The sequence below is a fragment of the Malaclemys terrapin genome, chromosome 19 (genome assembly GCF_027887155.1).
Source record: "Malaclemys terrapin pileata isolate rMalTer1 chromosome 19, rMalTer1.hap1, whole genome shotgun sequence".
Lineage (NCBI taxonomy): Eukaryota > Metazoa > Chordata > Testudines > Emydidae > Malaclemys > Malaclemys terrapin.
This window is the reverse complement of record NC_071523.1, coordinates 12,685,822-12,801,759: the sequence shown is the minus strand read 5'-3', so window position 1 is coordinate 12,801,759 and position 115,938 is coordinate 12,685,822. Positions and strand designations below refer to the sequence as shown.

At 47.9% G+C, this 115,938-nt stretch overlaps 1 protein-coding gene across 2 annotated transcripts; it reads left to right on the top strand.

Moving 5' to 3' along the window:
- Positions 1-15,380: 15,380 nt before the first annotated feature.
- On the top strand, positions 15,381-114,427 carry SLC25A33 (solute carrier family 25 member 33). 2 transcript variants are annotated; one of them, XM_054009008.1, is made up of 9 exons: positions 15,381-15,513; positions 38,735-38,816; positions 58,967-59,120; positions 97,566-97,745; positions 103,193-103,270; positions 105,627-105,727; positions 108,133-108,199; positions 110,067-110,350; positions 112,288-114,427. In XM_054009008.1, the coding sequence occupies exons 3-9, from the start codon at positions 59,077-59,079 to the stop codon at positions 112,488-112,490; spliced, it is 957 nt and encodes a 318-aa protein (XP_053864983.1). In that variant the 5' UTR covers positions 15,381-15,513; positions 38,735-38,816; positions 58,967-59,076; the 3' UTR covers positions 112,491-114,427. The 2 variants fall into 2 exon arrangements, with proteins under 2 accessions (XP_053864983.1, XP_053864982.1); XM_054009007.1 differs by lacking the exons at positions 15,381-15,513; positions 38,735-38,816; positions 58,967-59,120 and adding an exon at positions 79,637-79,733.
- Positions 114,428-115,938: the final 1,511 nt, after the last annotated feature.

Sequence of the window (115,938 nt, the reverse complement as noted above, 5' to 3'; positions counted from 1 at the left end):
AGGGGAGTGTTTTGCCATGATGGTAAAATAGCTATCGGCAGAGATGCAGGGCTTTACCTGTCAAGGTCCAAGCTACTTAGGAAAGGAAGCTCAAGTCTCATCCATAAGGAGGGGGCAGAGGGGCTGTGGTTTGCCCGAGGTCATAGTGATTCAGCGTGGAGTTGAGAATACAGCCCAGGCCTGGGTACCCATCAGTGTCCTTTCCGCTCTGCCATGCAGCCTCCCTGCACTGCAGAAAGCTCCCAGCATATCCAGCTGGTAGGCGCAGGGGTGGCCACGGGCTCCATGCGCTGCCCCCACCCTGAGCACTAGCTCTGCAGCTCCCATTGGCTATGAGCCACGGCCAGTGGGAGCTGTGGGAGTGGTGCCTGCGGGCAGCGCGCACAGCCCCCTGGCCCCTCCACCTAGGGGCTACAAGGATATGCTAGCTGCTTCCAGGAGCTGCACGGAGCTAGGGCAGGTAGGGAGCCTCCCTTAGCCCTGCTGCGCCACCAACTGGGAGCCACCTGTGGTAAGCACCGCCCAGCCGGAGCCTGCACCCCAACCCTCTGCCCCAGGTCAGAACCCCCTCCCACACCCCAGTGCTCTGCCCCAGGTCAGAACCCCCTCCCACACCCAAACTCCCACCCAGAGCCTGCACCCCATACCTCCTCCTGCACCCCAGCCTTGAGCCCTCTCCTGCATCCCAAACCCCTCCTCCCCAGACTCACCCCAGAGCCCACAGCCCCTCCTGCACCCCAACCCCGTGCCCCAGCTCTGAGCCCCCTCCTACACTCTGAACCCCTTGGCTGCAGCCCGGAGCCCCCTTCTGCACCCCAAACCCCTCATTCCTGGCCCCACCCCAGAGCCTGCACCCCCAGCCAGAGTCCTCACTTCCTCCTGCACCCCAGTCCCTTGCCCCAGCCCGGTGAAAGTAAGTGAGGATGGGGAGAGTGAGTGACAGAGGGAGGGGGTATGGGAGTGAGCGGGGATGGGGTCTTGGGGAAAGGGGGCAGGGCAAGAGTGTTCGGTTTTGTGCGATTTGAAAGTTGGCAACCCTAACTAGGGTCTTAGCCCAAAGGGAGTAACCCTAATTCCTTGTTGTAGATGGGGAACTGAGGCAGAGATTCAGTGACTTGCCCAAGGTCACAGAGGACATCCAGTGACAGAGCTGAGAACTGACTGCAAATCTTCTGAGTCCCAGCCCCATGCCTTAACCACAGCCAGCCTTCCTCTGCTGACTGCTGCAGTGAATGTTCCAATTTGGGTGCAAACAAGTCTTCTCTATTGCGTGAGTGAAGCTGTTCTGAAGCTAGGAGTGAAAAGGATCCCCTAGTGTGCTCCCCCATCCTATAATGCACTGATAATCTTCATCCTGTGCCCAAGGCTGGCTTGAATTTGATTGGAGAGGGAAATATTTGGAGATTGATGTACTTCTTTTATTTTTAAAACTTCCTTGGCCCAGAAAGTGGTGCCAAAGGGAGACAGGCTCGTCCTCGGGCAGCACAAACCCACCCCCCCTGCCCCGGGCTCTGGCCCTGTCCTCACAAATGTTTTGATTTATGAGTCTGTTGCAAGCTTGTCCGCCCTTCAGACAGAGAAATATTTGAAGCAGCTGCCAGATGTTTTGTCTGACTGGTGGTTTACAACTTGCTTACTGTTTAGCAATGCTCTTCCCGCCGGAGTTCAAGCTGCCCTGGTGCATTCTGTTCTGCTGCCTCGAAATGCTTGTTTCCCACCCAAACCACAGACGCACATAGCATCGAAGAGATACCAGCTAGAGCTCATCACGCAAGCCTACAGTAATGCACGTTTACTGCCTAATTTGCTGTTCTGATTTCCAAGGGTACTGGGACTCACCCAATTCAGCCACGTTCCTCCATTCACGCATTACAGTGTCACATAGATCAGGGGTCGGCAACCTTTCAGAAGTGCTGTGCCGAGTCTTCATTTAGTCACTCTAATTTAAGGTTTCACGTGCCAGTAATACATTTTAACATTTTTAGAAGGTCTCTTTCTATAAGTCTATAATCTATCACTAAACTATTGTTGTATGTAAAGTAAATGAGGTTTTTAAGATGTTAAGAAGCTTCATTTAAAATTAAATTAAAATGCAGAGCCCCCCAGATCAGTGGCCAGGACCCGGGCAGTGTGAGTGCCACTGAAAATCAGTTCGGGTGCCGCCTTTGGCATGCGTGCCATAGGTTGCCTACCCCTGCATAAATGTTAAGGTGGCTTACAGCCATTTGCAAAGGCAACTGGGTCGTGGGAACAGCCTGGCCTGGGCCTACGCTTCCTTAAATAGACTAGCACTTAATATTGGGGTTGGTCGGAACCTGGAATCCCCAGTGGGCAGGAAATTCTGATAATTGAAAAAATAATAATTCTGCATTGGAACAAAACTGTGGTTTCAGAATTTCCTGCGGAACAGAGACAGCCTGAAATTTCCAGTTTGAAAAATCAAAATGTTTCATTTTGACTCTTTTTCTAAACAAAATTGATGAGGCTCCTTGAGCTGCCTGGCGGCCTGCCTGGAGGGGTGACCAAGAGGCTGGGAGCTTGAAAGTCCTGATAGCCCCATCTTGAGCGGGGGGCTTCCAGGGTCCCAGCTCTGCAGCAGCCTGCCAGGTGGGCAACGCAGCAGAAATGCTGCCTGGTTTCCGTCAGAAGATTTGCTGACATCCGCATACTCCAGCCGAGCATTTTGATTGTGAAGAAATTGGCTGTAAGGAGCTGCTCTGCTTGACTAGCTGTGATCTTGGCCTGAGGTCTAGAACTTCTTCCGTCCTCCAGGAACCCATTTGTAAAATGGGGATAATATTACAGGATGGTGGGGGGGGGGAGGAACAGTGCAAGTGCCTTAGCATAATTCTGTTAGTTTGGTTTTCTTTCTAAGTGAAAGTCCATTTGTGTAAGTGTAGAGGGATAACTGGCCAGCAGGCCTTGACTCTGAGCGTCCATTGATGCTTGCCTAGTGGGACTTTAATCTGTACCTCTAAAAAGTATGTAGAATCAGTACTTCTCCCCACTCACCCACCACTGTTTTCCCCCGAGTACATGTGGGTTGAGTTTTTAAGGCATCCTCTTGGTCAAGCTGTTCAGGCAATGGATGGCGATAGCTCCGGAAGGAGCTGGCTGGGGTATCTAATCGCAGGGGGATATAGGCTTGAGTGGAGGTGGTGTTGCTTTATAAATTTATAGAAAATGTTTTGTTTGTCCTGAAGGGTTGCGAAGTGCTTCGTTATCGTGCCTGTTCATACAGGAATCCCATCTGCCCCTGAACTGTAATCATCTCTTCCCTGGGCAGGAACTACTATTCAGCAGGGTCTAGCAGGACTTCACCCCAGTTCAGGACCCACACAAGCAAATATTCTATCCAGTTCAGAGTACAGGCTGGCAAAATATGCTGGCCTAAACTGGCCTTTGACCAGGACATGGGTTACTTTTATTGTCCCCTACAAAAAGAAAGAGGTTTCTAATGATTATGAGGCACCAGAGTCCTGCTGTATTTCTTCTTCCAAAGCAAGCACCTCTGGCAATAGGATTCTCTAGCACCATGCTGGGCAGTGGGTCACTGTTCATTGGAGGGTGAGTGCTGCCTATGGAATCAATAACCCTGGGGTGTTTCCTTTGGATGCAGGGTGACCAGACAGCAAATGTGAAAAATCGGGATGGGGGTGGGGGGTAATAGGAGCCTATATAAGAAAAAGACCCAAAAATCGGGACTGTCCCTATAAAATCAGGACATCTGGTCACCCTATTTGGATGTCTCCTCCCAAGTGCTGAAAGGGTCTGTTCCTCCTTAGTCTGTGAGGCCTGCCAGACCAGGTTGAGGAGTAATGGCTGTTACTCCAAACATAATCTGTATATTTCAGATGACCTGGCCCTGGACCCATGGTGAGTTGAATACACATAAGAGCTAGTCAATTGTGTTCTCATTGTGTGGGGCCTTTTCCTGTGCAACGAGCAGAAGGCTGTGTATGAGCCCGAGAGAAGGTGGGGGGACAAGCTAGCAAGCCAGGAAACCCCAACACGAAGACCAAGGTTTTCCAGGTTCTTCACTGGTGCTGTCTGGAGTAGATAGTTCATGACCCTTGGATTTTTAGTATGTAGCTTTATTGGATGTAACGAGAGGGAGAAACTGGGCTTTGATGATTGAACCTCTTACAATCTGGGTGCAGCAAAGCTACAGACTATGCAGTGTTGAAGGTGGCTTGGTTTCTTTGTGTGATGCTTGCTCTGCAGCCGCACCGAGGAGCACTAGGAATGGAGTGAGATGCAACGTGCTCCAGGCTACTCTTAATTTCCAAAGCCTTGTGGATGCTTTTTTGCCAAGTTCCTTCAGAGGGAGTGGAGGGAGATGGATTACACAATTGTGTTGCATGTAAAAACACACTTGTGTCCGTCCAGGAATTCGGGATATTGCCAAAGTGGACACAGTGTTCAGTCCCTGCTCACGCCTGCCAGAAATGTTATGTTTTGTCCAGCAGAAAAGAAAACATCCTTTCCTCTCTCGGTGCTTCAGAATTTGGCTCTTCAGACTCTGAACTCACCAGGGTTTCCATAGTAAGATAGGTTTGGCCATACTGGATCAGAACCCTCGGTCCAGCAAATCTGGTCTTCTGGCAATAGCCAGGATCCAATCACCCTTTGCAGAAAATGCCTGAACTCTACACAGTTGGCCGCTGCTTTGGCCATGTGGCCGTAGCCAGAAGACTGTAAGGAGCATATTTATTATATAGAATTGTAGTTAACACCGAGGGGCTCCGAAGAGACCAGGACCCTGGTGTGCTAGGTGCTGTCCGTATGTGTTGTGAGAGAGAGAGTCTGAGCAGCGATTCTCAAACTGTGAGTCCAGACCCCAAAGTAGGTTGTGACCCTCATTTTAATGGGGTCGCCAGGGCTGACTGAGGCTTGCTCAAAACCCAAGCCCCACTGCCCAGGGGTCAAAGCCTGAGAGTTTCATCCCTGGGCAGCGGGGCTCAGGTTACAGGCTCCCCGCCTGGGGCAGAAGCCCTTGGGATTCGGCTTTGGCCCTCCCACCTGGGACGGTGCAGCTCAGGTTTTGTCTTTGCCCCCTGCTCAGGGCTCAGGCTTCAGTCCCCTTCCCTCCTGGGGTTGTGCAGTAATTTTTGTTGTCAGAAGGGGGTCAAAGTGCAATGAGAAGCCCTGGTCTAGATTTTACATTCTAAGTAGACAAGGGGGAGAGAGACCAGGTGGGTGAAGTAAATGATGTGATTGGACCCACTTTTGTTGGTGAGAGAGACAAACTTTCTAGTCACACAAAGCTTTTCTTCAGGTCTGGAAAAGTGACCGCACCTGTAATTCACAGCAGGGAGGGTGGAGGTGGGAACTGAGGCCCAGGAAATAAGTGGCTTGGCCAGGGTCAGTCACGGAGTCTATAGCAGAGTTGGGAAGTCAACTCAGATTGCCCAAGTCCCAGTACACCGCACGGCCATCCTTCCTCTCAAGCTCTGAACCAGGGCTGGAGTGGTTGGCTTTATAAAGCTCATTTTGAGTCACTTTGCTGAATAAAACCGAAATGTATTGAAACTATTTACTGTGCCCTGGTGCGTGCTGCCTCCCTGCCTGTATTGGCCTTAAATGGCAAATTTCCTTTGAGATTAGAACCATCAATGAGTACTTTGAAACAGTAGGCTGCAGATTTCACTTGCAGGGTGTCATTCATCACCCAGCATTCAGGTACTGTGCACTGCATTTGGAAGCAGTGTGTTCAGTTACCACAGGGATAGATGCATTAAGAATATCCACATTACATTCCAAACCTATATATTATCACGGCTTAAAAAAAACACCTACAGGCTATTACTGCTCTCGTTGTCCTTGGATACCACTAACATGGCTTGCAGCAGGCATGTGGTTTGATCCATTACAGATTGTTTCTCCTTTCTTTCCAGACCTTCAAGGCTTTGGTACTTACTAATTACACAAAATTCCCCTCCCTTATCTTCTACCCAATCATTTTTTTCTGATTTTTTTTTTTACCCACCCCCCTCTTCAATTTTGGAACACTAACTTTTGCCTCTGTCTGACCCACACAAAGCCCTGCTAGTTCCAGCCCTGGCGCTGTGATTCTGTCCTGTGGCCTCTCCTTTACTTATTAAAATCTTCCTGTCTTTGGAGAACTGGAGTAATTCTCCAGCCAAGCTGCTGTGTGTTTGGCCTAATGAGTCATTTATATTAATATGAGCTTTCAGCTTCAACACAGAGCCCGTAGCTCTTTGTAAGAGGGGAGGTCTCATGCCTTCATGTGGTTCCTCTTTAAAGTTCTGCAGCTGTTGTTAAAGTTATGGGGTGGCTCCATCAAACTCTCTTTATATGTTCCCCTGGGAGACTGTGTGCTGCTCATTCAAGGAGAAGGAGAGGGTGGGATCCAGAGATTTATTTTGCTCTGTCCATGCTGAATTTTAAAAGCTATGTGACTGGAAACCTCCTGGAATCTGTGAACTGGAGTGGAAACGGGGTGCTATCTGAAGGCAGGCAGGTGCAGTGTCCTGGAAAAGTGCCACTCCAGAATGGGGTAGACATGGATTGCCCTGTAACCTCCAGAACAGAGAAGGAAGGTTGAGGATTCCTGCTTCCAGCTCTCCCCTCTTCTTGCAAGTAACTCATTAGCTAGCCATCCCTAGTCCCTTTCTTCACATGAACACAGTCCTCAGGCTTCTTGTAGAAGAGTCACACCTATTTCTGTTCGTCCGTCCTTTTCAATTGAGTGAACTGAGGCTTTCTTGTGGGGACATGTTGAGAGCAGCTGAGTGAACATGGGGAGGGGAGAGAGAGAGGACATTTTGCTGAAGACAAGCTGACTTGTTTTTTTCTGTAAAAACATCTCTGTGGCCAAGACAAACGAAGACGCCTGCCCTAGACATTGTTACCTTTTGTCTCCTCCGGCCCGGTGTCAGTTCCCAATTTATTTTGATGAACTGTTTAATCACAGGGTTTTTATTTCTCCTGGTAAATAAATGGTATTTCAAATTCCAGGATGGCTTGAGATGCTAATACCAGCTGTCTAGACAGTGCAGCCCACTGACACAACCATAAATAAAAAGTCTTGGGTTTTTCGGGGTTTTTTTTCATTCTTTTGCCAGAGACAGCCAGATACAAAAGGATACAGGAGGGACTGATTGTATGAAGACAAAGGGTGCGTTGGTCCTACCTCCTTTGCCATCTCTCGACCAGGATGGGAGATGGTTGGGTGATTGGTTTCACAAGTATACTCTGTATCTGTGGATAGACAAAGAACTAACAGATAAGGAGCCAATAGATAGCACTCAAGGCTACGCCGTACCGTTGGGTTTTGTGTGGGACCAGTGAAACTTCTGTGCTGCAAATGGCTTCCTCTGTGCAGTTCCTCCTGTCAGGTCTTAACATGGTTTCAGAAGTACAGTGGTTCTAGCCACTTTGGTTCTTCGTTGTGACTGAGCGGAGGCATTGAGTCGTTCTGTGCAGATCTTCACAGCTGGAACTCCAGTATGTTCTGCAGACAAGTGAGAGCTGGAGCCATTTTTCCCTGAGCTTACAATGGAGTGAGGGAGTTCAGGCATCCCAGTCCTTCAGTCGTGGTGGAAGGACCTGCTCTGGAACAGGGCCCTACATGCAAGTGGTAACTTCTTTGGCACATTGAAGGAGGTGCAGGGGCCTTCTCCACCCAGTGTTCTCTTCCCTATACAATTCCTTATGTGTGGACCTGTTTTTCCACTTGCTATGATTGTCGCTAAAGTCCCTGTGGCCCGGCTGTCTGTTCCAGCAAAAGCGCAAGGATCATGCATGGATGATGCAAGGACCAACTCAAGATTTAATGCAAGAATAAATCTGGTCATGCCCCGCTGAGGATACTCCATGCATCTTGTAGGTCCCTGGGACCCTGCTTCCATGATCTTCCACACTTGTTATGCATAAAGGTTTACAGCCTTCTCTTGACAATACCACTGTGCTCGTTGATCATTAGCCAAAGGGAAGCTACTTGAGCAAGAAAGGGGTGACATGAATCGAATGGTCTTCTACCTGCCCACACAAATGAGAGATGAACGGGCGGTGCTGCCTCCAAAGCAGTTGGTCCCATTGCAGCCATGTTTGGAGGCTGTGGGGCTGGATAGTTTCAGCCACACCTCTTCTGTTCTGCTGGTTGAAGAGTGGAAGCCACTGGCTGCCGTTGAGTTAAAGGGGAGTACAGAATTGCACAAGGGGCTGGTAATCATCCTTGTAAGGCATGCAGATTCTGGCTCCCAACTCGGTTATAAGAAAGCAGGGCAGCTAACACACACCTCACTGGAGCTGAAATCTCCTGGTACCAAAAACAACTTCCCAGGCAGAGGGTGTGTAGGGGTGTGGTTTGGACCCTTTCCAGCAGCGGCCGCCTCTTTTTCTGACTAAAGGGGCTTAGTTATTCACTCCTCTGCTCTTCCCTTCCCAGGAGAGCAGGGGCCATGAGGGAGTTGCAGAATTCCTGGGAACTTGTTTGCTTAGTAAATGGGGATAAATGGGCCCCATTATCCCTGGTGTAGCCCCTGTAACCTTAATTGTAATCACGGTAGGAATGAAGGGGACTCATTTGCTATAGGGAATTGCCTAGAGAAAGGCAGCTAAATCCGGGTTAGGGAAACTCAGTCAGATTGTGAACCTCTCCGAGCTTGGTGAGCGGTTACTCTCACAAATAATCCTGCCGTCTTCAGGGGGACTGTCTGCGTGTGCAACTGCTCATCAGTGGGGGCAAGGGAGTCCCAGTCTGTCTCTCACTGTGAGTGCACATGATGGCCAACAGTCCAGTACAAACATTGGCTACGTCGGGGTGAGTGAACTAATTTGCCCCAAGTTGGCTGATGGAAATCTTAAGCAGCCAAAGCTTATTAATCAATAAGAGATGGCTATTCCTTTGGCTTGGACGTCGCCTGGCCTTGTGCTAATTACATAGCTGGGCCTTGCCAGCGGGTTATCTTTCTTTTCTGGGAACGTCTGCCTGTCTGGGATATGGACAATAATGGATTGTCTTTGTCAGTGCTGCATCTTCCCTTTCCAGTCTTTAATGAAGGCTGACGCTCGCTTGCCTTACTGTGGGATCAAACCAGCAGAGTTCTAAGAAGGTACCTGCTGTTTGTGCGGAATGGCAGCCTGTGTACAATATACACAAGTAACTCCAGTCAGCTAGGAGGGATGCTGTATTTCTGCCCTTTTAACAGACTTTCCTCTCCAGTCCCTTTAGCCCTCTTAAACTGTATCCCTTTTATTCATGCTGATAACTAGTAATAAGCATGTTAACAGCTCCTTTCAGTGGAGGATCTGAAAACACTTTGCACACACGTTAAAGATAATACCTCGGCTTGCAAACCTGACACCCTGTGAGACATGTATTAGAATTCTGGGGAAACCAAGGATCATAGACACGTTAAGTGACTCGTCTATGCTCAAAAAGCGAGTCAGTAGTAGAAGGGAGAATAAAACCTGGGAGTCCTGACTTTCTCCTCCCCTAGGCTAGGCTCCCTCTACATGGGCAGAGATCATCTCTCATATGTCTAGGGTCCTCCTGCTAATTTTCCTTTTTCTATGCCATTTAAAATGGGAATTGCACCTGGCTACTTGGACATCTGTACAGCTGAGAGATCCACCTCTTGCTCTGATTGTGTTGCAAATGCCCAAGTGCACTGTGGGCTGAAGAAATGGATTACAGATCCAGTCAGACATGCATTGCCCCTGTCAATCACATTCTTTCCATGTGTACACCTATGGGCTGTTGGCAATGTATGCATTAAGTCTATGATGTACCAGGGGAGACACTTGTATGTAATCAACTGGCTTTGGGACACTTGTTCAGCCTCTCCACGGTTGAAATGCAGCAGCAAAGAATGCAGGACTGCTATATGGGGGGATGCTATATGGGAAGGTTGAGGTGCCTTTGGCAGGGCTATGAGATGGAAGCTTGTACAGCAGATACTGCCACCAATCCCTGTTAGACTATTATACAGGAGCAAATTCCGCTGCTTTTTAAACACATTGCACTACGTATTTTTAAGGATAGACAGCCCTTGGAGCGATCCCCAATGGTGCCTGAAATTCCATTTGTGTTCCAAGCTTTGGTCAGTGTTTCCCAGAGGGATCGGGCAGGGCTTTGGTGCAGCAAGGCAGTCGTGCTGCTAAGAAAGGATCACAGCCAACTTCCTAAAACCCATGTTCTCAGGACTCCAGATCAGAGAGTGCAGTGCTGACAGTCCACAGGAGGGCTGCTTGGAACAAAGACCTGGAGCTGGCGAGAGCTGCACCCGCAGAAGAACACGGTATGTAAATATTATCACAGAGCCATCCTCTCCAGTAACGGCTCCCACTCAAATGCTGCCTGCATGTTAACAAACTACAACACTCCAAAAAAATCAGGGACTGCATGTGTTTTCACTGTGCTAAATTCAATGTGCAGTTCCTTACGTTTCCTCTAGCATCCCAGAAGAATTTGCAGGGTTGTCTGCTGAGATGTATGCTGCTTTTCTCTCTTTCTCACACACGCCCACCTCAGCTGTTCAGTATATTTTTTAATTACTCTCCAGCTACTTCACAGTGGAGCTGATTTATGGTCTGTTAGAATCTCTGCAGAGAAGTCTGCGGGTGAGAGGATGTGTCCCTGTGAGTCTCTGTGCTGAAGTGGTGGTTGCAGGAGGAGAGGAGGGGAGTTGCATGTACTTTTCACTTCTTGGCTCCCCTTCCCTGTTTCTGAACAGGAAACCATCCCTTCTATTTGCAGAAATAAGGGAATGATAAATCAAATTAAAGTACTATAATTGTTCATATTACAATAGCACCTAGACCCCCTCAGGCAGGGAGAAGGGACATAGTGTGCTAGGAACTGTACAAGCATGTCGTAAGAGATTGTTCCTGCCCTAATGACAGGCGGTAATAGGTGGATGAAACAAATGGGTAGAGGGCAGACGTGGTAACCATAACACGAGGATATTTTAAGTAGATTAGCTATACATACAATGCATTTCCCCACGGGCCTACTCATTATCAACTGGCCTTCAGAATTCTTATGGGTCCTGGGGTGTCTTCAAAAATGAAACCTCACTTTCCAAAAAAGATGGGAGTGCGTGCGTAGATATTCAGAATCCAGTCTATTTCGTGCTAGACAGAGCTCCCCTAAAGCATCTGAACTCCTCTTTATGCGAACAAAGCAGTCGGTTTGTGCTGATCAGTGACATCTCACGTTGTCCAAATGGCTTTCATAGAAACTTCCTACTTTCATTGAAAAGGTCATCCCAGGTGGAGGCAGAAACAGTTGTGCCTCCAGGAGTGGACTGGTGGCTTTCATCCATGGTGGTTTCCAAATGGGAAGATGAGCGGAGAATGTCAAAGGGAACTCAAAGCAAGATAATGAAAAGGAGTCCTTAGAATCTTGTCAGAACATTAGTGGGAACCCCAAAGAACCAATGGAGGATCAGCAGACTCCCTCCCTGTCATCACAAAACCCAACCCAAATATGAGGAGTGCCCCCAATACTCTATGGGGAATATCAAAGGATGCATTCCTAGAGGAACCCTTCCCTCCCCATACACACACAGTGTATGCCCAGTGCCCAGTACAAGGTGGAGAACGCTGCATAGTGACTTTGAGTGCAATGGAAACATTAGAGGGGAGTCCGGGCACCTAGATATGACCTCAGGTGACAACCCAAACATTGACAGGGAATATTCAATGCATACTCCTACAACTCAACTGCAAACATTAGATGTGGGGTTCTCGGACTTTCTCATGCTGTCGACCGTGTCATCTTAGCGAGGTTGTCTTGTGAGTGCCTCCTCTCCCATTCATGATTAGGTAGATTGCTCATGGCCTGCCTCCCTGTGTCACATACAGCAACTGTTTACATGGAAAGTATCTAATGTATTCTTGGTGGCCTCTAAAGTGACTTAGCTGGTGGAAACAAAAAGGAGAAACCACCACCATGTGACCAGCCAGCTCTTCGAGCCATCAATGGTCTACTGTGAGTGAATCACTGGGCAAGAGCTCATTCCTTCCATGGGTGTTAGATACTAGGGTGATGCTCACTTAGAAATACCTTAATTAGACTACAGGGTCTGACTTCCAGAGGTGGTGAGCAGCTGAAGCTCCAGTTGACTTAGTCTGGAGTCATAGGGTCAGAAAACAAGGCTGTAGATGGCTAATGATGTAATGGTCTGAGTTTTGTGCCAAAGTCTTTGCCATGTAGAAGGCAGGTGTGGTGGAGCAGATGTCTCTTGAGTTGTTATAGACTGCAGCAGAGCAGGGTACAGTCTGTGATCTCCTTCATGCGGAAACACTGGGAGCTCACTTAGAGCTAAAACTTGAGTCATGATTGTAATGACTCAAGTAAAATTTCATAGCCAGTGTTCCCGTCCAAGAACCCTAAGCTTTATAATATCCCATCCATCTTTTATTGGTCTCTTCTAGCTCTGTGCACAAAGGCTGTGTCCAACCTTATTTATTTTGCTTATGTGTTTTGGTTCTTCGTATTCCTCACTCTTACAGTCTCCTAACCATTTCTTCCCTGGAGCACCAATTTCTTCCAGAGAGCGCAAGGCCCTCAAACCCAGGAGGTTCTTTAAAGAGAAAATGCAGCATCCAGGTGATTGTTCTGAGGGAACATCTCCCTCACCTTTGTTAATTTGCATTGAAGTAATGGAATTTGTTGCTTACTCCAGTGGATGGAGTTTGCTGAAAGACCAGGCTTGGAGCCAGAATGGCGTCCTCTTGAAAATGCTGTGCTCTCAATAAGGGTGCTCTCTCTCTTCATCAGCTCTCAGCCTGTGGGCAGAACACGTTTGCTTCCAATCTGAAATTGGATTTGTCCTTTATAAAAAACAGATAGACAAACCTACCCTTAAGGGGCAGAACGCTCAGACAGAAAGGATGTGATACAGTGAGAGTCTGCCACAGTGCATGGGGGACAAGAATGAGGGATCTCTCCCTCTCCTTTTCTGCCGTTCTCTCTCCCTGTTTTTCCCTCTATTTCCTCTCCTTTCATTCCCCTACCTCTTTCTTTCCCTTCTCCTCTTTCAGTATCATTATTTCAAAGAGAAAAAGTGTGGTCCGGTGGACTGAGCTCTGGATCAAATAGCAGGAGATCTGGGGTACCTTCTTGTTTCTGCCGCTGACCTACCATATGACCTTGGGCAAGTCACTTGCTGCTCTAGGTATGTCTTCACTGCACAGTTAGCCCGGGTCTGGGCAGCCAGGTTAGCCAAGCCCAGGCATGAGCATCTCCACTGCAAAGCCTGACCTGAGTTATTGTGCCCTCACAGTTTCTTAGCTTGCCCATGTGCGTGGGGGGACATATGCCATGGTGCGCTCTGATTTTTCTGCTCTTCAGGGCAGGGATTACTATCTAAGTAGACAAGAACTGAGGGTGGGCAAATAGAACTGGTCAGGAAATGGTTCTCCTTCCCCTCAGCCCCTGCAGAAAAAATTGATTTTTTTTATTGAAAACTTTAAAAAAAAAATGATTTTGGGTTACATTTTGGCGAAATATCAACAAATTTCAAAAAAGCCAGGCACTTTCCCTGAAATGTTTTAGTCAAAAACCCAGTTTTCCATTTAAAAACAAACAAACAAAAAGTTTCAATGGAAAAATGCCCCCTTCCCATTGTTGACCAGTGTCCCTGAATGCCGGTGTGACGCACAGGCAGACAGCAACAGGAACCAGAACCAGACTGCTGTAACCACCCAGCACTGTGCATGTGCCATGTTGAGAGAATTGGTAATGTATTTAAAACTGTCGGCTTGAGAGGATCAAGACTGTCGTAATAGTTTAATTATCCTGCGGTTGTCTGCTTCTCCCTTCAGAATTCTCTCTAGGTTCAGGGGGTTCTAAGGCAAATGAGAGCCAAAAAGGTTTCTTGAATCAACCGGGGGGGGGGGGGAGGAGGTTTCCTGATGTTGCTCCCCTGAGTGAGAGCATTTTAAGCCAAAGGACAACACTTGCATATTAAGCCATTTAATATGATCCCCCATTGGGCCCCTTCCATGAGTCTCAAGGATTTGGAATTATGCATTCTATGGAAAAGGCTGGTAAATTCCATCAGCACTCAACGGAGCCTATTCAGCATAAATGTCCCCCTTCAAGGACTGCTGTACCAGTAGGGCAGTAACGGATGTGATAATCCCCCATCAGTCTCTCAGGTACTTATACAGTTCACAGCATCTGAGCACTTCACAATCTGTAATGCATTTATCCTCGCAGCATCCCTGTGAGGGAGGGAAATGCTATTAACCCCATTGTACAGATGGGGAACTGAGGCATAAAGAGACCCAGGCTCCAAGTTTCCATTGAAATCAAGTCTGTGGCTGTGAACCCAGGTCTGGCAAGTCTTAGGCTAGCACTGTAACCTCTGAGTCATCCTCCTCCTCCTTCAGCAGCTTCTCTATCTCTCGCCTTCCTTCTCCCTGGATTATAGTCCAGGTGGGAATGTAGAAGTCCTGAACTAGAGCTGTGGGCGGGGCTGGGCTGGAATGGATTCTGGGTATAGCCCCTGGCATCAGTAAGACCTTGAAGGGTATTTTATTGTTGCAGTCAGTTAGGGGGACCTATGGAGGCTCCTAGTTTCTTAAGAGAAGCTTTGGACTCTGTCCTGCCTTCCTTAGCAATGCACAGGGAGCTGGCCCAGAAGCCAGGAGAGAAGGTCTGCGTTCCACAGTGTTTTCTCACTTGAGATTAGGAAGTTGTCTGTCCCCTCTCCAGGAGGTGCCATGGCAGGCGGTGGTAGACAGGAATGGAGGAGAGGAAGAGAGCTGTGTTTCTAATGGGTGATATTTGTTACTGTGTGGGTCATGGTGGCTGCTCGGCTCTGCTGATGGCCCAACACCCAGCAGCTTTCTGCGGGCCAAGACCGCGTCCATCAATGCAGTAGGTGGGTTCCACAGCAGGCATGGAGCGTCCAGAAAAATCAGAGACCGTTCTGAATTCCCCCCGGCTGGCTTTTGCATGAACTCCCGCGTCAGCGCCGTGCAGTCCTAGGCATGGTCTTTCTCCTGGTAATGGGTAGGCTTGGCTGATTTTCCTCTACGAAGGTGAGGCAAAACTAGCCAGGAAGCTGGCGCTGTTACAGCTGTCTCAGGAATGTCTCCACTCCTACTAGCAGCCAGAGCTGAGGAATGGGAGAGGCGAGGGACTTTCCGGGTAGCACCTGCTGAAAGCCCAGCGACTGAGTCTCCCTCAGAACAACGGGTTGGAGCAGAGCCACAGCTTCAGTGATTGACTTTCCTCCCCTCTCATCCTCTGAGCGCATGGCAGGGAAAGTCCTTTTTTTTTTTTTTTTTTTTTTTTTTTCCTTTCTCCCTCCCTGAGATTATTCTTTCCTCTCACTCTGCTCAGTGATGCACTTGGTATCCGCAGGACCCCCCTGACAGTGGCGCCTTACTGGGATCTTTTCATCATGCTAAAAGACTGGATGGGTGGAATCTACCTGGGTCTGATGGCAGAGGCAAGGCTGTGACAACTCTCCCTTTAAACCTGACGGCCCCAGCATCCCCCTGGAGGTGACAGAAGGATCTTGGCAGGTAAGGCTGCTGCATGAATCTGGACAGGTCTAATTCCCTTTCCTGCCCCCTCTCAATGCCTTCTAGAGGGCAGGCACAGAGGCAGCTAGCAGAGGTCAGTCTTGAGCTTGCACTGGGCGGGGAGGGGAGTGTGGGGCTCACTCGAGCAGTGATGAAGGAAAATGCAGGCACAGGTCTGGCGTGGAGGATACAGCTGCATCCTCTCGAGTGTACAGACTGCAGCGGATATGGCCCTCCCTTTCATGGACCTGTCTCTGTGTTCCACTGGCTGCTTTCTCCGGAAGCCTTGGCTGTGATACACCCACTAGGAATGAACATTCGTCACAGGCAGCCTACTTAGCCAAACTATAACCCCAAACCACACTTCCAGCATATGCCCCTGACTAAGATCCCCTCTCCAGCCCTTGGGTTTGACTCCGGCTCCAGTCCGCTGCCCATGCGGAGCAAGGGGCATGTTACGAGGGCACAGTACTACGCTGGCCTCTTTCCCTCTAGGTATTTCTCCTGTGTGTCTGCATTGTATCAGCCTGTACTGCAGCAATGCTATACTGATGTGCCAGCCTGAGGCCGAGGCAGGGCACCATGCCAGCATGCCATCTTGGAGCTGTAGTGGTGTTATCCTGGGGTCATAAGAGCCCTACACTGATGCACTTTATTGGTGCCGTAGCAGTTCATGGGTGATGTACTGTATTGGCCTTACCCTGACATACATACTGCCAAAGCACCCCGCTGGTATATTGTACCTGTAGGGTAGCCGCTGCACCATCAGCATCATATACTGTGTTAGACATGCCACAGGGGGATGTAACTGGCATCGTACCACTGTAATACAGCCTGGTACCAATGGCTTTGAATATCGGCCTGGGTTGTGGGCGGGGAGGCATGTCACCCAGCTGGCCATCCCTGGCGCCGCGGGCAGGGAGTTGGGTCACCATTTCAGAGGGCTGGCACTGACTGTTCTTGGGGCAGGACACCAGTGCCAGGGGTCACAGCAGCTTCACCCCGGCTATGCTGTAGCAATCCAAGAGTAGCTTTGCAGCTGCTAATGCAGCACCCACCCCCTCACATCTTCCAGGACCTGAAGAGGACAAGTAGGTTGGCAGCTCCTCCTGGAAACCCAGCCACGGGCTCTGCTCGCTTCTCCCCGGCTGCTTGAGGTAGAGGGACACTTTCCTTTCTCTCCCCTGGGTGTGTGCGAGGGGCAAAAAGGGGAGGGAAGGGCGAGTTATTTTGCCAGCTGCCTGTCCTGGCAGCACACTCCCCTCCTGCAGCTGCTTTCCACTGCATCAGCCCTTCAGCACAGGGCAAGGCGAGGACTCTAACCGCTCTGGAATGGCTGCCATCTCCATGTGTTGGAAGGCAAGCCAGGCGGCTCGCAAGGGGAGCCTGGACCGCAATTACAGCCGGCTGCATCCATCTGACGGCTCAAACAACAAAGCAGCTCAGAACGAGTGAGTAATCCTTGCACTGCCCCCTCCCCCTCCAATAAAAATAGGCCTTGCTCAAGGAAATGTATTGAGCCAGTTCATATTTTTCTACTCTGACTGGCACATCAAACAGAGGTGGGACCAGGACCAGGAGAAATCACAGGGTGTGAGCTACCAAAATTGTGTCCAAACCTCACAAGAGCGCTGCCCCCCGGCCCACACACTGCCACCCCACACAGGCTTCCAGCGGCCAGAAACCTGAAGCCAGGAGGTGTCAGGCAGTTGAAGAAAGGCGCCTCTAATGCATCCCCTGGTACTTACCCGCCCTCAAGACGGGCCGGGCCGGACCAGCTCCATGCTACCTAGCGACAGGCCTCCCCCATTCTGTTCTTCAGCACCAGATGGGGAGGTCCTGCTGTGTGATGGATGGAGGAGGCCTGGCAAGGTGAGGAACTCCCACCAGGAAGCTGGGTCACTGACTAACGTGATAGATGGGAAACGTCCACTGACGCACTTAGCAAAACCAGATGGCTAGACACTGATCTCAGATAGGTGGTTTGGCGGGCAGCATTGCCTGGTGATTCGGACAGGGCAGGGGGTGGGGAGAACACGAGGATGCAGGATTCTTGCCTTCTGTTCCCAGCTCTGCCACTGACTCGCTTTGGGGGCTTGGGAGAAGCTCTCTGCCTCAGTTTACCCCCCTATAAAATGGGAAGGAGGATGCTCAGTTACCTGCGGATGGCCTTGAAGCTTAATGAACGTTTGCAGCGTGCTTTGAGATCAGCTCCTGAGATGAAGGGCAGCCCCGCTGAGCTGAGTCACCGACAGTTTGCTTTTGTGCCGGTCCCTGCCTTAGCCAGCTGCTGGGAAAGGAGCGAATGGGCAGGTTCTGGATTTGCTGAAACGGAGACACAAGCTGCACGAATCATCCTCACCTCCTCGCACCCCCTCACTCTCACCCTGCAGCAGAGTGGGTGTGGGAGACAGAGCAGCAGGCAGGTTTGCTTGGCGGTGACCTCCCAGCCCAACAGTCTGATTGGCTGCTGCAAAGGGGAAAAAATGAACAGATGAGAGCCTAATACACTAACTTCCCAAGACACACCGAATCCTAGGAAGCCGGAAAATGGAGAAGTTGCTGCTGGACACAGGGACTCTGAAGTGAACTGTGGCTGGGGTTGTTCTGCTTTCATTTGGCCTCCGTTTTCTCCAGCTGCCATAAAACTAGCATGACACTTGACACGTCTTGTGGTCTGGCTCATGAGAGGCCCATGCCTGGGTTAGTAGGGGGCCATTCCAAGGGAGGTGGGGGGGAGTCGGCCGAGCGATGTAGCATGCCTGGGAGAGGAAGGGCTGCTGCAGGTGACAAGTTCGCAGGTTGGGCCAAGCAACGTGGGGTGCTGCTAGGGAAGAGTGAGGTGCATCAGCAGAGCTGTGGGGGGATCCAGGAGTGGGAGAGCAGGGGGCTGCCGGCTGGGAGTAAGCCAAGGTGCGGATTGTTTTACAGAGGTGATGGGGAGGAAGAGCTGGCATAGTACCTGGCCACAGTGCCCCTTATTCTAGCTGCTTAAAAAAACAAACCCAAAAAAAAAAAGGGTGAACCAAAATAAAATGAACAACCCCATCTCTGGTTGTAAAGGAGAGATCAGCGTCTCCTCCTCCTTGCAGAACAACAACCCCGTGACCGCCCACGGCAGCCAAACCCAGAGCAACTGTTTCAAGGCCTCCTTGTGTTTCCCAGGAGCTCTCTGTTCGCTCTTCTCCCTGGGAAGGCCAGAGAAAGGGCTACACCTGCCTTTTGGGCACCAGGCAAAGGAAGTGACTTTAGCCTTCAAATGTTCTTAGCAGCTGAGCCCTGCCAGCAAAGCTTCTGCAAGGAAATCCCCGGGGAGAGGCCAGGAAGGCAGCTTTCAAGTTTTAGTGTAATTGAAATCATGGAGAGGGGTGGGGAGGGGCTTTTTGGGGTTGGGATTTTTTTTTTTTTTTCTTTGCAAACTTGGCTTGGTTTTAATTAGGTGATGCAAATTCTTCAGCTGAGCTCCGGGTCTGAGGGGATATAAGGTTTTACTGAGCCCGCGTGAGGTTGTGTTTGGTGCCTTGTCTCCTAGCAGCGCAAACCACATGGATGTGAGAGGCTGTTTTATGATCCGCCTGGGCTGTTGTTGGACCGGCTACAGGGAGCCGCGTTAGTCAACCATGCGGGATTGCTGCTGCTGCTGCCTCGCTTGTATTTGTGTGCCACCAGGCGAGTGGGGGACAGGATGGATTCCTTCAGCCCTCCCTCTGCCAGCTTGGCATAGGTCCACTTCTCACCTCCCTCGCCAGGTCGGATTCTAGAGAGGTGCCGAGCTCGGCGGGGGACTCTTTCATTTCCTCAGCTTGTCAGTGTTTCGGTCAGAATATTTGCACTCACGCCATGCAGCAACATCCCTTGGAGGATTTCTAACCACTTGGCAAATGGTAACAAGTTCCGCTCCTGTGTGGGAGACAAATGCCAGTATCCCCGTTTTCCAGAGGGGAAACTGAGGCACGGAGCTGCTAAGTGATGTGCCCAAGGTCACCCAGCAAGTGAGCTACAGGGTGCTTGACTCCCAGCCTGGTGCCTCATCCTTGCTCCCTTTGTTCCTTTGCTGCTTTTTTGCTGTTGCACTTGTTCCGCCAGTGAGTGAGGGGGTTCACACGAGCCCAGTCTGGTGTCTAGAAGGAACTGGGGAGTCTCATCCTTGTGACTCAGTCTAGCTGCTTTGCAAGTTGTGATCATCAAAATAAAAGCGTCTTTGCCTACAGCTGGAGCTGGGGCGCTCCGATTGTCCCCAGACTCGACAGCGTTTCTGCTGTGGGTCAGAACTGTGTGACCCTTTGCTTGCTGGAATGGACCCTGCTTTCAGACACAAGGAAGTTCAAATCCGCATTGGAACATCACCACTTCGGCCCATTTAAATTTGCTTCACATCGTTTCATTTCATTGCTATTTACACTGTATTTTCTCTCAAGCTTTTCTTCTCTCATTTTCTGTGTGTTCAGAGGGAGCCTTGGGCCAAACAGGAGGACTCCATAACCGTGGGTGCTCCTGCACCTCGTACTGGGGGGCAGGTACTGAACGGTCCTGTGTGGCTGTAGAAATACTCCACACACAGCCTTTTCCGCTCATCAGGGGCCGGATCAAAAGCCCGCCGAAGTAATTGGGAGACTTTCTGTTGGCTGCAATGGACTTTGGATCAGGACCTCATTTGCATTGAAGACCTGCCCTGCTCCCCCCGACAGTCATGGCTGTCCCTCCTTGTGTTTCATGGCATGGAGAATTCCCAGCCTCACTGCTGGCTTGTAATATAGAGAGGAGAAAACCCAGCAGAGGGGCACCATGGTGCGACTTCCCTTTTGCCTGGAGTCCTCCAGCCTGTCACATCAGCTTCCCCCCAAGATGCTGTGCAGGAGTGAAATAATGGGTCATGGCAGAGCGGGGACAGAGAAGAATGTAAGAGCGTGGTCAAGTCATGAGGACAGATGAGACAGCGATACAGGGAGGCTGCGCTAACAGATGGGGGCTGCAGATGAGAGAACAGATCCTGGCCACGTAGGAAGAGCCGATGACGTCGGGTGTTTGGTGAAGTTAACGGTGAGGAGTGCATGTGGCCCAGAAGTTCAGTGATAGATCTTGCGTCCAGAAATGAGGAGCAGCTGCAGGGGCCTTTACTTCCATCATTTACTGAGTCTTTAATGTCCCATGTTTTGCTGGCAGTCTCTGTAAACCCAAGAGACTGGCTGCTGCTCTGTTTACAGGTACAGGATACAGTCACCTTCACACAAATTCATGCAGATCAGCTGGGTTCAGGCTCTTTTTGGTGTCTACTTCCATCCAATGGACGAGGAGTCCTGCAGTGAGTTTATGGCCTGATTCTCAGAGGTGCCGAGAATGCCCAGCTCCCGTTGCAGGCCAGTGGGAGCCGTGGGTGCTTTGCCCTTCTGAAAATCACATAAGCACTGCCTTAATCTCAAAGCACATCCCCAAGGTGCAAAAGAATATTATACCCATTTTACAGGTGGGGAAACGAGGCCCAGAGCAGGGCCGTGACCTCCCCACGGTCACAGAGTCAGTGGCTGGGATGTATCCTCCAGAAAGTCTGAGTCCCAGGCTCCTATTCGAATGACTGCCTGACAGCCCCACGGTACCAGGTGAAGTCAGAAGGCTGGGGGAGGTGGCAGGCCCAAGTCTGTGGTGTTGGGGGACTGAAGATCCTGGTGACAGCACAAATCAGACCCTCCCCCCCTCCCTGTGTGCTGCAATGGGGAAATGGCAGACTGCCCCTGCCCTGCTATAAGTGGAAACAGGCTGAGCGTGGAGGAAAAATCTCTGTTTTGATGTAAAACAGTTGGGCTCAGCTCCATTGAAGCCAGCTCAGATCTGGGACTTGCACCAGTTGTTCTTAGAAACCCGATGCGCACTTGTTTCTCTTCGTCCAGGGCTGGTGCTGCGCTCGCAGGCGTTGTGGGCGGGGATATTATTCACAATGCGCAGCTGCAGCCGGGGGCAGGACTTGAGTGCAGTGGCACCTGTGCCCCTTCAGGAGCAAACCGTAGGCCGTGCTGCCATGTCTGGCTCTCTCTCTTTGTGGACCAGAAGCATAAAGCTCAGCCCGGGACGCAAAGTATGGCCGTTGGTTTGGAGCCAGAGTTCTTGCTGTGGCCCCTCATGGGGAAAAGGGGTGGCCAACGGTCGGTATGTAGGGAAGTTCAGATCCCAGTAGGCTACTCGCCTTGTTCATGGCCAGGAGCAGCCGTGTAGGGCCCTCTACTTTGTTCCAATCCTCTCCCCCGCATCATCTTTTCGTTGAGCACCATTCTCTGTCCCTAGCTTGGCACCCTCCAGTTCAGAAATCAAATGCATCCTAATCAGTTGGTAGAGGTAGGCTTAGATACACCTTTCTCCCAAGCATCCCAGAGTTGCTCCAGATGCCAGGTTTTCTACATGATACCCCTCCGTGGTACCCTAGCAGGGCCAGCAAGTCCTGGATTCCAATTTGGGTTTGATTTGATGGCCATGTGAGGTCTACAGGTGAGACTGGCTTGTCACAAGGTCCCTGAAAGCCATGCCTAGCTCAGCCCCTTGTCTGAAGGAAAGGACAATGTCAATCCCATGCCCAAAACAATGTGCTCGCAGGCATGATTCAGCACCGTAGATCCAGCTGACGAGGATTTTGGCCCTGAGTAGTCCCTGGTAGAGCTCCAGTTTCCAGTTCTGCTCTCAGGCACAGCGTTGTGATGCTGCAAGAGAGTCGCTCTAGATTTATACTGATGTTACTGAGAGCAGGATCTGCTCCAGGAGCTTTGTTATAGGTTTGGGGAAATCACCAGGAAAATCACACAGGTGGTGGGGGAGAACCATAAAGATGAAAACCTCCCGCAGCTCTCCCTTCATCTTAGTCAGCATAGCAAAGGCCCATGTGCTGCTGGATGCACAGGCACTACCTGCTCATAGCTGGTGGCCAAATGCCACCCAAGCTAAACATCAGAGGGAGAGAAGTCAGCCTGGCTTGAAAAGCAGAGGAACAGGCCTGGAAAATCCCCTTAATTACTGCTCATTGCAGCCCAAACCACTTGAAAGTGGAATAGGTCGTTCTGATTAAGCAGGCTTCAGACGTTGAAAATGTCACGTTTCATTAGCAAATCATTTCCTCAGCGTCACCTAGACAGGCTAGTGTAAGTTACCCTGTCTGTCCTCAATGATGGGAAAGGTGGGAAGCTCACATGAACTCAGCTGGAGCCTTTGAGGCCCTCAAAGGACATAGCTGCTCTGAGGTCCTTTAGAGACCAGGTCAGCCCCAGGGCTCCTGCAAAAGAGCGTGAAAGGACCCTCCCAAGAGCAGAGCTGGCTGTGGGAACTTCAGGAGAGCTCAGCTGGCTCTGGGCCACCTGCAGAAACTCAACTGGCTGAGGTTACCATACATCTGTCTTCCTTTTGTTTGTTTCTCCCCTTAGAAGACAATGTTCCACCAAAGAGAGCTTGGGTGATAACTCCTGGCACACTACACAGGCTGTGCACTTTCTGGTTCCCCAAGATTAGGCTTTCCCATCAAAAAGGTGATCTTTCTAGGTTCAGAATCCAGCACTAAAGGGGGCGGGGGAGCTGGGATCGTTGCTGTGTACCATGCATGGCTGCATTGTTCTTTCAGAGCCAAAGGTCCGGTTCTGTGCTCAGAGGTGCACTTGCTCTAGGACAGAACATGGCACTAGGAGAGGGCAGGAATCCCAGGCCCCATTAAAATGGATTCAGACTGCTTGGCTTCAGGCTGACACCACAGTTAATACTGCGCTCAAGTCTTGCCTCCCCTTTAAGCCCCCTCTAGGATTTCCACATGTGGCCCGTGTAATGCACACTCACATCCATACGTGTCGCTCGCAAGCACACAGCAAACCAAAGCCCTCCCTTGCACTTGCTCATGGATGTGTGCAGGGGAGCACGTGCTCAGCGCACAGCTGTGGGCCTGATTCTCCCCCGCCTTGTGCCTTGTGTGGCTGTTTGCCCTTGGGCATAGTTTAGTGCAAAAGAGGCGACTACATCAGAGTCCCCAACTCAGCTGACACTTCCTGAAGTCAGTGGCATGACTCCATTGATTTCACTGGGCTTTGGCAATAGTGGCATTTTACACCCACTTCACGCCGGTGCAAGTGCTAGAACACGGCTGTGGAGAATCATGCTCCCAGCTTGGATGCTAAACGGGAGACGTGGATGCATGTGATACGGCACCCCGACAAGCCTACCCATGCCTGCCACACAGCTGTCACTCAGTCCCCCAGCCTGGGCCCAGGGAATGTAGCAACACCTCTGCTGCTGCAGCTGGCGTTGGTTTTCAGGTGGTCACAAAATGTGGATCGTTGATGGGACAAACCTGGGATGACTCCACTACAGTCAATGGGTGGGTTGAGCCTGCCTGCTCCTTTCGGCTGGTTTATTTCAGCCTTTCTGAAGTTGCTAGTGCCAACGGCTGGATTCTCTGTTCTTCCTGCTCCCCATCCCCTCCTTTGCTTTTTTTTTTTTTTTTTTTTTTTTGCTATGTGCTCTTTCTTTCTCCCACCCCTTTCTTCCCTGCGCAGCTGCCCCCCCTCCCCCACCCCACATGTCGAGACAATGACATCCTCCTGCAGGCACCTTGAAGCCTGCTGTCTGGGCCGTAAGCGGAACAGCTTCCTGTTGGAGATGCGGCCAGACAGCTCAGTGGTTAATTCCTCCTGCTCTGGCTCACCATCAGAGGGCTAAGGCAGACAGCGGCGCGTGAGTGGTGCTGCCCACATGGCTTTGTGGAGAAACAAGAGCAGGCTGTAACTAATCAGGATTACACCACGATTAAATAAAAGACAGAGAGACAGAGAGGCTGCCCTAGGGAAGGGAAGGGGAGTCCACCTGGTCCTCGAGGGGATAATATGTGCTAAATAATAACCCCACTCCACCCTGCTCTAGTGCCTTTCGTCCAAGCATCCCCAAGCGCTTTACTGAACCTGACAACAAATAAATACAAATCTTACAGGTAGAGAAACTGAGGCACAGGGCAGTGAAGTGACTTGCCCAGGATCACACACCAAGTCAGTGACGAAACTGGGAAGCGGACCCAGGTCCCCTGACTCCCAATCCTAGATTTGAACCATTAGACTACTGCTACCACTCTGGGTTGGCTCCCCACAGCCACACAGAGATACACAGCCCGGTGGAGAGTGTCAGAATTAATATCTTTCCTCAAGGGCTAAAGGGTGTCTTGGTATGTTGGGGAAATCCTGCCCTCTTGCTCTTCTGATTTATCTTTGTTGCAGACTGTCCTGGACTCTCTCCATTTCTGGATCGTTTCTTCACTCTGGGTCCTGGAGGAATTGTGGGCAATGGGGTGCGGTTGGTAGTTTGAAATGCGCACGTCCCTAGGCCAATCCCTGCCTACGCTGTACTAGCCAGAATCTCCTATGTAACGGGTGTGTTTTGTTTTCTGTGTACGGACAATTTGCATTCCTTTTGCTCCCTGCTGGAAGCAGCTACCATTTTTTTTGGTTCAGTTGAGATGGAAGAGTGATGTGTCATTTGCTCTTTACACAACAAAACAATCCCTCATGGGCCCTGGCGGGTGTGTGTGTGTGTGTGTGTGTGTGTGTGTGTGTGTGTGTGTCTCACAACTGTGTTTACTAAATACACGCAAACATGGCAGGACTAGCTAGATACAGCCTGCTGCTCTGGTTGGTTTCTGGCAGCTTCTACATCATAGAACACAGTAAGCACCACTAGAGGGCTCACAGAATATTTAAAGGGATGCTACTCTGTTCCTATGCACTACAAGGAGGCACACAGGCTTCTGCATTCTCTTAAGGACCCTTAGTTCTTTGATATTCCTTAATCAGAAAGTCTGGCAGGCTGAAAGCAGAGGTTTGCCTTGTGTGTGGTAAAAAGCTAGCAAGTGGGTATTGCCTGAAAGGGACTCCAATTTTTCTCTCTCTCTCTTCTAGGAATATTTCATGTCTGGGGTGTTGCAGTTCCTGGGGGAATCCATTTATCCATCCAGTTACCAAAAAAGCATCCTTCTTTCTGACATGTACTGAATTAGGCCCTGCATATTTCCTCAGCGCACCAGCGAGGCAGAGTGCAGCATACAGCCTGCGATGGCCATCTTCACTGCTAGCGCTATAGCTGCAAATAGGCGCAGCACTGGCCAGCTGGCGCGGTTGCCAGATATATTCCATCTGCATCTCTTACGAAGTCCTGGCATCAGGGATGGATGCTAGTGAATGGGGCTGACGTCCATTCCTGGCACTTCCTGAGGCATCTTTGGATGGCTTAGGAGAGTTTTCCGGAACTTACTGTGAGAGGAGAATGTGCTCATTAATTGCCACAGACGCTGATAGTGATCAGCATTGCCTCTTGCTGATTTCATTGTATCCTACTAGTCTGGCACTTTCCTTCTTTCTGTCAGTGTGCTGTACAGGGTGGGGATGGGAAGGGAGTGGCAAGAGACTGGAAAACAAAAACTTCTGAGCTCTAGTTTTAGCCCTGCCACTGACGCACTGCAAGGCCTTGGGCAAATCGCTCAACCAATCTGTGCCTCATTCTAGCCATCTTTAAAATCTTGTTACTAATAGGGCTTGTCTACACAGGGAAAAAGCCCCGGGTTGCTAGGGCAGAGTCACTTGTGTGCACTAGTACTAATTACTCTGCACCAACGCCCTGGGTGGACACCCTTGCTCTCCACAGCCTTTCAGCAGGTTAGGTTAATACCTAAAAACAGAAAAATAGTTCTCCTGCACTAAGCTGGGTGGCCCATATACCCGGCAAAGGCTCACGATCTGTAGCTATCCCAAGCAGCCTTAGTTTTACAGATCAGGTTCCAGAATTGTCAGGTTATGCAGATGCCTTAATTTAAAACATTTTGTTGGCCTAGCTTAGCCCCGGCCAGGTTCCCTTAGCAAAGCTGTGGACGGTGGCAAGTAGTGGTGTGTAAGCAGAATTTTCTGTTGGTTCCTTTGTTCCATTTCCTTCTCTTGTTGGAAACAGACTGGATTTGCTTTTTCTTCCTATTATTCTTAAACGGCAGCTCTTAGAGGGCCCCATCCCGGAGACTGTTTTCCGTCCAACGTCCTTTTGAATTTTGCCTGGGTCAAGCCCAAATCAGTGCTGAGGAGGTGGAAAGGCACAACAGCAAAAACACCCAAACACTCTTGCCAGTCCAGGCTCTATGATTTAGAGCTATGGTCTGACATGCAGAATAACCACAGCTGGATGAAAGGTGCACCGTAAAGTAGTAGTATGACAGCCTATGGCTGATTGGATTGGCTGTCACTGTACCAGGTGTTTCTCTGAGTACTTTTCAGCTGGAACCAGCTCGTTATGTTGCCAACTCTGCTGTCCCTTACACCAGCATAGATTCAGAGTAACTCCATTCCGATCAGGGGAGTTGCTCTGGATTTACACCTGTGTAACTGACCAGCAGAAGAGGTGTCTGTGTGTCCAGTTCTTGGGTAACAGAGCTCTTTTCTCAGATTTTATTATGTGTATAGGTTGAATAATTACCCACACCCTACATTCTAGGACCCTGAGCCTATACTGAGCGCTCTGTAGTGTCCATCAATAAAGTTACATGCAGACACAGGGGACTGCCCGTGCAGATTCCTTTCTAGGATAAGGGCCTAAGATTATTATATGCTGTAACTGCTGCTGGTTGTGTTATCTGGAAAGTTAGAAATCAGCTTTTTCAGTATATTTCAATTAGGGCGGATCTTACCCTAAGTCCCTCTCTTATTTGGTTTATGATGCTGAGGTTTGGGTTCTTAAACATTGCTTGGGGTTTGTGTGGTGTGTTTCATGGCATTTTAAATATCGTGATTATTGCATTATAATTGTCCTTGCAGCATCCTAAGTGCCCTGTGGGGCTTTCCAAAGACAACTGTAGTTATTACCATTGTGATTAGAATATTCAAAGTGATGCTGACAACTTGCACGGGCAATTTCCTGTGCTTAGTCAAAACACCACTGAAGTCAATGGATACAATGAGACCGAACATGGCCTGTTGTCTGAATCTGGGGGCTGAGACTCAGATGATGTGAATCAGCTTTGCTCCATAGACTTCAATGAAGCTACGCTGATTTACACCAGTCCAGGATCTGGCCCCGGTGTCCACATCACCAAAACCACCATCACAAACTGGCCAGCAAAGGAGCCGAAGAGTGAATGGGCCATGGAAAGTGAGCGATCGTCCTGGGCCTGGAGATGGTCCCTGCTGGTCGGGGAGGGGCATCTGGGCAGGGGAACTTGTGGGGCCTGGTCTGTTGAAAGTTTGCTGGGTCTTTTCTGTGGCAAGCAGTAGGTCTCCAAGGCTGTCATTGCAACGCCCTCCCCGGCACTAAAATCATCAACAAGCTTAAGCACAAAACGAGCAGAACTTCCCTTGCCGCCGAGACAGAGCCCCCTGGCTGTGGCAAATCTGACGCCTGTCAGGTATCAGTGCAGCTGCTGCGGGACTTTCCAGAAAGTGCTGTTTCAGTCTCTCACATACAAGCCATAGACAGACAAACCACAACCACAGGCTATGGCAGCTGTGGCAGCATTGGACAGGAAACCGAGAACATCTGGCCCTCGGCTTCCTTTAAGGGGATTTGGGGTTTTTTTTCTCTCTCTTGGCTTGCATTGTTGTTCAGTAGGGAGGCAGACGGGGTTTGAAACCACACGCCTCGTGGTGCCAGAGAAGCCAGACGCCAGGGTTAACCCAACTGCTGCTCGTCTTTGACATAGTCTTCCCTGTGAGAGAGATGACTGACTCGGGCTCTGACCTTGGAGGTGGTCCTCCCCATAACCATCCCACCTCCCCTTCTACTTCCCCGCAACTGAAGGAAGAGTTGATTTTTTTTTTTTAATTTGCCTCGGTTTCCCCCCCACCTCGAGCCCAGTAACAATGCCATTCATGAAACATTTAGAAAGGTGCCCACCCAGGATGCCACCTAGCCAGATGGGTTTCTTAGTCTGGTTGTTTGCTTCCTGACTGGCAGAGCTGTGGTTTAGTTATGCGTTTATAATTTGTTTTGCCTTTATTTTAAGGAAAGACAGCTGAAATTTAGAAATCTTTAGAAAGAAAAAGGTCTCATATATGGTTTATAAATAAAAACTGCACCACGGGGTGGAAATTGACACCCACCCACCCCGGCAGGAGCCAAGTACAATGATTCCTATCTCTTATATAGTGCTTTTTACTAGTAGTCCCAACCCTGCCAGCCTTAATCCCTGTTTCTCAAAAACTTGGCCTGAATCAACTACGCTAACAATAATCACTTGTACTTTTCATCTGCGGTTCTCACAGCATGCGACAGAAGTGGCTAATGTAAGTATTTCCATTTCTGCCTCTACTGGAGGGAATCAGACATGGTCACAATGTGTCATAGTCCTTATAGTGCTGCCTGCTAAGGCTTAGGGGATTGTGCTTTTGGAGGAAGTGGAACTGGGTTCTCTTCCCACCGTGGCTGTGACGTGCCACGCACCCATAGAACATATCGTGACACAGCAGCTGGTGTCAGAACCCAGAGATCCTGACTCCCAGTCCCCTGGTCAAACCACTAGCCCATTCTCCTCTCCAAGACTCAAGAAAGTGAAAAACAAGCTGCCTTTTTGAACACGGGCACCCCAACCGGCATGACTCAACACATCCAGGATGTGTTCCACTCTCAAGAATGCGCTGGTTCTCAGGTGAAGCCGGGGGTGAATTCTTTGAAAGCTGTTCACTCTCTGGCTGCTCCAAAGTCCTGACGCGGAGCTAGGAGAGGGAGCTTTCCCAGGACATTGCAGCAGAAACCGTTGTGATCATTCCAAAGCTGCTAAACCACAGCACACATTTGTAACCTATCTTTCTGCCTAGCACAAACTTCCCAAACTATGATGGCAGGACACAAATGGATCCCAACTGGAGGAGATGCCAGTGCTACAATACACGTGGGTATGTCTGGCTCTCCCAGGTGGAAGAGAATGGAGAGGAGGAGAACTGAGAGAGATGTGGTAATACCCTGTTGTACAGACACCTCTAGGAAGGGCAGACAGCGAGACAGACAAAGGGGGGAAACGTCGTTTCCTGCCTGAAGAACTTTGGCTGACACATTTGCTGTGAGTAAGACACAGACTCAGTGACCCCGGTCTGCTGCTTATTTATATCTCACTGGCAATGACGCTCTTATCACAAGGCCGTGATCGGTGTCTCTACACCAGGGAGGGGGTGGAAAGCCAATGAAAGGTCTCACTGCACCTCAGGATGAAAGCAAAGTACCCAGAACCCTTCTCTTCTCTCCCTCTACCACTTCTGGAGAGTGAGACCAGGATCCAAAGAATACACACACTCCAAATTAAATTGCGGGAAGATCTCTCTGCTTCCCATGCTGCAAGGATCAAAGGCGTGAAACATCATAAATATGGGTGATTATAATAAGGGGAGATAGGTCCCATAACTCAACTCCACCTCTTTGGGAGGAGCCCCCTAGTAAAGGGTGGGGGGTGGAGCAAGAGAGGCCTCAGCCGACGTCCCAAAGGGAATCTATTCTGTTTTGCACGAGGATCTGTGTGAATAGTGATGAGTCTAAAAGACACCTAGCTAAAGAGACGGATTGTCCATGGTATAAGAACCTGCCAGTGTTGCCACGTGAGACTGGACGGCTATGAATATGCTAGTAAAAGCAGTCCGGAACAGCGCTTGGAATTCAGCCTGTGTCCCAATCAAAGTGCTGTGAGTAAGAGCTAGTTTGGAAGCCTTTCAATTGCTAAGCAAAATCCTTACGCAATACGACAGCGTACTGTCCTTCTGGGCCTTCAGCTTCAGGAGTTGCTATGATGCCTCACTGACATGGTGCCATGATAAACATGGCTATAGGTGCGTGTGATGGAGTGTATCTACCCTGCATTGACCCAGCTGGGGTTAACCGCACACTGTGGGCTGAAGATGCCATGCCCCCTCGGCCCTGCTGGGCATGCTCAACCTGGAGACACAGAACAGACATGACGTGTAGGCTCCTGCCAGGGAGTTGCTAGGGCTACAGACCGCGAAGGCCAAGCCAGTGGGATCGATGGTGGAACCCCTGCTGACCCCAGAGGACAAGAGTGAGCCGGAAGGCTGACACCCCGAGGAGAACTGACAGAGCAGGAACCAAGGGTAGGAAGCCACCCAGGGAATGTGACACTTAAAATAGGAAACTGAGCGGGAGCTGCGGCCTACTGGTTTCACAGGGCCCTGGGTCAGGACCTGTGGAGAAGGGTGAGTCTGGGCCCCCCTACCCTGCCCCACACCACTAGGCAGTGCTGCCCTGGGAGCAAGGGCAGTCTCAAGGACTCTGGCCGTTAGGCCGCACTACTCTGCCATATCTACTCTAGCCACTTGAGCTGTAATCCCTTATTTGTCACATGCGACCTGACAGGGTGTATCTACCCTGTGACGGTGCATCTGAGAAGCAATGTTTAGGTCTGGATCTAGACGGTCCCAAAGGAGTGGGGGGGTAGAATCTGAACTTCTGGGTCAGACCTATCTCCAATTGCTTACAGCTACGTAGTGCCTCTGATCCCAAAGTGCTGTATGCTATAATGCAGCCACCTCTGGGTTTAACACCACATCATGCAGCATTTCAGAACAGGAAGTGAGGGAGAGTCACTTAAAACTACAGGAGGAATTTTGGGAGGTGAGATGTAATTATGCAAATTGGGATTAATCCTGTGTTTCTGGTCAAACACTCTAAATCATACAAACATTGCATGGGGATTTTTGGTAATAGACAGTATGTTGGATACAGTACAATGAGGAAGTTGTCTTCCTTCCTGATCTTAACCATTGCGTAGTGTTGTGATATGCTGTTAGAGGTGCTGTACCTCACCCTGGAGGTAGTGCCCTTACGTACTCCTTATCTACTTCCTTAGGGTATTGTGGGGTTTAAGTAGTTAATATGCTATGCTGGAAGTCCTTGGCCGAGAGATGCTCTGGACATACCAAGTGCGGTACTGAACTAACCACTTTCCCAACTCACGTAGAACCTAAGCTGTTCACTTATGTGTGTGTGTGTCATAAATCCCATACCAATGATAGTTAATGGAGATTCTCCTTTAGCTCAACTGGCAGGAACCTATGGCTTTAGACCCTCCTGTTCCTATGTTCAAGCCTCGCCTGGAAGTTCCAAGTCGGCAGGGAGTGACACACATTGCCAGCTCCAAAGTCCTGCATAGCCATCAATGGGTTATGCTATTACGCAGGACAAGACTTGCCACCTGAACTCTGGATTCCCTGGCTTTTGTCAGTGTCGATTCCCAACCTCATTATTAATTAAACAGGCACATAAGAAACTAATCTCTTTAAGTGAGCAACTGGCCGCTGGTTAGATCGGTGGAAAAAGCTAAGCATGTACTGTGGTTGGTTGGCTATGATAAGAGGCGGAGATCCTTGGTCAGCCAAAATCTCACTGGCAATTTCAGAACCATGGAAATGCTAGGCCTGTTTCCACCCAGAAAGATAAACAGAAGCTGGTTTTTGCCTGTTCTTTGTTTGATTCCCTGTTCACTTCATGGATGGTGTGATTCCACCAGCACAGCTGGACCCAGAGAAGAGGGACTGAGCTCCTGCCTAACACACAGCTAGAATAGCCACGTGCCATCCAGCACTCCCGCATCCCAGAGCAGCCGTAGCCCTTTGGAGTTTGACTATGAGTTTCCTGTCCTGGTTGGCAGGGGCTCCACAGCCTGGATCTCTCTGCTCGGCTCCTGGATGCTTCCCTTTCGTGCAGCTGTAGGTTTAAGCTAGGGATGGGTGAACTTGCTCCTGACTGATTTCCAGTGCTGCGTGGGTTGGAAAGCTGGACTTGGATTTAATGGGTCTTGTGTTTGGTTTAGGACAGACACAGAGAAAGGGGAGGAGGAAGAGTGCTCCAGTGTGGGGGAATGGGGTAAAAATGTGGTAGGGGGAAATGAACATGCAGGGTGAAAATGGAGCGGAGACTGGTGGAGATGGAAAAACAAGTAGTGAGAAATTGTGAAAGATGAAGCCGCGCTGGAGAGGGAAAAGAGAGAGAGCAGCAATCAGGTGGAGTGAGAAAGAAATAGTGAGATGGGATGAAAGGACCAGCAGAGAGAGGAGGACATCTCTCTAGCATCTACATGGTACCCACTTGTGCCAAGCTCAAGTATTCTTCTCCTCTCGCTAATCTGTAGCACAGGTTTCCATTCAGCTAGGAATGGTGCTGGTTTTCATGGAATCTCCCAGGGGTGAGGCTGTGGGGGGGAACATAGATTTAAAATTACAAGCAGGACAAAAGCTAATGAACTTGGACTAGCTTGTGAAACCCAAAGTGATCAAGAGGTGAATGCAACTGCGTGTGCCAGGATAGGCTCCGAGTCAAACCCCTCCCAGCGCCTGGTTCTCTGCTGCTCCGGGAGAGGAGGGTGTGTGGTTTTTTTTTTTTTTTTTTAATTATTTTTTATTAAGCCGAGCGGCTCTGCTTGTGTGGTAGGAGGATGACTCAAAAATGCCTTGGAAGCCACCATGAGGGTGATGATGTCACTGGGCCAATGCGTCACCCTGGTGATCTCAGTGGGCTCATTAATAAAAAAAATAATAATAATTTTCAAAAGAAGAGAATACAAAGGGCCGTGATCTCCAATGGTGAGCACCAGGAACAGCTCGGGGGTTGGGGGAAAGCCAGCAGGGAAACTGGTGACTAGCCAAAGTGGGGCTTTGTGTGGTTCAGCTGGAAGCCACCAGCCATGGCCTTGGGTAGCCTTATGCCACCCCACACAGCCCTGCATCGCAAACACTGGACTTGCCAGCCGGAGCTCCCATTTGCACTCCGGTCTGGCTCTGGGGCCAGTGAAAGGACTTCCCAGCAGGGTTGCTCATCAGAGTCTCACAAATAACGGGGGAAGAGTCAGCACGGCTTGGAGGAAAGGGGTTAATAGCGGGCTGGGGTGTCATTGGTTTATGTGGGTGGTGACAGAAAAACCTAAGCATTGTTGCAGAGGGAGCTGAAGGGAGACCATGACACCAAGAGACTCCTGACACTTACAGCTGGTCTTGGTACCATGGATTTGCTACAGCTGCTGGGATTGGCAGCTGAGGTCCACTTAGAAGAGGGGTTTTATGAACCCTATGGGGCCCGTGTGATCTTGTGCAGCAGTATGCTGCTCTCAAGAGACTGTGGGGAGGGGAGAAGAGACACTTCTGGGGACTCTTCATTCCAGGTTTCAGTTAGCTCCCAAAGTGCGCCCCATGGATGAGTGATGGAACCCAAGCCAAGACCCTGAGGATTCAGACACCCCCATGGTTTCCTTGGTGCCAGTCATTTCTCCCCCTCTCTCTTTTTCATGTGCATGCGTGTTTGTGTACGTGCAGGCCTCTTAAGCCCAGATGGAAAGGGGCCGTCCAAGAGGAGGAGGCCAGAGGATAATGACTGGCATTGAAGGAGCCCCAGCCAGCCACCCCCAAAAACCATGGAGTCATGCACAATGTGAAATGAGACACAGGCAGCGCAGATGCGGCATAGCAGGCTGAATGAGAGCCAGAGCCCTCTCCCCAGCTTGGAAACCATGTTCTACAACAACCGCACTTCAAAGTGCAATCCTTCTGCTTGCCTGTGCTGCTCGCTGTAACAGTGCTACTGGCTTGCTACCTGATTCTAGGCTACACTCCCCATCCGGCTCCTTCAGCTCACCTAGCACCAGCTGCTTCTCTACCCCTTCCCACAATCTCGCTGTCACAAGAGTCATTTAGATCTGTCGAGCTGTAACTAGTTCATAGATCAAGTGCCAGGAGATAGTTCCTGGATTCGGTAGGACTAATAAAACTTGTTGCTGTTGTGCCCTGCAGATGACTTCCTCTGTGCAGCAATTTGCATGGGCTTTTAATGCTTGCTACTGGCGCCGTGAGAGCCTCCTCCTCTGCGTTGCCTCCTGGCCTGAACAGCTGTCCTGGGAGTGCAACTTGCTTCTTAATTGTTCCCTCCTGCAAAACATTGTGGGATACAGTGTGTGCCCAAAACAAAGCTGTATTGTGCTATGGTGGCCTGCGTCCCCCATGATACTAGAGAGGGGGGGCTGCCTTATAAGGCAAACTTTATCCTTGAAGGCTCCCTTAGTGTCCAGCATTCTCCTCGACCTGACTTTCCTTTCTCCTATGCCCCTCCCCGCTCTTCCATGTTCTGCCTCTGGCTCCGTTCATACATGCAGCCACTTGCTTTGATTTAAGAGCACAGGTGCTCTTGGCACTACCTCTTTACAAGCTCGCCCAGCTCGCCCTTCAGAGGAAATGCATCGGACATGCTGTCAGACTTCCCAGGCCTCCTTTTCATTGAGCTGCTTCGCTGCTATTGATGTCAGTGAGGCAGCAATGTACAAGCAGGTGTCCATTACTCTGGGTTTCCAGAGGAAGCTCAGGAAGACTGATGCCCAAGTCATGGGGAAAGGGATATATTGGAGCCAACTGCCTGGCTGGAAACTTTGTCATGGACACCTGGAGGGAGGCTGCTACAGCATTCCCAACACATCCTCCCTGTCACTGTTCCTTAACCCTCTGTTTGCTGGCTTCAGACTGTTCTCAACAATTGGTCAGGAGTTAAGTAACTTTGGCTTCCTTCAGGCATAAAGGCACAGAATTCTGGGTGATCTTAGTCCTTTTCACTACTCTGAGGAAGGAAAACAGGGACCAGACACATTCCAAACCTGATTTCTGCATTCACGGAACCTGATTTTTAAAAAGTCCGGAGCACCTGCAGCTCCTATCAACTTCAGTTGGAATTACTGGCTATTTAGCACTGCTGAAAATCAGATCAGTATCCAAATTCCTCCCTGTCAGTGCAAAACATGGAGCGCAAGTGTATCACTGCATGTAGTTAGCAAGCTTGTTCCATTAGCAGGTTAGGGACTCTGTTTCAAACATTCAGCAGCTTGGGGCTGGGAGGTGTGGGTGCACATGGTATATGCTGAGGGTAACTGTAGGAGTAAAGGAGACTGTCAAGTAGTTTAAACAAAATATCTAGAGATTTTTTTTTCTTTTTTTTTTAAAAGTGGGTTTGCTGTTGTAATGAAACTAAAATTTTAAAAGCTTCAGTAAGAAAATGTGTTTCAGGTTTGAAGCTTTTCTCCCCCTTCAGTTATTTACTCTCTGGGACTCAGGAAACCTGGGAATCGATTCCCTGCTCCGCCACAGACTTCCTGTGTAACGCTGGGCAAGTCACTTAGGCTATGTCTACACTACCCCGCAGTTCGGATTATAAGGGTGTAAATAGCATTGTACACCAAAGTGCTGTGCTGGAACTCCTCCATGAGGGCACATCCACAAGGGGCAGTTACAGCTCTGGTGTGAATTTAAAGTGGTGTAGTTAAACTGCATTAAACCCTTGTGTGAACACTGTCATTCAGAATTAAAGTGGCCTTAATTCAGTTTAACTTAATTTGCTTTGGAAGGGAATTAACTAAATTGAATTAAAGGCCCTTTATCTTCTGAATGATAGTGTCCACTCAGCAATTTAATGCCCCTGTACCTAAGCCCTGCAGATATAAACTTTTCCTGAATTACTGAAAACTTGAACACAATAAGATTGTGCTAGTGCAGGAGAAGGAGGCAATGAAACTGATCAGAAACAGAGAATGAAAGTGGCCAGTCTGTTTTCATAATTTAAATGTGAAGGAAAAACTGTAAATTATTTGCCTAGGGCTCTTATGAGGTCACCTGTCACGGTGATGTCTCAGCCCTTCATCTGACAGCAGACCTTGGCCTGGTTGTGTTGCTCTGATTCCTCTTCCATTACAAGCCTGAAAACTTTCTCTTTCCCACAGTCACCAGCAAACCCTTCAATGTACGGATCTGCCTGGGGCAGGGGGAGCAGGGGCAAAGACACTCACCTTCTTGTTTAACCCTTAGGGCAGGTGGTAATGCACTACACTAGGCAGGGCAGAAACGGCTGGTGAAGTCTTGAGCCAGAGGCGGGTAGATAAAGGAGCAATTGTGTTTTGGAGGTTTCAAAGATACAGGGACACTGGAGAGAGTGAACGAAATTCCAGAGATTTTTCACGTGCAATTGGATATTTCCTTTGAGAGTCTCCAGACTAAATAATACTCCTTGAGTCTAAATGGACAATATATCCTGCTGCCCTGGCGGTGTCCTCCAAGTCCAAGATGAACCAAGAAAGGCCCTGCAGCTGTTTGAGGAGGGTAGAAGAGATGGGGGGTACAGGCCTTTGCAAAGAGTTTTGGGGCAACTTGGTCCCCTTCCTCACTGCCCCCCCCCCTTCCTCCTTTCTGGCTTTTCGTGTTAGCACAGTACATCTTACACTGCACAGGTCTTATCCAGGGTGAAATTCTATGGTCTGTGTCATGCACGAGGTCAGACGAGACAAGCACAATGGTCTTTTCCGGCCTTCCCATCTATGCACCTAGATAAACATGTGCCCATTGTAACAAATCTGTGGCCATCTAGGACACTCTGTGTCTACTCAGCAGGAGGCCACTGACTAAAACCCACCTGAGTTAAAGGAGAGTCTGACTTTCTAGCAGTTTAAGGCCAATGTAGATCTACCTTCTATTTATTGCTGCATTTGTTTTAAATATCTGTTCTACAACAGAGCTGACGTGAAAACTCTATTTCTTTTTCTTTCTGCGTTCTCAACTTGAAGTTATTCTGGGAGAAATGTCTGTGTTTTTTGCAGTCCATTTATCACCCTCTCCCCCATACATAGCGGCACAGATGGATTGGACCCAGTTGAAGATATGACCTCACACAGCTGGTGGTACAGTGGCAACAAATCTGATGTAATTCTGCTAAGACACTCCACTGGGAAATGCTTTGGGCTTTCTGTATTAGAAATGGGGTAAATTACCGAGCTTTGAACATAGCTCTGAAGTCAGTGAAGTTGTAGTCAGCAACCTCCTAGGTCTGGGCTGTAATCAGTTCTCACAAGCTAAACTGCTTTGGGCCTGGTCAGTATTCGGATGGGATATATCTAAGAATAACCCACATGCTGCAATTAACTTGGAGCACCCCTGGAGGACAAGTGAGGTTGCAGAGGACTGGAGAAGGGCAAACATAGGTACCTAGCTTTTAAAAAAGGAACAAAGAGGATCTAGAGAATTATTGATTGGTCCGTCTAACTTTGACACCTGGAAAGATACTGGAACAAATGATTAAACAGTCAGTTTGTAAGCACCTAGGAGATAATAGGTTTATAAGGAATAGCCAGCATGGATTTTTTTCAAAAACAAATCATGCCAAATCATCCTAATTTTCTTCACTGACAGGATTACTGGCCTAGGGGCTGGGGGGGAACCAGTAGATGTGATATATATCTTGATTTTGGTAAGGCTTTTGATACAGTCTCACAACATTCTCATAAGCAAACTAGGGAAATGTGGTCTATATTAAATTTCTATAAGGTGGGAGCACAACTGGTTGAAAGACTGAGCTCAAAGAATAATTATCAATAGTTCACTGTCAAACTGGGAGAGTGTATCTAGTGGAGTCCTGCAGGGCTCAGTCCTGGGTCTGGTACTATTCAATATTTTTAATAATTGCTTGGATAATGAAGTGGAGAGTGTGCTTAAAAACTCCGCAGACCATATCAAGTTGCGAGGGGTTGCAAGCACGTTGGAAGACAGGATTGGAATATAGAACGACCTTGACAAATTGGAGAATTGGTCTGAAATCAACAAGATGAAATTCCATAAAGACAAAGCACTTCACTGAGGAAGGAAAAATCAAATGTACAACTACAAAATGAGCAATAACTGGCTCGGTCGTAGTACTGCTGAAAAGGATCTGCTGGTTATAGTGGATCACGAATTGAATATGAGGCAACAGTGTGATGAAGTTGCAAAAAAAAAAGCGAATATTCTAGGGTGTATTAACAGGAAAGCTGTATGTAAAACACAGGAGGTAGTTGTCCCACTCTATTCAGCACTGATGAGGCCACCGCTGAAGTACTGTGTCCAATTCTGGGTGCCACACTTTAGGAAAGATGTGTGTGGAAATGTATTGGTGAAGTTTGTGGCCTAGTTGACCCTATAAAAGGTTTGCTGGTATAACTTCTACTGGTTCCCCAAGCAAAATAAACTGTACTAGAGAGAGCATTTTTATGGTGGTGTAACTGTATCTAAGCTAGGGTTTTTGTTCATATAGACATACCATAAAAATTACCCCCCTTCCCCCCCAACTGACATTGCTACCCCAGTAGAAGTTTCTAGCGTAGAGGTGGCCAGAGCTGAAGCTGGTTTGAAGTGCAGGCACCCAGGGGGTGGTGTGGAGAACCTAATGCCTGTTTGTTCTTCCTTTCCAGCTTGATCTTACAGCATTCCCCCCGGAGTCTGCATTGCTGCTCCAAGCCCAGCCTTGGCTCCACTCTGAGCAGGCTAGTGAAGGTGAGTCTGTGACGTGTTGGGCCTCTTGCACTCAATGGTGCATTGAAGCACATCAGGAAAGGATCAGGTAAGGTATTTCCTCTGGGCTGGGTGCCCGGTAACTTTGGAGGGGGGAGGAAGAGGTTTCCAAGGCCCTTTCAGAAAGCAATGCCAGTTCCTGTCTAGCATGGCAGGAGGAGAGGGGGTCGCCAGCCAAGTCCTCTCTCAACTTTGGATTGAGCACATTGGGGCTGCCCCTTTTGTTTTTGCTAATAGATGGAACTGTTCCTTCCCTGAAACGGGCACCCAAGGCCAAGTTTAGACATAGTCTAGACACAGCCTGTGTATTTATAACCTTGGCCCATGACGTGGCAGCCAGTGGGGTATAAACAGCATTCAAACATGGTGAGAGGCAATGCTATTTATACCACTGGGGTGTTGAATTTAGAGACACGCAACTCAAGGGACAGAGGCTGCAATTTACAACTCAGAGAATCCACGGCTGATGTGGAGGAGCTGCCCCTCCAGTTGTGGTGGGCGGCGGGGAGAGCAGGAGATGACATGAGTTAAACTCACTGTTTAGTTCCGGCCCTGAGTGGTAGTGAGACTCAGGGCCAATCACATCCCTGCTGCAACTCCACTGATTGCAGTGGCATCACCCTGAGGAGGAATTTGGCCCACTGAGTGCAAGACACACACAGGGTGACTAGCCGCTGAGTCAGGCTAAGCCCAGCTCTTACAGGCTCAGCCAGAAGGCAGCTCCTGGGTAGCTCTCATGAGTGCGCTGCTGCCTGTGACCTAGGCGGGTCTTGGTTCAAGTTGCAGCAGCGACAGTGTGCATGCCCAGTAACAGCCATGAGGATCAGGGGCTGTGCTAATGGCTTCGTGGCATCCAGTCTATGGACATATGCTAAGATCTGACAAAGTCATGCCAGTAACACAAGCCAGCGGAGGGTGCCGTATAAATTATTTGCATCTTGAATACGGGAGGACAACCCAGTGAGCCTGTAAGCTGAAGGAGCTGAGAGAGGGAGCATGGCATGCCTGGACAGGCAGTCTTGGTGGACCACATCCCTGCAATCTGTTTCTTTTCATGTGACTCGCAAAGTTTGGCTGCTGTTGTCCTACGTGGCTCTCAAAAAGGCTTAATCTAGGAGACAGAGGGATGGAGAGTAATTCCCAGCCTCCATGCACTCCCCAATGCAACCATTTTTAAGTAGGTCAGATTATGGCTCCAAACAATTGCCGTGGGCTTTTGTTCTATGGCACATTCCCTCTGAGGAGCTCAATTCACTGTACAAACACAAATTAATTAAGCCTTATGACACCCCTTTGACTGGCAGGAGACACTGAGATGGCCACATCACACACACAACCCAGATCTCCTGGTCCTGTATCAGCCAAGAGACCATTCTTCTTCCTTACGGAAAAATTAGAGGAGCAACAGTATGTAAACTGCCGGGGCATGGGCAGCCTGCCTAGTGGATGGAGCAGGACTTGGCTTGGTGGTTGTGGAGGCCATTTGGGTCCATAGATCTAGGAATCCAGCAGTGGTCGAAGTGTGTAGCTGGAGTCAGGGTCAAGGGGCCAAGCTAAAGGTCTGAAGCCAAAACCTAAGCCCAAGGACAAGACCGAGTCAGAATCAGAGATGGAGTCAGAAACCAGAATGGAGCAGGAACGAGGCTTGGAGCCAGGTCTGGAGAAGGAAGTGGGAGTAAGAGCAGGGTAAGCACAGCTGCAGGCATCGTGTACATTGAGCAGCTGCTGTGTTGCTGCAAGGCTCAAGTAGCCAACGGCTGGCTCCCTGGCCCTAATCAGGGAGTGCAGCCATTGGGAGGGGGCTCCTTGGGTCCAGCTGAGCTTGCTGAGTTGCTTAGTGACCAGGCTGGGAGCCAGCTGTGCCCCTAACACAGTGCTAGCAACTGGACAAAGTGGGTCTGAGACATACAGTTCTATTTGCATGGGGAGAAAACATGGTATAGTATTGTGAGCATAGGACTGGTAGCAACTCGCTGCATTACCGTGGGCATATCCCAACCTCTCTGCCTCACTTTCCCCGTCTGTGAATTGCAGATAACTCTGACCTACTGTGGCTTAATGTCTGTAAATTGCTTTGTGATCCTGGGATGAAAGGAGCTGGAAATGCAGTGCATTATTATTATTTATACCTAGGTTTGATCGCTCAACCACCAGTCCAGTTTTTTTTACCTACCCTGCATCCTTGGAATGGACTCATGACACTTTCTATCCCAGTTTCTCTTTGTCCCAAGAATCTGTTGGGTTTTTTTTTTTTTTTTAATCCTTTGCCAACCTCTTGTCAGACAGTAGTTTTCTGCTGTATTGTTGTGGCACTGATCAGTTCTCTCTGGGAGCCATTACTGTTCTGGCCCTTACCTAGCATCAGAAAGATGCGAGGAAGGATGGCTGAAAGAACCAGTTGAGTGAACAGGGTCCTTCAAAGTTAACAGGGTGCAGGAGGCCATCCTCAGATTCAGCCCTGGAGGGGAAGGAGTGTCACAACAAGAACAGGACACAGCTGCACTTCCTTCTCCTCTCTCCCCCCCCCCCCCCCGCCCCCGCCCTGTATGCTGCAAAGAGTTACTGCCTCAAACTGGGATGAACTGGTTCTGTAGGTGATGGTGGGCACCAAAAAGAGTGAGGTTGGACTCGTGGCAATAAATATCCTCCTGTGTCCTTGGTATGTTATGAAACACCCCACCCCGTTTACAGGCATAATTAACTTTAATAATAGCTTGTGCGAATGCAGTGCTTTTCCTCTAAGGAGCCAATGCACTTTGATTCCTACAACCCCCAGCCCACCCATCAACCGGGACCCCATTTACAGATGGGCAACTCAGGTCCAGAGGTGAAGGGTCCAAGCCCGCAGTCATAGGGAGTGGGCGGGAACTGAACCCTAAGCTCCCAAGTCCCACCCCAGTGCTTCAACTATGAGATCAGCCTCTCTTCCCAGCCAGGCTGCTACACTGGCAGGGTCCCTCTTTAAAGGAGGGGGTTTCCTCTCCCGCTCCCTGAGACTGGCCTCTCTTGCCCCTTCTCCAAGTCTAAGTGCAGGGACCCGGCTTCTCCATCGCCCTGCACTTTATGGCTCGCTTGACAGCGAGGCGTAGAGTCTTGCTGTTCTGACTGGGTAGCATTACGTGCCCCCCGGCGCACGAAGCCCAAACGGGAGGTGAATCATCCCATTGCACGCAACGCTGGGGAGAAGCTTGGGCACAGGAAACTGCCTTAGTGTTGAAATGAGTGAGAGTCACACGCAGCCTCCCCCCCAACCTCTACTTTCCCTCCAGCGTGGCGCTGGCAGAAAGCATGAGTGCAAAGGCCCTTCTGGTTTCCAAACTCCCCCCTGCCCCCGGCCGGGAAGAATGGCAAGCGGTCCCCGACGCAGTTAAAAAGGCACAGGGTACAGAATGAGCAGGAGCTGGTGCCTGCAGCAGGCAGAAGAGAGGTCACTGGAGGAAGAGCAGCAGAACACGCTCCAGCCTCCATGCACATGAGGCTCTTCTGCAACCGCGAGAGCTTGGCAGCTTTCCAATGGGAGTCCTGCAAACTCCTGCTGCTTCTCTGCAGCGTGATTAGTAGCGAGAATGGCTCCGCCCTTCCCTCCTACCAGCACCATGTTAAAATAACATTCGAAAAGGGGAAATAATAGGAGAGAGGGAACCACTGTACATCTCACTGCACTGAGTCCATCACTGGACAGTGGGAAATGTAGCCGATTGCAGCTTTCAGGGGTGATGTTAATGTGGTGAGCTCCCACTCCTTGCATCCTCCTAGCTGCAGAGGACAAAAGACCTACCGCCGCCAAACTGTCCTCCCTTGTTCCCAGAGTAAACGGTAACCATACTGGATACTGACAGCACTGGGCAAACGTACCCTGGTTGCTTCATGCTGCAGTTCCCATGTGCAAAGCCACCCACTGGGGCTTCCAGACAAACACGGGGCAGAACAGAACTTCTGCAGGGGGGATCCAAGCGCAATGGGGCATAATTAGTCTTTTATGAGCTGGCCAAATGCAAGGCAAGAATTTATGGGCCACGGAGGGTTCTGCTAGGAGTGTTTATAGTGCCCTGTTGCATACAGCTGGGCTGCTGTACAAACAACATTTAGAGGAAGCTGTCCCAAAAGTGGCCACGCTGCTTGGATCAAACAAACCCACAAAGGCAGGCGTGGTGGAGAAAGAGCCAGAGAAACAGAAAAGGGGAGATGTGACTGGTCAAAGATAAACTCCCCCAAATAGAAAAGCCTCAGAGACAACTGTAGAGAGATTTCCTAGCTGCACAGGGCCACTGATGGACCATGCTCAGGGCAGCAGCGTGACAGATGATGTTCCTGAACAGAGAAAGGCCTGATCACCACTTCATCCTGGGGCAAAGTGGAAGGACATCCAGGTCTGCAAGGGCTTCAGCTGAGGTGGAGGTGTCCTTGTGGTTAGGGCACTGGCCTGGGACTCTGGAGACCTGGGCTTAAGTCCCTTTGTGACCTAGGGCAAGTCTTCACTGCAGCGTTAGCCGTGGCTCTTAGGCTAGGTCTACACTGGGGGGAGGGGGGGATCGATTTAAGATACACAAATTCGTATCCGAGCCGACTTACCCCGTTGTGAGGACGGCGGCAAATCGACCGCCACGGCTCCCCCTTTCGATGGCGCTTACTCCTATGTGTGCTGGTGGAGTACGCGTGTCGATCTGGGTATCGATTGTCGTGTCCCGACGAGACGCGATAATTCGATCCCTGAGAGATCGATTTCTACCCGCCGATCCAGGCGGGTAGTGAAGACAAGCCCTTAGTCAGGGCTCGCTCCAGCCCTCCCTTTGACATGCGTTTAGTGGTGTTCTCAACCCAGGTTAGGTGGGGGGCTATAGGCTTAAACCCAGTTGAGTGTTTCAACTGGGCTGGTAACATGCTCACTTTCCAGGCTAAACCATGGAGTGCTCATAGTCCTCCAGTGTGTTCCCACAATTCCCCACGTGCCCAGACACGTTCTCCTGCCATTCACTAGGAAAGAATCAGAGCAGCTTGGTTTATTGCAGCACAAGGACCCCTGGGAGATGCCCCCACCAGCCCTAGTGACATGCAGGGGAGAGCAGCACCCATGAACATGCAGTAACTGGGGCCTGGCTTTGCAGTGTGGCTGCTCTTAACCAGACTAGGTTGACCTGGGTGCCAATCACCCAGGGAAACTCTCTATGGGCGGAAGAGGCCCGAGTGTCACTCAGGCACCTTTTGGGTCTAGTCTAGGTTGCTGAGGGGGTCTGGACTAGAGTCACTGTTATGCTCTGGTGCGCCCCAGAAGAGCAATCCCAAAACCCAAGGAGTTCAAAGCCAGACATACAGGTAGATGGTCCATCAAAACATGTAATAACCATAAACCAGTTAAGTCAGCAGCAGCCTGAACAAAACATAACAGCAGTGCTGAGGGCAGGTAGGAAGCAGCAGGCCCTGAATAACTGCTCACACCCCATGCTGCCCTCCCACGCACATACCCACATACCCACACAGGAAGAGGACTTGGAACACTGAGTTCAGGGAGCGGGAACTAGGCAATATACAGCAACAAGAACAGGGAGCAGGAAGCAATGATCAGGAAGGCAAGACACACACCAGTCATCCCAATCACCCTGACTCCTCCGTCTGGGGGTTAGTGAGTCAAAATGGCTCTCTTCCCCTTTAAACATGGGGGTTTCTCTGCAGGAGTTCGTTACAAAGCCTTGCACATGAGCATTCAGGCTGGAAGCACTTACACCTCCCCACACGCACGCAGACACGCTGCGGGTCGGTGACTCACTCAGCCGCTCTGTGGTGGATAATTGTGGCTCAGCGTGCAGGTGCACAAGGGCCTGGGCTGACACGCTCCCAGCACAGCTGCTCTCTTGGGGATGGGAGCTCCCTACAAAGTCTCTCTGTGCAGCCGTGACTTGGCACATATGCAATGCTAAAGGAGGCATGTGGTGCCCTCTAGTGTATGTAGCACAGTGTCACAGTGCCTAAGCGGCATGGCCAGGGTTGGTGATTTCTGTCCCCTGCACCTGAATAACCTTTTACTGTGGTAGAGAATTCTTCCCACTAGTGCCTCAGCCCACTGTGTGGTTTATTCTCCTGGAGTCTCCAGGAATTAAAGATTACTCTTTGATTAAAGATGATATCATGTGATGAAACCTCCAGGAATACATGCAACCAAAACTGGCAACACTATCCTCTGCCCCATGAGATGCTGGGTTCCTGTCACTAATCGTGAAGAGTCTCGCTAGTTTGAGATGGCCCAAGTGAAGTTCATGGTTCTACTCAGCTGCCACCACACCTGAGCTCCTCACAGACGTTCACGGTGAAGCCGCGTGTTCATGTCGGGGGGCGATGAGGAGTTGGCTGCAGTGTGGCTACAGGTTTGACAAAGTACCTATAGGGAATGCCAGATGCAACAGGGGATATTCACCCGTAGAGATGTCCCCCTGTATCTGTCCCTGCAGCCTCGCAGAGGCAGCAATCCCTTTAAAGGAATGGGGGCTATTTGGCCTAAAACACGTAGCTGAACAGTGGTTAAATGATGCCATCCGCGTGAATGGGCCAAGGCACCATCATTTGAGTCCTGGGATTGAGTTCAAGGCCCACACCGGGTTATGGTTCAGGATGGGAGTATGTTTCAAAGGTACAGCAAAGGCGTGTGAGCTGCTTGCAGGAGATCTCTGCTTCGAGGGTGGAAGTCTGAGATCAGCTGTTCTCGGGAGACTTCAGCAGGATCTGAACTAGTAAACAGACACCCACACACACACACACACACACTTCTAATTTGGGATCTGACAGAGTGCGGGCAGGTTTGAACCCAAACCTTTCGTGCTCACACAAACTCCAGTGTGGTTGGGACTGGAGGTTCTGGTTTTGGTGCATCTCACAGAAACATTGGCAGGGTTTAAGAAGGCAGCCTGCTTCTCTCACCCTGACCAAAGCAGGGCTTTAAACTGAGGTGCAGCAGCACATTTTTATGCAGTCACACTTACACAGCATGCACTGATCTTCGTGCAATTAGAAGCTATCTGGTGACTGCCATGCTGAACAGCCACTTCATAGGCATTCACTATTTGCTGGCTGGCATCCTGAGGCACAGTTAATCCTGTTGCTGTGCTCTCCAGGGGGTTCTAAGCAAGTTCCTGCTAGGTGATGTGGATGGAGGATGTTCTTGTGGTTAAGGGATGGGAGTGGGAAAGACTATATTTGGGTTCTGTTCCTGGTACTACCAAAGCCTTCCTTAGATGCATCAGTGAAGCTCACTGTGGCTTAGTTTCCCTATTGTAAAAGGGAGGTAATACCGGTCTCAGAGGGGGTTGTGAGCACTAATTGATGTTTGCCAGGTGCTTGGAGATCTTTGGATGGTGAGTGTTATGGAAGTGCAAACCATTGTCACTATTGTATATGCCCATTGGAAGCCAGCAGAAGTCTCCTCTCTACTCAGCCAATCCAGCTGGAGGTGCACCCGCCTCCCCAGCGCCTGCTCACCCCCTCTCCCTTCTGGGGAATGAGACATCAGTACCCTCCACCCCCGCGAGAGGCCCTCTCGTCCCAGCAGATGCAGAGCTGCTCCCTGCCCTGCTTGGCCTTTCTGCTCTCCTGCCCGTGTGTCATTGCTGCGTCAGGGCCAGGTTCCTCCTTGGCCCTGCTTTCAGCTGCCAGGCCCCAAGAAGGGAAATCTGGCAGTGGGATGGGTCGGGATGGGGCTGTCTCCTTCCTGTCCCCCTCTAGTTGGAGACCTTCAGTGTCAGAATCTCGATATCCAATGGGGAATACTGGAAACAGGCCAGTCCTTCAGGGGTATAAACCTCCGCCTCACCACAAGGTTCCCAGAGCAGCTGCCAGGAGACGGAGCCATAGTCTTTCTCCTGCTGAGTGACTTGGAATTGCTGAAAGGAGAGATCGGCCCCGTCAGGGAACACAGGGGAAGGTTCGGCAGGTTTCAGTTACTTTCTGGCCCTGACGGTTGAGCTTTTAGACAGGGCTGAGTCTGGTTTCTTGTTTGTGATTGAAATGAAGGATTCCAGGGGCCTTGACTGGATGCTCCTCTTGCATTCAGGGGAATCTCTCTTTGCATGGAAAATTGCAGCCGATGATAGTGCATTGCTGCATCCAAATGCTGTTCTTGCCCGAGCCCCTCTGTCTGCTCCAGCAGTTGGAGCCGGAGCTAGCCCCTTTGGTACTGCTCAAAGCTGCTCCCAGTCATAGCGTTACACATTGCTTCGGAGCAAGGATTCCGGCAGAGGGACAGTCAAAAAGAATTGCATAATAGTGCAAATAAGAAATACTTTGGAGCCTCCCCAGACTCGGATGTTAAAGCAATTGCAGAATTCCCCAGGTTTGCTTTGCCAATGGCTGATTTTCAGCATTCAGGCAGGGACCGAGTTCCAAGCAGTGACGATGTTTGTAGGTAGAGGAAGGACTTCAATGTGTGCAATACAACAGGCACTGTCCTACGTTCCCTGCAAACCTACAACTATTGAAACCAGGGCATGTCTCGTCTGCAGTCTCCGGCCCTAACTAGGCCTGGTTGCTATTTCACATGTATTGTCTAACCTTAAAGATGCAGGCCTCAATCTTGGCTGGTGCAACATATATAGCTGGACAGCCAGCAGCGTGCTTGTGGACCAGAAGGTAACTGACGTTACTTGGGCCCCTCTGTAACCTCACAGGGAGGCCACTACATGTGTTGGCTGGGCTTGTGCTGCAGAGGGACATGCTGGGATGTGGCTCGTTCATTTGCCTGGTCCCTCATTTGACACCATCACTCCCATGCTTGTTATATTTACCCATTTGGGGTGAGGAGGAGCAGTGTGGGGTGGAGGTAGGGTGACCACACAGCAAATGTGAAAAATTGGGACGGGGGTGGGGGGTAATAGGATCCCATATAAGAAAAAGACCCCAAAATTGGGACTGTCCCTATAAAATCGGGACATCTGGTCACCCTAGGTGGAGGTAGGTCACAGCCAGCAATTGACCCAAGTGTAATTGTACTCTCTCTCACATGCACCACAGCTGTCCGTTAACAGACGTCTGCCAGAAGCCAGCTGCTGGCACAGGGATAATAAGAAGCTATCCCTCCATAGGTGGTTGGATACCATGATGGTGTGTGCAGAAGAACCTAGACCAGAAGATGGTTGTGTCTCTTCCTGTGTACTCCTTGCTTGGTCTATTCTCTGGCACCAAGTGTGCCAGTCATACCAGAGCCTTCTTCCCCCTCCCCACCCCCACCCCAGTTCTGCCCATATTCTGGCTTGATATGTCTCCCTACTTTGGCTAAAGTAACACCCATGTGTTGCTGGTGCTAGTGTCGCACGCAGGACCCTGGAGGCATGGAAGAGCAAGCCCTGTTCTGATCCTCTGACGGCATCACCTCCTGCCTCCTCTTTATCGGCAGTGATGTGATGAGCTCAGTTCCTGATAGCAGGCGGAGCATGCAGTGCTGGAAGATCTTTGTTTTGACTTGCTAGCGGAACATATTTGATATGGAGACCTCGAGCCTGACCCCAGTCTCCTTACGCAGGCAGGGCTCCTGTTGACTTCAGTGGGAGTCTTGCCTGCGTTAGGAGTGCAGGATTGCTGAGGGATTGGTCATAGCCTCTGCTCTGGCTAGGTAACCCCTCACGTGGATGGAAGGGTTGTGTGTTGGGTTCATGCTAGTTAGTGGTGTGTGTCAAGGAGAGGGGGACACATTGGGAGTTGGATGTGTTGAGGGTGTACATGCATGTGAGAGGTGTGCAATGTGGGGTGCATGTGTGCATATATTTTGGGGTGGTTTGTGCCTCTTAAAGGTGTGTGTTGGGGTTTGCTTGTGAGTGTTGCAGGTTCATGCCTGCTAAAGAGGTGTGCTTTGGGGGTTTTGTGTGTGTGTTGGGGGGAAGTCACATGTGCTAAAGCAGTCATGTAATGGTGTGTGTTAATGGGATCATGCCTACTAGAGTGTGGGGGGAGTGTTGAGTGGGGGGGTCACACCTTCTAGAGGCGTATGTTTTGGGAGTTGCATGTGTGTGTTTGTGTTGGGGGGTGGAGGAGTGTGCGCTGGGAACTGTGTATGTTGGGGGATGGTGGTGTCCACATTTGATGGAAGAGTGTGTGTGTGTGCGCGCGCTGGGGGATCATTCGGGCTGGAAGGGTGTGTGTTGGGGGATCCTGCCTGCTAGAGGGGTGTGCATGTGCGTGCTGGGGATTGTGTGTTAGGGCCGGCATGCTGAATGAGGTGACTGCCCAGGAAGCTGGCTGGAGATGTTTCCCATCTCAGGTCTCTGTCCAGGGGAGGCTGCCGAGCTCAGTTCCTCGGCGCCTGGCACTGCCTCTGCTTCCCAGCTCCCCAGCAGCTATGTGAGGCTGCAGGGAGGCCATGAGTTGAGGCATGTTTGAGCCGTTGCCTGGGTGACAACTAAACATTTGCTTCAAATAAGAATTGTAAAATAACTTAGCAGTGGGGCCATGGGGAGGGGGCTGCCACTGCTCATTGTTCCAGGGAGCCCCATAAAATCCTCAGTGAAAAGCTACTGATGCGAGCCAAGTTGTCTGAGCCTCAAAGCTGACTCGGAGCCCTTTGCCTCTAGCCCTCCTCCTGGACGGGAAAAGACAGGTAGAGAGGGAAGCATGTCTCTGAGACCTCCATGCTGCCCTGGCTTTCATCCCCCAAACTTGGGGAGGGGGAAACCTTGTCACCCTGGCTCATTTCCCCCCCAGCCTGGGTACGGTACAGCCTCTGGGCACCCTTCGACCTGCCTCTGGGCACCCATTGCCCTCTGGCCTGGCTCTGGCCTACTGCAGCAACCTGGGGCAAGAGCGTTGCCAGCTGTTCACTCTTTTGTTTCCTCCTCGAGATAAACTACGGACGGTACCTCTGGGGCTGCCCAGGTGTTGCTCTGATTGATTGCAGGAAGCTGCGTGTCTGTGTGTGATTGTGGGCTGGAGTCCAAGCCTGCCCTTGCTGAACCCAGCCTGGATATTGCACATCCGGCTCAGCAGACACTTGTCTCACTGTGATGTGGCAAGAGAGGGCTGGCTGGGTGGGGAAGCAACAGGTTCTTCCTGTGCTTGTGTGCCCTGGGTACGCCTGTCTTCAGAAGTCAGGTGGTGGGGACGTGGAGGAGAAGTCTTCCTGGGGAGAATGCGGCCGTGTCTTCTCCTTGCCCTTTGTGGATGTATTCCTGGACAGACGACATGGAGCCTTCTGGCAGCTCTGACTGCCATTTTTATGCTCTCCCTCTGGCCGTGGGGAGATCTGTGTTCCCAGCAGATGCAGCATTGCTCAAGTGGCTGGATGCATCATGGGCATGGATTACATCTTCCTGTCTAGCACGGGGTGCTGCTGGAGGCATGATGCCAGGCTTCATCGGATTTGTCATGCCAGATCAGACTGTTATGGGGGATACCCCCAAAAGCCAGCTCCTCCCAAACATTAGGATGTGGGCTCATGGGCCACCAATTATTGAGGTATCATTGCAGCAGTGGGCAGAGATCATCTCTGTGTTCTTTCTTCGTACAGCACCTAGCACGGTGGGGTCCTGCTCCCCGGCTGGGACGCCGAGGTGCTACAGTAATACAAATAGCAAAGGACTATAACAATATCACCAGGTAACATACTTGTGGCTGACTGAGCCCCATGTGACTTTGCATCACGGGTGAACCCAGCAGCACAGGACCCAGCGTTTGGGGACTGTGGGTTTTTTTGCTCCCTCTGGCTCAGTGAAAAAAGTCTGTCCCTCCCTGACCAGAGTCAATGTCACAATAGAGAGCCAGTACAGATTGCCTGCCCTGTTCTGCTCTGTGGCAAAGCTGGCCCTGGGTGTGGTGTGGTCATGCCTTCAGGCAGACAGAGCTACAGTATTTTGTAGTCATGGGACGGACTGGGGTGTAGCTCACAAGCAGGAGGAGGTTACCCATCTTCCCTCCACCCCGTTGGGTGAGATATATCAGCAGGCTGCCGTTTGCCCTGAATGCAGCGATTCATTTCCCTTTAAAAATCCACACACGTTGCTGCCCCTTCCAGCTTGACTCCTTGTCCCCCCAGATAGGCCCCTTCCCTCCCCGTGTGAGCCCGAGCTGGGCCAAAGCTGGAACTACAGACCTCAAACGTTGGGGTTCAGATAAACAAGAGGGCCCTGAATCACCCACCGTTTGAATTAAACCAAATCCCAACTGAAGGCGGCTTTGCAAGGCCAGCCTGCCCTTCCCTCCATCTCCCGTTTGGTTGGTTTCCAGTTTGAATTATTGTTTCCAGTCTCCAGGAGCTAAGTGCTCCCCAGTTACACGCAGGCAAAACCACTGTCGAGAAATTGGTCCTCAGAATAGAATTGATACCCCAGAGGCTCTCCTGGGTAAGGAAGCTACAGCAAGTGGTGCTGTATGACTGACTGGAGGGAAAAATAATGGGAGAGCCAGAGGCAGAACCAGAATCCACCCCACACCCTGATCTTCTCTTGGCCTCATGTCCGCTCCAGAGCCACATGGTGGAGTTGCAGGTAGGGAGGCCACCTCTAAGAGTGTGACGTTTGCATGGTCACGTGTTGGTGTGATAGTGTCACATCACAATGCAATGACGCTGTGTTGAATCTGCAGGTACTCTCATGTCCTGCACGCTGATTGTAGCGTGTGTGGCACAGCACATCCCTGCCAATACCAGAAATCAGGTTGGGTCACATCTTGAGGCTAGAAGGTCCCTAGAAGTCATCCAGCTCAGATAGAAGGAGTGTCCTGCATTGAAGACACTAGGCTGAGCCTTAGGAAACCTGGGTTCAGTACTTGGCTCTGCCACGTGCTCCCTGTGCACCCTTGGGGCAAATCACTTAATGCCTCTGTTCCTTACCTGTAAAATTAGGCTGTTCCTTTCTTTGTCTGTCTTGCTTATTTAGAATGTAAACTCCCTGGGAGTAAGAAACGGGCTTTACGTCTGTACAATGCCTAGAACAGTGGAGCTCTGATCTCAGTTGCCACTGCTAGGTGCTGCTATTATTCAAATAACAAGGGATCAGGCTTCTCATGGAATTTGGAGCCCATCCAGCATTTCCTTACCTCTAATTACTGAACATCTTGGCGAGTGAGTTTGAGGACAGAGCGTGCATTAAGTGACCAAGTCTGGAGGAAGTGCAAGTTAATCTGAATTAGAGCTTTAGAGCTTGGCTACATGAACACTTAGTTTGCAGAAAGCTGGAGTGTAGATCTACCCCGCGCTCGTCTGATGCGCATTAAGTGTCCATGTGGACCCTGCTGCTGCTGCACACGAAAAGTTCCATAGTGCACGGTGATCCTCCCCACTTTGAAATGGGAGTGGAATAAAGCACGCTAGGGGACTTCTAAATGCGGGACAGTAGGGTCCACCCAGGCACTTTGTGTGGGGTAGATTTACACCCCAGCTTGGCTAAGTGTTCATGTAGACAAGCCCAAAGCCTCTAGAAAGCCATGTACAGAATCCATTTACAGCTGGGGCCAGAGTTCAGAGAGTCTATGGAGCAATTTTGGGGGGCTATATGGAGGGAGGGGAGCAGGAGGTGGTTTGTGAGGCTGCTACCCTAGCAGATTCCAGTGAGTTAGGGTGGTAACTGTCATCCCGTAGTGAAGGGGTGATTCCATTTGAATTGCTAGGGCCAGAGCCTGAAATGAAGACCAGCAGGGCTAGGAGAATGGGAAAATGCAAAAGTGATTGCAGAGCCATGAGTTAAAGCACATTCTTCTCCACCTGCACCTCAGCCCTAGTTTGAAGTGTGTGTGTGTGTCTCACACACACAGAGACACAGAAACACACAGAGTGACAGACAGAATCACCAACAGGGTAGCCTGAGCCAAACTGCTATGGAAATAAAACCCAACTCTCCTCCCTGGAGGGCTAGGACTGAAGTCTGACTTGTGGATGGCTGACAGCATCTCACCCCAGCTGGATTGAGACAATAGGTACCAGCTGTCTGAGTCCCCACCCGGCGAGGTGGCGTATGCTTTGAATAAAGCCACTGTGAATCTCTGCCTCTGAACAAGACATTCTTAACATCTGACTGGAGCTTGTCCTACCAGGTCTCATTAAAATACAACTATTCTGCTTCTGTGTAAATCATGCAGGGTCCCTCCCTGGGGATGGATGGCTCCCAGAATTACACCAGGTCACGATCTCTGCTGCTGAGTCCTCCATATTGAACTACTTGCGGGGAGGAGAGGAAGAAAACCAAGTTAAACTCTGAAGTTAACCATTTTCTCACTAGCTGGCAGTGCGATTTCTCTCTTGAGTGCTGGTGAAGGGTTCTGGACTGATAGTTCCGGAAACTGAAGGCCTCTGTCCCCAGAATAGGTAGGTAGGGCTGGCTGCAAATTTCCCATCGAAAAGTGCCTGCTCTCTGTGGAACATTTTGATTATTTTTTTCCAGTGAAAAAATATCAAACACCTGAAAATCCAACTATCAAACACAAGAAAACCCATTCCGCCATCCTGCTCCAGTGTTTCCTGGAAGTTGCTATTCAGTTTCCTCATGTCTCCATTCTCTTCTAAGTGCCTGGCTCCCCAGCCAGGCCACATCTCCCATGATGTTCCATGGCCAGGGCCTCCACTCACCATTGGGGAGGCTGGTGCATGATGGGAGAGGTAAGCAGGTATGCAGTGGGCTGGACTCCTGGGTTCTATCCTCAGCTCTGCCCCTGCTGTATAATCTAAGGCAAATGACTTAGCCATTTAGGCCCCAGTCCTGCAACCAGTGACATCAATGGCAAAACTTTTGTAGACTTAAATGCTGAGATCAAGACCTTAGTGCTTTAGTTTATCCAACTGTAATAATAATAATAGCATTTATGTAGCACTTTGCATGTTCAAAGCATATCCAGGCATTATCGAATTAAAACAAATTAACCAATTAATACTCAATACAACTGCTTCAAAGAGTCACTGTGCTGCAGTAAAAGACTGAATTCGCTGTTGTAATATTTTGTTGGCATTGCAGCAATCTTCAAAGCGGCTCGAATAGTTCCTCCCTGGGGGGGGCAGGGAAATGTGAGGGTTAATTAATGTTTGTAAAGGGCTTTGAGATTCTTGGAGGGAAGGCTTTGTAAGTGTAACACGCTGGCCAAGTGTGTCTGTGTTCCACTCTGTAGCTGATTCACAGGAGAGAGCCGTCTGCTCCTGCCATCAACCCCTTCGCTCACGTGACTGAGGTCTGTGCATTGAAGGCCCTGTGATTAATCCCTGCTGATGCCCCAACCAAGGGGTCATTATATAAATATTACTATTGACTTTGAATTACCCAGGTAACTGCGAGTGCAAAGAACTCTGCCCCAAGTGAACGTCTCTTGATGTGCTCATGCTCCCTGCTCTGCTCTCATGAGGAGAGAGAGCGGAGGGGATCTGACAAAGGGACGTAGGGGCCTAATAGTATAGTAAGGAGTAGGAGAAGTGCAAATGTAAAGTCTGCACTGTGTTCCTCCTTGGTTTGATTGCTCATCAGAAGAGAATGTCTTTCCCTGGGTGCGTGGGGGGGGGGGAGAGACACACGAGCGGGAGGTGTGTGGGTGGGTGGGGGAGCCTCTCCCACCAAGAATATGTCTGTGTACCCTGTAGAGTTCTCTGCTTTTCAGCCAGCCTGTGAGATGGGAAACATGCGAGGGGCCCCTCAGCAGAGCAGGAATTTAGGGATTGTTTTATGGGAGATGATATCAAACGCTTTCATCTGGAGTTCTCTGATGTCTATGTTCCCTCCCTCTATCTCTTTCCCCCTCTTCTTTAACCACATACGCTCAGAGGAGAGAGGAGCAGGGCCAGCCCCTTTGTAGCCACAGCATGAAGCTACCGACAGATCCCATGTGGCCTGTAACTCACACACCCCCTTCGATCATGTGACTTTTACATTGGCCATCTGATAAAGGAGACGGAACTGGGTTATGTCTGTGCTGCTGGCACTTCAGCCCATGCTATCTGTGTTCCCAATGGCTGTGTATAGATGTTAAATAATATGACGAAGAGGATTGAGCCTTGAGGGACTCCATTGGTGAGGAAACATCACCCATGAACATCCCTCTGGGTTTCAGGAGAAAGACCTGAGCCACTTCAGGCTATTACTGCTCACCTGCAGCATTTTGGAGGCAGGATGGGAATATCCAGTGATCAGATACACAGGATCAGAGGTACAGGATGAATCTGGATTGTTTTCCTTTGCCAGTCTATGCATACAAGGTTAGCATCCACCAGAACACCAGGTGTTACCTCTGTACCATGCCCTGGCCTGAAGATTGACTGAAACAGGTCCAGGATACTGGCAGGGGGTGCTGAAGGCCTCTTTTTGGCTAGCATCTCAATTTGCTTGCTTAGTAAAGGGGGTTAGATGCTTAGTGGTGGTTTGATGATGTGGCTGGATTTTAAGGAGCACAGATAGGACTTTTAAAAGTTAGCCTTACGTGTGTTTAGAGTTGGTCAGGTATTTTATTTCTGTTTTAAATTCTTTTAAAATGAAAAATGGACTTCAAAATATGAAAAACAATTCAAAATAAACATTTTTCAGTTTGAATTTTGGTTTCTCCTCTTTTTCAGTGGCAAAAAAGGAAAAAAGGGGGCAGAGAAGGAACAAAAAAGAAAAAATATTAATACAGAAAATTTGTTTTGAAGTGGCTATTTTTGGTTACCTTTTTTTTTTGGTGAAAAATTTTGAAATTCCAAAAAATATTTCCTTTTCTAACCCTGTGGAAAAACAGTTATTTCAAAAATGTTCACAAAAACTTAGTGTTTTTCCATCAGCTCCACCTGTGTTACTTAACACCTGGGAATACTGAAAAGTAAAGAATTTTAAAATAGAATTTACTTCCCTCCATTTGTGCTTCTTGTTTCCTCTTTGCATCACACTCAGCATGGACAGTGAACCCAGCTTGAGGTGTTTCCCTTCCTCGTTCCCATACACAGACTCAATGGGGCTCAAGCTGTGGGGATGTCTAAATTAAGTTATAATAAGTTAGACTTTCTGAAACTACATTGAAGTATTTGCAAATGAATAAATAAAGCATATGCAAATAAACTTGACCCCAGGCAGAATCCCTTCAATTTCCCTTTTCACCCATAGAGGGAGCCAGAGAGCTTCACTTCTCTGCAAGCCCTTTTGCTGTAGGACTTGCATGGTAAGTAGCCCACAACCAGGTGGACCACACAGGTTAGCTTCAGTATAGTATCTGGATAAGAGCCCATTGTAATTTTAACTAGTGATGTTATAGATGTGATGCACCAAACCCTTTGGTGTTTGAGATATAAAGGCTGAGAACAGTTGTGCTAACTCATTGTGGCTGTATTTAAGTTGCAGTGCTTCAGGGGAATTTTTAAAAATTCTGCATTCACTGAAGAAAAACAAAACCTACGAAAAATGTCTGTTAATAGTAGCGATTGTAGCTCTTATTGCCACAAAGCTTAATTCTAGTCATGGACTACTAAGGAACAGCTTTTTAAGCCATCTTGGACTGGTAGGTTTAATAGCTACATCATAAAGCCAAACACAGGTTTTGATACTCTAATTGGATCCTCATTTTTCTAATCTACCTGGATTAGATTGCAGGACTGGCACCAGGGTGGGTAACTAAAACAGCCCCTAAATAAATCAATCTAACAGCTGTATAATCAGGAATCTGAATGTGTCCTGATCCATCTTTGACTTTGGATGCTGGAGCCAGGGCAGAAAGAATCAAGAGGATGGGAAACTTGGAGGGTCCTTTCAAGCTAAGCTAATGATAATAAAAAAAGCAAATGGGCAGGGTAATAAATCTGATGGGATGGGCAGCTATTTCACTAAGCATTTTCTGCCGATATTAGCTAATAAAAACAGTAGAGTGCTTGGAAGCTGAGGTCATCCCCTTAGCACATTACACCCATCTATAAATTCATTTTTTCCTCCCTTTAAAGAAAAATGTTAATTTTTTTGAAGGAAACATTTCAATCAAGTGCTGGTGCGTAAATTCATCATGAAGGGCACTGTCAGCAAGAAGCACATTTTGGCCTGGGAGGATTTCATTATTTTTTAATTAAGTTGCACAGTGACACAATTGGAAAAAAGAACTCTTCAGATCATTGTTGCATCAAAAAACATATCTCCTGCACAGCTTGTTGCTGTTATAATTACGGCGTGATGACGACGAGAATTTGTAGGATATCAGTCACAGTGGCATATAATTGAACTTTACATGGCTTAAATTGGGAGCAAGCCACATTATTAAAGTATTAGGCCTGGGGTGACCAGACATCGTGATAATATCGGCACCAACTCAATATTAGGGGCTTTGTCTTGCATATGGAATTATCCTGCCCCCCTGAAAAAAGTGTCCTGATTTTTCACTCTATCATCTGGTCCCCTTAATAAGGCCTGATTAATTTGTATTACACTAGCATTTCAAAGCCCTCACCAAGATTAGGGCCCCCTTGTGCTAGCTGCTGGAGAAACCCATAATAAGAAACAGTCTCTGGTCCAAAGAATTTACAATCTCAATAGACAAAGTGTGGGAGGGGAAACTGAGGCAAAGTGTCTTGGCCAGGTTTCCACAGAGGTCAGTGGCAGTCAGGAATAGACCACAGGCCTGCAGAGTGCCCGGCCAGCTCTTTAACCATTGGACCACACTGCCTCTTCTAACCCTTAGTCATGTGAGTAGCATTGTTGAAGTGCTCAGGTGAGCAAGCACTTGAAAGCAGTGCCAGGCCCAGTATCTGCATATGTATTGCAACATCCCTCGCATCCATCACCACAGCTCTCTGGGACCATGATAGGAAAGGCAATAGCTTAAATGCCTTAGATTCCAGAGCCCGCAGGGAGAGGGAAGCTTGGATAAAGAGATGTCTCCTGTGCTAGTTTGTCAGTGTGGCCAGGACTTAGGCATAACAGGTGCTGGATAAAGCCCCTTTTTCTCAACCAAGTCGGGCACTAGGATTTCAGTTCAAAGGTGTTTGGATCCAGGATTCCGGCTTGGGCCCATTGTAGAAAGAGGTGTGAGTTATGAAGTTTAGTTGTGGATCCAAACTCTCCCGAAGGTAGGAGACATTCATATAGTCTCAAGTATCAGGGGGTAGCCGTGTTAGTCTGTATCTACAAAAACAACAAGGAGTCTGGTGGCACCTTAAAGACTAACAGATTTATTTGGGCATAAGCTTTCGTGAGTAAAAACCTCACTTCTTCGGATGCATAGAGTGAAAGTTACAGACGCAGGCATTATATACTGACACATGGAGAGCAGGGAGTTACTTCACAAGTGGAGAACCAGTGTTGACAGGGCCAATTCAATCAGGGTGGATGTAGACCTATCCCTGTAGCAAACCTCGTTGCCTACTCTGTCCCCATATCTACTCTGGCAACAGCATCAGAGGACCCAACCACATCAGCCACACCATCAGGGGCTCATTCACCTGCACATCCACTAATGTCATATATGCCATCATGTGCCAGCAATGCCCCTCTGCCATGTACATTGGCCAAACCGGACAGTCCCTCCGCAAAAGAATAAATGGACACAAATCAGACATCAGGAATGGTAACATACACAAGCCAGTAAGTGAACACTTCAATCTCCCTGGTCATTCTATTACAGATTTAAAAGTCACTATCATTGAACAAAAAAACTTCAGAAACAGACTTCAAAGAGAAACAGCAGAACTAAAATTCATTTGCAAATTCAACACCATTAATCTGGGTTTGAATAGGGACTGGGAGTGGCTGGCTCACTACAGAAGCAGCTTTTCCTCTCCTGGAATTGACACCTCCTCATCTATTATTGGGAGTGGACTACATCCACCCTGATTGAATTGGCCCTGTCAACACTGGTTCTCCACTTGTGAAGTAACTCCCTGCTCTCCATGTGTCAGTATATAATGCCTGCATCTGTAACTTTCACTCTATGCATCCGAAGAAGTGAGGTTTTTACTCACGAAAGCTTATGCTCTAATAAATCTGTTAGTCCTTAAGGTGCCACCAGACTCCTTGTTGTATTCATATAGTCTGGGCCTTTCTCTGTCTCTCACCCCCCTCAGACTTAGTAATTCAGGGCCAGGTCCTCAGCTGGTATAAATCGGTGCAGCTTCACTGACTTCACTGCTCTTGCCCCCAAAATACCCATGCCACCACAACGGTCCTGTTCTATTGCGTGGCAGCTCTTCAGTTGTCACCTGCATGCCACATCAGATGCCAGCTGGATTTTATTTCTTTTTATAGCACTGTGCTTTGTTGTGGACTGGGTCTCCATGGCATGGAGAAGGGGAGAAATTGGAAGGAAAAGGAAAGAGGAGGAAGAAAGTGATGGCGTGGAAAGATGAAGGAGAGGCATGTATTGGAGTGCATGGACTTTGGCCTGTTCTACGCTTCTAAGGTAAGTCGACATAGCTACAGTGGTTGGGGTCAGGGGTGTGTGTGAAAACCCACACCTTTGAGTGCTGCAGGTATGCCAGCCTAACCCCCCCGCGCAGACATGGCGAGGGCGACAGAAGCGTTTGGCCGTGCTGCTGGCCCGTCCCTAGCAATTACAGCTGCAGTGAAGCACCCTGAGGATGGCAGGTCTTGAGGGAAGAGTGGATCAGGGGATCGGAGCCCTGAACCGGGTATGAGCCTGGCTCTACCCGTTTGCTCTGAGTCTAGAGTGAGAGCTGGGGGAGGGCGGAGGGCATTGTTAGGGATTCGCATTCTTGATTGTTATGGACTTGGAATCCTTTCTCCAGACTGGATTATGACTAATTATTTCACCAGGAGGGTGGGGAGCATTGGAGCTGGAGCCATGTACCTTTTAACCCCTCTCCCCAACCCCCAAGCCCACTCCCCATTCATGAGCTATTTGATCAGTGAACGCATTCCTGAATGGATGCCAGGCTGTTCCTCACTGCCTCAGCTGCAGCTCCTGAAGCCCTGGATCACAGGCTCTCCTCCCATATGCTTTCTATTAGTCCAGGCTTTGCCTGCAGAGAAGCTGACTATGGGGGTTGCTGGGGGAGCTATGAGAGATGCTGCTCCCCTTCTACTTTACCACCGCCCCTCATTCTCATCCAGGATTCACTCTGCCCTTTGGAGTCTGTACTTGCAATGCACTGTCTTGTTTGTGAAATCTGCTCCAGGGAGTGTATGTGAATGACTCGTTCTAGATCAAACTGGGTGTCATCTCTGCCTCGCTCGGGGGGATGATGGGTTTAGTGGGATTTGAGTCAGTTTAGTAGCTAGGCTCCAGGTGCTTCTCACAGACCCGCATGAGCATTCCCTTTACCTGTAAAAGAACGTAGCCCAAGGACAACTGGATTGATGAAGCCCAGAGCAGGTGCAGGGAGCATATGCTGAATACAGTGGTGCCCTTTGTTCGTGGAAGCTAGTGGTGGAAAATATCTGTTAAGTATTGTGCCCCTCTGCCTCCAGTCAGTGTAGGATTGCTCCCTGTAGCACGTTCTCCAAGGCTTTGCCCAGTCTAGTTTCACAAGTCCCAAACAGTAGGGTTTCCAGCACTCTCTTGGGAGATTGTTCCACAGCCGAATCCCTCTCTCTTTTAGGCAGTTATCCCTCCTAGTCACCCTACGTTTTCCTTTTCCTAGGCTCAGTTTCAGCCCATTGCTCAAAGTTACACCCCCTTGCAACACGTTGACCAACTCCCCCCCGCCACCCTGTCCCTGACCAATCAGTCATAGCTGAGCTGAGCTATATGCATTAGCCCTTTGAAACTTTCCTCATAAGCCAAGCCACTGGGCTCTGTACTACACAAATCTAGTTATCCATATAAGACATTAAGCTGGTTTTTAATCTGACAAATTCTTAGCCTTAACAACTTCCTGCAGCAGTGAGTTCCACCGCTTAATTGCACATTTAATGGAAAAAGCATTTCCTTTGATCAGCTTTGAATTTTCCACCTTTTAATTTCATTGAATGCCCTCTTGTGGACAGCCTGCTGCTCCCAATGTCACATCAACTGCCCCTGGGCAGGGTTAGAGGATATAGTGCTTAAAACACCTGCAGTTGCCTGGACCACTCTGTATACTAGAACTTCCTCCACTGGTGGAACTGAACCTATCTTAGCAATGGTAGGAAACTGAGTGCACAGAATCCAAGTATAGATAGAGCCACTGGCATTTAAACCATCATCAGCAACAAGGCAGCTGATAATGGGTGCAGAACATGCTAGCATAAGCAAGGCTTGTATGGCCTTTGGATTAGTCATTTCAGCCCCAGCCTCATCTGTCCTAGCTCATTTTGTGCCTGTTGGCTCTCTGCCTCAGCTTTCCCATGTGTAAAATGGGAATAGTCTATAATCATTCTGCTTGGCAGGCTTGTGCAGTTTGATTTATTCAAGCTTGCAAAGTGCTGTGAGATCCCAGGAAGAAAGGCAGCAATAGGAGTTAAAACGGTTTGTATTAAATAAAGTCTTGAGTGATTTTTATTAAACCATGTAACGTTCCTTAAAAAAAAATACATTGACGGAATCTCTAGATGACACACAACCTCCTCCCCTCCCATAATGCTCCCTACTGTTCACCCTGCTTCCACCCTCCCAGACTCCAGACATGCACCTCTCCCCAAAAGTAGAAGCCGCCCCAAAACTGACAAGGAATGACCTCAGCCAGCCATTCCTGGGACAGTTGAGCTTTATCAATTCCTTCTTCACACCATGGATGTTTCCCTGCTGCTGCGTCTGGCAGGGATGCAGTTTGGAAAAGGAAAGAGAGCTTCAGATACACATCAGCCTCCATGATACACATCACTGTCCAGATTCCTTTCACCAGGTGCTCTGGCTACTCCTAGCTCAGACATTCAGGGTCTTCAGGGAAGCATCATAATTCCGCTTGCTCTTTCCTGGCTCCACTGCTGGTTTTTCTTTGAATGCCAGCAAATAGCTGAGCCGCAGCCGTTGATCTGTTCTGCTGTGTGAGTGTTTTGTTACAATAATCCCAGTGTTTCTGCTAACTGAGGTCTTGAGACAGGACTGCTGTGGAAAGGTCAGATCCAGATCCCATTGAAAGACTGCAGTTATCATAAATGGGTATTGATTCTAGCCCTAAAACAGTCAGTGGAATGGGGGGATTTTCATGGGGTCACTCTGCCTTTCAGCTGTTGGTGGCTGGTTTGAATCTAACCCAGGCTGGTAGTGATTGAAAAGCTGCCACCTGGTAGCTGATGTGAAGTGAGTTGCTAAGTTCTTAGTGTAGTCCTACCAATCCACTTTACAAAACTGCTGCCCTTTTCCAGCACAAGGACCAGAAGTCTGAATAGGCTTGGAGAGCCTGAACTCCCCCTGGTTTCTCCTGATCAGGTTTCAGGCACATTTTGTACCTGTTCTTTAGATAAACAAGCTTGAAGGTCTCTGCACGGCATCTTTACTGAGCATTAACTTCACTAAAACCACCCCAAGCCCTGCCATAAAAATCAGTGGCTGGAATACAGTGTTTTTCCATGGATGCTGGTTCTGACCCACACTGCTGCTGCTCTGACACTGTCCTAGGATTACTCCAACAGCTCTCTTAGTTCCCTGTCTCTTCACCTTTGATTGCAACTCCTTGAGATGCTGCCTGTGGGCCCCAGTGTTCCCTGTTTCAAGTCCTGGGCGTGGCACTCTGCATGCCAGAATACCAGATGCTCCTGAGCATGGAACTCGACAACAGGCCAGACCCACTCAGAGTGTCTGGCTGGCCCAACTGCAAGACTTGGGCACCGTGGGCAGTGCAGGAGTGGGGCATGCCAGGCCTATGGTTGCAAAGAGACCCTACCGTTTTTACAGAGCCTTCAATTTCAGAGCAATCCTAAAAGAGGAGGATGGAAAAAGAAAGCAGAGCCAGTAGTAAAGCCATATTTGCCTCTATGGGATGTGACCTGAACAGTGACAGAAAGCCAATAAATACAGGCAAATGCAGGAACTTGTTCGCACCATGGTTTGGAAGAGGAAGTGGGGGGCCAGGATACTGATCTGAAAGGGGCACAGAGGAAGGCTGGAATGGGATCCTGATCTCTAAGGAGCCTGAGTGAGAAGCCTGAGGAGTGATGGGGGCTCTGCACTCCTGAGTTTCAGATCGACTACTGTTATCACCTGGATTTTTATGCTGATCTCTCTGACATGTATCTTGACAGGGGCAGTGGCCATATTAGGAAGCATGCACAAGGCGGGCTTTGAATCCATGGAGGCTGGTGAGACCTGAAAACATGCAGACAAAACTGACCCATAGAGGTACAGGCAGAGCTAATTTACAAGATCTGGTAAAGATCCTACTGCGTCTGGCTCTGCCTCCTACACGGCTCTGATTTGTCTGTGCTCCTGACTCTGGTCTTAGAGCGCTCTCTGGTGGGGACTGTGAGCTAGCCGGATGGTAGGCGTTCTTCATCTGCACACACACTGGGTTGGGAAATGAGCAAAGGAGCAGTGTTTAAATTTGGCTTAGACATTGCTCCAGCTAAGTCGTTCTGCAGTATGGTTTGGCCAGCCAGCATGGACTGGGCTGAACTGTGTTTGAGAAACACATTCTAGCCAAGGTAAGGATGAAATACATGAACATCTGGAGTAATTCTGAATATAATTGCCAATCTCTGCTAGCTTTTAAGTCAGAATGGTGGTGATCTCAGGCAAAACATGCTTCCAGTGTGATTTGGCTACATTGACACTGACCAGCCAAGCCACGTTACAAACCACTTAGCTGGGGGAGGGATAGCTCAGTGGGTTGAGTATTGGCCTGCTAAGCCCAGGGTTATGAGTTCAGTCCTTGAGGGGGCCATTTAGGGAACTGGTGTAAAAATCTGTCTGGGGATTGGCCCTGCTTTGAGCAGGGGGTTAGACTAGATGATCTCCTGAGGTCCCTTCCAACCCTGATAATCTCTAATTCTGTAAATAGGCTCCTTAATGAGATCTGATATGGCTTTAGAGAGCACGCAGTGATTCTTACCTGAGCGCCCTACTGCCTCCCTGTGCTGGTGACAGAGTAATTAAAGTGATCAAAATATCTGTTCCAGTCAAGATCTCAGTTGTTCAATATATTACTCCCCTCTACTTAGTGTCCTCTATGGATGTATAGTCCGTATCTAGCCCTCCAGGTAGTTACTCCTCTGTCATTATAACCTCTGTTTTCTTGGTGGTTTATGACTTGGTGTTAAAAATTCCTACCAGGGATTTAACTCCAGAAATAAGACCTCAAACCATGGAGTGAAAAGCAAAAATCCTCCAGAATCAGTTGGGCTGGGGTTTTTGTTTGTTTGTTTGGTTGGTTCTGGTTTTGCTTTTGTTCTTTGTTAATGTTGAGAATAAAAGGGTCACTTTCGAAGGACTGGATGGTTCTGAGACTTGCTAATAATAGCTGGACCCTCTAGGCCATGAGTTCAAATCCAGGCAGGCTGGTGGTATCTGAAAATGGCTGTGGCATATATGAAATGAGTTGGAGATGTTAGCCCAGTTCTGTGGGACTGGGTGTCAAAATCACCTCTTACTATTTGTTTGTATTGGGGTCATATTTATGATCCCCAGTCATGGAGCAGGATCGCTGGGTGCTGTATAATCACAGAACAAAAACATGGTCCCTGCCCCAAAGAACTGACAATCTAAGTATAAAACAAGAGACGACAGGTGGTTATAGACGGACAGAGTGGGGAAACAATGAGACAATAATGGTCAGTGTGATAGGCAGTGATTCCACTCACCAGCTGCCTAACCAAAAAGCCCCGGTGCTAGTCTCAGAGGAAAGGCCAACAACCACATGGGCCATCAGACTGAACTGCCCTCCGACCCCTAAAGAGGTCCGTCTACCAACAACTGTCACAAGGGATTTGTGGCATGGACACTGTTCACAGGACAGCCGGGCGGAGATCTACCAACTCATTTCATGCAGGCCACCAAGCAGCCTTCAAGTGTCATGACTTTTGGTCACTAACTACCTGGGCTGGTTTGAACTGGCTACCTGGTGAAAGGCTCCCTGTGAATTCTGGGGCAGTAAGGGAAATCCCTCCCCCAAAGGAGCCTGGGGAAAGATGAACCAAACTACAAAAAGCTGTGTGCCTCAGGCCCTACCTATGCTGTAGGTTTCACAGGGACAGGAGTTTGGATACAACACCGTTAAAACTGTAGCATAGCTGGGACTAAGTACAGCTTCACAATGGGTAGAAACCTTGGCTACCCTAGGGCTTTAACCTGGGTCTGGGACACAGATTCTGTCTACACTCCAGGGCTGATTCCCAGCAACACTAAGAGGCCTAAAAAATTAGTGGAAATGGCCTCCTGAGAATGCCCTTCTGCCCAAAGGGGCTTCCTTGACCAGTGCAGAGCTGGTGTAAGGGTTCTACATCCCCCTTACTCTCAGCCCCCATGTAGAAGGCAGATTGGGGTATATTGGGGAGCACAACTGGACTGCACTTCGGCTATTCTCTGCCATTGCTCACCTCTGCTTCCCAGGGCCTATAGGACACAAAGCATACATTAGAGCAACCCTGAGGCTATTCTACCTTATGCTTGGGGCTCGGTATGTCTTAGATGATTCCAGAATACAAACAGCACAAAGGTGACTTACCTTTATCTGCCCCACTGCATTCCTTCCCAGTGCAGGAATGGGGAAACTGAGAATCAAGCCTACACGTTTTATTGGGAGTGTTGTAACCTGACCTCCCTGATGCATTTCTAGCCTGTCCACGCTGGTCAGGCAAACCATGCATGACAGAGCTGTGTCCAAGAACAGTTCAGCTCTCCGTGCAGACAGGGCCTCCCTCTCCAAGTCCCAGGGTCATTTGCAGCCTGCTAGGACCCCTGCCCAGGGGGCTTTTCCTAGAGCTGCTTGCTGAGTGGCTGTCTTGAGCCTACACCTCCTTCACATCCTGCTGCATGGGCTGTGGCCCAAGACCAGGGCAGCTGGTGTTCTCCTCGTTCCTGTCAGTTGCTCTTCCTCCTGTTTGGCCACTTGCCATAATGGCAGAGCTGGCTGCCCAGTGAACTGAGTGATGGCCGCAGCGGACTCCCCCCTCAGGCGTACGGCGCTGGGACAGAAATACAGCAATGGGGTGGCTACTGAATAAACTAAACTGGGGGAAAGACCCCGCAGACCGAGCCACAGCCCATCTCATCCGCGCACCCTGCTGGGACCCCTAAGCTGGGCATGCTTCTCCCGTCCCCCCTGCAGCTGCAGCTTCTGCTCCCCCACCCCACTCCACCTCCCCAGATATGAGCAACTTCATGCTCCCCCTCCCCCATCTGGCATGAACATCTCCCTCCTTTTCCTATCAGGAGAAACTTCTCCATCTTCTCCGCCCTGCCCCCTGCCAGGGGAGCAGCCATTTCTCCCCCATCCCTAACCTGCCAAGGTTAGTTCCTCTCCCCCAGCCCCACCCCATCACCTGGGCATCCCCACTTCTCCCTCTCTCCCCCCACTCCCTAGTCAGATGCCGGGTGCGGCTCCTCTGCCCCACACACTCCATCACCTGGGTATACTGGCTTCTCCCTCCCCTCTCAGTCACCCGGCCTCCCCTCTCTCACAGCTCAAGCTAAAAGATCCAATTTCCTGTTTCCAGCTTGTGAAAAGGTTACTTGATACCTCCCCAAGCTGAGCCAACCAGTTCCATCCAGGAGCTGCTCTCCTGAGCTAGCTTTTGGGTTATAACTAATCCCTTGGCACTGCTCTTGGCACACACTGGTGTGTCTGCATTTCTGTGTGTGTAGGAGGGGAACCTTCCCACCTTTGTGGAGGGGGGGGCGTTTGTTCCTGAAATTGGGGCTTAAAAAGTGCTGATTTTTTTTTTTTTTACATGGCAGTATAGGTATACGGGCTAGCCCTGCTCTGTGCGTGTGTGTGTGTGTGTGTGTGTGTGCACATCTGTGGTTGTGTGTATATAGGCGAATAGCTATGCCAGCTTTGTGCATGTATGTGTACTGGGCGGAGGTGCGGGGGAGAGTTATGTAGAAGAGAGCTTATTCCACAGCTGTTTGCATCAGTGTGTGTTTGTGTATTTGTGCACATTTGAGAGCTGGGCATATCAATGTACTTGGTGCCTTTAGCTTTTTCACCCTGTACCTTTGTTCTGTGGCAGTAGCTTGAGCTGAGATGTAATTAAATGCCAGGAAAGCAGTGGATAGTGAAATTGTCCATCTAGTTCTCCTGGATGTTGCTGGTTTAGTCATTGGAGATGATGTTTTTCTAAGCTTGGCCCAGAGCCCAAAAAGTCACCCCAGCAGAGAGGGTTGGAACTCCATTAAATTGGACCTTGCTGACTCTTTCAGAGCCCAGGGGGTTAGAACTGCCTGATGTTTTTTTTTTTTGCCAAAAACATTTATTTGGGCCAAAAATGCAGATTCAGCAGCACTGAAACGTTTTGCAAATTAGTGTTGATTGCACCAAATTGTTCACTTTGGAAAAAAAATTCCTAAAATGTTGGGGGTTTTTTTACGTTTTCTAAATGAAATCTTTTGATTTTTTTTAAATTCAAAATGACTTTTTCTTTCAAAATGTCCTTTAATTTTACTTTTAAGTAAAAACAAAAAAGCTCAAAAATCAAAACAAAACTTTTCATTTCAACTATTTATTTGGTTTTACTTTTCAGTTGGATGAAAAATTTAATTTTCAGTTCAATCTGAAACGGTTTTCTCCTGTACTTTTTCGGCATTGCCAGCACAATAAAAAACTCTGCCATTCACACAGGGATTGGCAGAGGGTCTCTCATATGGAAGCAGTTTTATTGCCGCTCTTCACACAAGCTGTGTACAATGCACCCTCCACCTTTACTTCAGTGTTTTCCTCTCAATAGAATTGCTTGTTGACTTGATGGGCAGCCAGATGAGCACCTCGGCCTCCCTTCTTGACTGGACAATGGGCATTCTTCCTCATACCCCAATCCTGGAAGTTGGATCCTTCTTTCTGGGCAGCAGGCACCCATGCCTCTTGGGAGTCATTCCCCTCTGGCTGCATACTCAGGGAACGTCCACACTACCCTCTGGATTGGCGGGTAGCGATCGATCTATCGGGGATCGATTTATCGCGTGTACTGTAGACGCGTGTACTGTAGACGCGATAAATCAATCGCCGATCGCTCTCCCGTCGACTGCTGAACTCCAGCTCGGCGAGAGGCGGAAGCAAAGTCGACGGGCGAGGGGCGGTCGTCGATCCCGCACCTTGAGGATGCAAAGTAAGTAATTTTAATTCGATCTAAGATACGTCGACTTCAGCTACACCATTCTCGTAGCTGAAGTTGTGTATCTTAGATCAATTTCCCCCCTACACCCAGTGTAGACCAGGCCTCACAGTTCCCACCCCTTAGGAGCCAGTCTCTTGTCTCTGGGCTCACACATTCCCAGGAGCCAAGAGATGGAAATAAATGCCAAGTGTAGACTGGAGTCTTTAGTAGAGGAGAGCACTGTCCCTGTGATTAGATGTGTTACCAAGTGGCATTAGGGTGACCAGATGTCCTGATTTTATAGGGACAGTCCTGATATCTGGGGCTTTCTTATATAGGCTCCTATTACCCCCCACCCCATCCCGATTTTTCACACTTGCTATCTGGTCACCCTAAGTGGCATAGTCATGTGCTCTCAATGTGTTGATAGTTAACTGCCAGGTTAGGAAAAGTCTTGATAAAGTTAAAGGGTTTATTAGCTGATCAGAGGCTGTCGACCCTAGGAGGATCTTCAAAGATCACATGATGGTTGGATCAATACTGTCAGCAAACAAAAGGGAGAGACGCGCTAATCAGGCTTACTTGTTCACCTACATTCTGATAAACCTGCGAAGGTCACCAGATCAGTTCTGAAGCTGAATAAGCTGCCTCTTTCCCAGACTTTCCTATCCCCCCATACACTCACATGGCTCCTCAGGGTCACGCATAGGGAAAAACACTCCATTGTTCTAGCTAGCTGATATCATTCACATCGTTCAGCATTCCCAGCACTGGTCCTTGGATATATCTGGGATTGGTAAAAAGCAACAGAGGGTCCTGTGGCACCTTTAAGACTAAAAGGTGCCACAGGACCCTCTGTTGCTTTTTACAGATTCAGACTAACACGGCTACCCCTCTGATATTTGGGATTGGCACATCTACAGAGCTGTATGGACATACCCAAGATAGCTACACAGAAGATCCAGGAACTGCATGGCGTCTGGCTGGAGCAGACAGAATACGCGGGATCCTGAGTTGCATGGAGACCAGGCAGTCAGTGTGTATCTTCAGAAGTTGCCTCTCCTTGTGCTCACTTATCTGCAACCTCAAACAGGCATTTACGCATGCAGGGAGTGAGTCACTGTGCTTCAAAGTACCCAAGTGACAGCCATGGGTCCTGTAGCCACCGAGAAGGTACAGAACAATACAAACCTTCACTCAGTGCCCTGTTCAGTCCTTAGGGTATGTCTAGACTGCAATCACTAGGTGTGATTGTGGCTGGAGCCGATATACCTGAGCTAGCTTTAATCTAATCTAGTGAAGCCATGGCAGCCTGGGCTACCCCAGGAGTTCTGTGCGGCTTTGTACAGCCGGCACCGAAGCCTGCATTGCTGCAGCTCGCTCTGGGGCCGAGCTAGCTAGATTAAAGCTAGGTCGGGTGTGTGGCCCTGAACTGCGGTCACATCCATAGGGCTGGTCTACACTGAAAAGTTACATTGGAGCAGGGCTGGCTCCAGGGTTTTTGCCGCCCCAAGCACCGCAAAAAAAAAAAAAAAAAAAAGCCGCGATCTGCGGCAGCAATTCGGCAGGAGGTCCTTCGCTGCGAGCGGGAGTGAGGGACTGTCTGCCAAATTGCCGCCGAATAGCTGGACGTGCCACCCCTCTCCGGCGTGGCCGCCCCAAGCACCTGCTTGGTAAGCTGGTGACTGGAGCCGGCCCTGCATAGAAGTAGTTACGTCTCTCAGGGGTGTGAAAAATCCATACCCCTGGGAGAAGTAGTTAAGCTGACCTAACCTAACCCCTGGTGTACTCAGTGCTAGGTCAGTGGAGCTACCGCCTCTTGGGGAGGCGCATAAACCGCAGCAATGGGAGAACCCCTCCCGTCTCTGTAGTGAGTGTTGACTCTGACACGCTACAGCATCACAGCTGTAGTGCTGGAGCTGCACCACTGTAGTGATTTAAGTGTAAACATAGCCACAGGCCATGTCTACACTACCACTTATGTCGGCAAAACTTATGTCCCTCAGGGCAGTGAAAAAAACACTCCCCAGAGTGACATAAGTTTCACCGGCATAAGTGGTAGTGTGGACAGTGCTGTCGGGGCAGGAGAGCTTCTCCTGCGCCATAGCTACCATTGCTCGTTGAACTGGTTTTATTATGTCGATGGGAGAGCTCTCTCCCGTTGGCATTGAGCGGCTACTCGAGCGATCTTACAGTGGCGCAGCCAGTGTAGACATAGCCTTAGTCTCAGCAGAGGCCATAAATAAGGCTATGTTTTAGTCACGGGTATTTTTAGTAAAAGTCATGGACAGGTCACGGGCCGTAAACAAAAATTCACAGGCCCATGACCCGCCCCGACTAAAACTTGGGTGGGAGCAGTCTGGGCGCGCTGGGGAGTGGTGGCTCGGGAGCCCCACTGGTGCTGGGAGATGGGGGGCCTGGCCGTGGCATGTAGCCTGGGACTCCTGCTGCTGTTGGGGCGGGGGGGGGGGCACTGGCACTTGGCAGGGCTGGCAGAGGCTTCCTACCCAGCTCCACATCCCTGCAGCTCCTAGGCGGCAGAGGCAGGGGCCATGGCAAAGGCTCTGCTGCTCCCGCCACAAGCACTGGCTGCTGCAGCCCATGGGACCTGTGCTGGCAGGGCCTGTAGGCGCAGGCAACGCAGAGACACCCCTTCCCCCCGCCTCTCGCTGCCTAGAGGAGCTGCAGGGGAGCCATGCCAGTGGGAGCCGGGGAGCTCCCCCCCGAGGTAAACGCCCCCCCCCCCCAGTCCCCAACCCCATGTCCCTAGTCCTGAGCTCCCTCCCACACACCCAAACTGCTGCTGCTGGCCCAGGGGCTGCCCAAGCCAGGCAGTCCCTGAGTCAGCACCAGCTGCTGCAGAAGTTGGAGGTCACAGAAAATCATGGAATCTGTGACCACCATGACAGACTCACAGCCTTAGCCATAAACAAGGGATGCGCTCACGCTTGTCCATGGGGAACTAACCTGACACCCACCAAACATCTTGATTAATAAACTAGAATGATACAAAAACAACATGACGCACAGTAAATGGATTAAAAACTGGTGAAATGACAGGTCTTAAAATGTAATTATAAACAGGGGATTGTTATCAAGCCACTGTGTTGCTAGTGGGATCCTGTAGGGAATCAGCTCTTGGCCTTACTCTACTTAACATTTTTATCAGTGATTTGGGAGAAAACCCCATAAAATCATTACTGATAAAGTTTGACACAAATATTGGGCGAGTGGTAAATAATGAAGAGAACAGCTCACTGATACAGAGTGATCTGGAGTGCTTGGTAAGCTGGGTGCCAGCAAACTGTATTCCTTCCGGTACGGCCAATGTAAAATCGTACCTCTAGGAACAAACAACATAGGCCATATTTACAGGATGGTGAGAAGCTGGGACTCTGAAAAAGACTTGGGGGGTCAGATTGGATAATCAACTGAACATGAGTTCTCAGTGTGATGCTGTGGTTAAAAGGGGTACTGTGATCCTTGAATGTATAAACAGGGGGATACTGAATAGAAGTAAAGAGGTTATATTACCTCCGTGTTTGGCACTGGTGCCACGACTACTGGAATACCGTATACAATTCTTATGGCCACACTTCAAGAGGATGTTGATAAGTTAGAGAGTGTTCAGAGAAGGGCCACAAGAATGATTAAAGACTAGGAAAATATGCTGTAGCGTGAAAGAGTAAGGAACTCAGTCTATTTAGCTTATCAAAGAGAAGGTTAAGGGGTGACTTGATCTACCTACATGGGGAACAGATAGGGTGACCCTATGTCCCAATTTTATAGGGACAGTCCCGATATTTGGGGACTTTTTCTTATATAGGCTCCTATTTCCCCCCACCCCCCTCCTGATTTTTCACATTTGCTATCTGGTCACCCTAGGAACAGAAGTACCTACATGGGAAACAGAAATTTAATACCAGAGAGCTCTTCAACCTAGCAGACAAAGGTGTAACAAGAACCAATGGCTGGAAGTTGAAGCTAGACAAATTCAGATTAGAAATAAGGTGCAAATTTTTAACTAAGAGGATAATTAAACCTTGGACCAATTTATCAAGGAGTGTGGTGGATTCTCCATCGCTGGAAATTTTAAAATCAAGATTAGATGTTTTTCTAAAAGAGCTGCTGTAGTTCAAGCCCAGCTATTGGACTTGAAGCAGGAATTAATTCATGGAAATCCTATGGTTTGTGTTATGGAGGTCAAACTAGATGATCCCTTCTAGGCTTAAAATCCATGAACGTGTTAAAGTCATTTCACGCAGGCCACCAAACAAGGTAGTTAAAATCTAAAGCATTTTTCCAAAATAACTTCTGACTTTTGTGAGCATCATCTGCATGGTCAGTGCAGAGAGATACAAAATGGCCTAACATGACTGCTCTTCGGAGTTTGAGGAGCAGGGACAGAACTACAAATTTGGGACGCCATCATACTGGACTGATCCACACTCTGGATCCAGATAACGGGTCTGAGTTCACTACTTGAACCTTTTTGTACAGTGGGCTGAATCCTGAAATTTGGGGAAGTTCAGATCCAGATCTCAAACACCCAAGTTTGGGAGCGTTCAGACCCAGAGGTTTGGTTTGTCCCATGAGGGAGACATGAAGTTCAACTCTGGCTTCAGGCTGCAGGGGCATTAGTTCAGAGCCATCGTCAGGAATAATAGAAAATCCATGTCTATGGGAAATGTGCAGAGCAAGGGTCTTTCTGTGGACTTTAATGTTTTCCCCAGGATTAGAACATCAGTGTATAAAGCCAGGCATTCCTAGCTCAGTATCACCAACCCCAAATGTTAAAAAATCATGAGTCAGTCTCCTCAAAAATCATGAGGTTATGTAAAACCAATAGATTTGGTGTTCTTTTTATATGCCTTCTGCTTTTTGAGCCTTTTGGGTGCACTGGAGTCACATTTTGAAGCTTTCTCCACAGCCACGAGGGCTAGAAACTTACTTTTTCTTTAAGAATGAAGGCTGAAAGCATCACATAGTCACTTGACTCCAGGAGCTGGGGCTTTAAGGAAAACAATAATTAACATGTGACTCATGACAAAATCATGAGAGTTGGCAACACTGCAGTAGCCCTTCTGGTTGTGATGTAAACCTGCAGCATATAAACTGATGGCATATTGTGTCTGTCTGCAGAGAGCTGGGTGTAAACCATTGCACTAACGTAAGGACAAAGTTCCTCCATTGACTTCAGTAGGATGTAAACTTTGGAGCTTGATATCATGTGCCCCTGAAATATAAACACTGTTAATCTCTGATGATATTCCTCTTAGAAACATCCAGCTAAATCACGTGGCCAGAGCTTTCCCCAGGCATGTCAAAGGGTGGGAATAAAGCTGCCTGGTTTGAATAGGTAAACAGAACTGTTGACTCTTCCTTGAATTATTCAAATAGCTGAGATGCTTCCCCTTGTTCTTAAAATGTACATAGAAGCAATAAGTTATCTTTGCAACAGGAGACCCTGATGTCTCTGAAGTCCTCTGGGGACCTGGAAGGGTTCGTAAGGGACCCACTGAGTGGAATTCCACCCCAGGACAAGTGGCAGCTACAGTTTTGTCAGGAAGAAAAAAGTGTTGGAGATTTCTGTGGGTTTTATGTAAGATTTGGGCCAGTGCTGGAAATGTACAATAATGTGCTAATGCATATTGCTAGTGATTCTTTGTCTGATAATGACACGATATTAAACTACAAGGGCCAAGCAGACTAGGAAACACCTCCCAGGTAGGGCTGTCATTCGCTCAGGATTTTCCTGATTGTGTTGGGGCACTCCTACATTGGCTGTGTCAATGCTAAACTTTTTGGGGAGATCTACACCTGCTGCATAGCCACCTGTGCCTCTCCACCCACCGGAGCGATGATAGGGATTCTAGTGTAGATAGCAAAAAGAAGAACAGGAGTACTTGTGGCACCTTAGAGACTAACAAATTTATTAGAGCATAAGCTTTCGTGGACTACAGCCCACTTCTTCACTGGAATTTTTACCACTGTGTTGTCTAACCCCCATGTCCAGAGCCTGAGACCTGCCTGCATTAGGCAATCCCATCATTGCTATGACTGATGTAGCTCTACATCTACAGGACAGTGCAACTTGGGTGAGTTAGGGAACACAAGGCCATATTTCCAGCAGCATTTGCATTAGCCCTGCATGGATCCCAAAATATGTCACTGTGATGAAGTGGTTTGTACTGAAATTTACTGCTGGTTTGGATGCAAAGTTGCCGCGGTTCGTTAGGTTTGCCCCAGGAGATAAGGGTAGCTGAATTTGTTCTGTTGGACAAACTCATCAAGGTGGCAACCCTGCTTCCCCTGCAGGAATTCAACTAAGGGTATGTCTACACTGTAATTAAATACCCTGGCTGGCCTGTGTAAACTCACTCCGGCTTACGGGGCTCAGGATAAGGGGAAGTTTAGTTGTGGTGTAGATGTTCAGGGCTCAGGCTTGGGACCCTCCCTGCTCAAAGTCTGGGAAAGTCCAAAGCTTTAGCACCATTCAGGAATCTACCCCTATGATTCTATAGTGAAAACAGAGCCATGCTTTAACCATGTTAGGTGACTACTGTTGTAACCAGGTCCTGCAATGCAACCACTAGTACAGAGAGGGCCTCAGTCTTGGAGCATGTCTACATGAGCACTTACTGTGTGGCAAGCAGGGGTGTAAATCTACAGTGCTCCAGTGTCTATGTGGACCTGGTATCAATCTGCACTAGGGAACCTATAGTGCACACCAGCAGGGTCCACATAGACACTCTTTGTGGCATGCTGGAGTGCTGTAGACAGGGCCGGCTCCAGGGTTTTGGCCACCCCAAGCAGCCAAACAAACAAACAAAACAAAACAAAAAAAAAGCCGCAATCGCCATCTGCGGTGACAATTCATCGGAGGTCCTTCGCTCTGAGCAGGAGTGAGGGACTGTCCGCCAAATTGCCGCCAAACAGCTGGACATGCCGCCCCTCTCCGAAGTGGCCGCCCCAAGCACCTGCTTGGTAAGCTGGTGCCTGGAGCCGGCCCTGACTGTAGATGTACACTCCAGCTTAGTGGAGGCACAGTAAGTGCTTGCATTGACATACCCTAGGTCTCAGGCTAAAGCGCTTTTTAAAAAGTTTGGGTTGGCTGCAGATACAGAGCAAGTGGGGAGGGCAGGACAGAGACTTTGGACCCAGAAGAAGCAGACCTTGTAAATTGCAGACTGGAGGATGCTGCCCAAAATTCAGATCAGAAAATGCAAGAACAGTAGAGCAGGGCCAGATCATCTGAGCCAAGGTAAGATCATGAAATTGAACGGGAGAGGAAAGGATGTGACATTACCTTTTACATTAAACTGCTAGATAGCATCATTCTCAACAGGGCTTCTGTGGAGCCCTCCTTCATTTTGGGAATCGGAACCTAAGTCATCTTTCCTTGTTATCCATCTATCTATCACAAACACAAGTTTCTACTAGCTGCAGTGTCTTTGCCTATATATAACACAACATCCTGGTGAAACATTTCTCCTGGAGACAGGTTTCAGTGGTAGCCGTGTTGTATCTGTATTGCCTCTTTGCCTAGCCTCTCCATCTTGGTCCCTTATTTAAATTAAACTACTTCCAAAATTATTCCTGTGCAAGGCTTGTCCCATGACTGACAGCTGCCTGTTGGGAACCATGTGAGAGAAAGCATGATTTTCTGGGATTGCAGTTGGCGGTTTGAAACACATGAAACTGAGATCCCTGCTGCTGAATGCTATTAGAATGCCAGCAAAATGTGTCACAGGTTGGAACTGGAATGGGGCCTTTTATAACACAGACATATAGTATGGGTATTTCAAAGATGGATTTTAAACTTCCCCACCCACACCTTTCCATTCTGCAAAAAACATCTACGGTCAGCTACTCCCTGAATAACATATACGTAGTCCTCTTCATAGCACTTCAGAACAGTTCTATTGGTACATAGGCTTACTCGGCTGCATAGATTAGGTTTATAATGGCTTACGACATATGGATTCTTATTTCTTATGATGACGTGGACTGAACCAAAGTGCAAATATAAAAGTACTGGTAAAATCTGATGGCACTTTTTGTAATAGTTGGGTTTTGCTCCCTATGTCCATAGCCAAAATTTATTCCTGTGTTCAACTTATCTATCTGCAGTGAAAGGGCAAAATGAGCTAGAGGCAGAATTGTCGGGTGGCTAGATCAGAGAACTGGGCTACAAGAGAACTGGATTTTATTCCTGACTCTTCCACTGACTCAGCATGCAAACTTGGGCAAATTGCTGCCTCTCCGTGCCTCGGTTTCCACATCTGCAAATTAGGGATAATACCTTAGGGATGTACCTAGCATTTTGAAAAGTTTGCAGTTTCCTTTGGTTGATGGTAGACATTCACAAGTGGTCAATTTGGTCCATCGTCTAGGAGTACTCTTGGATTCCTCGCGGATGCTAAGATCTATCACAACAGAATCTGCGAGTAATGCTTTCTATCATATCCATCTGGCTAAGAGACTCCATCCCGTCCTGGCGAACAATGATTTGGTCTCAGTTATTCATGCCTTCATCACTTCTCAACTGGACTACAGCAATGTGATAAATCTTCAGGGCATGAAACCTTCAGTACTTGGGAAACTCCAGTTAGTACACAATGCTGCAGTCAAGTATCAGAGGGGTAGCCGTGTTAGTCTGAATCTGTAAAAAGCAACAGAGGGTCCTGTGGCACCTTTAAGACTAACAGAAGTATTGGGAGCATAAGCTTTCGTGGGTAAGAACCTCACTTCTTCAGAAGTGGGTTGTAGCCCACGAAAGCTTATGCTCTAATAAATTTGTTAGTCTCTAAGGTGCCACAAGTACTCCTGTTCTTTTTGAGGATACAGACTAACACGGCTGCTACCCTGAAACCGGAAATGTTGCTCCTTAGCAACACAGTCTGCTGTGAGTACCTCAGACCTGTCCTCTGCTCTCTACGCTGGCTTCCCCATACAATTTCGAATCAGTTTCAAAGTCTTCTCAGTCCTCTTCAAAGCGCTCCATGGCCTGGGCCTAAGATATCTAAAAGATCACCTAACGCTCTGGAATGAAGACTATGGTTCACAACTCAACTCCTCTCTACAATAAGGGTAAAGCTTGTCTGTGCAGGAGACAGAATTTTCTCAGGGGCCATCCGAGACTGTGGAATGAACTCCCACACAAGAACCAAGGACCATCAAAAACCTCATTGCCTTCCACTCTAAGTGCAAGGCACCTTTCTGGGACTTGCCGTAGCCAACATAAACACACAGCAACAGGCATGTTTAAAAATAAGAACACTAAAAAAACCTACCAAAACAGGACACTCCACTGCACGTGCTTCTCCCCCTGGAGACAGGATGTGAGAACAAATAATCCATGACAGATGTGTGGTCACGTTGCTTCATGCGCTAGTGAAAAGAGCTCAGACACTATGGTGATAAGCAAGGTATAAGAACTTTTATAAAACAAACTAGAATAGAATACCTTGGTAAGTTGCTTTGAAGTCCATGGAAGAAAAATACAACATAAATGATCATTAAAGTGATTCAGACACAAGTTCCTGGCTCCAGCTTTAAGGGTCAGGTTATAAAGAGACACAATGTAGATGCTTAAAGGAAGATGTGGGTGCAGAACGTTAATAGCACTGCTGGTTTGTACCCCCCGAATGTCTCCAGTCCAGATGCTAAATTGATAAGCACTTTAAAAATACCTGTTCTAATAATAATCCACGGTCTCCCGGTATATTTGTGAAATAGTTCTGGGTTCAGTGACAATATTAGAAAGCATGCTGACTCTTTAAAGTAGTAAATGTGTGATGCAGACAGAGTTGTTAGCTGTTGATGTGAGTTGATATCTGAGCCAGCTGCCCTGTGTTTGACATCTGTCTAGAAATGCCTGTGCTTTTGGCAAGTCTCTGCTTTCCCAACTGTATCTGGCAGGATACAGAGGATGATCTGATTATTAATTACTGTTTACATATGCCCACGGTACTTAAGCACACACCTAGCTTGAACCAAGTGAATAGTCCCATTACTTAGCTGAATCAAGGCCACAGCTCCACATGGCTCACGGTAGGTATCACAGCCCTGAGTAGCTTACATTCTGATTTATACTGGTAACACAGTCAGCAAAGACATTAAGGATCCCAATCAAGTACCTGTGTGTTAACCTCCCCAGAACAAATAGGATAAAGGGAGAAATTTTTAAAGGATTTTTTTTTTGCATGCCCCCAGTGTGAGTTACAATAATTTGAATAGCCATGTTTTTGGGGGGTGACAGTAGGGCCAACTCTTGGGATTTTGTTTGGTATTTTTCTTAAAGCAGCAACTCCTGGAGTCAAGAGATTGTGAGAAAGTCAGTTTACCTTTTTTTCTCTAAGTCGAGAGCCTCTAGCCCTAATGCCTGTGGAGAAAAGCTAGCAAATATGACCCCTGGGCCCCTTTAAGATTAAAAAAACAGACTGGAAATAGAATATGAAATGTGTTATCTTTAAGCCAAACTCATGATTTTTGAATGGCAAAATTTGGGCTGCCTATACCAAGTAGAGGGTTTCAATCCTGCCAGGTCAGGCAGGTGAATGACTATAGAAAACACCTGGATAGAGGAGCATGATGGGGATGGAGATGGGATGTTAGCTGACAGTTTTGTTGAGAGATTTGAAGGAGAGACGAGGAAGATATTAAGTGTGCAAAGGAGGCTGACATTACACTCAGGGAAAAGATGCAGCATTTAGTTACTTAGTCTGAAATATGTCAGTAGCAAAATACCTTTGGGACAAATCGTGCCACCGCTTTCATCCCTTGCAATCCCCACTGACTTCACCCAGATATGGTAGCTAGCAGTATAATGCACTCAGCTTTAACACCCAGGAACTCCACCCAGCAAGGCAATCATAAGGGAATGAGGATCAGATAAGATTCTCTTATCTCAGGAAGGCTTTGAGTTTATAGCCTGGAACTGTCCTATCAGACACTATCATCATCCCTCTGATCTCAAATCTCCACCCCTCTCAAGGTCTAAATATCTGCAACCTAGTCACCACATTTTAACATCAATCTGCGTGAAAGACTGCAGACAACACTCTGCACAGTTGCAAACAGTAGCTCTATTGCACCCTAGGTTCCAGCTGTCCCAACAACCTACCCCATTGGAAAAGTCCTGGCCCGTTGAACCTCACAGTCCTGTTATACAAACTAATTTGACTGCTTCAACCCCACTGCAAAAGCTGCCTCCTTGGTGTACACACAGCCTCTGTGCATTGCCTACCTGCTTGCTGAAACCCCATTCCCACTGCACAGTCTTCTTGCTGCATATCTAATCCCAGAGCACCCCCACCTGGTTGCCCCTCATCCCTACCCCTGCTGTGCTTCCCAGCCCCAATGTGCCAGCCCTAAACTCTCGCCCTTGCATACCCCTTCCAATCTCATTGCACTAGCCCCAAGTCTTCACCTCATCCCATGCACCCCCCCAGCTCACTGCACCCCAATCTCCCTGCACCCCGCATCCCAGTGCACCCCAATCTCCTTGCATCCCATCCCAGTGCACCCCACAATCTCCCCAGTGCACCCCCATCCCTTTGTACCCCCCATCCCACAATGCCCCAGCCTCGCCTCCCAACAGCCTATTGTAGCGTCAGAGCTTTCGTTTTTCCCTATGACGTCAGTGCCAGCGCCCCCGCCCCGCCCCCCGAAGGTCCCGCCCGGCTCAGCCCCTGGTTGGTGGGTTCACATCTCGCCGGCTTCACGTGACTCCCGAGGCTCCGCCCCCGCCAGGCCCTGGTCCTGGGCCCAGCCGGCGCAGTCGCAGTGAGGAGGCAGCCGCGGTGCCGGTCGGAGGAGCCGGCGGCGGAGCCATGGCGGGGGCCCCGCAGGAGAACACGCTGCTCCACCTCTTTGCCGGGGGGTGAGTGCCCGGGCCCGGGGCTCGTCCGCCTCCCCGCCCTGCCTCCTTTCCCTTGAGTGTCCTGGCTCAGCCCCCCGCCCCCTCCCGTTCCCCCCTCTCCTCCTGCCCCCTCGGGTGTCCTGGCTCAGCCCCCCGCCTTCCCCCCTCTCCTCCTTCCCCCTCGGGTGTCCTGGCTCAGCCCCCCGCCCCCTCCCGTTCCCCTCTCTCCTCCTTCCCCCTCGGGTGTCCTGGCTCAGCCCCCCGCCCCCTCCTGTTCCCCCTTTTCCTCCTGCCCCCTCGGGTGTCCTGGCTCAGCCCCCCGCCTTCCCCCCTCTCCTCCTTCCCCCTCGGGTGTCCTGGCTCAGCCCCCCGCCCCCTCCCGTTCCCCTCTCTCCTCCTTCCCCCTCGGGTGTCCTGGCTCAGCCCCCCGCCCCCTCCTGTTCCCCCTTTTCCTCCTGCCCCCTCGGGTGTCCTGGCTCAGCCCCCCGCCCCCTCCTGTTCCCCCTTTTCCTCCTGCCCCCTCGGGTGTCCTGGCTCAGCCCCCCGCCTTCCCCCCTCTCCTCCTGCCCCCTCGGGTGTCCTGGCTCAGCCCCCCGCCTTCCCCCCTCTCCTCCTTCCCCCTCGGGTGTCCTGGCTCAGCCCCCCGCCCCCTCCCGTTCCCCTCTCTCCTCCTTCCCCCTCGGGTGTCCTGGCTCAGCCCCCCGCCCCCTCCCGTTCCCCTCTCTCTTCCTTCCCCCTCGAGTGTCCTGGCTCAGCCCCCCGCCCCCTCCCGTTCCCCCCTCTCCTCCTTCCCCCTCGGGTGTCCTGGCTCAGCCCCCCGCCCCCTCCCGTTCCCCCTTTTCCTCCTGCCCCCTCGGGTGTCCTGGCTCAGCCCCCCGCCTTCCCCTCTCTCCTCCTTCCCCCTCGGGTGTCCTCGCTCAGCGTCCCCCTTCCAGTTCCCCCCTCGGGTGTCCTGGCTCTCTCCCCCCCCCGCCCTTCGCCTGTTCTCCCTTCTCCTGCTTTCCCACCCCCCCTTCATTTTCCCTGCCTCATCTTCCCTTCCCCTCGTGCTGATCTCTCTAGATAGTCTCCTAAAAGGCTTCGGTTATAAAGAGGTTTTGTATAGGGAGGGTGAGACTTGAATAGCCTCGCACGTGGGATGGGGAGGAAGGGGAAGTACCATCCCCCACACATAGTCGCCCACCCACATGTGCGTCAGAGGAGTGGGGGGGGGAAGCGGGTATGGGCAGGGATGGGGTTAATGAGGTTCACATGTGTTAGCTGCACACCCACACCTCCACACACATGCATTTCATCAGCAGCCAAGGCTGGGGTTTAGGGCAGACTGCCTGCCTGGCAATGTACTCCGTGCTGTGTGGACATGGAAGGCACAATCCATGATCCAAAAAGTTCATGCTCTAGTGCAGGCACATAGGATATACCTGCTGACAGTACAGGCCAAAATGGTGGTGATATTTGGAGGTGTTCGGGATCATAGTGCATGCCTGCTGCTACCATTGCAGTACTGGTTTGCACCGAGTTTTTCATTATAACCTGTTTTCAGCTGCTCATAACCTCACTGGAAACTTTCCCTTTGAGCTGCAATTCCCCATTCTTTTATACATATATTTTGATAGTGCAAACACTTGATGCTACAGTATTGTTGCTTTCTCGGTCTCCATGTCACCTGCGATCAGCTGTTGGGTTGCTATTGATCTGCTGGTTTGTTTTCCTTCAGTCTTTTAAATCTTCCCTTGTCTCATCCATCTCCTTCCCCTGCATTCTTGTTATTTGTGCCATTGCAATAAGGTTGTGTAAGCTGTTGCTGCTGCTGCCTCCCCGCAGTGGAACTGTATTGCATCCTAGCAAAATAAAACATCTTTTCCAAGTATTGCATCATTGGGGCAAGCAAGTCTAAAGCCTTATGATTGTTAAGGGAATGGGGGTATTTTTGGTGCGGTATTGATGGCGTCAGCAATTGATGGTGTTGGCAATGGAGAAGGTAGTAGGGAGGCGCTTAGAGCCCTGGTCAGCCTTTGGTATGGACTTTGTGGGCATTTTATACGGGGGTCACTTGGCTGGAAACACGACTGCAAAGCCAGTCATCTGCAAAGCCAGAAAGAACCATGGGGTAGCATCATAGCAGTCTGTGTTCATTTCTCCGGAGGCTGAATGGTTTAGTGCTTCTTCCCCCTCCCACTCCTCAGTGGTTAAAAGGGTGTCTCTTTCTTGAGAACGTCCCCATAAGAGTGAGGTTTGGACTCTGTATAAATGTCACTACCTTCCTGGAAGGGTCAGTGTAATAATCTGTTCTTTCTAGACCCTGCAACTTGTGCATATTGACTATTCCTGGTAGGGGAAAGGACCATTCCGAGGCCATGTATTATGCATTCTTGCTGTAAGGCTGGTGCAGCCTGAGGCAGGCAAAGGGAAAAGAGCAGTTTGTGATGGGGTCACTGGGTCCATGTCTGCACTGTGGAAGGGACCATGTCATGAAAAGGGGCAGGGCTAGAATATTTTCTTTTAATGCAATGATTGAATGCCTGGAATCCTGAGGTTTCTTTCAGATTCAGGTGCAGGGATGTAAGGGTGGGGTGGATTTTATTTTTCTTGATTTTTAGCAGTGGGGATTAGCGGTGAATGTTTTATGAGGATGACTTGGGAAGGGTAATGGCAGTTGATAGTTGTGGTTGACCACATGCTGGAATTCAGTCTTGTCCGAAGTGAATTTTAATAGCTTTAAGGCTTTGTGTTTTGTTTCTTGGTTACATAAGAGCACAGTTCAGAGGCTTTTGCTTCAGACATGAGTTCTAAAAAGCAGCATCTACCCAGTTGAGTGTTTCTGTACTGACCTGCTACTAACACTAAAGCCTTTTTGTGTGTGTATTGATCAGAATTATAAAACTGTGTTCTCATTGTCTTCATAATAAAAGCCAATGGATTCTGTGCCAGGGCTGGCAAATTATGACAGGTTTGCAAGGCTGCTCTTAGGCAATACAGGTAGGAGTCTAAGGCCTTGTCTACACTGAAACATTACAGCGCTGCAACTTTCTTGCTCGGGGGTGAGAAAAAACACCCCCCCCCCCCCAAGTGATGTAAAGTGGCAGTGTAGACAGTGCACCAGCGCTGGGAGCATGCTACTCCCCCCCTGGAGGTAGGTTTTTTACAGCACTGGGAGAGCTCTCTCCCAGTGCTGGTGCCGCAACGTTGCTGGTGAAGACATACCCTAACTTGGTGGGTCTTGGGACCAGACTGAGAAAAGTCAGTTGTCTTTGCTATGATATCCAAGTGTGTGTAATTAAAAAATCATATATAACTGACGTTTTGCTGAATTTGTTAAACGAATGACTTGAGGCTAAATCCTGCCCTTATGTGTGTCTCCCTGTTGAAGTCAATGGGAGCTGCAGGACGCCATCCAAAGGCAGAGCTGCTCTGAATTGGGGGAGAATGTTTGCAGTTAAGTGATGGTCTGCCTTAGCCTGTGGTCTTTAGGCAACTTGACAGACCATCACTTAACTGCAAACATTCTCCCCCAATTCAGAGCATATTTAGAACTTCTTGCATAGGCTGCGACTAAAAAGCAAGGCTGTGAAACTGCATAACCTAATGTTCCAAAAGATGCCAGAAGACACTGGAGACTGAATTCCTCTATTTAGCAACAGACCAATGTTCTGAGACATAAGCAAGGCTCCATTATTAACTAGATTAAGATCAGCAATCAATTTCATTTAGTTCACTTAATTACTTAGTGCCAGCATTGGAGGATTTTTCTCTTAAGAAATTTTGACTATAAAATGACAGAAAGAGACACGGTATTTTTTAATATTACTACAGAAAGTTATCCAGGAGGAGAAAGGAGAGCTTTTTGTAGCCTTTCCATCTTTTAGTCACTTTCAGAACATCCAGGATCCTGCATGTAGTATACTGAACTTTGACATAAGAATAAGTTTAAAAATAGGGCAGAAGTTTACAACTCTTTAAAAGGTGGAGCCCAGAACTCTCTGGGAAGGTTATTTACTCAGAAATGCCAGGAACCATTGCAACTTTTTATACTCTGTTTTTCAGGCTAGCAATACTGATTCATTCAGTAAATTAAAACCCACAAAGTTGTTTTCTGAAGGCAATACCTTTCTCCTTCTGGCTTGGAGTAGTACATGTTGCCTTAAGTACAGTAGTACCTGGATTCCGTCATTGAGATGGGGGCCCTGTCCATTTATGTAGATAATAAAGATGCCTATCCAAGGTTCCAGTGCCCCAACATAATTGTACAATAAATATAATTAAATTGATCCTCAGCAGCATGAAAATCAGATCCACAGGACCTGAGCCATCCCCTTCACCCCCTAACCTCAGCTTCTCCGGGTATCCTATTGAACAGGTGTCTTTTGCAGCATACCTAGAAAGTCACCAAACTTGGGCTGTCACAGGAAACACCCTGCCAACCGTCCCCTCTTTTATAATGAGGGGATCTAGCTCAAGCACCCTTGTGACCACAGGTTTGGCAGTAAGGCACAGGGAGGTGAATTTCAGGTAGGTTAGGCCCTGTACAGACACACTAATAGAAAAGGATCCCTGTGCTGAAGATCTATCCTTGCTGTCAATCATCCATGTGACTAACTGTTCACACTCAACAGCAGTAATGGTATTGTAACAAACCAAGCTAGTGTGAATGTGCACCACTACCCTGTATTGGATTGGGCTGGAATTGCTCAACTGTGTGCTCGGTCCCTGTATTGCGAATATATGATTGTGATGGGCACCACAGAAATGTCTATAAAAATGAAAATAACAAAGTAGTCGTGGAGTCTTTCCTTGAAGCTCACAGCCTGCACTCTTGAGGCCAGAGGATCTATGTGAAATTCATAACGCTGTTTTATGCAGCATAGTGGTGACAGTGAAGTTCCTAGGTCACAGCATGGTTATCCTATTTAACACTTGCAGCTCTTAACCATGTGACCAACCACTCCTCTTCATCTCTGCCAGAGGCTCCCTCTGCCCCTATTCATTTCTGTCTTCCTGCTTTCTTCCATGGGAACTCTTAATGCACTGAACTTAAATTCTTCCTCTAGACCTGTTTCTACCAAGATATCTGAGAAATTAGCCAGCTGTAAGGACTCAATAGGGGGCCTGTTGGGGATAGCCAATATGTGTGCTGTATCTCTCTCCCACCCATTATTTGTTGCTTGAGGACATTTACAATTAAAGATTGTTAGGTGCTATGTTACTATGGTGATAAAGTCCATATGAAAACCTAAGACATGTAGATACTTAGGGGTGCTACTGGGCTATCTGCTAGGCATTGTCCAAACAAACTGTTTGGAAGAGCTCCTAATCCAAGGCCCCAATCCTGCATACCCTTAGGCAGTCACGGGTTCTTGCTGATTTATTCTTGTTTTGTTAGATGGAGTATTCCTTTTAAGGATCACACTAATGACAGCAAAGCAAATCCTCCTGTGCTGTGGATTGGAAAAATGAGTCTGAGGCAAGAAGGATTTAATCAGCAACAAACAAGAATGAGAGATGAGTTGAAAAACAGAACTGTACCCATTTGAAAGTCTGGATTCCTTCTGGCCCTGATTCTGCACTATTGAAGTCAGTGGGAAGAGGATCTGGCCCTACAGCATAGTTAAAATAGTATAAAGAAGAACAGGAGTACTTGTGGCACTTGTGGTGATGCATCCGAAGAAATGGGCTGTAGTCCACGAAAGCTTATGCTCTAATAAATCTGTTAGTCTCTAAGGTGCCACAAGTACTCCTGTTCTTTTTGCGGATACAGACTAACACGGCTGCTGCTCTGAAACCTGAAAATAGTATGTATTCTTGGAATCATTCCTTTGAAATGAAGGCTGTAATGCTCCCTTTTCCCCCTCCAGAACTGGCAGGAGGTCTTTACAACCACCATGCAGCAAAAAGGCATTACAAACTAACACCCTGATCCCACAAACGCATCCCACATGTGTAGCTTTACCCAGGTGGATAGTCCCAATTCAAACCAGTGAGACCAGTTGCGAGAGTAAGTCACTAGCCTGGCTTCAATGCCAGGGAGTGTGCATCCCTGCATATCGATGGCAGTAGAAGGGATTCGGTCCAGACAATGTCTTTTCAGATCCAGGGTGAACCCATGATCTTCCTCAAGGACGAGCAAGTGTACCAACATGTCAGCACGCCGACAGGTTTCCACGTCCAGCAGACACCTGAGGATACTATCGCGGAGATCTAAGAGATGTGGCCAGGATCAACTCCTCCCTACTGGCATCATGGCAGAAGATCAATGCCTTGAAGAGCTTCCTGATGCCCCATATCTCATTCGTCCTGAGGGAATCTGCCATGGTGAAGGTATATCTGAACAAGGCAGACAGCACCCTCTGGCAGCTGGTAAAGAAGTGGATGTTTCTTCCCCAAAGGGCCACCAATGAACTGGTGTACATCTTGCACAGGCAAGGTGGCACCAATGTCCCTCAAATGAGTGATCTGTGCGACGTTGCGGTGATCACTCACGCCTTCCACCTTCTGACATGCCCAGACTCCACAGTGAGGAACATCGCGGAAAGTGCTCTGCGGGATGCCATCAAGAAGCGAATTGCCAGGACCCCATCCAACCAAGATTTGGCCACCTACCTGAGAGGCTTGCTGGAAGGCGAATTTCGAAGAGAAGAAGAGACTTTGCTTCACTCCGGACTTGTGCTCGCAACGCTACGCGATGACTGGAGAAGTGTATTACCCTGTTTCCCCGAAAATAAGACATCCTCCGAAAATAAGGCCTACTTACAGTTTTGAGACTCGTTGTAATATAAGGCATCCCCCCGATAATAAGACCTCCCCGATAATAAGGCATCCACCGATAATAAGGCATTTTTCATTTCTGAAAAATAAGACATCCCCTGAAAATAAGACATAGCGCATCTTTGGGAGCAAAAATTAATATAAGACACTGTCTTATTTTCGGGGAAACAGGGTAGCTGCCACTGGACATGGTGAGAGGAACTCCAGGAGCTGGAAGTCCTGATGCCACTGGTGAATAATACATATTACACTATCATCACTCTGAGAGCTAGAAGCATGCTGGAGAGGACCCTGAAGGATGCCATCTGCTGCCAATATGTGGAAACCCTGAAACGGAAGCCGGACCAGGGCAAGGCGTTCGAGGTGACGTGCAAGTGGGATGCCAGCAACCACTTCCTCCCCAGGGGCAGCTTCACCCAATTTGCCGGCTGGAGGTTCATCCACAGGGCCTGGCTCAACTGCATCCTACTGAATGGAGCCGTCCGCCACGGGAATCGGGACAAGCGATGCAGGAAGTGTGGCTACGATAACAGGACGCTACCCCACGTCCTGTGTAGCTGCAAGCCCCATGCGAGAGCTTGCCAGCTGCACTACAAAGCCATCAAAGATCGCCTGGCTAGAACCATTCCGCCACCCATGGGGAAGGTTGCCATAAACTCCGCCATCCCTGGAACCAACTGTGACAGGACATCGTCATCACCAACGAGGACCAGAAGAAGATCATCATTGTAGACATCACAGTGCCATTAGATAACAGGACTCTAGCCTTCCACGATGGCCGAGCTTGAAAGGTAGAGAAATATGCCCCTCTGGCCAAAACCTTGAGAGCTAAGGGTTACCAGGTCCAGACACACGCACTGATCGTCGAAGCCTTAGGCACATGGGACCCCAATAAGAGCGACTGCTGAGAGAATGCGGAATCGGTCAACGCTACGCTTGGCTGATGCAGCAACTCATGGTGTCGGATGCCATTGGGTGGTTGAGGGACATCCTATATAGAACACATCACCGGACATCGGCAGCACCAGGAGGGATGAGCTGGAGTGCTGATGAGAAGTGCAGTCAGGAAAGTAACAAATATTTTCCTCGTGGATTGTATTTTCCATGGACAGCCAACCTAATTCTCAATTACTGAGGGACAATCTCCACTCATGTGTTTTCCATAACCAAATCTCTGTTCAGCTCTTCATGAGTGATATACCCGAGTATTCGGATTCTAATATCTGAACTGTATTGTTAAATCTATTCACCTAAATGTGGGTTATTGCGGATTATGTACTCTCTGTATCATATGACTTCTAATATCTGAACTGGAGGTCAACCAGCTCAAGCTATTTCAGACTAAAGGTGTGTGGGCAGATTCCAAAGATGAGGAAGATACAAGGAGTCTTCACAGAGAACCTTCCTGGCTACTCTCAGATGCATCCAAAGTTGCTCTAGTTTGATCACTGCCAATGTTTTAAGTGGCATCACTGCATCTGCAAGAGGTGTTTCAAGCAGGTGAGCCCCAAGTCATTTAAGGCTCTATTGATCAAAACCAACACCTTTAAACTTCACCTGGGAGCCACTGGGTACCCAGTGCAGGTCACAAAACATTGGTGCCGTGTGTTTATGGTGAAGGACTCTATTTAACAAACAAGCTGCCACTCTGCACTAGCTTCAGGATTTACGATATTGCTCCATGTAGAGCACTTGCAGTAGCAGGTAGATATGTGGGGTTTTCTTAAATCAATAAGGAATAGGGCAGAGGAGACCTCCTAACAAATTGCTCCAGCAGAGGTTAATACTTGTATAGTCCAGTGCAAACACTAATCCTTACAACACCCTCTGGGAGGAGGAGAATACTAATTCACCTACCTTACAGATGGGGGAAACGGGGAGACACAGGTTAACATGACTTGCAGGGCCACATAGTAAATCATGGGCAAAATCTGGATTAGAACTCGAGTTCTTGGCTCACAGTCCTATGCTTGTCCACCGGTCTGTGTACTCTAATAAGAAAAAGGTCTTTCTATTTCCTGAGTAGTGTCTAAACACAGCACTGATCTGAAGAACAGGAAAATGCTTTGCAAGAATTCATGTACCTGGTAACACAATTATTAATTGGAACTTTATTGAATGCTTAATATAATGAAGGGGCTTGTCTGCTTGTCCTGTCTGCTTGTCCTTATTTCATTACTTATTTTAATACAAAATCTGCTTCAGTCCCTGAGTATGCATTGGCTTATTTCACTCACTTAATGCAGTGCTCAAACATTGAAGGCATGACCTGCTTAACTGTCCCCACTGTGTGTTCATTGCTGGAGCATGTGGCATGTTGCAGAAAAACAGACTGGAACTTTCCACCGCGGAATAAATCTGGGGTAAAGCTCTGTAAAGAGCATTCACCCCAGAACCCCTTAGCTTTGAGATTACTCAAAATTCAGCTGTTGGGGAAACTTTTCTCGGTGCTTCCAGTTTTCCTAGGATGAAGATGGGCACACAATGAAACAGTACAAGGTAGATTGTGAGCCCTGTACTTGTGTGAATGAGCAATTATTTACCTGAGTGGTCCCACTGAAGGGAATGATTCTATTCTTGACTCTACCATTGACCTGCAGGGTGACTCTGGGCAAGTCACTTCCTTTCTCTGTGCCTCCGTTTCTCAATATTTAAAATGGGGGTAAATGATATTAGCCTCCTTTGTAAAGTGCTTTGAGATCAACTGATGAGAAGCGCTATGTAAGAGTGAAGTGTTATTCACACTGGCAAGCATTTGCTAAGGGCCTTCCAATCTGGTCCTCTCACAAATTATCCTTCATTGTAGCCTTGGCTGGGCTCGTAGTAGTTTTTGTCCCATTCTGTGTTTTCTAGGGTTACACCATTGATCATTCTTAATTTCCCCCAACAATTATGTTTGGTCTAGGAACGCGGAGTTCAGGTTTCTCTTTCTGGTTGAGTTTTGGTTTTAAGTTTCGGGAGTCATGCACATAGACTAGGTTGTTGGGCTGCTGACAGCTTCTTTAGAATAAAGTCTCTGTGTACTGGGGCAGACATTAAGTATGAATGTCAAGGTCTTTGAAAATATAGAAAGTGGGAGGTAAAGAGAGAGAAGCACAATCAAATGTTGAGCCTAGCAACCTGGACATGATTTTTAAATAAAGTATTTGCATCTACAATAAATAAATAAATATGCTTATGTAGTCATAGGTGTTGGAACTAGAAGTGTGGGGGGTGCTACTGCACCCCCCGGCTTTAAGTGGTTTCCATTATATACAGGGTTTACAGTTCGGTTCAATATCTCTCAGCACCCTCACTATACAAATTGTTCCAGCCCCACCTCTATGTACTTACATAGGAGTTCCCATCAGTTCTTGTCATAACTGCTTACTAGCTGCTTTGTGGCCCTTCTGGCCCTGATGGGAATTCTTCACATCCTGGGAAAGATCCATTTCTGTTGTGATCATGTGTTTCTGCTGCCTGTAATACGTAGGTGAGGGTGGGGAGAGTAGACAATACTTTTAGCTATCTTAGACCTTTCTGATTCTGGACTGTTTTCTCTTTCCTAATGAAGAACAAATCGATTGAGAAACCCTTTTATTTTGATTTTTACAAGAGGCTGAAGCAATACAAGCTGTGTAACTTGTCCTGAGAACTAAAGTTTTGCAACTGGTACATGAAAGTAATTTTAGCCAGTACAGTGTCTTGGTGGACACGATAGCTCTAACTTTTACTTTGGAAACTCTGGTCTCGCTGTATATTCATAATCCAGTACTGCAAGGTTTTGGCTTTGTTTGCATAGCTGTTTAAGGTTGTTGACTTTTTTTTCCTTTTCCCAGATGTAGGAGTATGAGACAGTCTGGGAATACTAGAAAGTTCCTTTATGCACAGCAGGCTATTTTCAGCTGTCTTCCCAGGAAACAGCTGTCTTCCCAGGAAACAGCACATCACAGGGACAGATGATGCAAGGAAACCTCATGTGGAGGAAAATCAGCTGATCAGAACAAGATGTTAATGCACTGAAGTACTTACTGGAGCTGACCTGCAGAGTGTTTATATTATGAACAGAATTTGCTCAACCTATTGAAGTCCAGAGATTTGCTCTGCTAGATAGTGTTATGTTTAAAATCATGCTGGTAATGTTTGCCCTGAGCGGTTAAAGCTGATGATGCGGGCACTAACTCATGCTGTGTATCAAAAGGTTACACACTTTTATTCCGGGAAGTACTTACACTTAAATGGTAGAGGCTGCATACGTGTCTGAGGTTACTGAATTAATGGTGGGATGGAAGGGCAATTCATGTGTGGGAACAGGGCAGGATGGCAAGGAGGAGGAAGCTAGTGGCTGGAGGAGAATGGCCAGATGTTTGAGAAGGTTAGGAAATTGCATAACAAGAGATGTCACTCAGTGTAGGAATCATAATGTTCTCATGTCACAGTCATGAGGGCTGTGGTAGTACACATACTCGCGTAAAACCCTGGGCCTTTATTTTGTACAGCTTGCTTCTAAAAATAATCATAGAATCGGATAACCAACTTTGTTTTTATCATGTATATGAAATAAACAAGATGTAGCTAGATGTTTGGCATGGTGCAGTGTGGGCTATTCCTGGTTCTAATGCAGATTTCCTGCGTGACCTTGGGCAAGTCACTTAATTGCTCGGTGCTTCGGTTTCCCCATCTGTAAAATAGAGATAATGTTGCCTTTCTCTCACCCATTATCTGTCTTGTATATTTAGATTTGTAAGCTTATTTGGGCAGGGAAAGTTTCTTACAGTCCCTGTACGATGGGGCCCTGATCCCAGTCTAAGTGTTACTGTAATATAAATAATTAAAGCATAACCTTGCGTTTTTACATTTAACTTTAACAGCACAAAAGCGCATATTAGGCAGCAAGTGCTCATGCTCTTTGCACTGCCACCTGTTCGCTTCAAGATGCAATTCAGAGTTTTGGCTACAGTCCTACGGCCCTGAATAAAAAGGGACCCCAGTAGCCAAAACTGCCTTTTGCCTAGCACCCTGTTGTAAGGTCTGAAATTCTCTGATGGCTGATTACTTGCCAGGAACAGTGAGAGGGCTTCATCTGCTCCCATTGCAGCCTGCCAGAATCCTCAGGGTATTGCCGAGCATATAAACTCTGGTTTTGGGTTGGGTTATTTGGTTTTTTTTTTTTTGTGAGTTTTTTTTTTTTTTTTTTTTTTTAATATTTATATAACCAGATGCTGGTGAGACTGATGTGGGTGACACACTGCAAAGATGGTGGTTACGAGGCTCTGCCTTTTTTTGAGTGGCTTTACATATAATTTCGTGCATCTCCAATTCCCCCCCCCTCCCCCCCCGTAATAGCACCTAGCAGTTAAGACACTCTATAAAAAGAAAGCCAGCAAAGAAGATGGTATGACTAAAGCATCTGTCCCATTATTTATGTAAATAGGAAATGACTTTCTTTGGTGAAAGCAGAAACCTACTACTGTGCTTCTGTAATCTTTCATTTTAAAGGGAATTCATTAATCACCTTAGTTCCTGCTGTCGGATGATAAATCCTTTAAGATGGGGGTGTAGACAGGCTGAGTCAAGTTCTCCTCTCACTTACACCATTGATTTCAGCAGAGTCACTTGTGATTTACACTGCCATAAATGAAGGTAGAATCTGGTTTGTTGTGCCAGTGTTGGATCCAGGCATTCAGGAGCAGAGGGAAGGACTTGAGGTAATGGTTGTCAGACCATGCCCAGAATGCAATTCCAACCCCAAACTATACCTCTACCCCGATAGAACGCTGTCCTCGGGAGCCAAAAAATCTTACCGCGTTATAGATGAAATCGCGTTACATTGAACTTGCTTTGATCCTCCGGAGTGCACAGCCCTGCCCCCACCCCGAGTGCTGCTTTACCGCGTTATATCCGAATTCGTGTTCTATCGGGGTAGAGGTGCATTTTAAAGTCTGTACTCTGGGAGCGGACAAAGGGTTTGTTGTGAAGGGTTTTTCCTGCCCAGGGCCCTAGTCTCTTCCCCCTCCACCCTCTCTGTGTTCAGGCGAGCACATGGACAGCACGAGCTGTGCGTGCTGCATTGAGGAAGATGCGCTAAAGCCTTGCAGTCCAACGTTGTATTTGCAGAGCAGATAGCTAATGTCAGGCCCAGGTTCTGTACACAAAGCGCTGATAACAGCCAGGCTGCTTGTTCAAAGTCAGTCTTTTGTTTCAGCTCTTCTGTAAATGTAGCTCAGCCTCCATCCATGCAACAGAATTTCAGCTGCTGTGTGTGCGCTGAGCTTCCGAAGCGGCTACAGTGCTTTATTCTACAGCCAAGGTCAAAATGTCTGGAGGCAAAGTTGTTTCTCAGAATGCCTGTTACTGTACAATGCTTGGATTGCCACTGGTTTAGGATAAACTTTTTCTGTTTGTGGTAGGAAGGAGCAAGAATCAAGAAGTTGAAGAAGGAAAACACACTTGACTGATGTTATTACTCCTAGTTAAAGGCTCTAAAGTTTTCGAATTTCACAGCGGGACTGTTTCCATGGGAGAGAATTGTTAATGGTAAAGGGAGGAGGAATCTTGCAGCATATCCAGCAAATTCAAACAATAATGGGAAGCTGGAATTCAAGTACTCTTCCCTTCCAAATAGTCTTGGGTGTTCTGATCATCTTTACAGTAAGGCCTGGTCTACCCTTCAAAGTTTTGCTGTCAAAACCCCTATAGTGTAGCTAGATGCAGCTTATACAGGCAAAAAGAAATGCTTTTGCCCTTATAGTTAATATCAATTCAGCAAGCAAAATTAGCTCTACCGCCAAAAGCACATTTATGGGCAGCTTTTCTCAAATGCGGTCACTAGGGGACTTTTCTGTGGCCACAACAGCGTCCTGGGTGGAGATTGGGCAGGGAGGGGGGGCAAAGGAGTAGCCCCTCCCTACAGCACCCAGCTGTTGCTCCTGGCTGCCCTGCCATTTGCTGGCACCGCCAGCAGGGGATCAGTGGCCCTGCACCACGCAGCCTCCTGGGGGCTCCAGGCAGCGCCTCTGCAGACATGTGGGGCCAGTGTGTGTTCAGCAGGCTTCGGGCTTCAGCCCTTGGGCCCTAGCTCTGGGCTTCCCACCAGGGCGGTGGGGCTTGAGGTTGGAAAAATCCTCAGAGAGGCTGCGCTCTGAGGCCACCAAAAAAAATTGTTCAGTGAATCCCTGCTAGGTAGGGGCTTGCGCAACAGGGGGCAAGCAGGGGCACAGACACCCCCCCCCCAATCAGCAGGGGCACAGACACCCCCCCCCCATCAGCAGGGGCACAGAACTCCTGTGGCACCAGGGTGGGGAGAGCGAGCTCCACTGGCCCTGGGGCAGGACGGGGAGAAGAGCAAGTGCCATTGCCTGGGGGGGGAAGAGGGGAGCCAGCCTCTCCAGCCACGGAGAGCACAGAAAGTGCCCCTCCAAAAGCGACCAAATTTTTATTCTTGTGCACACCCCAATACTAGGGCATTTGCCTGGATAGAAATGTCAGAGAAAATCACCCCTAATCAGCCTGGCTATAGCTGCAAAAGTTCCTAGTGTAGATCTGTATCAGAGGGGGAGCCGTTTTTAGTCTGGATTTGTAAAAAGCGACAGAGTCCTGTGGCACCTTATAGACTAACAGACGTATTGGAGCATAAGCTTTCGTGGGTGAATACCCACTTTGAATACCCACGAAAGCTTATGATCCAATACATCTGTTAATCTATAAGGTGCCACAGGACTCTTTGTCGCTCATGTAGACCTGGCATTAGACTTTACTCTGGTGCTTCTGAGTTTTGCCAGCAAGTTCCTTGTAACTCTAGAAGGCACTGCTTTGCCTTTGTGTAAGATAGGGGGCAGTTTTTTGCTTCCTTCTCATGGAAAACACCTAAATTGCAATTTCACCATAAGATCCACTGAATTAAATGGTGTTCTCCAAAGAGAATCTCATAGCATGTTATCACTTCAAGAAATGCTAAGATGCTTGTGTAAACCAAGAAGATGCTTCCTTCCATTGAGTTTAGCTGTGGAAGATCTCTATTTAAGTTATAGAAAGCTGAAGTTTTCAATGTGGCCCTTCTACATCCTAGCTAGCTTCTATAATAATATCTTGTAGCGCTCTTCTTCAGTAGATCTCAAAGCACTTTACAAAGGAAGTATCATCCCCATTTTATAGATGGGGAAACTGAGGCACAGAGGGGTGATGCGTCTTGACCAAGGTCACTCAGCCAGTGGAAGAGATGAGAATAGAACTCACTCTTTTGAGTCCTAGTTCAGAGGTCTAGTCACTTGGCCACACTGCCTCCATTGATCACTGCTTTATTGGCAAGGGTTAATTCTAGAGCAGAGAGCTCCAGCATGATTGCAAGAAGCAGCATGTATGTAAGGTGAGATGCAACACACTAGTCCCTTGTGGCAGCTCTGGAACTGCTTCATACAGCCAGTGGAATTAGTCTGTCTGCAAGATGTAGAGCTTTCTGAATCTCCATCATCTTCCTCCTCCCCCTGATGCCCCAAACCACTTATATAGCAGTAGAACCTCTCTGAGCCACAAACTTGCATATTGTCCTAACCAGCAGCCTTGCCCCACTTCTCAGTAAAGATGTTATAGCAGAGTGGTGGTGTGAGCTTACTGGAAAGGTTACACATGTTACTGGAGCTTTACACAAGATGTACTATGGGGGGGAAAAACAGTTGCTAGCATGCAGTGAACTGTTAGGGTAAATCATTGTAAACAACATTTGTCAAAATAAATGAACCAGCTACATCTTGTAATCAACTATCCTTGTTTTTAATCACGTTTGTTTGTTTTAAAGTGCATTCATTTTCAGAGGGTTTCCCAATCAGTAGTGTGTGTTAGTGGTGTTCATTGCTCAATGTATACACAGTAGTTGCTAGTCCCTTAGGGCAGTGGTTCTCAGCCTGGGGTCTGGGGCCCCTGGGAGGGGCCATGAGCAGGTTTCAGGGGATCTGCCAAGCAGGGATGGCATTAGACTTTCTGGGGCCCATAACAGAAAGCCAAAGGCCCGCCGCATGGGGCCGCCGCCCGGGGGCCCCGAACCCCGCCGCCCGGGGGCCCCGAACCCCGCCGCCCGGGGGCCCCGAACCCCGCCGCCCGGGGGCCCCGAACCCCGCCGCCCGGGGGCTGAAGTTGAAGCCTGAGCAACTTAACTTCACAAGGCCCTCTGTGACATGGGGCCCTGGGCAACTGTCCTGCTTGCTACCCACTCATGCTGGTCCTGGTTTTTATATGCAGAAAATCAGTTGTTGTGGCATAAGTGGGCCGTGGAATTTTTCTAGCATGTTGGGAGGGCTCAGGTTGAGATTTAGGGTATGCCTGCACTGCAGCTACGCCCAGGCTGATTCAGGTTGAGCCCAAGCCCTCCTTTCGTCCGCACACACACATCAGTCTAACTCATGTCAGCAAGCACTCAGGACCCTGCTAGGGCTTCGGGCTGTAACCCACCCCCCTATCGTTTTGCATTGTGGATGCAGCTCAAGCTGTAGACCCAAGTCAGAATGTCTGTGTAGTGCAGTATGGACAGACATTCGCATGGCTGTGGTACCCTGGTCCAGCAATTGTAAACCCAGGTGTACAATGCAGTGAGGATGCTCAAGCACCAGCTTGGAAACACTGATCCACTAGCCTGGATCCCACTGATCTGGATTTACGATGCAGTGTAGACACACCTTTAAGGGCTTGTCTACTCATGGACATTCAGGAAAGAAATTCAAACCTTTAGTTGATTTGGAATTAAAAGTGCATTAATTACAGCACATTAATCCCTAGGTGGACACTCATTCAGAATTTAAGTGGCCTTAATTTGGTTTTGTTCACTAGTGAATTAAGCTAAATTGAGAAAAGGTCACTTAAATTCTGAATGAGTGTGTACACTTAAGGATTTAATACAGTTAACTTTAAATTCACCCCATTAGTTAATTCAGATTAATTTTCCTTTGTCCCCAAGTAAACAAGTCCTCTCTCTACCATTTGCTAACAGGAAGAAACTGTTAGTCAAAAAAAGGAAGAACAAAACTAAAGCAGAAATTGGGTTTTGTCAGCATGTTGATAACAGTGGGAAAATAAGAGTTGAACAACAAGAGCAGCAACCATAGCACATGGGGTTACAGTTGAGAAAACAATCGACAAACTGAAATAAAACTAAATGCTTTTATTACACTTTTTTTGTTTTGATTCTTTCTATCAGGTGGCAACAGTTTGTGTCAAGGACAAGATTTTCTTGACCCTTTTGAATAGGGGCTAATGCACAGGCTTGGAATCCATGGGTTTTTTTGTTGTGTTTTTTTTTGTTAGTAAAGGTGTTACAGTTCGTTAATATATAAATTACGTATGAGCTTCCCAGACCAGGGTCAAGGATCCATCCGATTTGACCACATAGCTTGTTCTTTTACCCCCCTCTCGTGCCCCCGGTCTTGTTCTCAAATATTTGCTAGTTCTTCAGGGAAACTGATTAACTTGGAGGTCTGAGATTCCTCCACCTACCACTTCTCAGAAGAGAGTGTATAAACTGCTTTTTAAAACTAGACTGACTGAAGGAGAGAAGGCTTTGTCACATCACTTTCCGCACAAGACCTCCCAGTCCGTTATAGTTGCTATTTTTTACCATCTCTAGCTAGGCTTTCTTGATGGAAGAATCCCTCAAGGACATAAATCTAGAGTCTTGTTTGTAATAGCTCCAGTGACCAACTAAAAACTGGAATTACCCCACTCCATTCAAGAAAACCAAATTCTCTTGCACAGTAAGAGCGGGTGACCTGGACAAACAGGAACATAGAACACGGGACTAAGAGTTGATCAGTTGCTACTGATGTGGGTGTTTCGTTGACTTTCAGAACCCTCGTGCCACTGGTAACTTATGCAAGCATTGAGTAGAAAATGATTCACTAAATCTTTTTGAGACAAGGAAGAGTGTGCTCCTGAATCTCTTTCTGAACCCTCCTCTTTTGCCCCATGCCAAAAATTCCTCTCTCCTGATATTGACATAAACACAATTGTAATTATTTCTTGTGGTGGGAGAAGGGAGGGGAAAGGACTTTGCTTGTTACATATGGTGGTGTTTTGATGTGACATTCTTTTGCTGACACTGTACTCTGTTTGCATTGTGCCCTACAGGTGTGGGGGTACAGTTGGTGCCATTGTTACATGTCCTTTAGAAGTAATAAAGACCAGGCTCCAGTCTTCAAGGCTAGCGTTCCGGACTGTCTACTATCCTCAAGTCCAGTTGGGGACGATCAGTGGGGAAGGAATGGTCAGGCCGACATCTGTATCACCTGGACTTCTCCGGGTTCTAAAGTGAGTACAGCTCCTGTCATTCATAGCATCCTGTGCAACCAATGGACTTGACTCTGATTTCGTTGGCAGTGGTTTGACACTTGAATGGTGTCATTCTGGATTCACACTGGTGTGAGATGGGAATTGGGCCTTATGTATTCAGCATCAACCGAAAAATTGAATTAACCTTTGCTTCCACAAGATGTATTTTTACCTTTGACTTTTCAAAGGAACTTATTTAAAACCGCACTGAGAAGTTTTCCAAAGAGTATTGGTTTGGATAAGTGTCTGGAGGTATTATTTTTAAATAGACTTATTGGCTCTAAGCTTTCCAGTAAGTATTAAGCCTCAAGGATCAAGAGTCGGTAGTATTCTCTTGCCAGATGATATGTATGTCCGCTTGCAGGAACAGTATTAAAAATATGCCTTTCCTCCGTAGCATTCCCTATAGCTCAGAACATGTGGTTTCTTGCCCTGTTCATTCTTTTGGATTTCTCGTGTTTCTCAGTCTTTTGCACCTGAGCAGTGTGATGGGCAAGTCCTGCTGGCTAGGCCCCTGTCTTGGCAGTGTTACTGAAAGACTGAGTGAGCCACGGAGACAGAACTCCTCCCTCATCTCTGGAGCCAGTGTCAGTCCTAGTTCAGAGCCGGAGCAGCATGGGAGAAAAACCTTTCATTGCAGCTACTCTGTGCTGTGTACCTGTTCTAGGGACCGTGGGCTCCAAGACTGTCACTCTAACTGGGGTCTGCCCCACCCCTGTTTCAGGGAGTCGGTCCCTTTTGTTTTGATGGGCTGTACCCACCTTTCTAAAGTTTTGTAGGCTTCCCTCCCGCCTGTGTGGGTGGGTGTTCAGTTGCTTTGATGGGCAGAATCCATCCATCAAATAGGCTGGGGCCTTGGCCTAAAACTCACTTTAAAAAAAACAACCCCCCCCCCCCCCCCCAAAAAAAAAACCCCAAGAGCCCATCAAGCGGTGAAGAAGGGAAGAGTGTAAAGGCCATAGCGTGTGGTGCCTTGCATTGCTCGACTGGCACGGTGTTTTAGAGTATTAGGCTGCAGTTGTTTAATAATATTGGAATGGTCCAAACTAACCTCTGATCCCCTCTATGCTGGGGGGTGAAGGGGTGTGTAACACGCCGCTGCTCTGGGTTTGCAGGCAGTAGCGCAGTGGTGTACACTTGGGATTGCTTTTCAAAGCAATCTATCCCGGTCTTTCTTTTGAGGCTTAGATTCTGCCCAAAACTGCAGAATTGGCAGCTTCAAGACTGAGCTTTTCTAGTGGCGCCCCGGCTGCCAGGTATCCTTTTCCCAGCCTCTTTGAAACAATAGATTGATAAAACTAACAATCCATTTTATACATTCAGAACAAGCTTCCTATCTTTCACGTTTGCCACATCATTCATGCACATCCCCCTTCTTACATTCCCAGCTACGTGCTTCAAATTAGATGAGACTTGGTTTCTGTCCAAGAACCTGAACTGATGCAAACAGGATCCAAATGATGTAATCTTGGCTCAGTACCTGGGGGTTGGAAGGTCTAGGGTGATCTTTTGAATTTGGAGGTCTTTCTGGTACAGGTAGGATGCTGGTGAATGCGTATAAATGAGGGTTTCTCTGCACTGTTATGAAAGGTGCTGATTGTGACATTCCACCCTGGAACTCATGGGGGAGGAGAAGGAAAAGGAAGGAGACAGCGTCTTTCACAAAAGCAGTCCAGCTAGAAAACACGGCATGAACTGTCCTCAGACAGCCCTATTCTTTCCTCCTCTTGTGCTATTTCTGACCGAGTGAGCAGTCTTCTGTCTGCTACTAATGTGTGGTTTCAGCCAGTGCACGTTACATTGTCATTCCCATATAAATCCTCAGCTGGGAGTTGGAACTCCCCCTGCATGTCCCTGTTGGAAAATTTCCAATGTTTGTCAGATGCCTCTGCAGACTGGTAGGAGCAGCAGTTTGTTCAGCCTAATCTTTTCGTGACATACATTCAACAAAAGAAGATTGGATCTAAGGCAAGCCAGTGCTCCCAAGCGAACAGTTTTGTATAGCCTAACCAATAACCCTGAGGCCCAGGCCTGGGTCTCTGCTGCTGCATTTCTGAAGAAAGCAAAGTCTAAGTCTAATCTGCACCAAGTTTGTGGATCTTTGCAAATAAATATTTGCACTTTATTTTAGTGCCATGATTTTTTTTGTTTACATCAGGCATTTTGGTGCACACCCCCCCCCCCAAAAGCCCAGCAAAATACGTTGGTTGATTTATGTAATACTGATAAATTTGGCACATTGCCCAGTGAAGCTGCATGAATTACATAACAATACAGTGGCAATCAAGTCCTCTGCAGAACTGTGTGGCTTGTGTCACATCACAACTTGAATCTTGTATTCTAGATGAGCAATTCTTCTCCCACACCCCATCCTCCAAATGCCAAGACTCCCTTTATAATATTTTTTGTCAGATTGCTGAGTCTAGAGCAGTACACAATGCAAAACCAAGGTAACTGGAGCAAATCAGTGCATTTTGGATTCATCTAATTCCCCTCCCTCCTGCGACACAAAGCAATCCTGATTAAAAGGGAGTCCAATCAAACCATTTCAAGGTAGCCAGCTCTCCTGATAGTATTCACCCACTCTCATTTTTAGGGTTGCTCTTTGAGAGGAGATAGAAAGTTGGATAAAACTGGGTCAGCCTTTTACCATCCTTATCGACTCATTAAAGTCAGTGTTTATGGTCTTGATTCATTTGATCTCGTTTCGTTTCAGCAACTGCTCAAACTCAGTCACTTGCCTGGCTCCTTTTCCAGATGTCTGAAGCAATCTTGCAACTCGATCATACTGTTTGTCTTTCACAGACAATAAATTCTTCAGTGTCTATAATGATTGATTTTCATGTAGGACCTCAGTGCACTCTCCTAAAGCGACCGTGTACACTTGCCGCTGGCTCCCCTTTCCCAGTTTGGTGAAATCAGACCCCCTTGATGCTGCAGTTAACCACGACTTTGTGTAAATTGGCACATTCTCCAAGGAAAGTGTAAACGCCTTGCATGCTGCCACCTCCACCAAAGAAAGTTTTCAGAGACCACATTTGAAGCGCGTTTCTTATAAATAGGAGTGCACTTTCCTTCCAAGACTAATTGCCTTCTCTATAGCAATATTGGATGAAGGAGTATAGAGGGAGCATGGATTTGTTCAGCATTTTTCTTAGTTATATCGTTGGAGTCATACTGTTCAGAACCTGATTCTTCATGATTAAGGCTACGTTGAGGTCACAGAAGTCACGGATTCTGTGATTTCCAGAGACCTCCATGACATTCTCTGCTTCAGCCGCAGAGGCCTCGGGACTGGAGCTGGCAGCCAGCGGCACCCAGGCAGGGTTCCAGTGACAGGTGACAGCATGACAGGGGGCCCCCTGCAAGGTTCCAGCAACAGGCGACTGCCTCCTGACGGGGCCCTCCTCAGGGTTCCAGCGACGGATGACAGCCTCGTGAGGAGGGGAGGGGCCCACCTTGGGCAAGCGGCTGGGGGTGTCCCATTTTCTCTTTGGGAAATATGGTCATCCTGCAGCTCCCAAAGCAGGATGAAGAGCAAATTGGGTCTTTTACATTAATTCCTTCTGCCCTTCTCTCCTGAAACTGCTGAGCTGGGGGTGGGTGAACTAGGTGCTTTGAGGGGTATCAGTAATTCCACTGAAAGGGAAAAAGCCTCCAGAGGCCTCTCTGGAAAATTGCTCCCGGGGAGTTGTGTATTGGCTATGAAAACACTGACTGCTAGAGCTAGAAAGAAAATAAATGCTCTGGACAGACCGGGTTAAACTTGCCTGTGGAACCTTTCAGAATGGAAAATGCTCCCAGAAGGGTAAGCTGCTTGTGTGTAAACCAGATTTTGGTGAGTCACCTCAGCTGGAAGCCACAGTCGTGACTATTAAAGTGACAAAGAACAAGCAATCCCTGGATCTGTTTCCTAGGAGACACTTAGCCTCGGAGTTTACCCAGAATATTCGGCTCTGCTTTGGGGATGCGTTTCAGAAGCTTTCTAATGAGCTTGTTTTGGGGCTCTGCGGCAAACGTTGCCAGCAGCATTAATGACCTGGAAAGTAAACTTTGCAAAATGGGAGACTCCAACTAAAAGAATGGGCATGTGTGAAGGACCTTTGGAAGCAGGAGCTGTTTGAATTTCCTCGCATGTTTTTCACATAAAGATTTTTTTAATAGGAGGGCCGCTACTGCCTCGCAGGTCACCGTACTAAAATCCAAAGCAGCTCCATGGCAACGTAGGTGGCTTTTGCTGATGGGTGAAATATGATCCATGGATACCTACTAGGGCTCAATCGTTATTTTCTTTCTTATAAATGTCCCTCTGTGCCAAGGCTTCTTGCTTGGAATCAAACTCTCCACTAGGGACGCTTTTGAGCCAGACTTGTACAAAACTTGCAGGGTCCCCAGGGGGCCATCCAAATCATTTACCCTTTTTTATATTGGTGCCAGCTCATCTCACCCATTTGGTTTTAAATCATGGGAAGGAAAAATGACACTCAGGGTCAAGAATTTGGACTGATCTTCAGTAGTGTTGCCAACTCTCACTATATTTGGTGTCTGTCTTTAAGCTCCAGCTCTTAGTCTAGTGACTGGGACAATCTCAGCTTTCATTTTAGAAAAATACATTTCTGGCCATCATAATTGCAAAGAAAAGCTTGAAAACGTGATCCAGGTGTAACCTAAAGGTTCAAAACCCAGAAGGCAAAGAAAATGAATCCCAACATTATTTTTTTAAATCTCATGAGTTTTAAGGCAGACTTAAGCTCTGCAATATCAAACGCATGATTTTTTCAATGCTCGGAATTGACAATACTGGAACTGCAGTGTTCTGTGCGTCTGCTTAGGAGGCCTAAACCAGAGTGTGTAATGCCTGGTGACTTCGGACTAGGAAAGGTTCCAAAGCTCAGTGTCACTCCGACCGCAGAGGGGGTAGGGAACACAGCCTCCTATACTCATTAGCCCCCCACTGGTGACCCATTTGAAGGGATGGGGTGCACCGTTTAGCAAGGCCTCTCAACCCCACACAGCTTTGCTTCTCAATGAAATCTCCACTTCCCCACAAAAGCAACCCCCTGAAGGAATAGCTGTGAGAGAATGAACGCTTTTTTTGTCTTTCAGAACTGACTTTTATCTTGTGATCTCCATTAACTTTTTTAATAACCCAGTTCCCAATAGCTTTCAAGCAATTGAGCTATTAAGCTGCTCTCATATGACACAAATGCAGATTTGTCTGTAATACCCCTAAGATCTATCGCATTAGCTTGCTTTTTCAAGCCAATAGCTAAATCAGCCAGCTTTCTGCCAAAGAGCACAGCCTGATAGCGAATAGGTTAGTTTTTTAATACTGTTATCTTTTACCACAGTTCTCCTGATTTGTGACTGATGGTTATTGTCTACCGGAAGAGGTAGTCAGTGATCTTGCACTTTTATTTTTTTAGGTCAATTTTGGAGAAAGAAGGACCAAGGTCACTCTTCCGAGGATTGGGTCCAAACTTGGTTGGAGTGGCGCCATCAAGGTAAAGATCTTAAAGGGTTCAGTTCATATTAAAAAAAAAAAAAAAAAAAAAGGTTTATTTTAAGGCTGTGGCACAAAGATTGTACTATTATAAATGCTCTATTTTTATTAAACTAGTTTAAAAAATGCCCAAATGGTTCATTTATGAACTAACTGCTGGCCAGTGATAAGAGCACATAGTCTAGTAGACAGGAGACCTGAGTTCTAATTCCAGCTCTGTCACAGATGTACTCAGTGATTTGGGACAAGTTGCTTAACTTCTGTATACCTTAGTTACCCCATCTGTGAAATGGGGCTACTGAAGCTCTTTCCTTTTTGTAAAGGAGTTGCAGATCTATGGATGAAAAAAGTGCCATGCAAGTGTGACGCAAATAAATATATTAAATTCAAGCCATTATTTTTGAGGTGTGCAAGTCAAAGCTGAGTGTGAATTAATCTTATTTAGTACTTGCCTAGCACTTTTCAACTCCTTGTCTGTTTCCTTCTCCTTCTCCCTGGGAAAAGGTGTACCAGCAGACTGAAAGCGAGTGCCTCTGTTTACAGCGCCTAAAAATCTGGCTTTCTCTGGCATTTTTATTGGCTTCTGTACATTTTGTTTCTCTGTGTGTGTATCCAGGCTGCTCCTTATGATCCTTGCTTTTCATTATCAGTTTCACACACTGTTTTCACGTAACTGATCTGCGGAGAGGGAGCTTGAGATTGGTGGAGTATTGCATAAAAAGAGGGGTTTCTGTTAGTACAAGAGTCCATTTTTTATTTTTTTTTTAAAGTATGTAGACTGAACCAGGTTTTTAAATGAATATCAAGAATAGGTGACTTGCTGGGCATAGACTAGGAAAATAAAAATATGGGGATGGAAAAAATCTGCAGACTCACGTTAACATATTATCTAGCACTGCCCTGGGAGTATCTGAAAGTACTGTTTAAATATGGAGTAAGTTTCACAGCACCCCCAGGAAGATGGCATCTAGGGAAACGGGTGCAGATTGGTTAAGCAACTTACCCAGAGTCACTCAGTGTGCTAGTGGCAGAGCTGGGGTTAGTCACCTAGCAGCTGGGAGCACCCTTCTCAAGCCAGGTAGCCAGACATGCGCTAGCTCTGCTCAAGCGAATGCGCTTAAAAATAGCAGTGTGGATGTTGCGGCACAGGTTAGCCAGCCCGGTACAAACCCATCTGACCTTTGTGGGTCCAAACTCGAGTGGCTTAGCAGCATGGATGTTGCGGCATGGGCTATTTTTAGCACACTAGCTCGAGCAGAACTAGTGCATGTCTGTCTCCCTCGGCAGGGAGAGACATACCCCCTGACTCCTCAGTCCTGTGCTCTGTGTGCAAGACTACGCTACTTCCCATTCAGGATTTAATTGGCCAACTTCACGAGGCCTAGGCTCAACTTTTTGTTTGTCTATGTATGTAATGCCGTAACTGTTCAATGCTGCATCTGATTAATTGCAAAACTTCTATTTGAGGGGAAATTGGAAAACCAAAAGGGGGAAAACGAGGGACATGGGGAGCCCTGACTATCTGTTTAAACTAGCCACAGCTTCAAGCACCTTTGCACTGATCTACAGATAAAACTGATCAATGGCACCCATTAACGCTTTCCAGGATAGCAATACCTGTATTTCATCTGTGTTGATACCCTGAATGATTTATCTCCCAGACAGAAAGACCAAAAAGAAAGCGGGGGGAGAGAATCAGGCATGCACAGAGCCCTGGCATGGGGGGAAAGAATGGGACCCTTGCAAAGGGGAAATGGGGAGCACACAACACCTGGTGGAGGGGAAATTGGGGGATCCTAGTTTGGGGGGATAGGGGTGTACACAGAGCCCCTGCCATGGGGAGGTGACACTCTGAACCCCTGGTGGTGGGGAGGGGGGAGTGGGAGGAATGGGGGGTAGACACTCTGCCAAGGGAGGAATGGGGGGGGGACCCTTGGAGCCCCTGGTGGCAGGGGGGAGATTGAGAGGGAGGAATGGGGGGCAGGCAGAGCCACTGGCATTGAGGAGGTGAAAGAAGGACATGGGAGTTAGAGCCCTACACGTAAGGGAGCAGTGGGGAAGTTGCAGGGAGTCCCTGAAATAGAATGGGTGGAATGGAGGAATGCAAGGAGTCCCTGATGTGCACAGTGAGCTTGGCTCACAGAAGCTATGAATTGCACGATGCCCTAGTGGCTGTACAGGCAGGCGTCCTGGTGTAGGTTGGCAGGCTGAGTCCTTGCAGATGGAAACAATAATGTTGAGGCCCTTCTGAGGTCTACCTCGTTGGTCTGGACTATGGGAGGAAAGCAGTGACTGGTTTGAATTGCATGTCTGTAGATTATCCTCTGTAGCGAGTTCTTCTCTTCTTCCTGGCACAGGGCGGTCTACTTTGCATGCTACTCCAAAGCCAAGGAGCGATTTAATGGCATTTTTGTGCCCAACAGCAACATTGTGCACATTTGCTCAGCAGGCTCTGCAGGTATGTTATCGCATGGAGGGTGTCCCTTTGTCTCCCGGGCTATCTTGCCATAGTACAAATGTGCTTCCAGAAACGGGTTACCTGTGTCGATCCTACTTCAGAATCCGTCACGCACCATTTCCACTCCACTCCCAAGAACCTCTTTATAGAGGGCAATGAAGAAGTTTTATCTATCAGATCCTTAATTCTTTCAACATGGTACTCTGTATAGTATAGGTGCCATCTAGGGCTGCCTCAAGCACATTTCCCAGCTAAAGCAGTGGAAAATGTTGGCAATGAAGCATAAAACAGGGAACGATGTTTGTATTAGTACCCTGCACAACGGCGCCTGATATGGTAGCATACCAAGGTATCAATCAGAACACAAATGAAAACCGAAGCTGCGTATTATAGTGCAAAATTGCCCAGATCTTTCTGAAAATGTTCATTTGGTCTCCCTGGGTTTGTGCACCCACTGTGTTGCTGGGTCTCACCACGGAGAAGGGCATTCTTTCTAAGAAACCTTTATCCAGCAAATGATCTCCATAAAAGATTGAGATCAGGAGTGGTGGCTGAGTTCATGAAACCATGATGGGCAGGGCACCTCCTAAGGAATCAAAGTTCAGGGACTGTTGAAAATCAACTCTGCTGGACCAGAAACGTCCAGCTCTCTTCAAAACAGGGAGGCAACTTGGCAAGTTTCTCTACGGATTCTTAAGGAACCCCTCTTTGCAGAACTAGAAGTTAATGTTCATGCAGAGGCTTAGTCAAAACCTTATTTCTGCAGCTCTCCACTTACACAACTGAGTATCAGTTTCAACCAGGGAGGAATTAATTCCAAACAAGGGTTGTTTTTACCAGTTGTATAACATAGTTGTGGGAAGCTTTGACGAGGACACTTTCAAAGTCACCGTAAAGTATTTGGAAGGGGAGAAATAAAACTCGAGGAGCCTGCAATGCGAATATCCACATAAGATTTGTACATGCTGTAGTCACCCCACATAAAGAAATGCCTAACTACTGGCATACCGCAGAGGGTCCAATATGTCACACATTCTGAAACGTACTGGATGGGTTACCCAGTGGAAAAAGGAATTTAAGCTGGGATTTTCAAATAAGCCTGTGGGGCTTTCCAAGGGAAATGGGCACACAACTCCCTTAGGCCTGCTCTGTCGACATAGTTACACAAGTAAAACAATGTGGGGGGGAAAAGCGGGGGAGAATTGTAACTATTTACTGGAATACTTAAGCTGGCATAGCTCCTAGTGTAGGCACAATTATACCAATATAAAGATGTCTTATTCTGGACTAGTTTATTCTCCTTCCCATACAGAAATAAGATTTACCAGTATAAACGCATCTCACTAGGGGGCTTGTAGTGCTAGACTCTACCGGAATAGTTCAAGCAGTACAGCTAGTGTATAGACAGGGCCTTGGGCTCCTTTGACAATCCTAGTCTTAAAGAAATGTTACCCTGTTATAGACCAAGCACTGCAGTTCTTGAGCAATGACAGCAATGTTTCATCGTTCCGGGGAAAGAAAACCGTTTGCGTGTTATAATAAGTGCCTTTGAAATTGTGACTTAAAGATTCAGGGGTGGGAAGAAGTGAAGTTACTAACGTCTCATGTGGTACTATATCGAGTGAGTGTGCTAGTGCTGAAGTATATTTCATCTTATGTAGGAGCCCTTTTACTATGGAAAACTTTGTGTATGTTTCTTCTGAAAATAAGTTTGCCATTTGCAGACCAGAAGGAGGAGGATGTTCTAATGATGCTCTTGTGAACAATAAGGAAATGTGCACTTTAATGGAAATCAGCCAGTCCTCAATCATAATAGTTTTTAGACTATATTCTTTTTAGTCTCTCTTTTTGTCCATGTTGGGAAGGTACGTTGCTATTCTGGGAAAACTTACTGCAGGATGACTGCACCAGCTTACTCAGACCTAAGTCACCGAACTGCCCATTAAAAACCATTCTCAAATTATCTCAAGCATGGATGGGTTCAGTTAAGGAGATAGCTCAACAGCACCACCTAGGGTCTTGGACTATCTGGTATGGATGGTTGGTTCATGGATTTCCCTGTATCTCTAAGGATAAGTTAAACCCATCCATAAATATTAAATCTCATAGAAGGCTGTTTACAGTAACATGGGCTACATAATCATACCATTCCTTAGTGCTTCACAAAGTCCTATGGTAGAGAGAATGAATACCTCACAAGGGGAACTTGCTTTGATTCTGTAGCAATGTGTTGGTTCCAGACTGACTGACTGACTCCCTCCCTCCCTACACTTCCTGTTCTGAAATCTCTAAATAGAAACTTGCCTATGGGACTACAGAGCATTAAAGCTTAGCAATTGTCATGGTTATTGCAGCAACCAATCCCACTTAATTACGCTGTTTTTTTGTTTTTTTCTGTCTTTCAGCTTTTGTCACAAATTCCCTGATGAACCCTATATGGATGGTGAAAACCAGAATGCAGCTGGAGCGGAAGTAAGCGACCAAGAGAAATTGGTGCCATCTTAATTAAGAGGGGCTCCAAAATGCACATTCTTGCCCATTCCATCTATGGCTCTGGCATCACTGATGCCTTTTCCTATTCCCTGTCCCATTCAACTCCCAGACCCTTTGAGTCACCGTCCTGTTAGATGACCAGGGTACAGCTTAAGCCTATCAGTGTTGTATCTTAATTTGACAAGAGGGGTCACTACTGAGGAGGGGAAGGGTGGTCCAATTGGTGCTAACTTGGGACTCAAGACCCACATTCAGTTCCCAGCTGTACCCCAGACTTCCTGTGTAGCCTTGGACAAGTCACTTAGTCTTTCTCTCTGCCTCAGTCCTCCATTTTCCCCACCTCACACACCGTGGTGGTGCTGAACCTAAATACATGAAAGATTGTGAGGCACGTGGATACTTTGGTAATGAGGGTCACACAAGTACCTAAGTGAGAGACTCAGGCAGGGCTCAACGAGGGAAAGGTCAGGACTGAGCATCCAATCTGTGTCCCCTATATGACAATACAAGGCACTGACATGGGCTCTAAATCATACAGAAGTGGGTTTTATATTCTCTTAGGCTAGTTCAGTAATGCAGGACCCTCCATAACTGCCCGTTAGCTACGTTCTGAACAATGTAAAGTTTTTTAAACTCCTATAATTGAAGCTGTTTTATTGCCATTATACTGTTCTATGAAATTAGAGTCCCCTTCAAGCGTTTAAAGTCCTTTGGCTTTCCTTCAATACCTTATTACTCCTAACCATATGTCCTAGAGAGACAGAGGATAGTCTTACGTAAAAATTGATAGTAAAATCTTTGAGCTGAATGATTCACAGTCACTGTCACTAATGGATGTGAAAGCTATGAGGGATTGTACCACAGCGAGAGCTCTGCTATAGTTAAGGTTACATTAATAATGTGACTTTTTAAAATAGACATTTTTTTCCCCCTGGGAATATGTTGGGTGATAGATCAGAAAGATCCTTAAAATACCGAGATTACTCACCAAGAAGTATTTGAAAATATGTTGGTTTACGCAGCTTATAGATTATTTAAAAAGCTTAACTCCAGTAAGTCACTAGGTGGCACCTTTGAACAAAATGCTGCTTGTTACCTGAAGAATCATTCCACATACAGACCTTTGTCTCTGGCCTTGCCACAACCAGACCGGAAGGAAATTGCTAGTTCAATAAAAAGCAATGCTCCTTCCATAGTGCTGTTGTTAAAGCACTAAACCAGGGGTTGGCAACCTTTCAGAAGTGGTGTGCCGAGTCTTCATTTATTCACTCTAATATAAGGTTTCGTGTGCCAGTAATACCTTTTAATGTTTTTAGAAGGTCTCTTTCTATAAGTCTATAATAGATAACTAAACTATTGTTGTATGTAAAGTAAATAAGGTTTTTAAAATGTTTAAGAAGCTTCCTTTAAAATTAAATTAAAATGCAGAGCCCCCGGACCGGTGGCCAGGACCAGGGCAGTGTGCGTTCCACTGAAAATCAGCTCATGTGCCTCCTTTGGCACGCATGCCATAGGTTGCCTACCCCTGCACTAAACTATGACGGGGAGCCAGGACTGGAGCTGGAAAGATTAGCACAAGCATGTATTATCTGATTGGAAAAGCCAAATGTGCACATTTAGCATTACAGTCCTGCTACTGGCATTTGAAATGTGACTACAATGCCAAAAGCAATGAAAGGAACATTAAAAGTCTCTGCACGGCATTCCTAGAAAATTCCTGCCGCTACACTTAGCAGAGAGCCATTCTTGTTTCTCCTGGGTCACTTTTCATTTGTAATGTCTGTGCAGTTTTTTGAACCTCTGAGTTTTGCCTTGTTCTAACCCTGTTTTAATTTGCTCCCTTTAGAGTCAGGGGTTCAAAGCCGATGAATGCTTTGCAGTGTGCTAGATACGTTTACCAGACAGAAGGGGTCCGTGGTTTTTACAGAGGCTTGACGGCCTCGTATGCTGGGATTTCGGAGACCATTATCTGCTTTGCTATTTATGAAAGTTTAAAGAAGCACCTGAAGGACGTCCAGCTGCCCCCTTCCCCTACTAATGGGACCAAGAGGACCTCCACAAACTTTTTTGGACTGATGTTTGCTGCTGCTGTTTCTAAGGGCTGTGCCTCCTGTATTGCTTATCCGCATGGTATGTTAAACTCCTCGTTTACCAGTTCAGTAGAACAGCTGTTGTCTTTAGTCTGTATCAATCTATGGCTGACAGTGCTGTCATATTCTTATTAATCTGGATGTCTACAGATGCCATGTTACTGCAGTGACTGTCTATGTACCCAGATCTTCAGCATTGTTCCCATTCGCCCAAACTAGCTAAACAGCTAATTGCTGAAGGAGGTTTGCTACAGAAAGCTAACTCTGCTCCCTCCCTCCCCGTTTCTCACTAGTAGCCTCATTCAGCTCCTCACAGGCTCTTTGGAGCATGAGTGTGTTTGTTTCGTTTTTATTACCTCCAGTCATTTATGTAGAACTCAAAGTGAGCGAAGTGTTTTACAGAACAAGTAGACTATTGTTTCTGTCCTGAAGAGATGCAAAGAGAGAGAAAGGGCTGGGGAATGACAAGGTTGCGGCATTTTGGATTGTGTGTCATTATGGTTAAATTAGGTGCCCATCCTACCTCTTGTAGGCAGCTCAGCAGAGGGGTTTAGCAGGGATTTGGACAAGCCATCCTCACCCTCCCCTCAGACAATGAAAATTGATGGGTATTCCACACAGAAGGGGTAGTATGGAGAAAGATGCTGAAGTGAGAGATGGAAACAGGGCAATGAGGCTGGCTCTAAAATGCCAATGATTCTCTTTTCCTTATCCAGCAGTATTTTTTTATTCCGCTGTATGCTGTGCTTTATGGAAAAATCAGTCTGATTCCTGGCACATCTCTCTCTGCCAACTTCTCTCCTTCCTTTTAAAATCAAAGCCCTAGATCTAGATACTGGCTGTTAACATGGCTTGAATTCTTAGTCTGATACCCTTAGATGCTACCATGAAAATGCCACACTGGGCTTTTATCTCATTCTTGGCACTAACTTTTAGGCAACAGATCGCATCACAAATGGAAAAGAGCAGAGGGAGAAAAAGACCATGAAATCCAATTCACCAAATCCTTGACTAATTCTATTCCAGGCCTTTCTCTTCCTTTTTAAATTGTCCTCAGTACCTTGTTTAATGGATGCAGCTACATACAGATTTCATATTGCCATCAATGTTCTGAATCTATAAGAAGCCTTTCTCTATCACAGCGCTCCAGACAGATTATATGAGGCCAGTTTTTCATTGCAACTGTACAGAAACTGTTTTTGACTTCCATCATACCTGAACAGTATATAAATTAATGTGCAAATGAGTCAGGTCAGAAAAAAAAATCTAGGGTGACTTAGCCAAAGAGAGCCTGCCTTTTGGAGAAGGCGTGTTTTGATTTATACAAATTACAAGTGGCTCCTAAGGCAGTAGGTGCCGCTGCCATAAAGCTAAACAGCCCACACACCGTGCAGATCCTTCCCCCACAAATCTGATTCCTCTCTAAAGCCGCCCACCACAGCAGCCCACACAAATTGGTGCACCTTGCAAGCTGTTCTGACGTTCAATGGACCCCAGCTATTTTGGAGCAGAGGAGGAAGCTTGTTTCAGAGGTCCAGGCCCCTCACAGAAAGCACTGTACTGCAAGCCGCCTCTCAAGTTCAATCAGTTGGAATCCCGCCCAAGTGCATTGGTTGATCACAGCTATGGCCTTGAACAACACCATAGCTGTGCCAAATCAAAAGTGGCTTCCCTCCGTTTCATGGTAAATGCCACCAAGCCGCAGCTCACCCCATACGCCAGTTTGAGGAGAGCACAGACCTACTTAACTGTGCACCCTCTTTCCAAAGCACAGCGTGAGGAAGGTGAGCAGAAACAGAGGAGTAACAGCCCTCATAAGCAAGCCATCCATTTATTGTGCAGTTTGGTGTTACATGGAAGTGGAAAACCAATTTTAACCTCCTGCCTTGTCTGGCAAGCAGTGCCTGCGACTCCAGGGTTTGTAAGTGTAGGTGAGACACTAACCTAGTGCTCTGTTTGTTTCCCCCCTCCCCCCAGAGGTCATACGGACAAGACTGCGAGAGGAAGGCACAAAATACAAGACTTTCTTTCAGACGGCTCGTCTGGTAGCACGTGAGGAAGGCTACCTGGCTTTCTATAGAGGACTCTTTGCGCAGCTCATCAGGCAGATACCAAACACAGCCATTGTGTTGTCCACCTATGAGCTAATTGTGTACCTGTTGGAAGACCACACTAAGTAGCAGAGCCAGGGAGCATCCTCTGGAAAATAAAAACTGACATTGAGCAAATAACCATTAAGAGACTGATGCAGGTGATGAAGATGGAGAATAGCTATGAGTCTCTGATCACCTGCTGGACACTTTTTCCTTTTGGATTCATGCTTTCTGGAAGGTTTCAACTCATTAACGTTAATAGTTAATTATAACTTTTTAACTTAAGGAGAGATGATTCAGAATTAAACTGCTACTAAATTAAATCATGCTATTTAATTTGTATGTTTTGGTTGTCCTTTTCTTTAAGCACAGGTATATGTGGCATATATGTACCTGTGCTATTGAGAAGTTTCTTGGATTGATAGTCATTAAAACTGTATTGAAGTGGGAGAGGAACTGGTTTGGAGTCTGAAACTGAGACCTCCTACTACTGGTGTCACAAAATATCATTTTCCAATAGTATTGAGGCCTAAGACCTTTCAGTGTGCTTCGTGGCTGATTCATGGGTGTAATATTCATCACCCATGTGAGCTTTCAGAATGAGGTACTGAGCACAGTGAGGCAGCTTTGTAACACGCAACTTGACCAGTATAAAATGTTCATGCCGGAGTCTCCTGGATGAGCCACTGTATCGGAAGACGTTCCTGTAAAGGGTAAGCAAAATAGCTTCCCTGAGAGAAACTTAAACTATTCATGGGAGGGCACCTAATTGAATGTTTGCATCATTTAAGTCTTCTCTAATCTATTACTTTCCTCATTTCCAATGGTGACTTCTTCTTTTCTGAATGGCATGGGGGAATCAGTACAAATTCTTCAAGATATGAAGCCAACTCTAGAGCGCCACTTTCTGGTGCAATATTTAGGAGTTAAACCGTTTTAATTGGTCATCAATAATTATTAATCTGACTTGCCCCTGAGGAACAGCAACTTGATTGGAATGCAATCATGCACATCTTACCTCCTGATAACCCTTGCTACCTCACTGGGCTAAGTAAAAACCATATAAAACTATGTAATGAGACTTAAGGAAATAATTTATAAAGTTAAAAATGGAGAGATACAGATCTCCTACTCCAGTACAACCTATTGGACTGTTCTCACCCCACTTCATGTAGGTTCAGTAATCTCATGTGCTCCAAAGAGACCAGATTGAATGGTTCCTCCCCCACCACTTTGGTCATCTTTCACCACTAGTCAATGACATAGCTTCTGCCTCTCAATTTCAAATTACACATTGTGCATTAGCTCTAATCCTTTCATGGGGCTATTGAAATGTGCTTATACTTAAGCAGTCATTTATATTGTTGTAGCACCCAGTGGCCTAGATATCACTGTCCAGGTATAATTGCTGGGTGTTTCTAGATAATTTTGGGGGGACTTAAAGGTTACATTTGGTTTTGCCTTTTGGACTGGCCACTATGTTCTTGTACTCATTAGTGTAATTTGCTTTGACAGCTGAGACAAATGCTGCAGTGCAAGACAGATCATCTTCTGTCTTTTCTACAGCTGAACTGAACAACTGAGCTGCCTGTGACTTCAGCAGGTGTTGAATTCTTGGGCATATACCAGTGTTTACTTCGCTAACTTCAAGCAAACTCAGACTTGGGAGGGTGTTACAAATTGTTAGGAAAAAGCCCATGAGTGAGGCCAGGGCTCTAGAATCCTGTCTGCTTGTAAAAAGCTAATGAGAATAAGCATGATGGTTAGAAATGTGATTACTGACCCACTCTGTGTCTGTAACAAAATGCCAGTCTGGATGCTAATAATTACGCCCACATTGAGGACAATTGCAGAGGTAGGAGGAAAGTGAAGCATATGTACCCAACAGATGACGCCCAATGTAACTATAGAAGAATTTATTAAATCCTGCAGAGGCTCATTGGAAAGGAGAGAATGTAACGTTGGTTTGAATTTAAAATAAAACAAATTGAAAGAGTTGAATAAACTAGAAATTGTGAAAGGACTCTTCTAATAGTTTTGCTTCTTGTCTCTCTTTAAAACCTTTTTGGGAATCAAAACTGTCAGTTCTGAAACCAAAAGATTTTTGCTGCTTATTCCTTCAAAACTTGAATCTGAGATCTGCTTCCTTAAACTGTTCCGGTTTTTCATGTACATTGGCTCACTTTTACAGCATTAGTCAAGTGTCTGGGCTGCTGGTGCCTCCCTTTTAAAAAAAAAAAAAAGGGAAATTAGTGGCTTGCTTGAAAGGCTCAAAACTTGAGATTACAAAAAGGGTTTTTTAAAATAACTAAGCCTATTCAATAAGGTGTTTTGGTTTTTTTTTTTACTAATGACCCTGGCAAATAATTTGATGGGGATTGAACATACTATGTTGACAGCTGTTGGAAGATCAATTCAAGTTTAAATTATTCCCTCCTCTTTACACTAAAATCCAAAAAGTTCAATAAAAGTCTAAGGCCCTAATCCTGTAAAGATTTATACACATTTTAACGTCATGCTTTGTGAGTAGTCTCTCACTGAGGTCTGCTTCTGTAAGTCTTAACTCCATTATCGGAGGGAAGGACTGGAAATAGTTCAAGGGACAGCCACGTTAAAATACCCTAAAAAGGCAGGGGATTCCTTTTTTTGCAGAGATGTTTACTATGTTTTTTTCACAATTGATGCGGTCTTAATTTTTAAAAATTCATTCTGTTTCGGCAATGAAAATATACTAGTCGATGTCACTTGTTTCACTTCCAGGTTCTTGCTTCGTAGCACCATGTTGCAAATACTGGGTAATATCCTGGCCCCACTGAAGTCAGTGGCAAAACTCCCATTGACAACAGTGAGGCCAGGATTTCACCCATTGTAGGAGAATGGTTAAAACAAGCTGTACAGGGGTTCAGGATGCCAGTTCCTGTAAGTCTAATTTTTGTGGTAGCTGATGGAACTGATAGGAACTGTTGGGATCCGGGGATCCAGCTACAGGTGAGATGGATCATGGCTCCTCACAAGGCTGTTGGCATGAGTGGTTATATATTACGGTAGTGCCTAGAGGAAGTGGTCAGTCTTCATTTGTCTTTTTTTTTTTCCTCCTCTGAAAAGTAGTGGATTTCCTCCAACTTTGAAGATTTTTAGTCTTTATTCACTCCATTCTCTATTCCCCTTTTCTTTTATGTTCTGCCTTATCCCCATCTGTCTTTGTGGTCCTGCTTCATATCACTTCTCGGCTCTCTGAGCTGAGGGGTGAAAACATTAGTACTCACAGGGAAGCAGCCATAATTATGAAGCAGGAATCTATCTCTTGTACAGTTGAAGAAAAAGGAGGCAGAAATTATAAGTGACTTGACCAATGCCAGAAGGAGGGAGTGTGTCAGAGCTATAATTAGAATACGGGTGTCTCAGCCAAATTTTTTGATTGTCCATTGGTTCTGGGTGCCCAGTTTTTGAAACAGCTTGGTCTTTGGTTTTCAAAATTGCTCACACCTGGAATTTCATTTGATGTCAGTGGGAACTGTGGGTACTTAGCACCTCT

What these genes read in the sequence shown, in the direction of transcription:
- SLC25A33 (XM_054009007.1), top strand. Translation starts at nt 79,684, where the DNA reads ATGGCGGGGGCCCCGCAGGAGAACACGCTGCTCCACCTCTTTGCCGGG. An exon ending in GGACTTCTCCGGGTTCTAAA is followed by an intron (nt 97,746 to 103,192) that starts GTGAGTACAGCT and finishes TTATTTTTTTAG; the next exon opens with GTCAATTTTGGAGAAAGAAG. An exon ending in GTTGGAGTGGCGCCATCAAG is followed by an intron (nt 103,271 to 105,626) that starts GTAAAGATCTTA and finishes TTCCTGGCACAG; the next exon opens with GGCGGTCTACTTTGCATGCT.